Source organism: Stylophora pistillata, chromosome 3 (genome assembly GCF_964205215.1).
Source record: "Stylophora pistillata chromosome 3, jaStyPist1.2, whole genome shotgun sequence".
Lineage (NCBI taxonomy): Eukaryota > Metazoa > Cnidaria > Anthozoa > Scleractinia > Pocilloporidae > Stylophora > Stylophora pistillata.
This window is the reverse complement of record NC_142521.1, coordinates 31,991,211-32,132,040: the sequence shown is the minus strand read 5'-3', so window position 1 is coordinate 32,132,040 and position 140,830 is coordinate 31,991,211. Positions and strand designations below refer to the sequence as shown.

Here is a 140,830-nt window from a genome sequence, read left to right as displayed (position 1 = left end):
ATGATTGTAGAGCACTCTGCGATTCAAAGATAAGGTTTTTTACATTTTTACATTTATATATATATATATATATATATACATATATATATGCGTCGGTATATATACATATATATATACCGACGTAAAGTCATAATGGATGATTACATTTACTCCTTCCTCGTTACCAGGAACAATCATTCACTGAACAACTAACATACATATGTCAAGATGGAAGTAGTTCGCTCTCTCTTATTGATAACTCCTTTAAAACGACCAACTTTCTTTTTTTTTTTTCTTTCTTTCTTTTTCTCGCGTTGGAAGGCCGTTTCAATAGCTCTCTCGTAAAATCGCATGAGGACCGCGACCACCTTTGCGGCCAGAAACTTCACGATTTTTTTCGCTTAAATTCTCCGCTAACTGGCCAACCTGCAGTTCCGAAAAAATACTGATGTTCTAGTCGACTTTACCAATTCAAAATACATAATTGAGCGATCTTACATCTTGGATCAGAAGACTTTGAGGCTTTGTTTGAATGAACTGATTGCATGTGCATGTTTAGGAAAGGAAAACAACTTATTCATGGAGTAGTGCACCACGGTGCATCACTTGATTTGAAATGAGTGTTTTTTTCAATAGAGATTCAAACTTGCCTTATGCTAATCCATTATTATTAGTATCATATTTATTACTATTACCATCGTTATTATTATTAGTATTATCATTATTATTATTGTTATAATTCTTTTAAATTATCATTTCTTAGGGGCCGACCATTTAACTTTTGAGGGGGGGGGGGTGGGGTGGGTGATTTCTGGTTATCAAGAAATTTTTTTTCTAGTAATCTGCTGGGCAGGATATTTTTTTCCGTTCTAAATGCCCCTTTTTTTCTGTTACATTTGGGCCGCATGCAATTTTTTCTTCCAACAATTGCTTGCAGGAATTTTTTTTTTCAAAATCACCCACCCCCCTTCCCCTTAAGAGTTAAATGATCGGCCCCTTACTTTTTTCAGGCAATTAATAGACTCGTGGTTCCATACAGTTTTTGTCTTTCTGACAAATTATTAGACGGAAACACCTCTTTGAGCGACCACGTTTTCCTACACTCCATGTGATCCCACAAGAGAGTTGACTACAGAAAAACTTTTCGTGCAAGGAAGGTCACAGCAGCATGTTACACAAATCCGTTAAGAAATAGTAAAGCTACACAGCAACTATGCTCATACTCACTGGTGGCGTTTTAGAAAGAAGTTCTCGGTTCAGTCTATCAGTAAAACCTTGTAACAGGGTATTTCCGCCTGTGACGATGACAGATCCAAACAAACCCTGCGTTCAAACCAAAGGTTACATTACAGTCAAGTTCATGTTAAACAAAGGAGCATGATAAATTACTTATAACACACTCTCAAACGTGAGGTGTCCGGCCACATTGTAGGTGGATTTATCTGTAAACTAGTCGTTCGTCAATTTCCGCGAGAAAAAAAATCCAAATTGATATTAAGAATGTGCAGACGGAAACCAACACCCAGACGATTCAACTGCTACCCTGCGAGCTTTTTGACTTGGAGGACAGCTCGAGTGAAGTCGATTGATCACGAGTCGCTCGATTATATGTAATTTATCCATGACTAATCTACAAGAACAATTTGACATTAATTTCCATGTTTTTCAATTTTAGAATGAAGACTTATAAATCAATGAAACCCTTCTCAATAGCCAGAAGCACTCACCGCTCTTATATCTATGTCTGTCATTCCTACACTTGTGGTGACCACTTGAGTGACACCAATAGCTGTACTTCCCTCTATACCCTGAAGCAACGTCAAGATAATATTACAATGCCATCATTTGCACCTCTATATATTGCTGGCAGGTTTAAAGAAAGCCTTCCTCAAACTGCCTCTCACGTTTCTTAAATTCATAGAGCGATGCCAGCGGATCTAGCGATAGGAGCATGCTTCATCCTTTATTCAAACAATTATTGTCATAACTTTTACTATCTCATTTTCAGCTGAAAAAACTACAAAACATTAATAACATTTTCTAAAGCTCGCTATGTGACCGCCAAAAAGAGTCAGTTGGACAAATAGGAAAATTTTGCGACAGCTTTGGCGGCCATGGCGACGAAAACGCCCGCGACTCGCAGCGTTGACCTAAAGTGGGAACATGCACATAGTTTCTGCAGCGTAATGGTCGCTCACTCGTTTAAAACTTATCATCGGGTTGGTCATTAACTCTTTCATTCCCAAGATCTCATTCGTAATTCTCCTCACTTTCTGCCATACAATTCTTAAGATGTTAGTTTGGAGAATTTGGTATTGGATCAACTGATAATCCCCTGATTTTCCTCTTTCCTTATTCTCATTACTTATTTGCTTGAAATCGGGGTGTTACCAGAAGTATTTAATAACACGTCTCTACGAAGGAATCAGGTCCATGATTGTGATACTAAGAATGCCAGTTCCTTTTATGTTCCTAAGTGTAGAACTAATAGAAGACGTTTCTCGTTTTGAACAATACCAAGGCCCTTTGTTTTTTAATTCGCTTAGTCCAGACGTTGTAAGTTCAGTAAGTGTATCTACTTTTAGGAAAAATCTAAAGAAATTCCTTCTCTCTTAACTTGCTCCTTCCCCTCTACTCCCTTTCCCTTTCTCTTTTTTTTTTTTTTTTTTTTTTTTTTTTTTCCAATTCTTTTGTTTTATCTATACTCTCCCGCTACTGGTCAGTTAATCTAATAACTAGTTTACACATCGTTATTTATCATGGAAAGCCCACGTTGCATAAGCCCTATGGTTTCTTTGGGCTTTCCTGCCATATTGTAACAAATTTCTGTAAACTCGTTTTGTATCACAATAAGGCGGCGAATAAATAAATAAATAAAAAAAAAGTTTCGCTCCGACGAAGGGCTAACGCTCGAAACGTCAGCTTTTGTAATCATTACGGTGGCCAATTTACCATTTCAACTTTGTTGATATATCCAAATTATTTCGTTACTCCCACCGACGCAGCCCCAAACAGTTTCTTTCGAAACTATCAGCCTTTATTCAAATAAATAATTGCATTGATATTGTAAGGAGAGACTCTGTCTTGGTCACTCATGGGAGTTATAAGTTTAAAATTTTCCCTTTCTCTTTTTTTTTTTCTATTCTTTCGTTTTATCTATACTCTCCCGCTGCTGTTCAGTTAATCTAATATCTACCTTACACATCGTTATTTATCATGGAAAGCCCACGTTGCATAAGCCCTATGGTTTCTTTGGGCTTTCCTGCCATATTGTAACAAATTTCTGTAAACTCGTTTTGTATCACAATAAGGCGGCGAATAAATAAATAAATAAATATTTGCATTGATATTGTAAGGAGAGACTCTGTCTTGGTCACTCATGGGAGTTATAAGTTTAAGAGAGAGCAGGAGGACTGACCTTGACATTTGAAGGATCAAAGAGTCCTTCACAAATCTTAAACCTCTCCACACCAAATGTGTTGTTATAACCATTTGGAAATTCGTACACTACTCCAGGAATATTGCCAAGAATGCTGTTAAATGTACATAAACGAACAGAAATATTAATTAACAGAACAAAACAAAACAAAACAAAACAAAACAAAAAAAGAAAAAAAAAAGAGTAGAAAAGTAACAGATACAAATGTAAGAGACAAAGGAGACTTCATTTGTCCTTTTACAACACTGACACCAGGAAAAAAAATTACCAATAAACGGAAGAAAGCAGCAAAAGTTGAAACTAAGGGTTAAGAGGATGAAAAAGAGAAAAGCAAAAGAAACGATGGTCGTAAATGCTGGGGCAAATTTAAGGGACAAACTTGCGAAGGAACGAAAGGAGGGCAAACAAAGAAACGAAGAAAAGAAGGGACGAAGGGACGACGGAACGAAGAAATTCTTGATTGTTCAGGGGCAATTTGGTTCCCTGCAAGATTCACCTTTCATCATAAGGACCATCAGATACTTGGAGCACACTCGCTTGAAAATCTTGTATGGTTTCCTAGGAAAAAAGACGACATGAATTTAAACACATGAATTACAAGTAAACACTCGCTTCAACCTCTTACAAATGTAGAAAGCATTGCTAAATCTAAGACAAACTTCAACATTTTTTATCATAGGAATATTTTCATTTAAAATATTTGCGGACGATACTAACTTGTTTGCTTCTGCAAAAGATATACAATCATTAGAAATGCAAATGAATGTAGAACTAAAAATGGTCAAGGAATGGTATGACATAAACAAGCTATCGATAAATTTAAAGAAAACCAATTACATGATTGTAAACTCGCCAGGGAAAAAGAACATGAATGTTAATAAAAAGATAACTAACCGAGACGGATCATGCCACTCCTTAGAACGGAAGGACCACATTAAATATTTAGGAGTAATGATCGATAGTGTTTTAACTTAGAAATATCACATCTCATATGTGTGCGCTAAGCTTTCACGGAATGCAGGAGTAATCTCTAAGTTGAGGCATTGTCTACCTCTCAAACAACTTAAGCAGATCTATTATAATCTTATCTATCCTTACATTTCGTACGCTATCATTGCCTGGGGCAGCAACAGCAAGACAAATTTACATAAAATACAAACTAAGCAAAATCATGTTATTAAGTTAATGTTCTTTGCAACTCTATCTGGGAAAATTACCGAAAGTGCACTGCCTCTACTTAATATCTGGGAAATGTTAACGGTAGCTAACGTATATCGCTTGTATGCTCTTAAATTTATTCATGCATGGCACAAAGGTGCTCTCCCAGAACTCTTTAACCATTTTTTCCAGTATGCCAGCAACGTACAAAATTATAACACCAGGTATGCAGCCAAACATAATCTTCCCAAATTTTGAGTAAAAACAAATACTGGCAAACAAATGAATGGCCATTTATGGCCATTGATATTTGGCATAAACTGCAATACAAATTTTAAGACCTAAATCAATTTGCTTTCTCCAAAAGTGTTAAAAACTTTATTCTATATCAGCAATATCAAACCTAAGTTTCCACAAATCAAAAGTGCTAAAACTATCTATCAGTCAAGTTATCTCAAATGTAAGTCTTCCACAATTCTTGTAGCTTTTAATTCAGTGATCCTTCCCTCTACTCCCAGTTAATTCTATGTGAATCCAAAAGAGATGGAGGCTAACTCGATAACCTCGCGGTTTTCTTAGCCTCCATGCACGAACTATAGACCACTGTTACCTTTAATTTTTTTACATTATGTATCCTTTCCTGTCTTTTATGTTAATATTGTAACTAAAACTCGAGTGCTAAATAAAGTAAAGTTGTAAAGTTTTCATATGTCCTTATATTAACATTTACAATTTAAAATTACTATAATTTATAATATCTACCACTTACATTAACCATGTGTCTGTGAAATGATTTTGTAAGTGGTGGAATGTTGTTCTTCTTGGTGAAAACAGCTGGCCCGCCTTCTTTTGAGGTTTCCTAAAAGAACAGTACAAAGCAACTTAATATTCTTTGTTGCAAGAATAAATGGAATTGTTATGCAAATGCAATTATAACAGATAGATACAACACAACTCTATTTTACCCAAATTTACAGCCTTTCAAAAGCAGGTCTCATTTAAAAAATGTAAACAAAAATATTTCAACAACCCACAATTTTTTGCCCTGCAAGTAAAGAGCATTGTAGTGAAAACCTCTATTATTTTTTAACCCTTGATCTCTTAGAGCGACAAACATCTAATTATAATATCGTATCTACTAACATCCATCACCCATGAATCACACATTAGGCAGGGCTCTACACTAACTTTTTAAATTACGAGCCGAGTGGCTGGGGGATATCTTAGATGCTATGACAATTTCAGTTTGTTTACTAGCCAAACTGGCTAGGAGCAATTGAAAACCACAAGCCAAAACTGAATTTTATCCAGTCTGTGGCTAGTTGGCTACCCTAAGTGTCAAGCCCTGATTAAGGTCACAATAATAAAGGAAATGACTACCAAAGAAACTACTGATTGTTTAAAAAAAATTCTCCTTGTCAGCATCTTACCAAATACAGAGAGAACAGTTGGGAGAAGATACATAATGATGTTGGGGTATAAATGGTTACCCGTGTGTTACGCCTTACCTTACTAGCAATGAGGTAAGGTGGGACAATTTCAATAGTCTGTTCTTCAAACATCTGTCGGCACTGGGCGGTGATGAAGTCCCCAGCTAAAGGAGACTTCACAATTGCTTGCTGAAGAACATATCCATCATGAACGGGTACAGCACTGGTCTGTGTTGCTCCAGAATCTATGACAAGTCCAGTGGATCTACCATTTGCAAATGCTGTAAGCACTGCACTTTTGCACAGAAAGAATGCTGGGATATTGTACTTTTCAAACATCAGTTCTGTGAGTTTCTCTCTCTTTGCACGAACATTCCACTGGAAAAAAAAAAAATATAATGAAGCCAAGAAGAAACATGGTTGGTATTGGCGAGAGTAAGTTTTACACTCGAGCACACTTGAGTACACTTGAGTTTTACAACCAAAGCCATTTGGTACATAAACAGATCAACAGTTTCACAATAAATCTGACTTACTGAAGCTTCTGACATAACCACAGGGTGAAGGGCTGATTCAGACTTGATGTCCTTTGCATACATGTAATCCAACAGTTTCTCAAATGTATCCCAATCTTCAACTTCATTGAAAAACAACAAAAAACAATCAAACCAAAAACACTTGTAATGCAATAAATGAGTTGTATACCATAATGTAAGTATCGTAACACAATATATGTAGAGAATTCTGTGTAAGTATTGTCAATGTAGTTATTATGTAAGTAGTGTTGTTTGTGTGGTTATAATTTGAAAAAAAAAATAAAAAAAAATAATAACAACAACAACATAACAAAAAACACTCATGAGATGCATTCACCATACATGTACAGAAGCACTTGAGATCCCACCCACACTGCCCCCGCCCCCCCCCCCTTTTCTAGCTGTGGGTATTGACAACAATGCCAAAAAAATGCACAAAAATGAAACTCATCAGTCTGCATGTTACAAACTGAATCAACTATGTTTATAATATAAATTGGCCACCATAAATAGCTTTAGAAACTCTTTAAGGTTTAACTCTTTTTTCAAAACCCTACCCCCTTTTAACCTTGGACCCTTAAGAGTAACTTCCATCTAGTTTTTCCTTACAACATCACCCCTAAATCACACATTAAGATCAGGAGAATAGAAGAAATGATCAACAACTAAAGAAACTCTTGATTGTGAAACAAACTCTCCTCATCAGCAAAATAGGAAGTGTATAGAAAACAATAAGGAGAATATAAATTTATACTGATGTTAGGGTGTACAGCGTTAAAAGCTATGTATGGACTTTGTACTCACTCATCCCATCCTTAACTGGATTTATAATTTCCATGTTCTCTTTAGGAAGATGAATGTAATTTGTGTCAATATAAAACTTTTTCTCTGGAAGTTTTGGCTTCTCTGCAAGGATAATAACAGAAATATAACAAATTTGAGTGAAATTCAACAAGAGTTACAGCCACAGGTAAAGAGCAGAAAATTTCTGTAATGATATTGTCTGGGTGATTTATATTGGGAATAACTGAGTGAGACCCCACTTTATAGACTTTAAAGACTGAGTGAGGCCTCACTTTATAGACAGATCAGAGCCTACAAAAGCTTTCTAAAAATTTTCTTGTTGTAAATTGATTTGCAAATGAGTTTGTTTAATCAGCATTCACATTACTGCAAACAATGTTGAAATTCAACTTGCCCATTGGCAAAGAAAAGAAAGTTACTGTAAAAGCCTGTAGATAAGCTGCACTTTTTTTTTCCAAAAATCGTCCCTAGAAATTAGGGATGTGGCTAATCTGCGGAAACATTTGAAAAAGGTGCCATGAATGTCCATTTCTCATTCAATCAAATGCCTGGTTACTAAGCTTATAATGTTCTGCTCACATTCTTGCTGTAATACAAAAATCTATGGAAAAACTGCGTTGAATGAAGAAATTCCTGTCAACAAATACCAGAAAAAGACCAATCATATGTCAAAGTTGGTAGAAACGATGTTCATTACATTAAAGTGCTAAAATTGTGGGTAAGACTTTGAAGTACTTTCTGTTGCAATGTTAATGATGAGTTTACATTTGATAAACAATGGATGAAGGAGACTTCTTTGGATTTCTTTTGCAGCTTATCTGTGGGTACAGCTTATCTGCAGGCTTTTACGGTATATAAATGCTGGTTTGCAAAGTAGAAACTAAATCAACAAAAGTCACATTGGTGCATGGATTTTCAAGTAACGAGTCTATCATATTCATGAGTTTATCATATTCATGAGTTTATCATATTCATATATCAGCATGTTGAAGCTTAAGCCTTTTAACTGCCAAGATCTCATAAAAAATTCTTCCTACCATCTGTTGTATAATTCTCCTAAAGTGACTTTGGAGAATTTGGTATTGGATTGACTAATAATCCCTAAATCGATATTTTCTTCATTCTCATTTCTTGTTTTAGGAGTTTTAGGAATTTTAATTTGTTTGCCATGCGAATGGCAGGAGAAAGGAACAGAACTTTCGTCCCAATTGACACCTAACCCCTTCGTACTCACCATCCCACCCCAGGGAGGACATCCACCACACAGTAATCTCACGCGTGGGAAATTAACGTCTCCTACCCCTAACCCTGCAGGAGACGGGACGTACGGTTTTATTCATCATTATACGACAAGACTAGAATATCTATCCATTTCTTGATATCATAGAAAGGTAGCAAATTCACCTCAGTTATTTTAAGACCACAAGTATTGGTCCGGCCAGGGCTCAAACCCTTGACCTCCTGCACAACACAGTCCAGCCCTCTAACCAATTGAGCTAACCAGGTGCGGTTAACATCTGTCTATTTAATTTGGTCTTGATTTTGTTAGGGGAATATACAGTAATTCAGTGTCTTGATCACTCCTGGGAGTTAAAGTGTTTAATACCAGTTCCAAACAGCATGAGGTTTGTATGAAAGCAATCTTTGCAGTAATGAATAAAGGCTGATAGTTTCGAAAGAAACTGTTTGGGGCTGCGTCGGTGGGAGTAACGAAATAATTTGGATATATCAACAAAGTTGAAATGGTAAATTGGCTACTGTAACGATTACAAAAGCTGACGTTTCGAGCGTTAGCCCTTCGTCAGAGCGAATGAACCTTACTTATGTATTAGTAGAAATAAGGCATGAAAAAAATTCAGGCCTGTGTGGGATTTGAACCCATGACCTCTGTGATACCAATGCAGTGCTCTACCAACTGAGCTAACAAGCCAACTGGGAGCTAGTCATATATTCAAATTAAATTATTTAGCATGAAGTTTATTTACAGCACGATGCTGTTCTCAACTTTGTTTGTTAGCAAAAACCTTACCTTCGGGAGGACCCTCAGTTTCCATAATTTCATCCCTAACTTCCTCCTCTAAGGTTCCCACATGTGTTGGGATGTCATACTTAAGCAAAAGGAAAACAAATTATTGATGCACCAAAATAACAATTTTTCTTAGTGTGTTAAGAGATATAACTCATTGCAAAAACAGTACTGTAACATTAGGATTTAATCAGTGAATTGGTGTACACTGCACACAAATATGTTAACCTGCTATTTTTAATTTTAATGTGCGAAAAAAGAAAATTTTTTTGTTTTGTTTTGTTTTTTGTTGGAGATCCTTTTTGAAAACCATATTTTATGTGAAAAAGTCATCTCAATAAAGATTATTATTATAGACTATTGAAAGGAGGAGTATATTGGCCAGGGACAATAAACATGACATGCATAGGTCAGGTGGCTACGAATGATAGACATTCAAAATAAATAATAAAACTGAAGCAAAGAAAAAGAGTCCATGAGTCAAATACTTGATTGAAATGCAGCTACAACACAATCTCCCATTCAAATCCAAAAGTCTCATTACCAATTCTCCCTTCCATACGTCAAACATTTCCTTGTATTTTGGTTGAGAGAATTTGATGTTGCATCAAGATAACACTCTCTGGTTGGTAGACTTGTTTATTCTCATCACCCGTTCACTGTTTAATATATTAGATCATTGTAAAGAGAAGGAACATGTCGATCACATCTGGAATTGTAAGCTATAGCTAAGTAAAAGAACACTTCATCATGCACAAACTTGCGATCACAAATCGATCCACAAAGTTGAGTTATTCCACGGATCGCTTTTAATAAGAAGTGAATTGTTGCATATTTTCGGGAAACTTGGGAAAATAGTCGCTAGAATTCTGAATAGAACTGAAAAATTTGTTTACCTTGGGACAATCTTCACCAGCATAACCGGCTCGAACTGAATGGGCGCCAATGTCGAACACGATCGCTCCAACTTCGTCTGTAAACGAAAGAGCATTTCTCAGACCAGCAAAATTAAAACATGCAAGAAATATCCAAAATATTACGAACATTACCTCCTCCGTAAACTCCGCCGCTCATTTTAAAATGTTTCCAAAGTTTGAGAGAAAAGAAGTAGAGTTTTGTTATTAATTCAGTTTGAGAAAGGAACTGGTCAAAAACTGACAATCAAGCACATGTGCGACTATTCGTTCGTTACTGGTCAGCGTTAAAATCAAAGATGGCGGACGAAGGTAACAACAATCGTACATTCTTTTGCACTTAAGATATTTCACGATTTTAGAAACTTCCAGTCCGTAAAATGCCTCTAAAAGATCTTTTCTCCAAAGCTCCGTCTCCAATTCCTCCAAATGAAGAGCCATGGCCCCAACCAGACCATTCGAGTTCAAATTCTTCGAGTAGTGGTTACCGCATGTCACCGTTGTATTCGGCTACCGCTCGTCCAACAGTGGAGGAGTTTCTGCGAACAAATTATTTGATGATTCCTGAATTCGTGCTACAGGTAAATCGAGCAAAGGTAGCAGAGAACAAGGGACACGTTCATCAAAGTATGACATCGGAAGAAACTACCTCTATTCAAGGAACTGCTCATCGAGGACAAATCATTTCTTTTGACTCGGCAACACGAGATGTCAACAGCGACAAAATAGAGAGAAAAGATGATGGGAACAAAGAAGTTAAAGGAGACGATTCAACTGTACAACGGAGAGCCAGTGGCTCAAAAGGTATGGATATGCATAGAGATACTTTTGCGGCACAAAAGCAGACGAGTGGTCGGGACATTGTGGTCCCTCCTCCGCTAAAACCAAAACCTAGGGTGAAAAAAGTGATGAAGGGAGGATGTCTAGTTACAATACCAGCCCCTCAAATCATGATTAGAGCTCCTCATGGGTCCACTGCAAATGGTGGAAACAACGTTGAATCGGGAGCACTTTCAGAGCATAGCGAGGCTGGGAAAACTACCACTGATGTATGTCTACCTGAGAGGAGTAGCCAGGAGACCGTTGATCAATCCTTTAAAGATGATCCCAGGAGCAATCAGGTAGCCATAGGCAAACATGTCTTGGTGACGGCTACACCTGGATCGAAGTACCTACCTGGTGAAGTTTTCTCTCATGGCAAAGAAGTGTCAGGATCTGAAATTCTACCAAGAAAAGCTAAAGAAACACAGGTTCTTGTACCTGTTAATGACAATAATGCGCGGCGACACGATAAGAATAACGTGGATGAAAACTCTGATTTTGATGTAAATAGATCCTCTAACACTATAGCTCTACCAAAAAATGACAGCACAAATCGTAAGGGGATTATGGATAAGAGGCGTGAGGAAACACCCACTGGACCCATGCAAGAGTCGAAGAAAGCAGAGTCAAATGATGACTTTACGGGGAATGTTCCATCAGAGGATTCACTGGCACTCAGCACTGAAGACACCAGTTTGAGTGAAAATCATGGCGAGTATTTCTGTGACTATCAGAGATTGACTATAGACTCAGTTAAAGACCAGAAAGAGACGCAGATCAGTGAAAGCACTGATTACAAAACAATGAGAGTTCTTGATCCATTAAGGTCGGGTTCCATACTAACTCAGCTTAAAAGTCCTGAAAGCTCAAGCGCTAAAAAGCAAGAAAGCCTGTCAAGTGATTTACCAATAGTTACAGGAAGTTCCATTGTAAAGCAAAGCTCTGACAAGCTCAATGTGTTGGTCGAAGAGCACAGTACTAAGATTAAACAGAATGAAAATTTCCAGCAAAATCATGTGTCCAATGACGAGAAAAGCCAACTCACAGAAATCAGTCGTGAGGACCAGGTGGTTAAGGGAAGCGCCAGTAAGAACAGTGCTATGGGTACAGATAGTGATACTGATGGGCGTCATTTAGAGAATTTTGATGCAGGTAACTATAACACTTGTGTTTTCAACGAGAGTGATGATGTTAAGGAACACAGCGCTACCTCTATTAACAGTATCACTAGTGATCGTAATGCTTATGATGACGACGACGAAGAATACAGTGGTGACGACGACGATAGAGATGATATTGATGAAGACAGCAATGATAATGCTGAGTCTGTTGGTGAAGGAGACAATGTAGCAGATGATGGCAGTGACGAATACGCTGAGCTTGTGATGGTGGAGTCGACATCAGGTGAGGATGAAGAAGAATATGATATCTTTCCTGCTGATGAAAATTATTCCGATGGAGAAGAGAATGACGCGAAAAGTGTTGATGAAAATGATTCCGATGGAGGAGACGCGAAAAGTGATTATGAAGCCGAGGATATGGATCTTGACTCCGACACTGAAAGAGATACCGGCGGAATAACATTTCATCAAGACACTACAATTGGACAAAGAGTGAAATACTCAAGGAGCAGGCAAAAGGACGATAAACGAACAAGGAGAAATCGAAGAAAGAAATCTCGCAAAAGGAAGAGGGCTGAGGAACAAAATCAGGTCTGAATGAAAAAACATTTTTTTCTTTCTGAAAACGAAAACTATTAGAATTATTTCGTAGCGGTCAGAAAAAGCAACCATTCTGGAAGAAAAGATGACATGTCTATTATTACCTTTGTTCCCAGGATCCTCTCTCATTTTCCTTGGAGAAAGTATCCTGGTTCCGTAACGTGAAGTCTCTGTGAAAAAAATTAAATCCACAAAGAGGGTGGGTCCGCGATTGAACAGACATTTGTTTGGTTGAATATGTTCATTTGTTTTGTCGTTTACTTTTTTTCTCCAAACATTGAAAAGGCATCTAGAGTCAGGTACAAAACAGATGATCAGAAAACGAAACCTACCTCAAACAAGAAAGATGTTACAGTAGAGACAAAGAAGCTTGGCTCTGTGTCAGGACATACATTCATGGTAACTCCTTCCGAGAGAAATTCTGAGACTAAGTCATTAGCAGCAAACAGTCTACCCCAGGTAAAATTAGAGGAACCCGGATCGCTGTTATCGATGGTGTCGTCATATACTGTGGATCTTACGGTGGCAGCCAGTGAAAAGGTTTGTGTCCTAATTTCTTAGGCTGGTCAACACAACACGGCGGTCAAACGTCGAGCATGCGCAAGGAGATCAATACTGGCTGGCCGTGTGCAAATATTCCGCCCTCAATTCCCAAGGAAAACTAAAGAGGCAACCGCTGTCACGCAAAAAATGGGGGAAAAACGGAAACGTTCATAGAAATCTGTAAAATGAAACAAACTAAGGTTTAGGAAAACTTGAGACGTTTTGAACGCAAAGCTTATTTGATTACGGGTGTCCTGTTAATTTTCCATTGTTTTTTAGCTTGATCCAAAAATATACGCTTTTCAACAGCGTGACGTACTAATTTTCGTGGCTGCTTATAATTCCTGCTAGACGACTTTGTTCTGACAGCCTGAAACCACGCTACCCAGCCACTACAACGTTCGCACACGCACAGACGTTTGACGGCTGTGTCTTTCCAACAATGGTGAACGTTTATTCCAGTAATCCTAGGTCAGATTCTGATGGATCGAGGGGTTAGCTGACAAAGTCACTGTCTGACTGAATGTCTCTCTGGGTGACGACATTGACTACTAGTTACCTAGAGGTCAATTGATTGATTAACTCTCTTACTATACCATTTATTTCTTCACCCATACAGAGATTAAATTATTTATTGACTGAGCCGATTGTTAATCAATCTATTGATTCCACGATTTCACAGCTGTTGAAAAGTAAGACCCGAGGTGGACAACACGCAAAGAAGTTGAAGAAAGCAAAACGAACAGCCAAAGCTTTGGAGAGAAAAAGGAGAGGAGAACCACCACCTAGAACAAGACCAGTTTATAAGGAGCTACCTAGACCAATCTGCTCATTTTACATCGAAGGAAAGTGCCAAAAGGTACAGTGAGATGGGAATAATAAAAGCCAGTTTTCGCAAATATCTTATTTAGCTCTTTACGTTTCCAAAGGGGCTGCTAAGGTGAATTTATTTAACATGCAACAGCTTCTTTAGCTGACGTTCATTTCCTTTATTCTTTTAACCTTGATGTTTGATTCACGGATTAAATTGCGGCGCGTACTGTCATACAATGTGATACAAATATTGCATAGGTTTTGAATATTAACCAGTATCGTGGTAAATTTTAACTTATATATTTTTTTTTTGACCCTAAAGGGTAGTGAGTGCTGTTTCCGTCATGACAGATCAGCTCTAGCGAAGAAGAAGGTCATCTGCAAGTTCTACCAGCTTTCCGCTGACAACTGCCACTTGGGAGATGACTGCGTTTTTATGCACAATATCCTTTTCAAACGTTGCGACTTCATTTCTTTTAAAGTCAAGAGAACGCTAGAGTTAGAACTTATCTGTAATGCAAAACGGGTGCTAAAGTTAGGAGGAAGAAAGAGAGGAACGCCAATTAAAAAAAGTGAGCATGTTTCTTTAGAAACTATCAGCCTTTGTTCACTTGTATTTTGATTGCTGCGACCACTAACTTGTGTCTTAGCATTTTTCAATCCACAGCATTCAGAACAGCGGACCATGCCAAGCCTCAAGAAACTCACAAAGGAGCCACGCCAGGAAATCGTAAGCCATGTTCCCACCAATCACGTAGCTCCATTTTCTGCCTTTAAAAGTGCACACAACCCACAATTCCTCTATTCGCTCCGACGAAGGACTAACGCTTGAAACTTCAGCTTTTATAACCGTAACGGTGGCCAATTTACCATTTCAACTTTGTTGCGTGATATATTCAAATTATTTCGTTACCCCCACCGACGCAGCCCCAAACAGTTTCTTTAGAAACTATCAGCCTATGTTCAGTAGAGTATTGGAATTTTTTCAACTAATAGGTATTATCAGGCTAAAGCTGTACAAAGCAGTGCTTCATTTTGTATTCTTCAGACAGAGGAAAAGTGAGAAAATTAAAATTTAGGCGGAGGAGTTTGAAGCAGTTTCGTCGAACTTGTTAATGTTGTTTTATATCGTTTAAGCCGATTGTGTTGTTCTTTGTTATTTTTTCTTTCGTGTGGATTCCTTAACCTGCCTGACGCTCATTTCCATGCAAATTTTTTCACACATCAAAATCTTGCCGGGAAGGCGACCGGTGCAGATTTTCCCATGATGCTCTAACAGACGAAACAAGCCGAATACTTCAGGCGGTAAGCGTTCACTTGTCAACAATGTTCCTTCACTTCCATAATAGCTCTTTCGATCAGCTTCAGAAGTAAGCTTGCGGTACTTTGGATGTAGCGAATTTTCCAACAAACAAAACGGCGGAGAGGGTGTCTCGTTGACTTATGAAAGATGTGCAAATTTCTTACCCCACAATTTTTTCTGTAAGTAAATTAATGACGAGCTCTTTGAATCAGCGGACTGCCATCTTTCATCGTAGCAGTTCTATTTACCGCGTTAGGGGTTGATTAGTGTTACCGTAGTTGTGGTAGGGTTTTCATTTGTGAAACAAGAGACACCCGCGGTGAGCATGTCATCTCTCATGGGTGAACCAAAAGGTGCAACTTTAAGAAATTGTGGTTTGTTGTGTGGTGACATGCAATCGTGCCTTCAACGTGGGGAAAAACTACAAAACCTAAAAATATTAGTGTAGTAAGATGGCAAGAAACAAAAATGGTAAGACTTAACTATAAAGGAACGAGAATTGCTAGAGATGAGCGAGATGATAACTGATTACTGAAGTGGAGCATATTTAAAACTCGTTGGCTAATTTTTCAGATGCGCAAACTGCTTCAGAATTACGTAACTTAAAATTACATCAATATTTTCCTTATTTTGTAGTTTCTCAACCCACCCCCCGAACACAATGATCAATTGCCAGAAGGTACAGACGTTGAAGCGTTGAAACCGCGAAGTTCTGATTCAAATTTGCCCGTTGAAGACAGCATGCAATCTGGACATTCGTCTCCATACAATCTACGGCAAGTGCACGAAAGCGGGCACTTGGTTACGATGGAACGACACCAGGGGGCCAAGGAACACATGGTAAAATGGCCAGACTTGAAAGCCCTGCAAAGGCAGACAAAGACACCACACAGGTCGTAGAAGAGGAAATGGGCCCGTTCGTACCAGGATTATGCAGAGACTTGTCTATATAGAGGCCTGACCTAACGTCTCTCCTTCATTGGCTTCCTTAGTCAATGAATGAAAAAGAAATCAAACGAACATTCTAAGTGGACAGAAGGTTGTCAAAGATCTCAACTTGCTAAGGGCAGATCAGTCGGTTACGTGTTAAAGAGTTCAAGGAGTTCAGCTTGAGGAGTACAAGAAGTCAAAGATGGCCAACCGGGAACGAATCCTTTACGTTTAAAGAGAAATCGAAGACCGATTATAGTTCATATTAGTCCAAATGTGTTTCCAGGTTTTCGTTAACTGTTAAAATAATTTCCTTTTAGTTTTCCATTTTTCTAAAGGCGCGTGTGCCATGAATGGATGTTTAGGATTTGATGCTTCATTGTGCTTGAAAAATATCCAAAATTTCACGCTCAATAAAAAGAAAGGGAAACTGCGTATTCGTATGACATGGCATAAATTGATCTTACGCTACTAGAGTGACAAAATGATATTCGTGTCATTATGCCTCTCAGCCTAAACTGGCTCCTTAACATAGGAATGTGCTCCATGGTTAAGCATGAAGCTAGATGGCTTTGACTAGTTGTTGTGTGGGCCTTCGAACCCAGCGGTAAAATTAACTTAGAAGAACCTTCATGGAGAGAAAATTAGCGTCTTGGTCGATGCTTTAACTTATTCTTGTTTTGGATGTATCCTACTCAGTTTACATACATACATACATGCCTGTATAAAAGGATCGTCAACCCTATAAAAGGATCATTAGTCAACCAGTATTTTACACCTGACGAGAGAGGACTACCAGACCCTTTCGAAACAGTTATGTAGTGCGAAGTTTTAATTTTTATTTTCCTATACAATTGATTACATAAATGTATGTAGGTATGTAAACATACATGTATGTATGTATGTATGTAAACATACATGTATGTTTGTATGTAAACATACATGTATGTATGTATGTATGTAAACATACATGTATGTATGTATATACATACATGTATATACATACATGTATATACATACGTATGTATGTATATACATACATACATACATGTATGCTAACATGTATGTATGTATGTATGTATGTATGTAAACATACATGCATGCATGCATTCATTCATTCATTCGTTGATTCATTCATTCATTCCGGCATTCATTCGTTCATTCATTCATTCATGCATGTATGCATACATGCATATATGCATGTATGCATACATGCATACATGCATGCAGGCATACATGCATGCAGGCATACATACATGCATACATACATACATGCATACATACATACATGCATACATACATGCATACATACATACATACATGCATACATACATGCATACATACATACAAGGTTGCTTCCTGGAATGGGCCTATCGGTCGATTGCTGTAAAAAGATGGAAAACTCTATAGTAAGCATAGGAAACAGTATCTGTTGGCAAACAATCATTAAAACAGCAATTGTTACATAAAAACTGTTAAAACAATAGAACAAGGTACAAACAGCTGTCTTTGATGTCCAAGTGTCAATCTAATTCAGTCTGCGCCATAAAATTTTAATTTCATCTTTTAAAATTGATTTCGCAAATTGCTGCAGAGTTGCTGGAACTCACCTTTGTTTGACACCGGAGAGCTTTTTTATCAGCCAAAGAAGGGATTAATTGGCTTTTGGGAAGTACGAAAGTAGCCAAAAAATTGTAAAAATTATGTTAAGCGAAAGGAGATGGCGACTGTCTTTGGCATACGGTTAACCCTTCACTTCAAAGATCTGATCTACTTCAATGAGCTGTCGATAACGATTGCATTGTCGTTACGGTTTTCTATATTCTTATAACCTACGTACCTGACATTGAAAATTTTCTAAAAGATCACTCGTAGTAAGAGTGGAAGGTTTTAGAGAAACCCACGTACTAGAGGTTGCCCATTTCAGCGTGTTCGGGGTTCACTTGCTGCTTCACTCAATTCTCATTTCAATTTTGCAATAGCTATAACACCAAAATGGCTGAGATGAAGAAAAATGTCGGGACTATGCATGAGCAAAATACGATTCGCAACACAGCGCCGGGTCGAAGGTCTGCGCAGCTCATGATCAAAGCGTTGTGGAGGCTGTTGAAACCAAGATCAGTCTCTTATGAACAGTCATGCAAATGAACCATAGCCTTGTTCAGGCGGTGGAACGCAAGACTCAGCGCGGCAAATATTCGTTCGCCATACTGGACGGGTGGACTATTTTGGACGAGTGACAAGGCGAAGGGGAGGGGGAAGGGAAGGAAATCCTTCCCGTCCCCCTCCCATTGTCTCTTGTCTCAAATTTTCCACCCGTCCAATATGGCGAACGAATATTCGCCGCGCTGAATCACAAACTACCGCCTGCAAGCAGGCTATACAAACCAGTAAGTCACGTTAAAAACCGTCTTATATTATTATAAAGGTCAAAAAAGAAGGGTAAATCAACAGGATACCAGTAAAAGAATAAGCATTACTTTCGAGAAGTTTCGTGATTATATTTTCCCCGTACGCGTCTCAATTTCCTTTCAGTATCTGATTTCTATCAGCCTCTTTATTTTCTTGCGTTTTCTCTTAAGCCTTAAGAGAAAACGTGAGAAAATGAAGAGGCGGGAAATTGCCGTGCAGCCGGCCAAAACTGATCCCCTTGCGCACACCCGACATTTGACCGCTGGGCTTTTACTTGCAGGCAGTTTTATCCCTGTCATGTCGTGGGCTTGTGGCCAATGAAAATGGAGAAAAAATGCACACAACCATAACTACGATGAAAAGAGGTGAAAAGTCTGATAGACACGGCCATTCACGGAACGTCTGTAGATTGTCGTGTTCCATTTTACTTCAAAAGCCATCTTTATTCTGCTAATCCCTCAATTTCTCAATTCTTGACATTGCAGGTTTGGTTGAGATGTTTGTCAAATAAAGTGACAAAAGCCCTCTCAAATATAACCGTGAATTATAGCTCCACGTCAAATTTCCAAGGAATCCATCAGACTTCTGCCTGGAATAATCTTGGTTCGCAAGTGAAAATTGAACTCGTTATGGTGAAGTCAGATGTAACTAAGATATCGAATCACAGTTTGATTCAGCGCAATCCCGACTGATCCTATTTTAAAACTCGGCCCACAAAAATTACTTGCCTTATTCGAAAGACCCTTACGCAATTGGGGAATTTGCAGAACAAAATACATTTGAAAGACTAATCTGTATGACTTTATTAAATTTTAAAACACAGCGGGTAGCGAACAGTTTTGAGGTGAGACTAAACGGATTTTCATGGTCTTTTTTTTTTTTTTTTTTTTCTTTAACGTCAATGTCATCGATCCTCGTATAATTCCAAAAGAAGAAACTAATTTTAAGTTAGGTTCTTGCAAACAAAGGTGTTAACGAGGTGCTGTTGAATTGAAAACTTTAATTGCTGAATCGAAAAGGGACAAGATGTCGGTGATCAAATTTGTCAGAAAATCTCTTTGAAAGGCAGCTTTTTCTGAGTTTTTAAAGAAGTTCTGGCTTTGAATGGTCTCCTGCCAAGAAGGCATGTCCGACAATTGAGAAATTTAAAATATAATGAATTTTTAAAAGCAACCGGAAAAACTTGGCTTTATTGAAAATTGTATTCATTGGAGATCTTGAATTTTCATTACTTAAAGAACAGCGTTGAGAAGGATAATGTAGAATCAGGCGCTCGCAGTTCATGGAAATTTCATTTAATTGAAGATTACTAGGCGTGAGTGTATTTTTGTATCCCAGTCGTTAAAATTTGGAATTCGATTTTATTCCGCTTCAAACAGGTACAGCTGTTGCTCTTGCAATAATCCCGTGTATTATTGCTTTTCATATATATCAACCAATCAAAAGAGCACATTAATAAATTTTGCTGACTTTATGTCGCACTTAAGCGGAAATGACAATGATTTACTTATGCGATTTGATGTCATGAGCCAAAACTTTCCTGAAAGCTTGATTATCTGAAGTCCGCTGCGATTCTGCCTAACCAAGGCGTTCGCCTCTTAACATAGCGGTTAAGAAAAATAAAAATGAGGTGTTATAGCAATAACAGGTCCTCTGCTTCTTACGTAATTAAAACCTGTCATTTGACTTTTCAAATGTGTGTTTAGCAATGTAAAATAATGTGTGATATTATCCAATCACACGCCATCTTATTGCTGATGTTATTAGATACTGAAAAAGTTTCTTGAGATTTTTTGTTATGCTTCGCAGGCCGCGTGTAAGCTGCCGGATCTTGATAAACACTTGGGGTAAGAAGGCTCATGTGAAAATAAGGGATATAGCATATACACTAAGAGTTGGCATCATCCGCTGAAAAAAAAAAAAGTTTGCTTAAGCCATTGGCACAATATGGACTCGAATGTTTGTCGTGCATAGCCCTAAATTACACCGGTCTTCCTTTCAATCAGGAAAATGGCTCGGAGGATTTTTCTGTGGCAACTAATGTCATGTATAACCCTGGAGTTTCTCACTCGTTTTGGTACTGCGGTAGAAAAGCTCGATGTCAACATCGCTGTGTTTTTTGACAAGGATGACATCTTCCAGGAATACGTCTTCAAGTCGGCCGAACGAATGTTCCGATCAAGAAATGTTGTAGCTGGTAATGTGACTCCTAATGAGTTCTTGTTGGAGATGCATTTCTCGATGCCTAATCTGACCGACGTCTCTCCCTTTGATCATGGTTTGAGTGGTTTGTTTCCCAAGATTTCAAATATCACCTTTGACTCACAGGGCATAATCTTCGTCGATGTCACAGAAGATGGATTACTTTATTCCACGCTTCTTGAGAGTTCCGTGTTTCCATCAATTGGGCTACTGCAGAGCAGAAGGACGTTTCCCATCACACAGGTAGATTAAAAAATTTATCTGTCTAGCTTCTTTGTTTCAACTAAATTCATTTTTGACGCTCGTTAAGTAGTAATCTTGAGCGATTTTTTCAATATTTTTTCAATTTTGTTATTGCATAAAATATTAGAACTTTTATTGTTTGGGAAAAAATCTACACAGCAGTTTTTTTTTAAATTGAGCCACCTTTCAACGTTCTAATCAGGCAACTTAAATTCACATTTGGGTCAAAAGAAATTTGGAAATTCATCTCAGAATCTCGTCTCTCGCGGAAGTTCTTTTTTGCTCATCAGCAAAAGGGCGCGTTACGAACATAATCAATATTTGGATACTGCTGCTTTCACACTTTTGGATGATATTTACACAGTAAATGCCATCGTTTTATTTACATTTCATTATTCATAGAAAAATAAACATGCTAAAAATCATCACTCTAGTAGATGCGATTAAAGAGAATTCAAAAATATTGTGTTATCAGATTTCAACTTGGCTAAGCTTAATACATGAATTGACCCACTAGGATTACAGGCAAGAAATGAATATTTACTCAAATGTTTACGTCTGATGTGTTATCATTTACTGATGTTGGCGCCTGCCTATTTTAAAACCGACAAGATCTTAACACCCCCTGCAATCGCTTTGGTAAGCTATCTTTTGAAATCTCGAGAAATGGCCTAAAAATAAATTTCCTTTTTCTTTCCTTTTTCCCCATAATTTAGGGTTGTAACGCTGAGTTCATCTACCATTCAACTCATAAATCCGCGTAGGATAGTCGTTTCTGAATTATACAAAAAAAAAAAAAAAAAGAAAGAAAACAGAAAATTACCGACAGGAAACATCTGCGGATCAGAGTAATATTGCCATGTATCTCGGGTTAATTAGGCTAAAAATACATCGAATGCAATTTTCATATTCATTTTCAAAAAGCTAAAGAAAATAATCTTTCATATATTTAGACCTTTGAAATCAAACAATTTAGCGTGAAAGTGAAGTTAAAATTCAGACATAACACATTTCTCATTTTGAGAAATATTGCTTAGGGTTTCATGTTAACTAACTTAAAGGTTATAAATGTTGACAAAAATTCATCTATTCAAAATTCAGTTTTTCACCGTAAAGGTAACAGAGCCGGTCATTACTGTATCACGAATGAAAGCTTTCATTAAAAAATAGCAGGCGATAAAAGATAAGCGCAATTCAAACAGAGATCGGACAAATTAAGCAAGTAAACAAACAAATGGGTTAGCATGGGTTAAGGAAATCCTTTGTAAAAACAATAAAATATAAATCAACTGTTCAAAACTGTCTTCGTTATTCCTGGCCCGTTTAATGACAAGCAGCTTGGAATTTACAGTCATCTGTTGATGATTTGTTGGTTTTCATTCGGAAAGCTTATGGTTGACTTTCCTAATCGAGGCCTGTTCTAAAACGGTCATCTTCTGTATAACTAGCTCATTTGTAGTTGTGTAATAGACGGCCATAGACAAACGGTCTTAATGGATTTATATATAGGCTCTAGTGTGTTCCTGTGTGGCTCTCGAGAAAACATACCACTTCACTTTACTGATTCATATCGATAATCAAGACATTTTCATTAACAATTTTCAGAGCTTTTATCTATGGCACTAGAGAAATTCAACGGTAAATCACTCTTGCGTCGTTTTCGTTCTTCAAAATAGATCAACAACAGCTCTCGTGAACTAATATATGCTTATAGGTTTGTCTGCGGAAATAACATCCGATCTTTCCCTGGGAGCAAATAGTAATTCGAGCGAAGCTTGAAGATAATTTTAATGTTCGAAACGGTTTGTCACGACTTCACTTAAAAAAAGCAAATGCTTCCAGCCCCCTTTTACGTTAGAAATTTAAAGTCAAGACTTTCAACGCATCAGATGCAAAAGCGCTTACCATTCTCGAATGGAATCGATTCCTACTTTGCGAACAAGCAAGGACGAAGATAAGAGTATAGAGTTGAAAAAGGTTCAATACCATCACGGGCTCCTACATTATCCTATTCTGAAAGCAGAAAGAATGGTCATTTTGGAGAACTGCTGAAGAGCGACGGCTTTCGTGAAACTGTTTCGAACATAATTCTGAAATAAAACTGATTGATCCAAAAGACTACACAGTGTTTGTTAAACAGCTGGGCTATATGGGAATCCTTGTTTACAATATTTGCTTCATTACCATAAGCAATTCAGTTTCTGATGGAGCTAAAAATAAATCAGTTCTGAATATCGAAAGGTCAAAGTACGATTAACTCGGCCAATGAATACGAGCCTGATGCATTGAATACTTTTTGTGCAACACGGGTTTAAAAACTCAAAATTTTACATAGAATGTATGAGCTCATTAGCGCTTTTGCCACCCAGAAATTTTGCAGTTTTTGATGGACTATTTCTCCTTGAATATTACACTCAAAGAGCTACAAATTTCACCATGTACTAAGGTTTTCTAGCTCTTTAGCTGCCTGAAGTCAATATGTATCTACTATGCTTCCTTCTTTACGCAAAGCCGTATGCAAATGAGCAAAAATGTAAACAATGACGTCAGCATGAATCCGCCTATACTTACCAATACTTTGATTTCCACGGAGGAGGCTCATTTCTACGGAGGAGGCTCATTTCTACGGAGGAAGCGGATTTCTAGAGAGGAGGCTCATTTCTAAGCAACAGGCTTATATTTGAATGGAAAACAAGAACAATTGCAAAGAGAAAGCAAGGTTTTAATTAGAAACGTGTTCGTTTTACAGTGAGCAGCAGTGGCACCTGTGGACCACCGTAGATTTGCGCGTCGTTGACAGAGATGCAATAATTGACGAAGCCGCTATTTAACAAACACTGTATAGTCTTTTGGATCAATCAGTTTTATTTCAGAATTATGTTCGAAACAGTTTCACGAAAGCCGTCGCTCTTCAGCAGTTCTCCAAAATGACCATTCTTTCTGCTTTCAGAATAGGATAATGTAGGAGCCCGTGATGGTATTGAACCGTTTTTCAACTCTATACTCTTATCTTTGTCCTTTCTTGTTCGCAAAGTAGGAATCGATTCCATTCTTTTGTATCTGATGCGTTGAAAGTCTTGACTTTAAATTTCTAACGTAAAAGGGGGCTGGAAGCATTTGCTTTTTTAAGTGAAGTCGTGACAAACCGTTTCGAACATCAAAATTATCTTCAAGCTTCGCTCGAATTACTATTTGCTCCCAGGGAAAGATCAGATCTTATTTCCGCAGACAAAAAAAAATACATAAAGAAACGATCATATGATGCACGATCCTCGCAGTAGATAGCGCTATTTAAGCAATAGCGAAAATCAGACCTGAAAAAATTCAGGCCTGTACGGGATTCGAACCACTGACCTCTGCGATACTAGTGCAGCGCTCTACCAATTGAGCTAACAAGCCAACTGGGAGCAGGCCGTTAAGTTGATTCGTAATAAACCCGTGAAAGTGATAAATGAGATACAATGAAATATATGAAGTTCATATATTTTGTACTGCGGTATTAGATACATATGATGCACGATCCTCGCAGTAGATAGCACTATTTAAGCAATAGCGCTATCTACTGCTAGTATTATCTACTACTACTATCTCTGATTTTCGCTATTGCTTAAATAGCGCTATCTACTGCGAGGATCGTGCATTATATGTATCTAATACCGCAGTACAAAATATATGAACTTCATATATTTCATTGTATCTAAAGAAACGATCATTAACATGCGTGCACCTTCGTGCCACATTTGGGGCAAATATTGGCCATGGCATACTGAATGAATGAATGAATGAATGAATGAATGAATGAATGAATGAATGAAAAACTTAATTTAAGCGTCTATGTTTTTAGCTATAAGCTAATGGGGGACACTAAAAAACTTTAAAAGTCAAATACATTTACATATGTAGATGATAGTTATTTACAGTAGATAATTAAAAAGATTATAAATTTACTTAGTTAAGTTTTAAATTTCAACGAGAGTTGAAAGGTCGACTTTTCTTATGTTCTTCTTGAATGAATTTAGAGTTTCTATCGTTCTTAGGTGTCTTGGTAACTTCGACCAGATGAGAGGTCGCATATATTTAATAGAATCATTCCTACCAAATCTTACAGTTTCGAATCTTGGCAGTTCGAAGTCACTGTTACGTAAATTATATTGAGTATTCTTTATATTAAATAAGTCAGAAATATTCTCCGGTACGAGACTGTGCTTAACTTTAAACATCAAAGTGGCAATGTCTTGTAGGCGCCGATTGTTCAACGTCGGTAGTTTGGCGCGACTTAGCAGTTCTTGATAGGACGCTGATCTAGTTTTGTACTCCGCCCTAAGTGCTCGCTCCTGAATCCGCTCAAGCTTTCTCCGATCCGATGCATTACAAAAGTGCCATACTAGATGACAGTAGGTTAGATGGGGAAGAACTGAAGACCTGTAAAGTGATAGTTTAGCATTACAGGGTATCAAATTGCGTAGCCGCACTAGGACCCCTACTTTTTGACTGGCCTTAGAGCATAGATCACTGATATGACTAGCAAAACTCAATTTTTCATCGATTTGAACTCCTAAAAGCCGTATTTCCCCCATTCTCTTAATAGTATGACCGTCAACAGAAAAATTTTGATTATCGTTGTCTTCGTCAACGTTTCTCGGGTTGATCGTTAATAGCTGGAACTTTCTGGCCCAGACTTTCGCCACATGAGCTGCAAAAATTCGCCATTATCAAAAATGGCGGACTGCTACTAGAGAGAAGCCTGGGCTATAGGTACCAGTACTTTGATTTCCACGGAGGAGGCTCATTTTTTCGGAGGAGGCTCATTTATACGGAGGAGGCTCATTTATACGGAGGAGGCTCATTTCTAAGCAACAGGCTTATATTTGCATGGAAAACAAGAACAATTTCAAAGAGAAATCAAGGTTTTAATTAGAAACGTGTTCGTTTTACAGTGAGCAGCAGTGGCACCTGTGGGCCACCGTACAAATCTCCCCAAACGAGAACAGAACAGAAAAATATTAATATTGTAAAATGTTGGGGGAAAAAATCAAAAGGGAATTAGATTGGCAGAGGATTTAAAAGATATACGCGTATTGAGCCTTGAAAAAAACTAGGCTAGATTTGTCACTTCACGCTTACAAATCATAGACATCACGGACATCGTTTTTCATTTGTTTGTTGGTCTGCTTCTTAGCTCTGACGGTTGGTCTGTTTTTTTTTTTTTTTGTTTGTTTTTGTTTTTTTTGTTTTTGTTTTTTTTTTCAAAAGGAAAGTTCTGGTGGATTCACTAGAGTTGCTGCGCCATCTATCATAGAATATGCACAAGTAATGGTGAAAATTACGGAGAAAATGGGCTGGCAAACTCTGAGTCTAGTGATATCAGCAACCCATGAGGGGCTTGTGTTTGCTGACGCACTGAAGCACTTAGCTCAGGAAAAGAAATGGCGCGTATTAACATCATTATGGATTCAAGGCGTCGAAAGCCTCCAAGAATTAAAGATGGGACTTTTGAACGTTATGTCGACGAAATCAGATGTAATCATCGGGCACGTTCGTGAAAAGAGCAACGACGATATATTTTGGACCATTCAAAAGTTGCAAGCCATTGAGAATAGTAGTGCATGGCTCGTTACTAAGCCTACCACGTACGGAGTCTTGAACTTAAGTTCGATTCCCTCTGGACTAACTCAGGTCAGTTGCAAATTACCCGAGATGGGGCATGACTATGAGTTGTACCTAAAGGCATTGTATGATTCTTTTGTCATGTTCGAAAGTGCTTTTAAAAGTTCAGTAAGGGCAATAAACAGTGTGCAAAAACAGGTTCTTAACACTTCAGAAAAATACAAGTTGCTGCGGAGAACGGCCATGATGTAAGTCAATGATCCATCCTAGAACTTACATAGTTAAATGTTTGTTTTCCTTGCTCTTTTTTTGGTTGTTTCAAGAATGTTGTGGATAAGAATTAGCGAAAGAAAGATTGGGCAGGGTCGCTTATCAGGAAGATGACACTTAACAAATGGAAGGAGGTGAATGGGATCAGGGACAGATGACTCCACTAGATATGATGCGAGAGAATGTTGCATCCACAATGCATCAGAATAGGACTTCCGTCATTGAGGGGTTCTTGCATTTTTTTTTAATTTAGTGTACATTACATGTCTTCTGAAATTACCAGAAGTAAAGCCAAGGTCCTTTTTGTTAGATGTGCTGTACACAAAAAGCTAGATGAGTCACTTGCCAGGCAGTTTAATTTCTTTCCATCTTAAACTGCCCGTTTAAGATGGTTGAACACTTTACTGCGACAACAGAAAACAAATAACCCAAACAGTTGATCAGAATATCAAGTAACCGATCGATGATTTGATTTTTGTTCAAAGGTTTATTTAGTCATCTTTCCTCGTTGATCATTCTTCAGGGGTGTAGGTCGTTCTTCTCTTGAATTAGCCCTCTTTCATCCTCTTTTTCTTCCATCTCTAGCCGTTTGAAGGATACTTTCCTCAAAGGTAGCAGCGAGCTCTTTAGAACTCACGACTTGTCAGAGGAACACCATTCGGCGTTCGACATCTTGAATTTAAGGGAGGATCTCGATAGCAGAAAACACTGGCAAGATGTTGGACTTAGTACACCAACTGGACTCGCATTAGAGCCCATTGTAAACAACAATGGTAACACCCTCCTTCCACTACATCATCCCAAGCACCCCGTCCTGAGAGTGCCTGTTGTCGAATGGCCCCCTCTCGTGGTCTCAAAAGATCCAGCGCTGACAGCGAGCCAAAAATCATGCGTTGGAAGAACGTTACCTTGCTATAAGTACGTAAACATAGGAAATTCTACGCAGAAGACTAAACAGCTTCTCTGCTGCTATGGAGCGTCTATAGACTTCTTGAAGTTTCTAAGAAGAGACCTCGGGTTTGATACGGAAATTTATTTCAATGCGGATAGGCAATACGGAAAGTTCGACCCCGTTAACGGCACCTGGAATGGAATTATAAATGAAATTATCTCTGGCAAAGCGGATCTAGCACTCGATGTGTCTGGAAACTTTGAGAGAGCAAGGGTAGTTGAATTTGCGTACCCCAGCACTGCCTCAGCAATGAACATTCTGGTCAGGAAAGAGCGCTCGTACCAAGAACAAGGTATGAGATTATAGCGAGTAAACAATATAAGTCGGGACTCGCTTGGTCCTAATGTGATAAAAAATGTCCAAAATATCATTGTGAGGAGTAAGTGGGAATACCTTCTGGTAGTGTAGCATTTTATTTTTAATGTATTGACATATCTTTCCTTTTCCAAAGAAACTCAATCATATAATTCTTTTTTGTCTCTATCAGTAAGCGTGTGGTACTCGTGGCTGGAGCCGTTCGAATATGGCCTTTGGATAGCCATCCTGGTGACGTGTAACCTGGTCCTGTTTGTAGTTTGGTGGCTTGACAGGAAGAGTCCCAAAGGATATTACGCGCTCCTCAAGGATAGTGATGAGGATGCTTTTACATTGTTAGGTAAATAGCAAGGAAATCCATATGGTGTTGGTGAGGGAAGGGGAGGAAATGAGAAGAAAAGATGATGGAAGGCATTGTATGGTTACCTTAAAAGAGTGTTATGGACACCGTTAGTAAATCGCACGCTCCATAACGAACGATCTTTACACTTACAGCTAAGTTCTAATTACTCGGACCCTTCAGCTTTCCACGCATCATAGTTAATTTTATTTCCTGAAAAGAAAGAGTGTTATCGTAAATGGCGACTGACTCTTCGACATCTTAACCAGAAGTCATCTTAAAACTGATGATGACTTCCAATAAGTTTGTCGAAACATCAGGCACCATCACTGAAAGCAATTTGATTTGAATTGTGTCCTCACCTGGATGATCTCACTAACTCTATCAGTTTCAAATTGTGTTGTGCGGGAGGTCGAGGGTTCGAGCCCCGGCCGGACCAATAGTCATGGTCTTAAAATAACTGAGAAGAATTTGCTACCTTCAGTATAATATCAAGAAATGGATAGATATTCTAGTCTTCTCGGATAAGGACGAATAAACCATAGGTCCCGTCTCCTGCAGGGTTAGGGGCAGGAGACGTTAATTTCCCACGCACGAGATTGCTGTGTGGTGGATGTCCTCCCCTTGGGTGGGATGGGTGGGTGTTATACAGGGCCCCATTTAAACCATCTGTTCGCTGAACTGGGCTATCCTGTCTAAATATTCATTACTTACTTACTTACTTACTTATTCCTTTCTAGACTCCATGAGTTATGTATGGGGCGTAGCATTTAGTAAGGACATTGGCGCGGAAAAGACTCCCCGCAGCAACAGCGCTCGTACCGTGTCAGCGGTTTATGCGTTACTGGCCTTGATCATGGTAAACACCTACTGTGCAAATCTTATGGCCTTCTTACTTGAGGATTCATACAAACTGCCCATCAGTGGTATACGAGATGCCAAGGTAAGTATCTTTTATCGAGCATTTTTCAATTGAGTGTAAAAATTCACATTTGTTCGAATACGATCTCTAATTGGTTCAGGAAACTCGCCCTATTGACCCTCACCTTTCTCGACGTTAGACACCAAACATCACGATTGCCATATTTAGGCGGTTTACAAGGGATCCATCTGTGTGGTTTTTGGCTCATGAACTGCTTTGAATACATTGGCTTTGTTTACCTGCACTCAATCGAAGAGCATTCCACTAAGTTTAGTGGAATAGTAGTAATTTTAGTTTTATCGCATCCATGCGACTCATACAGGTTGGAAAAAGCAGTTGCTCTGACACTCCTAGGGCTGAGATTACTTTTTACGCAAGAATAATTATGTATATTCTCAAAGCTTGTGACAGAATAAACTAGTGTAACTCTTACCTCTTAAAACGTGTGAGTTTACGCCTCGATGTCGCTGTAAGAACGCCCGAGTGCTTGAAAGCTGCACGCTGACGTTAGAACTGTAAATATCACTAAGAATTAGCACTCGTTTCACTGAGAAACTATCACAACAATCGATTTGCCTTAAGGAAGACGTGACGCATTTGTGACACACAAAAAAGAACCAAAAGAGAAAAAATCTGAGCCATAACTACCATTCGAGTTATAATCTGTACAGAGGCTCTAATAAAATGAGCTACGCATGCAAAGTTCTGTTAAAGAACAACCAACACTATTGAAAGAAGGAGTTCAAACGAACGCGCTAAGGCCAGGAATATCTATCTTGAACTTTTCTTTCAACTTTTTTAAAATATCTCGTGTTTCATTCCAATAGCTCACCGAGAAGTCTCTTTATCCACCTGACGGTTTTAAACTTGGAGTAACACGGGGAAGCAACGCGGAATCTTACTTCAAATATCACGTAGAAGACTTTTTCAGGAAGATTTACCATGCTAACTTGAAAATACATTTAGTGGATGGTTTTCAGGCTGGGATACAGCAGCTAAAGGACAAGTACGTTTATAATAAAATATAAAAACATCATTTTCAACCAAACTCTTCCTTTTTGAACTTTTAGACTCAAGGCCTTTTTTTCAGCCAGACAAGTTTGAATCCAGGGTTAACTACAGAAATATACCAAGCCCTTGCCATGGCAGCCGATTCAGTCAGTATGCATTACGACAGTCAAAAAGTTAGTAAGTCAGTCAATTGGTAGTAAAATAATTTGGATATATCAACAAAGTTGAAATGTAATCGTTACGGTGGCCAATTTATCATTTCAACTTTGTTGATATATCCAAATTATTTCGTTACCCCCACCGACGCAGCCCTAAACAGTTTCTTTAGAAACTATCAGCCTTTATTCAATTGGTAGTAAGTCGATTAATTTGTCAGGCGTCAGTTAGGCAAGTAGTCATTCAGTCAATCAGTCATTTTGCAAGCAGGTCAACTATTGGTTATTTACAAGGTAAATTTGGTTTTATCAACTGAGTTGATAATGTAAATTGGCAACGGAAAGAGTTTCAAAGCTGACGTTTCAAGCGTTAGCCCTCCCTCAGAGCAAATGGAGGAATTGTGGGTTTGTGTCTGCGTTTATATACAGAAAATGGAGCTACGCTATTGGTGGGAAAAAAGTAACGAGAAAAACAAGAATCAATTAGTTAAATGAAAAGCGTTCGTTGATACCGTGGAGATAAAAAGTGCCGATTTGAAAGATAAACTTTTGTTCTAGAGGGTGGTCAGTCTTTCAATCAGTTCGTATGTAAATAACACATCCTGTCATTCATTGTTTCATCCATGAAGCACGTAAGTCAACAGTCAGCGAGTCGGTTTGATGGTCGGTCACTCGATAAGGCAGTGAGAGAAGCAGTCAGTCAAGCGAGGCAGGTGATCTGTCACTAAATAAAATACGTTTGAGATCAAAATTTAATAAGTTCTACTAATGGCTATGTGATTCTTACATTTCTCGTCTTAGCAAGCTGGATGGACTTGTAGGTGACTACTTATCTTTGCAGCAAGCTGGTAACACTGATCCGAAATGCAGTTACAGCCTCGCCGGAGGAAACTTCTACCACTTTGGCTATGGTTTTGTGTTCCCCAAAGGTTCACCATGGATAGAGGAGGCAACTTTGTCAGTGCTGAAAAACCAAGAGAATGGCAGCATTCAGGCTATTTTAGATTACTGGTTCAACAAAAAAGAATGCACGACAAGACCAGTAAAAGAACTCGGTCCAGAGAAATTTATAGGGTTATTTCTGCTTCTTCTTGGTGTAATTGGGTTCAGTATCATGGCTTTGATATCCGAGATGCTCATCATATTTGTGCTGGTTAAATTCGGACGTCACCTGGGTCCCTTGGGAAAGTCTTTGACGCGCATGATCTTTAGTGTGCGCAAAGGAGAAGAAAACGATATTAACATAAAGTGGTTACAGCTGTACAAGAGACATAAGAGTATGCGACCAAACGAAGTGCAATTTACTGAACCTCATCACGATGTTTCTATTCGAAGAGCGAGTTTTTGTAACCTGAGCTTTGAGTATGGGAATGAGGTGTTACCTTATGATGAACAGTCGATATATCTTCGTAGAAGTCAGCTACTGACTGTGGAAGATCTATCCCGTGCGACTGGAGGGAATTCCGAGTCACAAAACGATACCACAGAAAGAACAGAGAGCTCGACACTTTGAGCACCAATTAGTGGTGTTGGTTGTCATCGTGTAACAACACCACTAGCAAAATTATGTGGGGATTAGGAACGATTTTTGTCATCGTCTTTCGAACCTGTTCAAGCTTCCCGGATGGCCGAGTAGGCTAGTAGGATAACAGGAATTCCTCTCGAGTTACTCTTTCTATTTTCTTTTGGGTACTTCTGCCTCTCATGTCAGGTACCGGTATCTTTTTATTTGACCCCTCGTTAAAGCATGGTTTGAACCAATCAAAAGCAGTCAATTGGTACCGAGTTTTGTAGCAAAAAAACGAAGGCGACAAGAATCACACCTTTTTGAATATATGCTATGGCAGTGTTACTATAGATTTCACCAACATAACAAGTTGATTGAAGTCCTATAGAAATCAAACTATTATATGGCCTACAAAATTTCCAACCACAGCCGGTGTGCAGCGAGAGTAATAAGGCTTTTCCTACCCTGCTAACTTATAGACCACGCCTAACCCAAGTTAATTTGAGAATTCAAACCGGAAGGTGAATGAGATATTTTCCGAATTCACCACATTCGTTTCACTGGAACATTTCGTCTCTATTGGGTGTAGTATTTGTACCTCATCTAATGCTGTGCGGGTCTCAGAGCACATGCATGCAAAGGGAAAAAAAGAGATAAAAGAATCGAACTTTCTGCCTCACAGTTGTGAAGCAAAAACATAAGGAATTGTCGCGAATAGGCTATCTTTATGTATCTTACGCCGGAGAACTCTGTCGCCGGTTCCATTTGGAGTAAAGTTTATTCTACATTTGTACATAAATCCTTCATAGAACTCGCAAAACGCTCAATGAGAACGTCTCTTCACGATGCAGGGCATTCTTTTAACTGACATTTTTGCCTTAGTTTACAAATGTTTCAAGGCGATACGCCTATCACAACTTTAAATAAAATAGTTCCAATTAAAAATAACTACAATAACACCTCCGTTTGAAACAAGTGTAGAAAACCATAAATAAAGATAAAAAGTAGACTTCCACCTTAATTACAATCTTTGATTTTGTACAGCTTTATAAACTTTGTTTTCTAAAGAACTGCCGTACCGTTCAAAGAAATAAAAGAGAAGAAGAACACTTTCACTGTAACGTATGGATAACATGTTTACCAGGCTGTCGTGATGTTTCAGACCCTTCTCATGAAATTTCCCAAAGCACAGATGTATTGAGGGCGGATAACTCTATGCAACGGATAAATCGCTATCCACAAGAAAAGTGAGAGCAAAACGTGCTGCGCCATCCACTGGATAGAGATTTATCCACAGGATAGAGTTATCCAACCTTCGAACAACAGTGGCCTGGGGCCCGTTTCTCGAAAGTCCCGGTAAATTAACGGGCCCGTAAAGCTGTTCTGTTTTCATTTAAAATGGGGATTTCAAAAGTTTTGAAAATGATACAGTAAAGCTATCAGTTAAAGAAACAAAAGGACTGGTTTGGGTACCAGAAATTGCTTTCCTATTCTTTAAATGTTGATTTTAAAACATGGCTTCGGACCCGTTAAGTTACCGGGACTTTCGAGAAACGGACCCCTGGGGCCCGTTTCTCGAAAGTCTCGGTAATTTAACGGACCCGTAAAGCGGTTCTGTTTTCATTCAGGATGAGAATTTCAAAAGTTTTGAAAATAGAAAAATGAAACCATCAACTAAAGAAACAAAATGGATTGGTTTGGGGGCCAGAACCTGCTTTTCTATCCCTTTGAATTTTTATTTTAAAACATGACCTCGGGCCCGCTAAGTTACCGGGACTTTCAAGAAACGGGCCCCTAGTTGATCGCCTGAAGCTTGGAACTTATGCAGGTCTTGATTTTTGAGGACTTTTCGGATTGTCCTCAATCGTCAAAAATGAATTCCCACGGAGAAATTCGCATGTTAGAAGAGGCCAAACAAATTTACTTCCTCCAGTCCTCCGGCAAAAAAAAAAAAAAATCGGAGACTGACGATGAGTAGGGGGAGGTGTGTTCAACATGTATAAGTTCGTAATGGCCGTTAGGCTCTATTACCTAACTAGATTCAGTGGCATGCTTCTAAAGGGAAGACGGCGATATAAATGAAAACAAAGCACATCAGCTGATAGAACGAACGTTATCAAAACTTCTGACCCGCGTGCACGCAAAGGTGAAAAACGTTGACCCAATTCAAGCCCCTGAATGACTTCTTTTTTTTTTCTTTCTTTTTTTTTTTTTTTTTTAACTTGATCTGTTTTCATGACGAATGTAGATGGTAAAAAAATTGCTATTGAGCTCCGCATCACGTTCTTTACAGGGTCGACCAACTGATAAATACATTAAAACAGAAGGGCAGTAGTTTGCTGAAACAAATGTTGTCGCATAGACCATGGAAAACTAATTTATGTTTATACATCGAAATCATCCATGTTGTCAATTCCTCACAACGTCCTTTCACGCTTTGCTAAGATAACATGTAGTGTTTAAGCCCAAGGATTCTTGTTTTGTTCAATTGAATCTGAGGGAAAAGATGATATATTAGTAAAGTCGGTCTTGATAAATCGGTCAGATTTAGATGATGTTAGTTTACACTATCTACTGATATCCTTCAAAAATATGACAAATAACGAGCCATGAAACACACCTTGCACTAAATCGTCAGCGGATTCTTCCACAAGACTTTGCTTGTCAAAGAGACCTGGCAATTCGGGGACCGTACTGGCCACAGAAGACTGGGATCTACGCATTGACACTTCCTGTGCACTGAGGTAAAAATAAAAACAGAAAAAAAAAAAACTGAAAATGCCTAAGATGTAGAAGCCAAAAATCATAAGGGAAATGACGGTGTGACATAGTAAAAATGTCCTGCACTTCTCTCACTGTTAGCATACCATCCACTTCTAGCCAGCCATAAAAATCTATCAGGGCTCGACACTAACGGTAGCCAACTACCCAAAGACTAGTTTTGGTAATTAGTTTAATTAGTAATAAGTAATTAGTTTTGGCGAGTGATTTTCGATTTCCACCCGTCAGTTTGGCTAGTAAACACAATGAAATTGTCGTAATATCTAAGTTGTCACTGGCCACTTGGCTAGTATGTTGAAAAGTTAGTGTCGAGCCCTGATCTATTCCATGTATTCACTACCTGATTGTGTCAGTTGAAATCTTTGGCCGCCATTTTAAACAAGAGTCTACTACAAAAATTGGACATATTTCAAAATAGCGGTTTAGGAATTTTGTCATCATTATTCTTTGGCGTTGTGTCACAACCAAAGTACCAACCAAAGACACCAGCCATCAAACTTGGCTCGTTACTTAGTTTTTAAAGTACCTTAGCTGTCGAAGCTCTTTACGAGAGACCCTTACAGGCGTGGAAGCTTGAGAAGGAACTCCCAGTCCCTTCTCGGCGAGAGAATGCTTTAAAGGTGATAGATAACAAAATAGCAAAAATCAATTAATCAATCAGTTATAAATTCACTTAGTCCATCCGTTGATCCGTGAGTTAGTCAGTCATTTAGTCAGTCAATCATTCAACAAGTCAGTCACTGATTCATTCATTCAAACAGTCAATCAGTTATCTATTGAGAAAAGATAGTGTGGTTTATCAAATGAGTTGATAATGCGAACTGGCCACCGTATAGAGAAACTAGAACTGACGGTTCCAGTGTTAGTTCTTCTTTAGAGTGTGGATTTGCTTTGACGAAAGGCTAAGCTCGAAAACACATCTTTAGAAACTCTTTACAGTGGCCCATTTACATAAACAGCTCAGTTGATAAAGCAAAATTTTCTTGTAATACTCCCCACTGACGCAGCAGCACTTCACAGTTTCCCTAGAGACTTACCCGTATTATTCAGTCATTGAGACAGTCATTGAGACAGTCATTGAGACAGTCAGTCAGCTAGTCAATCAGTCCATAATCCAGTCTGTCAGTCAATAAGTCAGTCATTTACTCTCAGCTAGTCAAACAGTCAATTGTATGACCAAAGAATAAAACAAGACACCGCATGCAACATACCCAAAGTGCAGAAAGCAAGCCAACAGTGAATCTTATAAATCCCTCAGGTAATCTTTACCTTCATACGGGTAAATTCTGACGCTAATTGCTTGGTGTAGACATCTGTACTTTTGTGCTGAGCTTCCAGTTCACTACTGGCCATTATAACATCTGATTCAACACTAGTACCCAGTCCAGACACCATCTTCTCTCGTAGTTTCTTTTTCAGATCACGACTTGTCTTCTTGTAGTAGTACAGATCTTTCTCTAACTGTTGGGCTCTATTTTCGACTTCACTACAATAAAGAAGGATTATTTGGCTTAACTTACATAATGTTACAATTTTAATGCTTTCCTTGCTTCCGAAAGGCTGCTGAAAGTCATTTGTCTCTTTTGATAAGACATAACTTTTATCTACCTACAGTATTTTACTTCTTGAGTTAGAGTAGATATCAGTTCTAGTTTAATTAGATTTCAACGTTTGCATCAATTCTTGAAAAAGATAGAAAAAAAAGCAATAAACAAGCAAAGGAAAATTGACTAAAGGACTGCACTAAAAACTAAATCAACTATGATCCTCTTTGTTGTTAAGTATTTTAAAAATGAACCTATGTATGTACGGTTTGTTGTTACGTATTTCAAAAATATACCTTATTCTTTCATCTGGAGTCTCATTCAGCTCAGCATCACGAAGTTTATTCATTAAGAACTGAATCCTCTGTTCGTATTTCTTTTGATGTTCCACCAGCCTTCGATCTCCTTTAATTTCAGCTTGCTGCAATCCTCGACCCAGTTCACCGATGATCCGTTCTTGCTCGGTTATACGAACCTGACGAAATTCAAAGTAAAAGATGGTAAGTAACAGACCCATGTTGCGGAGAAATCCACAAAATGTAATTTCGAGTAAAAGAAAACCAAACTAAAAAAAATTATAAATTTTCAGTTGAGTAAAGAAAATATCCTGAACTTCTCACCGAGGGAGAGCCATTTTTCGCTGTTTTAACCTATAATTAAATATTTTTCATTTTTTTTTCCAAGAGGAAGTCGAATTATCATTAGACCGCCTTGAGTAATATACCCAATCGCTGATTCATTCACGCTTACCTCCAAATCGCTACAATGCAGCTCCAGTTTCTTCTCACTCCCCCGTAACTCGACAACTCTCTCAAAGTATTTTGACAACAGGGCGGTGGCTTCCCTTTGTGAGAGACTACTTAGCTTGTTCACCAGTCCTTCTCGGTCTTTGTCTATCAGAAGTTGACCGCTGTCCAATTCTTCTTGTTGGGTAGCAATTCCATCGTTTTTAAACTCGATAGCAGCTTCCAGCGCGTCGATACCCTCGTCCAGTTCAATAAGCCTAAACAGAACAGAAGCATATCGATGTCTGATTATCACAAAGGTTATCTTTATTTTGTGCTCGCATTTTAACGCCTTTCCAGGTACAATACATTCCATAAGTTGATGGTATTCAGTTCTGTTTCAACCTAAAAGCCTTAGTATGATGGAAAATGGCACCGGTTCCAGTTAAAACGATCGATAAATCTTCATTTCATAAACCTCTTGTCAGTCAGAGAGTATATCACGATCACTACCTAGAGCTTATAGATTTATCAGTTCTCGTCACCAGTCCACTTCACAGTGTACTGATGAAGCGAGCAAATTGTACAGGTTCATCACCACTGAGAAATAAGGAGAGAAGAACACGTCCATTTTACCTCCTTTCCTCCTTTGGATCTAACAAAGAGCCTTCCTGCAGTTTTTGTTCCAGAAGCTCTCGTTGTTTTAGAAGTTCATCTTTCGTTCTTTCTAAAGTTTTAGCACTTTCATTGTTCCTACTTTGACTCGAAGCGTCCGTATCTAGAAAAAGTGTGGTAGAAATAATTGTCGGCATCTTGTGATAATTCAACGGTTATTAAAAAAATTGCCACATACTTTATGAATTACAGTGTCTAAGTCCAGTCCGCATAGCTGTTAATATTCTAAAATTTGTAGATGTTGAACGAGTGAAATTCGGGCTTCATTCTCGCAATCAGGGTAATAGTCAGCAAATCGATCGATACGAATTACAATATTGCACACCAGAACAGAGCCGAGAATACACGTGAAAAACTTAAAGAATCCATGTAGATATTCTGTGTTACGAAACTGATTATTCAAGTTCAATAAAACCTCTCTTGACCTTGTCAACTTTTGTATCTTTTTTACACCACACAAATGTCAATCGATTTGTAAAGATAAAAGCAGTTCAATGACTCTCTTCGAAAGTGTCTCTTAGTGATATCTCGTACAAACCAGTGACTCAGGATTTACAAAAAAAAAAAATCGTACCGTCCACATTTTTCCCCTTTTGCTGGATCTGTTTATCAACTTCTCCAAGTTGGGTAGACAGTCGAAGAATATCCTATAGGAATCAAATGGAAGTGGGTTTCAGCACTGAGAAGGGACTCATTGGTGTTCACAGGTTGTATGACGTGGTTTGACGCATTTAACTGTTTCTCTAAGCTGTGGCTTTAAAGTCACTATTAAAATAGTGCTAACACAGAAATGACTCCTTCAAGAAAACATCGAAGGAAAAAGTGCTCTTTTGTTACCTTGGTAAGTATCTGGCTGGAACGCAATTTCTTTATTTCCAATTCACTTTTCTCGGCCAGCATGGCTTCTTTGTTTAATAAGATGGCTTCTCTTTTCTTCAGCTCCTCTGTCAAAGCTTCCATGGCCTCCTTTCTCCTCAACACTTTTTCCACTTCATTATCAAGCCATTGACGGCGTTGCTCTAATTTTGCTTGTTCATCGCTGAAAACAGAACAGTAGAAGTCCTAGTGGTATTATTTTTTCGACTTTGGGTACAATTCAAAACTAAGGACCGCGACGGTCAGGAAACTCTGAGATCCCACTCGTCCTTTAAAAGCAGATTGAAATGTGACCTCCCTAAGGTTTTCCCTGATAGAAATTAGTGAGAGAAAAGCTGTTCCTTTTCCAGCAGACAAATCTTTGACACATAATCCCCTCTCTGTGATATCGTACCTCTCCTTTTCTTCCGATCCTTGTTTCCCAACACTTCTCAGTCGCCGCTTGGCGGCTGCGACCTCCTCAGTTTTCCTTTTAAGTATCTTCTGCTGCTGGTTCATATTATCTTCCAGTTCCTTGATTTTGTGCTGCTGTTTTTGCATGTCTTTCTCCATTTTTATTTTCCTGTCAGCCTCTTCTTTCAGCTTTTTCTGGAGCTGATCCTGTTGGTTTCTCATCCTGTCAATGTGCACTTCAAGTTCCTGAACTTTCTTTTCCCTTTCTTCGTGCAGGGCACTTATTTTTTCATTGTCCTGTGGGATATTAAAAGAAAATTTAAGAGACGTAAGCTATCGTTTTTCGAAATCCAAACTCATGTATGATACAACTGACGAAGTTGCGAGACGAACCACTCAAAAAGGCATTCCAGCACAATGTACAATGAAGAACCAAAAGCTAACGAATCATAACATCGAAGTGCCGATGATAAGCTAAAAAAAGGTTGGTCTGAGACAAAACGTGATGGACGCAGCGGCCCAATGCACAGCCTCGGGCTTCACAGTGGCCCAGGTTCCAGCGCTGTTATCTCAACTGTTCCAGCTGTTCACCGACGAAGGATATGAGAGCCCTTTGTATAAACTTCATCTTACGTGTAGGTAATACAAAATAAGCTCTGTTCAGCGTCCTACGGCTTTTAATCAGAAAGGAGTGCCAAGTATAACCAAGAATACTTGAATAAACGTCCAAAACAGAAATTCTTACCTTTTGTTTTCGTTTCAAAGCCTGGAACTTGGCCTCGACCGCCTGTAACTTTCTCTTGTACTCAGTTTCGACCTTTTGTTTCTCTGCGACTTCGTGATTGGTTTTAGACTCGTATTCTTCAAGCGTTTTCTTACTTTCTTCCAACTCTTTCTTAGCTTTTTCTAACTCTTGCTTCATGGACTTTATTTTCTCGGAGTATTGGTTTTTGGTTTCCTTGGCTTCCCTATCACTCTTAGCTAGTTCCTTAATCAACTCTTCTTTTTGCCTAAAAATTCATAATTTAAATATAACATTGTATGTAAGAGAATAGAAAGAGAGGTGTAACAAAGAAAAACGAGGAGGAAGGGAAGGAAAAGGAAGGGAGAAGGTTGAGAAGGAAAAGGGGAATAAGAACGATGAAGTAGAGGAAGAGGATGATAAGGAGAAGATGGAGAACATGAAGGAGGAGCAGCAGCAGCAGCAACAAGAAAGGAGCGATAAAAGAAGCAGAAATATACGAAGAGGGAGGAAGAAGAGGGAAGGAGGACAGGAAGGAGGAACATGAGTGATAAGGGACAGAGAACAAGTAAGACGAAGAGAAGCAGAAGGAGGAAGAGGAAAAAGAAGATGGGTGAAGGGAGGGTTATGGTAAAGTAGGAGCGAGGAAGGAGGGACAAAACGAGGACGTGAAGATGAGGAATGGGGCAGATCAAAGTTAAGCAACGTTACCTTATATTAATAGTCAAATCCCTCAGTTTTTGCTGGGCGGAGTGGAGTCTTAACTCTGACTGTTTTACCTCCTTTCCAATAACTTGAGTACTCGACCGCAATGCTTCAACTTCATTACGTTCCGCTGAGTCAGGTCTTGATCCTCTGTCCTTCGATTCTGCCAAATCTTGTGCAGAGACCTAATGCAAACAATTTCGCGAACAAGTTTATCTTGGTAAACGCATGTACCATCTAAAGTAAGGGTGTGTAGAGAGAGTGGTGTAAATTTATGGCAAAGTCACAAAAAACCTTAAGGAATTTTTCGGTTTCATTTCAAACAAAAAGCGGTTTTTGTTTTTTGTTTTTAGCCATTCACCTTGCCGTTACCCAAGATCTTTGAAGTCTTTGACTGCTTAGGAACAGACTCTGGTAACCGAGGTATTTTCGAACCTTCTCTTTTTATATTCCAAGTCCTGCCCAATTCCCTGAGAACAAACAAATATTACTGTTAGAATTAACAACAACAAATAAACGGATTATGAAAGAAAAAACAAGCAAATAAAGTCAGAACTGACTCTCTTGTGTAACTTCTGAGATGAGCATGACTCAATTTTGATGTAAACAGGAGGGTTTAGTTAGCACAGAAAGATCCTGGTCGATTGGCACATCATTGAAAAGAAATCACACACTTTTCCACTTAGCCTCTACTCCCCTCATAATTCTGTTGAGTGTACCTTGCAGGTTCGTCTTCCGCCTCGTCTGCACTTTCACTGCTGTCTGACAAGGTACATACAACCTCGTCCTCTTCCTCGTGTTGGCTAACAAGCAACTGACTGCGTGCTCGGAAATCTTGTATAATTCTGTCAACTATGAACTACAGGCGACACAGAAGTAATTAAAATTGTTTTTTTTTTACAGCTGAAAGTAAGAAGAATTAGAAATGAAAATGCCTTTAGCTTTCACAAGAAAAGAAAGATGTATGGCTGTCTTTGTTCAGTAATATGACACGCAGAGTTTAAATATGGCGGGTAAGGGGTAAGGGTGATACTAGGAGGCCTCTTAACGGGAAAATAAGAACTGGATGGGCAATAACCTCACTGTCTCACCACCGCAGGTCTCGGTTTTGGCCGATGACAAGGGCATTTCCCTTGACATTTTCTTTCTCGATGAACAGTTTATATATCTTATTAACCAAGCGCGAAGGCCGCACTGGGAGAATATTGGCCCGAGGTCTTGACAATACGGACCGAGCGCAGTTTGGTCCGTACAAAAAAGACCGAGGGCCGATATTCTTCCAGTACGGTCCCGAGCAAGCATGGTTAATAAGAGATTTATTATACGACTCAAGTTCAAAGGGACACAAGTGCGGTATCATTCGGGACCATTCGGGACAGTGCCCGGTCCAATACTGAGAGAATATTGACTGGAAATAGAGCATTTTGATTGGTTGATTTTAGTTATTGGCCCTCTGACTGCCCAAGTCGTGTAATAAAGCTTGTTATTGCTTACCACTGGCGGGCTGCTGTGAACTTCTCGATCATTCGTTGACGCATTCTCATCTTGAACTAACGGTGCGGTATGCAGACGTGTTCCTCGAGGACTAGAGAAGACCACTTTGTCTTCTAAAAGGAAACCCAGTAAACAAAAATTGCATAACTATACAGAAGGGTTTTACAAATCTGGTCGTACTTTTGTTTAGAAAGCAAGGCAAATTTTTTCGTTAGAAACTTCATTCGTACCTTGATGACCTCTTTGGTTAAGGAGGAGTTGATTAAGCTGGAGTTGTTGTTGGAATAATTGATCTTCGTGTTTTTTCAAGCGACTCTGCGCGTCTTGCAGTTGATTGTTAAGTGTAAGATTCTCTTCCTCGAGTTTATGCGTATGCTCCCTCAGAGAGTCGATCTCCTTTGATTTCTCCGCGAATATTTCTTCGTCGCTTGACAAATCTTCCTTGTACTAAGAAGGAAAGGGCTTCGTGGTTTACACAAGGAAATGGTAAGGGCGATTGGAAGCCGATCTATTTAAATTTACTCTTTAATTTGCATAACTCTGCCCATCCTGCTACCTTCAAAATCATCACCATTACCTTGTTAAGTTCCTTCTTAAGCTGCTCAATCAGGTCGGCTTGTTGTTGACGACTGGTGTTTGGTGTCCAGATTGGTCTCGACCTGATCTGGTCTACAGCTTTAAGTAACCGGTCAAACTGGCCACTTTGATTATTTGACAGCACGCCGGCCTTGTGCAGAGCTTTTAGTTGATTTAAAGCATCAGAAAGAAACTGCTTATATGTGTCACACGCTCCACGCGATCTGGGGACAAAAAAAAGTAGACATGTCAGCTTATGTCAGCAAACACACCCCAATTTTCACGGTGCGTGAATCGAACGTTGCCATTTAATTGGTGATGCCCCCCAAAAAACACACTGCAAGAGTAGCCTATGAGCACATATTCCACGGTACTGTTTGGAAAATTTGATCATGATATAAAATACGAAATCCCAATTCAATTATTTGTCATCGATTCCGTATCTATATCAAAATAGATTACATCATGCTGGGAGTGGAAGTGTTGTCAGATCAAATTTGTTGATCAATTAGAATTTTGAAAAATGAATATGCTAGGATGTATTGCAACTTATTCCTTGCGGTTCCTTACCTCTCTAATTCATCCTCTAGCGACTTGATTCGCTCAGCATCTTCTACTGTACCTGCAGACCCAAGAGATGAACCACGGCGCCGCTGAAGTTCTTCACGGAGCGCCTACGTTAACAGATAAAAGGAATGAAGTGCCACGACAAACGCTGGAGAAACATACAGGTGTAATTTTTAGGTTAAAAATTAGGAAAGAGGGACGAACAGAGGGTAGGAGGCAAAGTAATACTCAACCGACGACGAGCGAAAACTGACTTTTGGTGAAGGTTGTAGCTAGCACTATCTGGCTAGGGAAGGTTTTTTCCCCTCAATGCAACGCAGGCGTTTCTAGCATCTTCACTGGTGGAAGATCAAGTTAAATAAGCCAACAGTATCTTCGAGTTTTCAACCGGATGTTTTGCGGTATCCTTTGGAAGTTCAAATACACCAAAATGTGCCAGCAGAGAGAGACTACAATCGAATCCCGTTATATGTACCTGTATCTCGCTTTGCATCTCGGCAAGTCTTGTATTCTGTGGGTCACGATTAACCACTGGCTTGTTGCGTATGTTTCTAGCCTATAAGAAGGGAAACGTATGAATATTCTTAGAGCTTGTCCTTCGCTTTACCTAAAGTACTTGTCACTTAATATTACTTTTCTCATTTCTCGCATTAAATTAAGGTCCGATGTACTCACCCTTGTAGCATACTTTAAGGAATTCAGATTTTCTGCAAAGTCTGATGCACAAGGACTGAGACACGTTATCATCAATGTTCTGGAATTGCCTCCCAAGGAATCTTTTAGCAGTCTTGTTACTTTACTGTCCCTGTATGGAACATGGAGGACCTACAATGGCAATCAGAAGATGCAGCAAGGTAAAGTAGAAGGATCACGTGCGGCCATGTAATTAATTCAAAGCAAAGCTTGAAATTTTCAGAGCTACTGTCTGCCAAAAATTACAAGAACATGTGATATCAGATGGACTCTTGAGGATAAAAGGAAAACAGGCCGCGGAAAATCCGTCATGAAGAGGACTACGGAGCCAGAAGTCAAGGCATCGCAACTGAGAGAAAGCATCGCAGCTAGCAAAGGAGCAACTTGAATGGAGGAAACTCACTTGATGTTGCATTGGCCATTTGACGTTCAAATGCTAAATGATGATGATTAATTACTTTAACACCTGCAGTTAGTCTTTGAATTTGTCATATCGTCTCATCCGCAAGGTCAAAACATTTGTTATCACAATGGGCAGTAGTGTCGCAATCTGATTGGCCAATCTGCCGTTGTCAATAAGAAAGCAGACAACGCTGCTCGCGTCAATGTGTCACGCAAAGTGTCACGCACTGAAAGAATCGTTTTATTTGACGTCGACATTGTGATAAAACACAAATCGACAATGGTTTAGCGTAGTCTGTACTCTTATCGACGATGTTCGTTATCAAGCTAAACCACTGTCGATTTGTTAAACGTATTGCCTGTATACTACATATGATATAGGCTTAACGATAAAATACAGAAACTGAAAGCAATGAGAAAGCCATGCGTACTTGAACTGGTACCAAGTCAAGGCGTTCATGAATTGCATGAATACTCCTTACTCGTATCATATTAAGTTCCTTTTCTGCATACCTTCTTTTTGGAGTCCGCCAGAGCACTGATCACATTTCCCAGGGCTAGCAAGCCACTGTTAATATACACAGATTCCTTGAATCTTTCGCCGACGTTTCCTGTTCGATGAGCTCTCTCTGAGCCAGCAAGATCAACGAAGTGGAATTTTGCATACTTGTAATCTGTGAAGTCTGACAAATAATTAAAGGACTCCAAATGGTAAGTTTTCATTGATCAGCTTGCTATAAAACAAAAGAGTGAAAGAAGGCTACAAATAGCACAGTTTTATAGATTGACCAAGATGGTAAAGACTGCTTAAAACAGAAACAAAACCAGATAAAAGAAAGAGAAATAGAGAATATTATATGGCCGCTTGGGGATACGAATTTTATCTCGTGCTGAAAGTATCTCTCACGAGTGAGCGCAGCTCATGTCCGTCAAGACGAGAGATACTTTCAGCACGAGAAGATAAAATTCGTATCCCCAAGTGGCCATGTAATGTTCTGTTTATTATATAGATACTTTTTTCATTCATATTCGAAACAGCAATTGGGTAATTATGTTGGTAACCATGGCCACACCAATATCCTCACACGTGAAAAATAAAAATAGTATCTTCCCTGCGCGCTGTGAAGATATGATTTTTTAGTAAAAGGAGAAATCCTGGTATTTCATCGGTATCTATATAATAAAAACAAATAACAACAAGACAAGGGTTTTTATAGCTTTTTCCATAAGTGGCTGCCGATACTGTATTACAAGTAGGCAACTGGGTCTGAAAAGAGGTCATAAGGCGGAATCCCAACACGAGAACCTGCCCGCAAGCGGAACAGCAGTGGTGAGAGGGCTAATAAAGACAGTGGTAGACCGCCGGTAACCGGCTTTTATTGAAATGTCCGTCAAGACGTAAACAGCGACGGATCTAGGGGAGAGACACACCCCTCTACCCCCCCCCCCTTTTTCCCCTAGCTTTGGTTAAAAAATAAACGCAGAGAAAAGAAACACCGGCAGGTGAACACATACAAACAAAAACGTCCCCCCCTCCCCCCCATTAGCTCAAAGTCTTCATCCGTCACTCGTAAATATACTCAAAATATACTCAATGTCTTACCCGTGTCGCTTTTTTTCTCACTGTCGACGTGTTCATCTTCAGCAAGAGGTTTTTGCTCTTTTTTTTTTAAGAAATCAAACGACACAAGAATGAACAAACGAATAACAGGCAATTTGTTAAAACATTCATCTCATAATTTCATTAATATAACTCGTCATCCCAATAATTATTAATCTTCTACTTTTCGCTGCTCGTTTTTGCAGCTGCAACCCTTGTCAACGCAAGACTTCTATAAAACGACCAGCTAGCCCACCCAGGCTAAGAAGGAGATTTATGTGTCGCTGTCTATGCATCTTCCCGTTGAAAAAAGGGAATTTTCAATAAATTTGGGCTTTCCTCCTTTTATCAAACTCCATCGCTCAAGCAAACTTGTTCCGAACGAATAAGATCACTTTGAAATTGATTGAAAATGCCCAACTTTCCAACTTGCCAGTTCGCCCTCTAATGCTTCTTAATACTCTTAATTGAACATCTACGTAAAAGACAATGTCGTTTTACACTCTTCTTTTACCAACATATAGAGTGAAAATCGTATGTGATCGGCTGGAGCGTTCATTCATATTTGTGCTGCCCACTTGCCGCCCAGCTGATCCTGAGTCCAGGCAGCTCATTACTTCATCGGCTGTGTTCACGGGCTGTTCGGTGGCTCCCACAATTACTATAAAAAGGAGGAAGATTGGATTGAAAATCTGTACCTGATAACTCATTTGAGAGTTGAGAGTACTCCGGTATTACCTTGCTCTGTGATTGGTCAAGAAAACTCGCACCACACTGTCAACCAATCAGATGCAAAACCAATCACGACTTGAACACTCACGTTTTTCCCGCGCTTTATGCAGTTTTGCCGGTTTTACATTAAAGTTATCAGCGGCTCTTAAAGGTACATGTATAACCTTTCTTCTGATTGCCTGTCAACTTTTGACAATCTCATTTTTCTCTCTTCGTCGTTTTAGCAAATGAGTAAGCTTGAGAATAAGGGCCAACTCCTTTACCTTGTGTACGAAATTTGTTTCAACAAAATCAACTATTCCACTGCAGTGTTTTACAAACTACTAGCCTTAAGCCATCCACCGAATGCTACGTAAATGATTGTATCATAACAGTAACCTGTATTTCCTTTCTCATCCTCTCTGACATGAATATCTTTACTGGACGTGTCCATATCAAGTAAATCTCTCAACTCCTCCATGTAAATCTCAACATAGGATACAGTCACTACAAACTCTGCTTTCTGCTTGTTTTCCTGAGGAACAAGACCGTAGATCTGGATATGAGTTGTCTTTGGGATTAAAGTGTTGTAAACAGTTTGGTGTGAATTAATAACAATGGCAATGACAATGAAAATTAATAATAACAATAATAATTAATAATAATTAATAATAATTAATTAACAATAATAATGATCATTCTTATAATTATGATTACAGCCGTGGGTATTAGTGTGGGCAAAGTAGTTTTGCTTGACATCTCCAGAGATCCGACACTTGCCTAAAGATGGTAACTGTTGGGGTAATGAACTTTAATAATCATATTAACAATAACAGTTATCATCACCATCATCATCATCATGGTCATCATCATTATAATCATAATATCCTACACTTAAAAATCCCCCAAAAGATGTTTAATTCCCTCATCTTTTCTTTACCCATCACTCATCCATTTTACATATGTCCAGTCAATGTATGCAGTAATGAAAATGGCAGCTTTGACAAAATTTGGTAATACTCAGTGAATGTTCATGGATTGGACAATTTTGCCAAATTTTAGTCAATTCATCAAAGTGAAATCAGCTTGGCAGAATTGATGACTAACAAACTTTAGCCAAATATGTCAAAGGAAAATCAGCTCAGCAGATTTGACAAATTTTTTAACCATTTTCATAACTGTATGCATTTCTGTATCCATCTCCCACTCATGACAACTCTAGCATGGCTGTAGAATTCATATTATAAAACCAGGACCTCTAATATTCCTTCACTTAAAGAATAAATTGAAGGTAAATGGAGCATGAAACTGGTTCATAATTGAAAAATCAGTTAAAATATGTGATGATCTCTATATGCAGTGGAATGGAATGTAAACCTTATGAGCAAATAGGTGGTCCGTGGTGCTTGCTCTTCATTAACAATCCTTTTAAAATTGTCTTTCTTTCCCTGGGCTAACATTTACCTCCATAATCTGAAACAGTTGTTTAACAGCCCTAAGAATGATCCCATACTCTTCTTCCAAAAGGCCAGCACTGTCAGTTCCACCAATTGTATATGTCTTCCCAGAGCTCTGTCATACAAATAAACATTCAAATGATTGAGAAAGTGTTGGGAAACTTCTTCATCAGATGACATCATATCTCTTGGTATTTTGGGGTTTACCTTGTAAGAAACTGTGTAGTTTTACTAAGTTCATTGACAAACTGTCACCAAAATACTCTAACAGTACACTGTTTTGACTTCAGTCTACACATAGACATAAAGGGTTCCTCTAGCAGAAATTGGCTGTGTTTTGAACAGATCTACCAATTAATTCAAATCACATTTACACATCTGGCTTTGATTGTTCAAAGAGCAGATAACACTATCCAATGGATAAATCGCTATCCAGTGGATAAGTGTTACCAAAATGTACTGCGCTATCCACCACATAGAGATTTATCCAGTGTATAGCATTATCCATCCTTCAAACAACCGGGGCCTGGACAATAATCCATTTTACAATTGTGTGCCTGGTTGCTAAGCCTCTGAACAGGAATGAGGCTAAGTGCAAACTTGTTCTGATACAGATGTCGCTGCTTTTCAAATGTAAATTACTTTGTTATCTGTTCTCTAACACAAGGTCACCTTCAGCCTCACTCCAAATCGCTTTGGTAAACAAGTACAGAACTGTAAAATGGCCTATTTTAAGCTTATAGCCATATGACTTGAGAGGATCTAGAGTAAACTTGAGAGTCAGTAGTTACTTATAATATCATAAATTTACTACTATCATAATATCAGTTGTGGCATGGAAGCAACAAGAATGACCATAACATCACACCAGCACTCACTGTTTGCCCATAAGCAAAAACAGTGGCATTATATCCTTCCATACAGCTCTTTACCAATGGCTCCACACACTTTTCATAAACCTCTGTCTGAAAAGAAAGATTAAAGACAACTCTTAAAAATCTTTAACTTTTGATCTTCTATCATACATTAAGTTTATCAATAAATGACAAAAGAAATGATAAGACATTAATTAATTTTTTCCTAACTCACTGGTCACATGTTCTTTTCTATTCCCTTAAACATCAGCATTTATTATAAAGTTTATTTGAAAGGAATTCCCATTCAAACAAATAACTCTTATAATAAACCTTCATCCAAAACCTGCCCCTTTCTCTTCTTCGTTTTTCATTAACTCAAAAATGGAAAGAAGACTGTACAATTCTAACTTTTACAACATATTCTGATGAATAAATTTATAAAAACATGATGCATGTAATTGACTAGCAAATTGCACAAAACTGAATAGCTATAATGCATGGCACAATTTTTTTGTGGTCTTTTATCTGGACATATCCAATTACAAAAAAAAAAAACAGGTATTAATACTTTTGTAATCACCATTTGTGATCATGTCCTGTCTCCTGACTAATTAATTACCTAACATTTACATCACCACCCAATTTTGCAAGTCAATTGTGTACACACTGTGCAACATGCATATTGTACAATAAATTCCTTCATCACCTGACTCGCTATTGGAGGGAACACATAATCAAATGTGAATCCCCTGTCCTTTCCAAGGATCAGTTGGGGCTTCTCTGGAATAAAGCGTACACACTGTGGGACATTGTGGACTTTCTCCTTGCCAACCAAAGGGCGTACCTGATGGTATACCACAATCACACATTTCTTAGATATTAACCAAATGGCCCTGAACCACTCTCTTATAACTGCCCCAATCTGATAATGCCATGCAAAGGACTTCTAAGTTTGACTCTCTTCAGTAACAGCAGCATAATACTCTTTGAACTTGACAAAATCTTTAAAGGAAATTCTCATTAAAGTGCACTCAAGACATTAATATTTAAGGATATCACTTAATAGGAAATAATATCTGGATATTCCCTAGGCTTTAGATGGCATGTTGGTCACATGATCTGTTCAAACCAATTGTTTATAAGTAAAAATTTCTCCTGATTGTCTACTAGTTAAACTATAATTTAAGTTAATTTAAATCTTCACCAAGGCAGTACATTTATGGGAGCAGTATTGATGACTATAAATACACTGAATAGTTCTACCTCAGCCACATGGCCCACCTGCCATATGTGTCCTATGTCTCAGTGGTAAAATATTTCAAGAAGTATTAGGGAGGTTATAAACTCTCTTTGACTTTTTCAGTCCTCAGTTCTGACTACAAAGTGACCCCCTCCCCCCACGTCTTCCCAACTGCTTCCATTGTCACTCAAGTTCACTACTCTCCAAGTCTTCTTTGAGATATCATGGAAAGCTTTCCTAGGTGAACTGCTACTTGTAATAGAATAAGCCTTGTGTGACATCCAAAATAACTGCGAAGAATTTTACTCTCAAATATCGTTCAATAAAATTAGGCGCCAACGATCTCAAAAAATGAAAAAAGCGTTCTTTAGCAAACAAAGGAATAAAATCAAATAGTGGGATAAAATAGAAGAAGTCCTACAATAACCTCACTAACTTGTAAAAGCCAGTTTAAAAGTTCTTGGTTATATTACTGCCTAGATATATGTCAGATTAGTGCGCCGATTTTCAGAGCAACGTACCCGAACAGCAACTTTTACTGGAACCTCTACCATTTCATCAAGTTAGTTGCGATTCAACACTTTTAGAGTCCATGCACAAGATGCAATCAGCCAAATCTTTTCTCAAAGATTCCCTGTAATTTGGCGGTCAAACTATCTGACATCCAAGTTTGTTTATACCACAGACTCAGCTGATCAGCGGTATAAACCAAAAAAGCGCTGTTAATAATGGGTAATGAGAAACATGGCGGCTAACCTAAACTGAAAGTATCAGAGCTGCGTTGAAATTTTCGGCTTACTAAATAATGAAGCGCCTCGTGAAACATCATTTCCATGAGTGCTGCCGCAGTTGAGTTAGTTCATCCGGAAACCATCGTATAGGCATGCGATACCTCCAATGTGGGATCCCCGACAAAGTACAGATGGCAGCACATCGATAACCACAGACACGTTGCCGTCGAACGCAAATGCCAGTGAGTGCAACACATAACACCTAATTTTGCCGCATGTAATACTATTAGGCTAGAAGCAGTATGATTCCTTACATTGTCACATTTGTTGGTTTACTTTCTGCGTTCTTTCTATTTATGATATTTTATTTCATTGATTTCTTTATTAATTATTTCGAAACTGAAAGAAACTATTGCGGGGATTTTTTTAAAATTCCCCCACTGAATCCTATTTTCGTATTAAAGTTCTTTCGCTTTTGAACTTGACGTCTTAAAAGATCCAAGACGAGTTTTCATTTGCGAATCGGCGGGGAAAATTGAAGGAGGAAAGCAGTTCATAGCCCTTAAAAGCCCCGTAGGAAAATTTCCAGCCAGCATGTTTTGCTCCTTTTCTCAGCTGTCATTGAAGAAAGCGAACAACTGTGAGTAAGATTTTCGTAACATTATTTTTACTTCCGTTTCTAAGCTCGTTAAGAGATCTCGTGGTAAGAGCGATGGATTTAAGCATTCGGCATGGTAAAGTTTGTTCTGCTCGGGCTTTACGCCCAAAATGCAAATTAAGGTATTCCATATCCCATCTTTCGAAGTACCGAGTCTGTATTTAGCGTCAAAGCCATCAGTGGATCCAATTCAATGTTTCTTTCAAGCTACAACATTCTACATATATGTTTTTGTCTCGTGTAAAGACAAAGCAAATTGAACCAATTTGAAACTGAAATATTGCATGAAAGTTGAATGGCATTGAATCATGAGAAATAGATTTATTTACATAGAAATTATTTAAGATAGATGATAATTCCTTCCCATAACGTCTTCTGTTATTTTCTATTTTTGTTGTTGATGTTCCATTCTTGATGCTTCTGGCTTTTTGCAATTTCTTGCATGACAAATGTGTAATTTCAGACAATGATGGTAATCTATTAATTTACACATTTTAGTTGGGAACCACTTTGTAGAAGCTCCTTGATCTTCCCTCAGCTATTACCACTTTTATAGGTTCAGCCCCACATACTTGTCTTTTAAATTTTTCCTTGAAAAGGAATTATGTTTGCAAAGGCTCTACACATTCTCTACGGAATAGTGACTTTGTATTACAGCATTTTGAAACTATTTGCTATGGCAAGCACTCTGTCAGATGTCTCAAACAGTTTTTGTGGTCAAAACTCACTAAAAATCAAAGGGATTCGCCAAGTTTATTATGTGTTTTCATAAACAAAATAAGAAAACTGAACCTAGGGGAGATTGTATTATTGCTGTAATCTTTGAAGTCAATAGGAATATTTTAGCTTTCTAAACTTTAAATTTTAATCATTTTTGTCTAAATGTATAATTTTATAAGTGTATTTTAATTATAGTGTCCCCAATTAGTCTTCTTAGGCTAAACACATTGACACTTAAATAAAGGTCTTACTTACTTACACAGCAAATTCTGAATGCACCTTGGTAGAGAAGAAATGATGTGAAGGAAAGGTTGGCCCTTAACCCAGTTATTCTCATTACTTTCTGCCATAAACTTCCTAGGATGAAAATTCCAAGTGTATTTTACACATTGACACTTAAATAAAGGTCTTACTTACACAGCAAATTCTGAATGCACCTTGGTAGAGAAGAAATGATGTGAAGGAAAGGTTGGCCCTTAACCCAGTTATTCTCATTACTTTCTGCCATAAACTTCCTAGGATGAAAATTCCAAGAATTTGGTATTGGATCAACTCATAATCCCCTAATTTATCATTTTTCTTTATTCTCATCACTTTTCTGCCTGATATTGTATTGATATTGTAAAGAGAAATTATGTCATGGTAACTCATGAGAGTTAGAGAGTTAATGTTTGAATTATTACAACAACAACAATCTTTATTTGTGCTCAGTCTTGCTCAGAAAAAGTTACAACAAAGAGAATATTAAAAAGTATAAGTTAGAGTACTGGCTGCCTGGAATAACCGTAGGGGCTAGCGGAGCCAGGCAGCCAGTTGACATCAGTATTAAATAAAAATAAATTATAAATTATAGGTCAGCAAGAAAACTGAAGTACAAATGCACACGTAAAAAGAAAAAAATATAAAAAAGAAGGGAGAGAAGAGGAAAAATGCTATCTAAGTTAGGATGGAAGTCTGAAATAATAAAATTTGCATATAAATAGAAAACATGAAGACATGGAAAGGTGACAGAATTTAACAAAAGACTAATTTACAGGTAATTTTGAAAACAATTACCCCTGTGCACCTGAAGTGCACCTGGATTACCCCTGAATTACCCTTGAATCACCCCTGAATTACTCCTGAATCACCCCTGAATTACCCCTGTGCACTACAGAAGAAATGGTATACCTGCCATCTGAATCCCTAGGGTGGGCTAGAAAAAAACATCTGAGTCCCTTATGCAGAATTAAAACCCGGATTTTAGGTTCCACACATAACAGAACCCTATGGTTAGCTAACGCATTACGGGGGGTGATTTAAATGAGACAAGTATCTTGCTTAATGCTATGATCAGGAATGTGACAAGTGTCTTGTTAGGTTCTAATATGGCAACTGCCCCTACTCCTTCTTTGTTGATGCATGTAGACTGTTGCATAAAGGAAGATCTGTGTTTAGTTTTTGTGCTGAAAATGATTGCCAAAATAGATTGTGAGACTTTTTTCCAAAAGTGGAGTGATCAAAATGGTGACAACATCACATGTTTTTTCTTTTCATTTTCATTAGGTGCCTCAAAAGAGGGAAAAAGTGGCAAAGAGTCTCTCAACACTGGGGTAATAGATAAGAAGACGCCAGGAGAGAAAATTGGTCCTAGAGAAATTCCATCTACTGGTAATCAACAAAAAGCACAGACTCCACTACAGTCAGGAGATAGAGAAATCAGTACTCTTCAAAAGCAGATTTTAAAGGTAATTCAGAGCAAACCACATCCGTGTACTCTTAGTGATATTTTGCACAGTATTTCCATCTCTGCCACTGAAAAAAGAACAATCAAGTGTATCAATCTATTGGAACAAGAGGAAAGGATCATACGAATCCTGCAAATGCCCCCTATGTGGAGAATTGCAGAAACAACTGAGGAAGGCAAGGATGGTGATGAAGCAGCTGAAGATATACCACCATTAGGGACACTGGTGCCAGACTATGAATCAGATGAATTTGAAAAGGGAGTGGAAGCAAATCAGGAACAGTCCACCACCAGTCCTGCAACCAGTCAGAGTGAGCCTCTTCCTTCTATCACAAACCAAAGTGAATCTCTCCAACCCAGGCAGTCTAAATCTGATCCTCTATCAAGCCAAAAAGGAAGCACATCGTTGGCAGGAGGTCCCCCTCCACCTCCCTCGGCTCATTTCTACAACGCATTGATGTCACAGTGCTCTAGGAAACCAGCTCCAGTCGTCATGGCAGTCAGGCCAACCGTCTCCCCTACGTCACACCCAAATCTGCACTCCACAAGGTCTCGACCACCTCTTCCACTGATGCCGTCTTTATTCCCACGACCAAGTCGACCTCCAGTAGCAGCATCACGATTTTCCCCACCATCGTTCTTGGATGTTCAAACACCCTTGAACTCCAATGTTGCTGTAAAGATGTCATCAAATTCTGTTCTTGTCAACCCAGCTGATACTAAACTAAACCAAGGGAATCTTGAAGAGACCAACGCTTCGCAGGAAGATGGAACCACAAGTTCTCAAAACGAGTCATTCAATGTCAGATCAGTTCCCTGCACACAGCCTCAAGCGGCCCATCCTTTGAGTGTTTCGTTTGCGTCTGGATCAACTCCACAGAAAAAGCCACCATCTACACAACGTGCTATTGCTAAGTCTCTACAAGACTCTTCGAATATTTCACTAACTGAAGGAGTGGGTAGAATTCCTCTACCCCCTTCCGCGGAACGCTTTCATGAGCTGGTCAGCCGTGGACCTCAGGCAGTTCCAACGTCGACCAAGAGCCCAGTAGCTTGTACATCTAATCAAGCTTCAATGTTAAGTGATCTCGAAGCGGGGATACTGGAATTTATGCAACGTGAAAGAAAGTCTTTTGAAACTCTCCAGTTGGCCAAGAAATTTGGTCTGCACAGAAAGAAGGAGATCAACCCAACTCTTTACAAACTGCAGTCGTTGGGCTTGATTTACAAGATGCACGAACACCCGCCAACGTGGAAGGTTCGTCAAGAAGTAAGTTCTTTGACATTCGAAGGTTCTAAGCCAGTTGAACTCAGCTCCACTGCGCCTGCCCAGAAAAGAGCATTTCCCACTGCCGATGAGCAAGAACAAGTGCAATTGGGAATTAAGAAACACTTTCAGCAGGCGGAAACTTCTCCGACTCATGCAGGGAGTGGGTTGAGTTTTTTTGGGCCCTCTCTTCTAGGAAAGTTCGCGCACAGCTCTAGGAGTAACCCAATGGCACAACCTGCATCATCCCATGGATCGGAAAAAAATCCTCCAGAAGTGCTCTCTAGTGTCGCTTATTCCGCCATCAACAAAAATCCTGTTAGTGCTCTGAACGAGTACGTGCAAAAAAACAAAATGGAGCTGACTTTCGAATCACTCAGCCAAGGTCGCGCATTTGTGGTTGCTGCCAAGATAAACGGAAAGCTGTTCCCTTCTGCAGAAGCACGAAACATAAAAGATGCAAGACGCGAAGCCTCCGACGTTGCTTTGAGAACATTATTGGGCCGCAATATGAACACAGGTATCGAGGAGGGATCTTTGACTATCACTGACCCTTCTGCAAGCGTTTTGAGCAAAGTTCGCACGCACTTTGATCTGATAGCCGCACTTTCACTTCATACATTCCTGCAAATTGCAGCCTCCATATCCGTTAATTTTGCTGGCAGAAAGGTTGTGGCATGCATCGTTATGAAAAATAGCCCAGAAGACTCTGGCCGAGTTGTTGCCGTGGGAACTGGTAACCGTTGCGTCACTGGAGAAAGGCTGAGTATGGAAGGAAAAGTGGTGAACGATTCCCATGCTGAAATTGTTGCTCGTAGGTCTCTGATGCGATTCTTTTACAGACAATTAAACAGCTACTGCGATGGAAATGAGTCGATTTTTGTCCCGAAAGAAGGGCCAGCCAAGCTTCAAGTTCGTGAAGGTATATCATTTCACCTTTACATCAGCACAGCTCCGTGTGGTGATGGTGCCTTGTTTACTCCCCGAGAAGAACCCAACACTGACCTCTCTGAGCACTCCAAAGAGCATAATCCTACATTTACAACCAAGCAACAGGGCATTTTGCGCACAAAGATCGAAGATGGCGAGGGTACCATTCCAATTGATCCATCAGATGGTATTCAAACATGGGACGGGCTTTTACGCGGTAAACGGTTACGCACCATGTCGTGTAGTGACAAGATTTGTCGCTGGAACGTTCTTGGACTTCAAGGTGGACTACTTAGTCACTTCATCGAGCCAGTTTACCTTACGTCCCTAACACTTGGATACTTGTACGACCATGGTCATTTATCGCGCGCAGTTTGCTGCCGCCTTCAACACAACAGTGACCTCAACACGCAGCTGCCGGCTCCATATTACGTGAATCACCCGTGGCTCGGTCGTGTTACAGCATACGACCCGCCACGCGAAACTGAAAAGACTAATAATCTTAGTATTAATTGGTCAATTGGAGACACGACGACTGAGATCACTGATGGTAGAACGGGAGCATGCATGTCGCGCACAAATAACAGCCCCACTCCTTCGCGTATATGTAAGGCCGCACTTTATGCATCTTTCAAGGAGATCGGTACTAAGATCGGTCGTGAAGACCTAGTGAACGTTGAAACTTACAGTGAAGCAAAAAAGATGGCGATCGAATTCCAAAAAGCGAAGCAGATGATGTACGCGTATTTCAGATCATCGAAGTATGGGTCATGGGTTGGCAAACCCATGGAGCAAGAGCTATTTTAGTTTTTCTCCTATCGTTTGCTCTGCTGCTAAAATAAATGAGCAACAGTGATTTGGGTTCTACTTTACACAAGCGTTCCAATTGACGTCAGGAGCAGGTATAAGTGGGCGGCCCGTGATATTAAAGCATTGAAAACGCTCCTCTTTATAGAGACCTTCCTTGCCAAGATTAACAAAATTGAGTGGCTTCATGTTGAACTAGACTTTCTAAAACTCAAGCGTTGTTTGATACAGGTTAATAAATATGATAGCTTTGCAAAATGTACAGTTTAGAAGAAACAATCATTAAAGCTCATGTTATAGAGTTGTCATCATTTCAGTTTCTTTCAATTTTCTTGTTCTATTACGGCTAATGTGCCCGTTGGTGTGTGCATAGCTGTTCATTTGGTAAACTCCATTCGTCGTGATATTCCCATTGCCATTCATGTCAGAAATCGCGTGACCCAGTGATGTCAGTGACTGTTCTCGAGAGGAGCAGTGTTCGTTGTTATGAAAACCAAGCTCCACTCCTGTGATTCTCGCAACTCTCGCATTAGCAGCCGCAATATCCCAGCTTGCCTTTCGCTGGCGTCTGAATATAAACGAATATTGCATGTGAAGATGTGCTTCTTCTCCTTCCTTCACGTTCAAAACGAAGCTCTTCATGAACTTTCCTATTGCCCCGAGACGGTCGCCGAGCTTAATCATGGCAATGACGATGCCAAACTCCACGAAAATGGCCAGTATACAGAAGGCGATAATAATGACCACTGTCATGAACAAACCACTCAGATTTATTATCTCAAGCTGTTTGAATGGATTTAAATCGCAGGTCTTTTTATTGAACCATCGCCGTTCTATAGTTTCTATTGTACCATTTTCGTGGTGTTTTAGAACCGCTTGATTGACATCGTGTAGCCATGGTGAAGCCTTTGGCAGCGCTAGTCCCAGTCCAAAGTTGAAAAAGTTCGGTCCAGCCAAACTGTAGGAACAGTTAACGTCGTTATTAGCAACCTGGCTCAGGGAAAGATAGTCTCCGACCAATCCATGAATTTCCCTTTGAATTAAACAGAATAAGAGACATTCTAAATTTCTTTAAACTGCATATCTTTTTCGGAATTGTTTGGTCAATAGTTTCCTTTAATTTTCCTTGCGCCTATGTTTGTATTTTTGTCCTGATTTCACTAGTGTGTCTCACTTATCTGCCGTCTTCCTCATGGCACGAGCGGCAAACTTCACGCGGGATTGGGGTTTGACGAATGCTCTTTACCCTTTCACTTCAGTGCCATGTTTTGGGCGTTTTTAAGGAAAACTATACTGAGACCATGTCGGGGACAAGTCAGGATTTGCGCCCCAGCTCCTGCACCCCCAACCCCATCCCCAACCCCATCCCCTCCACCTTTTGTTTATTTTCCTTCCATTTTGTGATCTTAATACTAGACAGTTTTATCCAGGGAAACCTTTTTACGTATAATTTGGATATATCAACAAAGTTGAAATGGTAAATTGGCCACCGTAATGATTACAAAAGCTGACGTTTCGAGCGTTAGCCCTTCGTCGGAGCGAATAGAGGAATTGTGGGTTGTGTGTGCTTTTAAAGGCAGAAAATGGAGCTACGTTATTGGTGGGTGCATGGCAACGAGAAAAACATGAATAAATTAGTGGAATGAAAAGCGTTCATTGATCCCTGTGGGATTTAGACTGCCGGTTTGAAAAATGAGCTTTTGTTCAAGATTTTTACGGCTTTCCGTGCCACCTAAGTGCAAGGAAAGACCGCAGATTGCCATATGTTGCTTAGAATGATTAGGTAAATTAAAATGTCTAGCGACTGGTTTCGATGTGTCCTTGTCATTCCTTTCCACGTCTCGAAGGTGTTCTCGGAATCGGTCACCTAGTCTTCTGCCTGTTTCGCCGATGTATATCTTTTTGCAATAAGTGCAAGTTATGCAATAGATTACATTAGCGGAGGTGCACGTGAAGTGATCGGTGATCTTAATGGATCGTTTAGGTCCCGATATTTTATCAGTGTTGTGAATGAGAGGACACGTTTTGCATCGTGTACGAGCGCATTTAAAAGTGCCTGGTTGCTCATTAGTCTGAAAAGAAATTATTTCGTTACTCCCACCGACGCAGCCCCAAACAGTTTCTTTCGAAACTATCAGCCTTTAAACCTTTTTACAGCCTTCACTAGGGACTGCCATCTTTGAAAACTAATGAAATCATGACAAATAGTTAAATATTTAAAAAAAAAGTGAAGACCATTTGCAATCTTTATGCTCAATGGCCTTTTAAGATATCATAACCAACTGGCCCAAACGTTATACCAAAGCTGCAGAATTTCGACCAACAAGCCTAAGAAGGTGTCTTGGGAAAATTACTGCTGAAATATGTCCAGATTCGTGGCTTTGTAGAAGGTTCTCCATTGTGTACCAACGTCAATTCTTATCTCCCTTATATTTGCCTTACCTGTTTTTTAATTTTTCAAGGCCATCTGCGAAATTTTTTACAAAATTGACTTGTAAGTTGACGCGATAAATTTCACGGAACATGTCCTCGCTGTGAAATTTAAAGTAGCTCTCTTCTTGGGAATTTTCCTGGACTCCAAGCTTGAACCCATTGGGCGGCATGAGAGACGGATGTCGTATCTGTTACAAGTGACAAATAAAGAAAAGGCTAGGAGATACACTTTAGCGGTAACCCTCTTCACAGGCCTGATAGCAGGTGACTAACAAACTGTCAAGGCAACCCGAGGAACTATCTGGTCGCCACCTACAATGGGCTGGTATCGCAGCCACGGTAAGGTTAAGCAAGGCTGTGTTCTAAGAAAAAGTTAAATGAAGTGAGCCCAGTGCTCTGAAACTGTTAAATCCAGAGTGCCCAGCATATGCTTTTCATGAAAAAACTAAGATTCCTGAGGCGCCAAGAACAAAAGTCAGGGGCCACTGGACACTGCTAAACTTAAGTCTGGCCAAGTGATCCATACAGATGGAGCGTATCCCGGTTTACATAGCATGAAGCGACCAGGAGTACTACTACTTCCCCCTGGATGAGATGCCTCTCTACCCAAGGTTACCTCCTATCATGCTCCTCAAGAATACGACACTTTGAATTGACGAGGTCTTAAACCCGGACTTCTGGAACCGGGGTACAATGCACAAACAATAAGGCTACCCAACTCAGGGAAAACAAATACGAACATAGTGAAAAGATGTGGGGAGAGTTGAACTCGGGTAACTGAATTTTAAGTGCTGAGCACTCGTTCAATCAAATCTTTTTTGAAATTAGTATGTTTTGAGATTTTTTCATTGATTCATAATTTGACACCTTAATGTTCATTGTCCATCTTTGTTAGAACTGGATATTGATCAGAGAATTCACAGGGAATTTACCTTTTCGTCCCTTATTCCGTTGATAGGAAGCACAAACTGTTCTTGAACTAAAAAAGCCATTAGATTTGCGCAGTAAGTGTTGACGACAATCAAGGCAAAGAATGCGTAGAATGTAGAGACACATCGTGCACTACTGCTATGAGGTGTCTTTTCAGCACCAATGTCTTTACCGAACGCAACTCCCCATACGTATGTCATAGAATCTGTTGATTAAAGGTACGTGGTGTAAATTCAATGTCTAAGATTTTATATGATACTAAAATAGCGTCAAGATGAAAACATTGTATGCCTGCTGTTAAGGCATTGTAGGAAATTGTACTTCCACATTTGTGTTATGTGGTCCTTCCATTTGAAACAATTTGAATAAAGGGTGTTAAAGTCTTTCTATACGGCCATTTAAAGGCGTTTCGTTGCAATATCAACGTAGTCTTTTGCTGTAAAATACTAAAAACCTCAAAAATGGATGAGATCACAAAATACCGTTTGATGAGATAGACAATCTCCAAAATGAATAGAGTCAAGAAAAAAGACGAAAAAACGGGTAAAACAATAAATAAAAGAAAAGAGTGATTACTATTGGGTAAATGTCACTTGAAAAATTGTTGGCCACGGGCAATTTTATCATGATTCATGTACATGGGAAACCCCACGTAGCAAATAACAAAGAATTTCAACGTTGAGAAGTCCTCAGCTGATGTAAGTGGAGCGAAAATACTGAGGGAGGCTCAGGAACAAGAATAAGTTTAAAGTTGGTTTGGAAACACAGGGTAAAAAAAACAACAACAACAAATTATGAATATAATACCTAACAGTGTGAAACCATCATCGCCGCTATCTACTCGTCGATAATGTCCATACGGACTCTTTCTGTCAATCCACCAGGTCACAAGTAAAATGACATTAATAAATCCAAGTATGAAGAACCATAGTTCATACTGAAAGGGCTCCAGCCAAGAGCTCCACTGGATTTCTATGTAACAAAACAGGTTAGACAGTAAGCTAAATGGTAAACGCATTTTGATTGGTTCTCACCTATAATGTAGGGGCTGCCATATAATAAGCTGAAAGATACACACATTCTGATTGGTTTAATAATTAAACGTAAGGTCTCGGTTTCGATCTCATGTTTCTAAATCTAAGTGCCATGCAAGAGCAAAGTACCGGAATTCTTTGATTATAATTTTTTAAAACTGTTGTACTGTCTCTTTTTGTTCATTTATCCGATGCTGAAGTGGAGATGTTTTAAAGGTCCAGTCCGTGGAAAAATTAAGTGTTTCCAAACTTGATCTTGACAAAAATGATACGCAGAGGCAGATATTGATTGTAACGAGTCCCCTTGGCAGAAGGTTTCCCCCTAACTGGACCTATCAACTCAACTTTAACGACGTGCTGTGCAGAGTCTCAATTTCCTGAGGTATTCCGGCTAAGGTCAATTCAAGATCAGGTAAAAGGATTAGTTTAATGTAAAGTAATTTGATGAAAATGAAGCTTGTAGTGAAAATTAAACCGGTATGTAGACTTACAAACTGTTCCAATGAGGTCTTAAACTGCTGTCTAAAAAGTAAAATTTAGAATCCAAGCTTTCGCCGACTGTTTCTACCATCACTACGATGATGAGATTTTATCGTTATTATCACTAATATGTTTAACTACCCTTGACTTCCCTTGATTGTTTTCCTGAACATCATGAGAAAAAGAAACCTTATTAGCCTCGCTCACCTTCATTAACTCGCAAATCCTTCAAAACTAAAATGTTCAAGGCGACGTGGATAAAGGGTGGAGCGAAGTCAAGGTACTTTGCTCTTATGGAATTTATTGATATGTCAATGGCGAAATCTGCCTGTCCTGATAACACCTCTTGAACGATTCCATTCCACGTATTCGTGTTCTCGTCAAAGTCACCGTAATTACCATCTGGCGTGAAGTAAATCTCGCTCTGGAACCCCAGTTCGTTCTGCATCATGACAAGCAGATCGATGGAGATACCTGAGCAACAAAGTATACTCTTTTCGCCTCGGCTTCTGTTATTATATTTGTAGCAAAGTTGCCCTCTTCCAATGCAGTAGTAACTCCCTCTTCCATCTATGCGAAAATCCTCAATTTGGACCCAAGGGGAGTACTCAATCACAGGAACTCGCACCACATTTGTCACTGGTGTAGCAGGAGGTGTGATAGTGTTCCCATTTGGGGCCTTAATGGTGTCAAGCGCAAAACCAGTTGGGGTACTCAGCCCGACAAAGGTCCAATGCTTTGCACCATTTACATCACTTCGAAGGTTCCATATTTCAAATGACGTCGTTGATTTCTTGTGGAGTGAAGGTTCCACGAACAGAGAGCTTAAACCTTCAAGGAATGTTTCTTTTACGTTCCTTGCATATCAAAAGGTAACAAAATAACGTATAAGATAAAATTAATTTGCTCGAGGGATGTTCTAGCGTAAAATAGTTGCTAGCTACTGAGACTAGGTTTACACTAGAGGAGATTTTCCCGGATCCATAAGTGTTTCCAGCTTCATGAAATTAAGGGTTATCGGATTTATGGGCGTTCACACTTAAGCGGATTCCCAACCATTTACACACATTTAATAAATCCGCAAACATTCTTGATATTGAGTGGTTTCAGGGCTGTTTCTTGCCACGACCGATGACAACAAAAAGAGCGCTAGAGTCGATTAGTAAGATCCAAATTTAAGTTGGACAGATAACGACATTGAACTTCGTCCTTTGCGAACTAAAACTACACTCGACATTTGCTTCTTATGTAATTAACCTACATTTTTTACATAATTCATTGCTGATTATTCATAGTTTGCCAAATGGAGTAACAAGTGAATAGCAATAAATGCAAAGATAGGCAACAAAACCATGCAAAAGGAAAAAAACTGATCGTAACAATAGCTATTGACCAAATAATTTCAGGCACATGAGGGCCGCAAACAGCGTCAGCGACAAGAAGTTGGAGAAAAAAAACCTCACAGCAGTCGTGACATTTGAAATTAAGCTTAAATTTTGCCGTTCTCTATTTGGAATCAGTCCATAAATATCCTCTAGGCTATTCTAATTCCCTCTTAGCTTACTATGACTTCTTTTCCGTTTTGCTATCTCATGCAGCCTATATCTCTTTAATCTCCTCCAGTTGAAGGTAAATATGTTCGTCTCGGAAACAACTCAACCTCTTTGACACATAATTCCTCAATCATATTAAATTCAGCAGCATTCAAAGATCATTTGGTTTTATTGACTGAGTCAATAACGTAAATTGGTTCCCGCAAATAGTTTCGAAAGCTAATAGGGACTTTAAGCAGTCAGGACAGCAACGCCACGGAAGACGTCGATTAAAAAATGAGTTTCTACTTTTAGTTAGAATTTCGAAAATGGTTGCATGTGTTTACCGTCTCATAGGGCGCCAGACCTCAAACTCAACATAACGCATAAAAGTAGCGTTGAGTTCCAAATGTAAATTAAAATAATTTGCCGCCGCGGTTTCGCTTGGCAGACGACGCAAATTTTGGTGAATTCACGTTGTTGTTTTGCAAAGGACGGCTAAGAAATGTACAAAGTTTTAAAACGCACGTACTGGGCTATTGTTCTGCCAATTAGATCTATTGTTTTTCCACGTTCTCTTTGCCGTGGCCGTCGTTGTTTGCTTAAAGTCCCTAAATGTTTCGAGGGTTAGCCCTTCGTCAAAGCGAGTCGAGCAACTGAGTGTTGTAGAAAACTGGACTTACGCTATTGGTGGGAACATGGTAACGTGTAAACAACAATTAATTAATTGAATGAAAAGGGTTCGTTGATACGGTAGTGTAGATAGCTTTTATCCCTGAGTTTTACGGCTTTCCCAAATGACCAGATGTAGGGAAAGGCTGCAGACTGCCATATGATATCAATAGTTTTCTGGTCCGTGCCTGGCGAGAAGTATACGACTATCCTAAATTTCAAGTAAAGGAGTTTTCCTCTTTTTTTGAGCAGCACAACCTACCTATGAAAAATACTCCCAATATCTCCTCTTTCATCGTAACAAACATCCTCAGTGGTCTGATGTGAGTCTATTCCAAGGGCCTTTTCCAATGCAGTTTGACAGAGGAGAAGGCCATCGTAAATGGCATCTGAGTAAAAGGTAGAATCAATATTCTCGCTCCTGGCGCTGATTTTTATCAACCCATCTGGAAGTATGTAATCATTTGATAACCCATACATTGTAACATCAGTAACAACCCATAGAGAGTGCGAAGTGTTGTGTTTTGTCAGCAGTCCTAGCAAAGCTTCGTTGCCTTCATTTCTACTGTGCACCACTACAATGTCGCTTTCAAGAGATATTACAGAATCTGATATATTTATCATTGACGGCCTATTATTCTCGGAGAGCCAAAATATATGTTTAATAAACCATTTCTCCTCTTCTGCCACTTGGGTCATTGAGTCCGCAAGTTCTTGTCCATCGGAATCGGCAGACAACACCAAGCAAAGGCTGCGTCGTTCCGTCTTTTTCATGAGTTTCCAAACAATCTGAGCATAATACTTGACTGACGGCAACGTAACTCTTGTAAAGTCGGCAGAACTCTCCTTATAAAAAAAATGGAAATGAAAATTTAGCAAATGTTACAAATTTTTACAGTCATTCAACTGGTCACACTTGGTATCAACGTTTATTTCTTTCTCAGCTCGTGAGCAGGCAGTGTTCTATAAATCCTGAGATCTGATTGGTTCCGAGAGAGGGCAGTATTCTCCCATCCGGCCCACTCACAGCAGGCGGTATCCGTTGCGCGTTGAGTCTCGTAGCAGAACATCTCAAGATTCGTTTCAATTTTTCACAAATATTTCTCGTTTTGCCAGCTGGGTAGAATTTTTAAGCAAATACTTCGGTCACGACCTTTTGGCGACAAATAACATTAATTCTCTCTTCTCTCTCGCTCTTAAATCACTTTAGTTTTTCCGCAAAATTTGATTTCGAGTTAATTTTTGTGGTACTAAATTTGTTCTTAGAAAGATTGAAACGCAGCCTTAAAACAAGTTGTTATTTAATAATCCTTCGCAAAAAGTAACTCAGAAAGTTGAAACGAGAGGTAGTTGCAGTTAGCAATTAATATACGTTAAACAATGTGACTCTCATTCATGAATATCTGAATTCTCCATAACAATTTTTTCGTTTGTGAAACGTTGAGCGAAGTTAGAGTTCTTTTGGCCTATAAATACACTTTCGCCCATTCTTTGTAAGACCCTTGAATTTGGATATTTCTACAGTAAATTTCACAACAGGACTGAAGGAATTCGATAAATAAAAGTCGCATTTACTCTCCTTGTTTCTAGCTGGAAAGAGTCTCACTGAATTCAGCTTTTCGGTGGAATAAAGACGTTGCAGAAAACAAACAACTCTAAAACACTTATTTGCATTGCATTAATTTACTTTCCGTGACGTTTTAAAACAGAACAGAGGTAAATCTTCGAAGATTAACCGTCGTTGGAAATAAACAACACTTTCCGTAAGATCTTTGAGTGTTTTTTTTTTTTTTTTTTTTTTTACGAGAAGATCGTCTTATGGTCATTTTTAAACTCATGTGTGTTTGTCATACCAGTACTGTTCTTTATTCAAACGCGTACGTGCGCTTTTCTCCTCTTCAATTGACAGGTGTCACATCGTAACAGTTACTTATCAAAACATGTTTCCAAGTTTTCTCGGAAGCCTTTTAAGTCACCTTTATAAATAAAAATGTTTCAGTGAAAGCTTTCTCTTTAATTTGAATAATGTCTGTTTTCTTTATCATCCACTCGCTAAAAAATTTTCAAGTTTGTGGAGGACCGCAATGAAACCTTAGTTATAGCCCTAAATCATTCGGGTTCTTTAGGCAATCATCTCGTTAAGTGTTAGAAATAAATAAAAATGTTATTCACCAGCAGTGGTCGGTGCGTATTGGGAAAAAGTGTGACTGAGGTCTTGAGTACCGCCTGAGGCCTCGGGCGGTATCCAAGACCTCGGGCACAGTTTTTCCCAATACGGACCTCCCGTCTGGTGAATAACATATATCTTTTTTAGCGACACAGTACTAATTATGATAATTAGCAACAACGGATAGATTCATATCTATGAAAAGAGCATTGAAACTCAAGATTAAAGAAAAAATACCGAATAATCGTTAAAAAAAAACATGTAGATGCAAAACGAAAACTAGGCAGGGCAAAAAATTACTGTTTTTGAACTTCTTTAATGAAAATTTACATGTGTTGATTGAATAACAAGACTGCTCCAAACCATGTGATATTTTTTATACCGCTATTCCTTCATGACGACTGATCCGAAGAAAACGCCAATAAGTACGTAATGGAATATTTCTTCTTAATTTTGCAGAGACTCATTCGAGAATCTGAGCGGTGAAGCAAGTCACCTGATAGGGACTGAAAAAGTCAACCAGATTTAAATGCAGTGGATTTGCATATCTTTGATTCGTTACAATTAACACGAAAGTTTTCAGGGAAAAAATACGTCCAAAACCAGACAAAATGAAATGGAAACAGAAAGAAAGGATGCCAGCCTTTCCTTGGAAAATTCTCTAGGGAAAACTTGTTTTAATTGAGGGGAAAAGGATTGCAAGAGAAAGGACTCATCGAGTGACACAATTCTTCGCCAATTTGCATTGCAGTTACCTTCATCCATCAATAATATCAGGTCAAGGGAAAGCTTTCGTAACAGTTTCTAGCTTAACAAAAAAAAAAAAAAAAAGACAAATTGAACATAAAGATAAAGTGATTTGTTGCTTTACTTGAGTATGTTAATCCGGTTGCATAATCACAGGAACCAAAAAAAATAAAAAAGTAAATAAAACTAAATGCGATGCTTGGTCAACATGTCAGTTCTTTTGAAATGAAGCCTTTGACTTTAATTTTACTTAGGTTGGATCCTTCAAAATAAACAAAAAGATGTCAAAAAAAAAATCGGTCATTTGAAATGTTCGTCGAGAAAACATGAATTTTTCACTGTTAGGAAGAAAGTTTTAATCAGGACTGATTTACGTTTTATCTCACGTTCTCTAAGGTGTCGTAATGAATGAGATCCTTGATTTGTTGATAAATTTAAGATTATCCACAAATGTTAAGGAAATCGTCTAACTGCTAGCTATCACGGTATACCTGTGATCTTGGTTGTCCCTCGCTTTGAAAGATTCCAATGGTCGGGATAGCCAATTCCTCCAAAAGTGACGAAGCATAAAGGGCATCACTATTGATGTCCACAAAAATGGCACCCAGAATCTGCAATGAGATATTCCTGATCTGAGAAAGAGATCCTCCACTGGCACCAACTTGACTGAGCTCTATCTTGCGGCTGTCAAAGGGCAATGGATTTACATAAACCTTTGAAGCTTCCTGCTGAAGAATAATTTTGCTCCTCGGTCTGTTGGCAAGGAACAAGGATTCTGCTCTTTGTACAATGTTACGAATGTGCCTATTCGAAGCATTGTGAAATATAACGACTTCAGTTACAGTTTTCCAATTACTAGACAGTGCTGTAATAGTTTCTCCTTGGGTTCCAAGCAGAATGAGTAACAAAAAAATGCCGCGAAAATTCATCACTAAACCTATTTAATACTCTCCAATCTCACATTTCACTATTTCAAAATTTCCATCGATTAGCTGTGAACAAAAACGCTACCCTACGGGTAAAAATTCTAAGTTCACCTAATTTCCGATGTCACATGAATAATTACTTGCAAACGAGACTTTATGCCACGAAATTTAATGTGTGTGAAAACATAACCTTGAGTCTTCAGGGCCGAAACGTAAATAATATTTTAGTATCGAGACAAACAACGACAAGATTCTCCAATGACTGGCTGGAAAAGGCTTTAAATGTTTCAAGAATTTTCTGTGTTATAACAAAAACCACGGGATCCCCTTCTGTGTTGCTTCTGTTTGATAAAAAATATGCGAACCATAAGTGCGATTAAATTTGGCGAGCAAATGAAAAAGTTGATTTGAATAATACTCGACAGGGAACGAAAACAATTTTTTGATATCAGGGGATCACATTCCCGGACTTTCTCGGTACCATAATATTAAACTGAGACCGCCAGTTATTATGCTTTGCCTCATATCAAATTTCACTTGGTTTTCATGTCCGGCTTTATTTGCGTTCCTGGTGATAGTCCTGTTACCATAGCTAGACGCGGTTAAACTGCTGATTTGATCTGTGTCGGGAAAAGCTGCTATTTAACGGTGTAAATTCAACAGCCGTTAAAGGAACTTCCTTCGTATTCAAACTAACGTCTCCAATTCGCATCAATAGCCCATTTATTCAATTCCCTTCATTCAAATTCAAATAAGACTTGCTTGAATAAGTCTTGCTTTAAATCAACAATCATAAATCAGTCTAATATCCAAATCATCAATCGCGTGACTGCAATAAACATATACTTCTAAGAATCGCTTCAGTTGATAATCGCAACCTCGTAGTCTAGAAACTTTGATTTTTGTTTTGTCATATCAGGTGGTACAGAAATTGCCTTTACTTGTGCTAATTGAACTAATGCAGGTTTATTTTACTTCCTGTACACAGGTGGAAAATATAGCAAATAGTTCATTGTAATTTTACAACCTTCTTGAAAACACATCATTTAAAGATACTATTTCTTTCCTCTTGGATTCTTTACCGAGCATTCGATATTAATCATATAATTTCGCTATGTACAATTTTCTTTTGAGCACAATCGTTTAAAGACAGCTGGTGCTTTCACTGCGAATATCTAAAATCCTACAGAATTGATTTCTTAATCTTATGAATTGAAGAAAAGACTTACATTTAATAAATTATGAGTTAGGATCAAATATCAGATACCTTTTTTTTTTTTTTTACCAAATATGAGCTTGTAAGAAAAAAACTAGATCAATAATTTGGAGTATCAATATACAAAATTCTTTTTAGCTGAGAACTAGTTCTATTCTATGCAAATCAACGTAATTTTTACCATTGAAAATGGTTTCTTAGATTGCAAAGTATAAATAACTTCTTGCACGTCGCTTTGTTTCTTAATCAAAGGAGAATCATATTCCGGAGTTTCCACGTTGCGTTGTCATTCTCAATTTCCTATAGATACTCAAGATGGCAAAATTTACCTAATTTACTTTGCATTAGAGGCCATTTTATTTTATTGACATAAATCGAGGCCGGCGACATCCAAAGTGATTTTTTTGTTGCTTTTTTTCCTGTAGTTTTGTTGTGATTTTGGTACTTTTGTTTATTTTTGAGGGCCCTCTAACCTTTTTTAATCTTTTGAAGTTTATCTTATTTTCGTTTGAATGTAATCTTTAATTTCGTCGGAGATAATTCTCTGCTCCTCAACACAACGAATACAAGTGGCATGTTTCTAAGCAGGCAGTCCTTTTTTTTTTTTTTTGCTAAAAACCAAGCCATCCTTTATTGCGTGTGTACGAGTCTGTGCGTATGGAAGATAAAGATTGTCTGAAAGGGCAGCTAAAGATTAAAGACACATTATTATAAAAGTTTGTTTTCAATAAGCTTCTGCGCGTCGAGGGACAAACCCCGCCAACCTCCTTCCTCTCCCAACGCCTTAGGAAAACTATTATTTAGAAATAAATGAAGGATAGGAAAAGTACTCCGGAGGTAAAACGAACCATGTCCAAGTCATCATTCTGGCCTATTACGACTTGGTTTGTTTAGAAACATATCTATGAAAACTTTCTGTCAAGGCAAATCTGATCTGTAATTCTATCACAGCTAGTAGCCAGAGTGGTTTTGGAAGCCGGCAAAAAATCAAAGGTGAAAACCGCGGAGTAGCAGTTTAAGTTGGAAGCTTCCGACCCCGCACATCTTTTGTTTTCAGCGACCACACATGGTTACGAAATGATTGGGAACTTTTGATCGCTAGGATAGCTCTAAATGAATATGTAAAGATTATAAGTGCATGGTCAGGTCACAAACACATAACAAAAAGTTACATCAATCTTGTTAAACTTTAAAAATTTTTTTAACTGCTGCATTCTATTAACTACGTTGATACTCTGGTAAATGCGATTGGAAGGGCAGCAAGACATAAGCATAAAGATAATTTTACAATGAAATTCTTTGGTTGGAGATCATACAATTAATTTTGATATGTTTATCTGTGAATTCCCCTAAATGGTTTTAATTTATTTATGACAAAAAAATGGAAAACTGCAGATCGACGCGGACTAAAAAGGCCACCGACTTGAATAAACACACAAGTTACTAATGCACTGTGTAAGTAAGATCCAAAGTAAAAATTTAATGGCACTCTAACTTCCTAGGAAGTATCAGTACTGCTTTGAGATGACAAAACCGCACAGTGCATCAGATGAAACCGTAAATACCCGGACAAAGACCCAAAAATATAAAAGAATTCTACAAAAAAAGTAATAAATAGATAAAAATACAATCGCCCATGCGCATTTTAAATTCACCTAGCTGATTTTAATTCATTTATGACAAAGAAATGAAAGACTGCAGATCGACGTAGACCTTAAAGGCTATGGCGCGCCGAAACGGACAAAAATACTTCATGGATATATGACTTGTTTTGCAAAATATACGACTTGTTGCGAAAATATAAAACTTGTTTTGTAAAATATACGACTTCTTGCGGAAATATAAACTTGTTTTGTAAAATATACGATTTGTCGCGAAAACATAAAATTTGTTTTGTAAAATGTATGACTTGTTGCGAAAGTATGACTTATGTAAAATATACTTGTTGCGAAAATATGACTTGATTTGTAAAATATGCGACTTCTTGCGAAAATATAAAACTTAGTTTGTAAAATATACGACTTTGTATAAATATAATACTTTAACAGCGCCAGCGATTTGAGTGTTCAGCGGTAAGTGGAACACAGGCCACCGCTCCTCAAGGTTAAAAAAATATGGCGGATGAGTTAGGAGCTTTTCTCCGAGTGTTAGAACTTGGATAACAAATTTGCGAGGACGTTAGACGAAACTTGTTTGTGGCAGATAAAGAAGCAGCCGAACAACTGAGGAATAACTCTGTTCAACTTATCATCGCACTCGTCATTGCAAGCAGACAACTACCGATAGAAATCAGCATACGTCCTGCTGCAAAGCAGCTGACCACAGACAATGGGCGCCCTTAAAGTATTATTTTTCACCGCGAACAAGTTTTATCTGCAACAAGTCTTATATTTTAGCAACGACTGGTATATTTTACAAAACAGTCTTATATTTCCGCAACAAGTCTTGTATTTTACAAAACAAGTTATATTTCCGCAACAAGTCGTATATTTTACATAACAAGTTTTATATTTTCGCAACAAGTCGTGTATTTTACAAAGCAAGTCTTATATATCCATACACAAGTATTTTTGTCCGCTTCGGCGCGCCATAAAAGGCCACCGACTTAAATAAACACACAAGTTACTAATTCTACTGTGTCAGTAGGAGGTATCGGTAATGCTTGTGGAATGACAAAACCGCACAATTTTTGCATCAAATGAAACCGGAGTAGACCGAACAAATCAACGAAAAGATAATACTAATAAAACTATAATCCGAAAAAAAGTGAAGAAAAAGATTCCCCCGGATGCAATTTTTTAAAAGTTAAAAAATTTTGAGTTTCAGCCGTTTTCATAAATTCCTACTTCTACCGCCCACTAAAAAGCTTTGCGAGTACCTTAAAAGCTTAGCGTCTTTACAGAGCTCACGGACTCTGCTATCACGTTCACATCACCTGTCAAAGAAGCTAAGATCTTGTTTTCTACTCGACATTTGATTGGCTGGAATACTGTCTTATTATTTCTTCCCTACGAGGTTTTTGTATCGCACGAGTAACCCCCAGTAAGTAGATCATCCACAACTCTATAAAATTTTCTGCACATCTGCACGTTCAACCTCCTAGCCTACAGGAAGTCTGACATAGCTCAGCAGTAGATCATCCAAATAAATACACTCATATCTACATGACAAAATTACACGAAATATAGAACACACTGAGTCCAGTTATTCTACATCCATTTCGCCATCCTCTGCTTTGAAAGATGAAAAAAAACTAGAAGAAAACCAGAAGACTAAGTTGAACATTTTATATCACTAATTCATAGGATGTACATATTTACAAAATCTCCATCTCACCTAGGTTCTATAATAATTGCTCGCCACTTAATCGGTTTAGAGCGTCGAATGGAAAATTATGACAGGTCAGAATAATATGCATCCCTTTCATTCAGTATTCTTATATTGGAGTGGTCTGTGGCCCGAGTACCTGTCGACATCTGTTTTAAAAGGAGATGGACCGCGCTATTCATAAAGAGGCCCTTTAACAAATTAATCGTTCCTCCTCCACAAACTTACTGTTCAAAGAACAAAATTGCGATCTTTTTTAACTGCTCACTCTGTCACTTTGTGGAGACAAATTCAGTTAACAAATTTCAACGATTAATTCATCTCCCCTGTTAATCAGAGATTCAGAATTCTTGGAAACCTATATTCGTGGGTATTGCTGAAGAATTTATGGTACATCAGCTGAATTCTGAATTAATTCCAAACGTGCATAAATAAAGATAATTAAAAATAAAAAAGGCGTTCAAAAACCTTCGTGTTCTCTTCTTTCATTTTCATTTTTTTAGCGCTTAAAGTGGACTGGTTGTTGTTTCTGGCTTTCTCTTTCGATTTCTCTTTTTGCCATCTGTCTTTCATTTCTTCTTTTTCACCTTTTCATCCCATGCTTCAGATATTCCACTAATTTCTATCATATATAACTTTTGTTATCATCTGCTAAATATTCAAAACCCAGGGAAACAAAATAATACATCACTTAAAATTATCAAACATGCTTGATAATTAGCAAGACCTTTTATGAACTGCAGTTCCAAGCGATGAGGAAATTCTTTAGTTTTTTACCAAAATCATAATTTGAATAATGTCTGGGTGTGGTGGCGGTGAATAGGCTTTTGTACATTATGCTTTTGTTTCCCCACTAAAATACTCCACCTTAATGCTTCATTTTTCCCAATAAAATGCTCGGTCTCCCCCAAAAAAGTAACTAAACTGCTCGGATAATTAACAATTATTCCACGAGCGCGCGTTGGATATGAGATGATAGATAGCCAACTCGGCGTTACGCGCTTCGTTGGCTATAATCATCTCGTATCCAACAAGCGCGAGTGGAATAATTGTTTTATTAAAAAAAAAAAAAAAAACGCCCCCAAGATATTAGACAAATCTCGACTTTATTTTGTAAGAGGAAACTGGATGTTACAATGTACAGATGTTAGATTATGGTATATTGACTCATATACCATAATGGCTAAGCCAATAAAAAGTCTTGAATTGCATTATCCAATGATCCAGTTTTTAATGATGCTCATTAGTAAAAACTAGATCATTGGATAATGCAATTCAAGACTTTTTATTGACTTAGCCATTATGGTATATGAGCCAATATACCATAATCTAATATCTGTACATTGTAACATCCGGTTTCTTCTTACAAAATAAAGTCGACAAGATTTGTCTGGTATCTTGGGGGCGATTTTTAATAAAACAATTATTCCACTCGCGCTTGTTGGATATGAGATGATTATAGCCAACGAGGCGCATAGCGCCGAGTTGGCTATCTATCATCTCATATCCAACAAGGGCGAGTGGAATAATTGTTAATTATACAAACGTCTTTTTAAATTAATTTGAAAGTTTACACTTACGTACAACTGTTGCAAGTAACGACAACGTATACAGGTTTATGTTTTCTTCGTGACCCGTGTAACTTACACGGGTCATGAAGAAAACAAACATGGCCGCGTTTTGAGTCTCGAAAGGTAAAACCGCTGACTTGTCCTCAGTCTCCAGCTCCACTCTGCTGTATTAGGTTTTTTCGTGAATTAAAAGCGGGCCTGAAAAAAGTTAATTTCTATTTTATTTTGTCGCAAAAAATTAATTTTCCGGGAAAATGCCACTAAAATGCTCGAACAATCCTCAATGCTTTTGCCTCACTAAAATGCTCGAAAAATGCTAGCATAATGTGCAAAAGCCTCGCGGTGAATTATGTCTGATGGCGGTGAATGATGTATGGCGACGGTAAATGTTGTCTGAAAAAACAATCAAGGAACCTTCGAGTAATCTTCAAAATCAATTCCATTCACACTGTGAGTGAAATTATTTACAGTGATGCCCTCCACCCCTCCCCCCCACGTGTTTGGTACGTAGAAAAGAACCCGATTCCACATGATTCTTCGCACCTCCCACCAGTTGCGAACCTTTAATCAATGGAAGGCTGTAAAATTAAACTAACCGAAGCTCCGCATTTATTCTTGGCTAAATCTATATTATTTACAGACAAAGAATGTTCCCTTAGAAGTGCACGTCTTCTCTCTTGTTTCCAGAAATAATTAATGCCACAGTTTCGCTCTAGCATCATTTCCTTTCTGTACAGTCACGAACAATCTCCAGCCAGTTTTTGCAGAACTATGGCGCATGGAAGAGACAGTTCAGTAACTCAGACACCACGAGAACATTAAGGCTGTTTCCTAGCAAGCGATATTGTTGTTTGACTGACAAGGACGAAGGTAGACCTAATAAAAGTAAAAAAAAAAAAAAAAAGTAACTGACAGTAAGTAAAGTCCCAAGTAATAGTATGACGACTTCAGTCCACCAAAGATCGCTTTCTCTAAAAGGGAAGGTAGTTGGTATTTGAGAGTGTATCATTAAAGTTAACCGATCACGAAAAAACAAGAAAGAGAGAAATAGCGTTTTGCTTTGTTTAGTGTTTTGTTGTTGTCGTTGTTGTTCTCTTTTTTTGGATGGGAAATCAAGACCCAAGATTCGAGCGCCATCGTGATTGAAAGTAGAAAACAAATGATTAAAAATAATAATACTCACAAAAGTCGTTCGGGAAGCCATGCAGATTTGCCACCTCGCGTGGAGTAAAATACCTCAGCTTCAATATCGACAGTAGATCTGCTTTTTGTTTATCATCTGAAAGATCTTGGTATCTCCTGAAAATATCCGAGACCTGTGTAGGATAACAAATGTCTATTACACTGATACAGTGTACTGTGATGAGAAGAAGGATACTTGGTCTGAAGGCGCAATAAACACCGTAAATAGAGGTGACTTTGCTCTGAGTAGGAATCTACCGATTTTGAAAGCGGGCAAATTACGAAAGATACGCCAGTTCTGTGTGTAATGTGGTGATTGAAACGTCCAGCAACCCCTTGCACTAAAAACAAGCATCATGTAAAAGAAAAGAAAAAACTCTTTGGATACCATAGTCGTGATAGATTAGCATTAATCAAAACAATTTAGTGCCTTGAGTTTTCCTTTGCCTTGGTCCTACATAAGGAAAAGTCATTTCTCCAAAATCTTAATCAAACATTTCCATTACGAGTTATTTCATTAAATGTTGCTTTTCGTGTGGATGTGGTGCATGAGCATGAGCATTACTCTGGGGGGAGGGGAGGGAAGGGACTACATAGGAGAGGGAACATCATATTGAATCTCTTCATTTGAACAAATTTTTTGATTTAGTTCAACGCTTTAAGAAAAGTCTCAAAAGATCATTTTCGAACTTGCGAACAAGTATTGATTCATGTGGAGTGATCAAAATCACTGTTGGGTGGATATAGAATAAATGTTTCGCTCTTTTCTTATTCCTCTTTCTTTTAAGCTAAAATAGGGGGATAAAGGGGTATTAGATAACAAACATTTAAAAACAGAAAACTTACGTCGATAGTTGCCATTTTGAGCACTGAGCCAGTTCCCTCTGCATAATGTCCATAACTACACACAGGAAAAAAAGGAGAGAGTAAAACTGAGATAAGTTGCAGTTGAAGCGAAAAGACATGATGCATGGGGCGTGAAACACGACAATTTGATTGAACAAAATACTATGCCTAATCCAAGTACACTTGGTATTCAAGCCAGTTTTGCCGCACTTCTTCAGCTAGTAGCATGTTCTGAATGGCAGAGTGTATTCTGAAAGTGTGTCGTAAAACCAGAACCAAAGTTATCACGACGCCTACTCACAACAAAGGTAAATATCACAAGGAGCCAATGAGAGCTCAAAGTAAAGACAGGCAAACTTCCTGAAGTGCGGGAAAATGCAAGTTACCAAGCCGCCATTGGTTTTAGTGCGGTACTGAGCTGATTGGTTGAAAAAAAGGGGATAAGTTTTCTGGACCAATCCACGAGCCAAGTAAGGCAAAACGAATGAATTCCCGGATTGCTAAAGAACAATTTAGAACTGCTGCCGTTCATGGTTACGCGCAAGCTTTGTTTATCTATTTGTTCTTGATTTGTTTGTTTGTTCTTTCTAAATATCTAACAGTCAAAGGAAAACATTTTAGCATCATGATATGATATGTTTAAAAATACTGACGCCTTTGTGAAGCAACAGGAACGCTCAGACTGAGGATTGACGATGTCTGTTAAGCGAAAGCAGAGAATGAACAGTTTACGGTAGTATGAACAATGCAGTATTAATTAGACATCTATAAGACTGACAGATCAAGTTCATAAAAAAATTCAAGCAAATAAGGTATTCATGAGAAAGAGAAGGATGGAAAAAGATGATGGATGTATTGAGCGGCTGTATATATTTAGAAGCTGATGAGCAGCATACCTTGCAGTGAACATTAACATCTGTTGACAGTATCAACAGCATAGAATGATATAAGGTATTGTTACTGGTGTGACGTAAAATCGATGCTATTTTTTTGCTTCCTTAAATTCTCTTGTTGAATTTCATATTTGCTTGACCATGGGAATTTATCAATATCGACCGTACACGTGCTTGCGGTAAGTCCACAGCAGATGGGCATACTAATTTTTAAGACTTAATCCATGTTAAAACATGACTTGCGTCATGATTTGTTTTGTCCTGTTCAGTAGAGAGCAGTGACAGGGGATTAAGTTTAGCTGTAACATTAAGGACATCTAATTCTACAAATGACTTCAGTTCTCGTTGTCTTGTGCCCAGGTAAAAGGCTAGATTAAGGTTACTAGTCAAGTTGCTCTTTGTAATAACTGTGCTGTTGTTCCTCATTGAATACTCTGCCAGGATGAGATGCTGGTCAATAACAAGTAAGCCCGAGTAAATCTTTGCACGTCTCGCAGATAGTTTTCTGGTAACTACTGATTTATACTCCAAGAGAGCCTCTGGGAGAAAAATCTGTAGCTTTCCCAAGAGTGAAGCCCAAACTTCCCCGGTCAAGGCTTACTCCCAGACCTCTAGATTTGGACTCCAGCGCTTAGCAACAGGGTCTCCCACTGAACTTTAGAAACCACGCTAACTGATCATAAGTCTTACAGGACAACGTTTTACTAAAGAATAAGCATTGCTTTAGTGTGTCATGCTCTTACCTAAAAGGAGGGCAAATTTACATAGAACCTTCCCCGGTAGAAGGAACTCTTTGAAGTAATGATCATCCTTATCAGTCTCTAAGTAATCACCGATTCGCCGAAAATGTTTGAGTTCGTAAACTTGACTACTTGAGTTCATTGTCGTTACTTCTGAACATCCTTCATTTCTTCTCCTTAAGCATTTCGAGCAGGCGGGGTTGTGACGTGCGCTTTGATTCATTTCAACAGAGCGCTCTGTCGCAGTTGACTGCTCGTGGTTATTCGTACGCTCTTTTAATTCAGGTGTTATCTTGTTGTTTCCATGTGAACCACTGCAATGACAGTGACATCGATCGGCGTGGAGGTACATGTCAGGAAAGCTATCCATAATCTGTCAAAGATAATGGAGCAAAACTAGCCTTATTTGTCAACTGTCGACCAAAAATAAGTTATCGGCTGTTCTGTTGATTCTCTATTAAACATATTAGCTATATAAAAGCGTGGTGAAGGAGTTGAAATAGAGGCTACCGAGAAACATATCCAACAGCTAACAAGGGCCGAATCGTAACTTGAAACCTTTCAGCTTGAGTTCCACAACCTAACCACAAGTTGGCTTGTTTCAAGTTTGGGGTGAATTCTTACTGTGAATGTACCGTATGTTGCGTTAATGTAAAAAAACTAATGTGCTAATGTTAATTTTAGTATTTCAGAAAGTTTCGCGATCATAATGGTGGTTAAAGCCCACATAAGCAGTTTTCAATCTGTTTACCTCAACACTTGTTGGGAAGCAAAATTGAAGCGGTTTCTTCTTTGCCAAAAGATAGTATCTTAGACGAGAGTTTGGGATTCCGAACTGGAAATGTAACGGTGCAAGCATGTTATTACAAGCAAACAAAAAGTACTTTACAGTACTTTAACGCATAGCATTCACAAGACACACAAATACATTGGGATTCCGAACTCCAATTGTAACGGTGAAAGCATGTTATAACAGGTACACAAAAAGTACTTTACAGTTCTTTACCGCATAACATTCACACGACATACAAGTACATGTACAGGTTCGTTTCATCTATTACCCACTGTGGTTTAAACTAAAATAGGCTTGCACTTATTTGTTGAACCTGCTCTTGTTTAATATCTCACTGATGCGGAATAAAAAAAAAGGTTACACGTAGATGGTTCAGGCCGAGTCAGGGACCGGGGACTGAGGAGAAAGACAGGGGGATAGTGGAATACTGAAACATCTTGAAATAACTAATTGTGTTAAGAATGCATTTAGACAAATTTACAAAATTGTCAGCTCTTCTCTACATACTTAACACCGAACATTCATGACGAATGTGATAGTTTCATACCCTAACCAGGTTACAAAAATATCGTAAACATGATTAGAAAAGACAGTCCATAGCTGAATACACAAAAACTCTGGCCGGGCCTAACACAGAGTGCAAAAGTAATTCGAACGATTATTCATGCGGCTGGTATGTCGGCTGATAATGTTTGCGGCTAAGATGTTGTCCGGAAAATGAATATGTCGCCTTAAAGCGAAACTCCGAGGTAAAATGCGAAAGTCTGAGGACAATCTTCAAGCCAAGGACATCATCAGCCGAAATGCCAGCAAGCCAGAAGGAAGTTTATGTATTCTATAACTCTCCTATTACTTTTCGTATCGCGCATTAACAGCAAAATTTATTGAATTGTTTTGTTCTTTCCCGAGCAGCATTTGAGATGAGCTTTTTTGTGTCACTACCAGTAGACTCTACAAAAAGAGTTCGTTTTTCTATAATGTAAAGTAACAAAGATAAAAGAAGTGAAAATATTGAGTTTGCTATCCTTCTTTTCAACGGAAATAATCGAAGGACAAATATCGACGTAAATGGGGGTTATTGCGTGATAACTGTCCAGTATTTTTTTACAAAGTAGTAAATAGAGTCACGCAAACATTTCTGAGTGGGTTATAACGTCGAACAGCGCGCTTCACTCTTCTTACATATTACTGATGTAGCGAAATATCACTACAACGGAATATCGTAGAACCCGCGGCACATCATGAAGATATGTCGCTCCAGTGAAATATCGCTCTAATGATGTTTGTTACTCAAGTGAACGGTGGACGCTCTTCAGCACACATTTTTAAGAACTGACCGTATATCAACATCATTATTATTATCATTTTATCACTGCCATCAACGATCAGGGAAAGGAGTGACATATTTCTCGAGTTTGTCTTGTTCGTCTCCAGACCTGACACACTCAGCAAGCTCGACCCTCCTCCTTCCAGTATTTGAATTTTAATTGTGCCTTCGTATTTTCTAGTGCTTAACAGAGCACATTTTTAAGAACTGACCGTATATCCCACCATCGTAACTGTTACAATTGCCGCTATATTCAACATCACTACTATTATCATTGTATCGTTGGTATACCTCAATACTGTTAAAATGCTATCACATATAATAAATTACCCCACACACTGTACACGGCTGGTATACATTCATTTTCCCAGTTAGAATTTTCTGAAGACATTATTCATTTCTTTTGGTATAAAAACAATGTTCAGTGTATACATTACCTGAACTGGAGACAGTAAGAACTCCTGTACGAAAAAAAACGGATGATAATGTTGGCTGATATGATATATATTTGCTGTGTGCGCACAAAGTATAGAACTGTTCATAAATTATTCAGCCTCAGACAAATAATTTACAAAGGTCATGGACTTGACTTTAGGTAATCCTTTATCACTCGTGAGTGACCAAGACAGAATTTCTCCTTACAATGGTCTATTCATAAAGTATAAAGCAGACGAGAAATGGGAATACAAGAGGGAAAAAAAAAGACGTTCCGTAACTTATATAGCGGACCAAGACAACAAGGTTAGTACGATATTTATCAAACCTCTGGGTTTAGATAGAGGGTGAATATTTCACCTTAAACAAACTTTTAAATTAAGCGTGCTGTACAGTGACATGACACCGGCATAACTGACCAATTATATGGCATGTACTAACTGTGAGATTAAAGAAAAGACCCTAGTGAGTTAATCAGGCCTCCATTAACCCCACTAGCTATTTTGATTTTCCATTGTTTTCTTAAATACTTTACAGATTTTTTTTTCAGTTTAGTTGAGACCAAGCAGGACAAGGAAATTGTTGTTGTTTCAAAATAGATTTGCCAAACATCTGTGATTGTGGATGTACATACTCTTGACAGAGCTGAATAATGAAATGCTACGTCAGCGTGTTGCCGTCAACAACGCGGGCTCAAGTGTCCTAGGTCTAAAATTTAGCGAAATTAGCGGAAAATAGTAAGGGCTGACTTTTCAAACCGATGAACTCTGTTTTCATCGAAGGCATTTTCCTATTTCCAGAGGTTTTAAGGAGAAAAATAATTTTTAAAAACTTTTCAGGGGATGTACCAAGTTTTTAGAGGTTGTTCTGTAAAAAAAAAAGCGGCAGGGAAAACGACATCTCGAAGCAACAGAATAGGAAATCATTCATGCGAACGACTCAAGATCCGTGTTTCCGCCGAAAAATTAGCTTGCGAACAGGCTCCCCGTTCAATCAGACGTGCTCCTCCAACCCGGGAACCTGTTCGCAGGCTACGGAAAAATCTAGCGCATGCGTGCACGTTATTCAGCTCTATCCATACTCTTGTCAATTTATGATACAAACAAGAATGTCTGAACGTACCTGATAATTGTAACCACAGGCGTTAAGGGTTTCAAGAAAATGTTCTCTGAAGAAAAAAAAGATTTATATACAACAATAAACAACCATGTCAAACAAAATAAACCATGATGCTGCCACAGTCAACGAACACTCACCTGCACAAATTTTTATTACATGCAGGTTCAAGTAGTGACATGCAGTGCTTTGGGATTTTCATGAGTGTTTAACACATGTAATGTTGCTGTTCAAGTGAGGGGTACTGTAAGTAAATATTAAGTAATTCAACCTGCTTTAGTATAAGAAAGCTGGGGTCACTAATTGTTATGATTTGTTTTGTTTTGTTTAATTTATTCACCACGGTTCAACAAATACAAACAACTCATCTACATTACACGGTTACAAGAAAAGAAAAAGTAAAGTGGAGTGGCAAGAGGGAGGAACAGAACTTTTGTCCCAATTGAGACCTAACCCCAAACTTATGACATGGTATCTTGTACTTCTATTAACAAGGATATCAATTGCACAAAATGGTAGAGTTCTATTGCAATTACTTGGTATTCTTTTCCCTCATGTACCTATCTACACTAATAATAATAATAATACTAATAATAATAATAATAATAATAACACCTTTATTTAGACACTATAATGTTTAAAGCTAAACAGCTTGTGGGGTTGTGTGTAAGTGCAAATAAACTCTAAATTAAATAAATTCAAATGATGATGGTTTTTGAGGAGAGGGGAAAACCGGAGTACCCGGAGAAAAACCTCTCGGAGCAGAGTAGAGAACCAACAAACTCAATCCACTTATGATGCCGGGTCCGGGAATAGAACCCAGGATACATTAGTGGAAGGCAAGCGCTCTCACCACTACGCCAACCCTGGACATAACAGTTTATCACTTCATTTTTCCCCTATTACTTTGATAAAATTCATGTAGCCTAAATGGAAAAGAGCATTCAACATAAATCATTTACCTTGTATCTGAAGTTTCAAATCCTTTTACATTTTCCATTAGAATGTAGTCTGGTGCCTTTGATAATCTAGCATTTAGAAAATAAATTTTTGGTTACCCTGCAACCAGGCTACACTGGATGAGAATTTTGCCTAAAGAACTGTATTATGCAAATAAATGTAACAACAAAATGGACCTACTGAGGTAGGAGCTCAAGAATATGGAGAAAACTTCTTGATCTTGGATCACTGGATGCACCCTGAAGACCAACCCTGTAAGTTAAGAATTCAAAGTAACTGTTAAATTTTTTACACACAAAAAAGAAATTTATAGGGAAGTGTAAATTATAAGAGCCTTCATCATTCCTTGCTATCAGATCCTACTAGGTATCCCTAATCTGCAAAAGAAGATCAATTTGGGTTTTTTGAAAGGAAACCACAAACTTATAATAAAAAGAACCACATTTATGTTAATGAAACATTAAATCCTTGCTGCTGGTCAATATTGAGAATAGACAACAGTTATGTCCAAGAAATTCTGCATTTTGAGTGCCAAGGTTTAAGATTGACTGGTTGAAACTCCAGATTATCTTGAACATAGTGTAACTGTGTGCATTTACAGCACACATACCTAGTAAATGGCTGACAAGGTGGTGACATCAGGAAAACATCAGCAGATAAACAATCCAGCTCCTTGACTGTAATCCCCTGAAAATAAATTGATGGTACATGGAATCTACTCTACTTGTACAAGGTGCAAAACATAGTTAGCTGTGGAGAGTAAATTTCTGAACTTAGTTTCCAAAGTAAATTTTCAACTGCAGATATGATATAGGGAACTTCATTACTCTAATCACCTCAGCAATTAAAAAAAAAACTTCAATATTGCAAACTAAGGCAAGCTGTTCCTTTTGTAGACATTGCAGGCCTATTAAATTGAGTTGAGCAGACAGAACACAAACACCACCATTCTGCTCACCTGTACTGCAGCATTATACATGCACTTGGTGAGCATGAAGATGCTGCTGAGTACATGTAAGGGGTATTGTGCAAGCTTGGCATTTCAATTATCCTAAACTTGAATACACTTGGATAAAAGATGTCTGAAAATTGATTTTTTTCCTTGGGAACATAGCCTAACCATAAGAAGCTAAGCACCTGGAGTTTCAGGTGCCTGAAATGAGCACAAGTTTAACTTTTTTATTCAACTGGTTTGATTTATCAAAGCTTATCAAAGTACCAATCCTACAATACTGGAAATGCAGTATATCTACAGGTTAGTCATCCTGTGAATTATTGTGGAAAAGCATCTAAAATGTAGATTGGCGAATATTTCTGTTCATTTCCTCTAGCTTATTAACAGTTGAAGCCAAATTTCAAACCTCGCACTGCAGATTGCACAAGATCTGCTAATATAGTGTGAGTACCCACATGTATACCTTAGTTCCCAGGCCTACAGTACATTTACTACTCGTTACTAAATCATATGCACAAACCTCTATATTCTTTTGCAGCAGTTTTGTGTCAGTAAAGTTTAATTGATACACGAGGTTTGCTGTGGTGTTGATCTCCAAGGCTGCAATTACTTCACCAGAAAACTCACATCCTGCAGGAATGAAAAACAGGAACATTAAAGTTAGAGTATGAAGACAAAATAACACATATAGCATGTGTAGGAGTCACTTTGTGTATTTTAGCTCACCTGTAGAAAACACCTTTCCTGACTAATAAAATATAACAGCCAGAAGACCCCTGTCTGCAAGTCACATCTCAAAGAGAAAACAGGCCAAGGAAATACTCAAGCTCTTTAGATCAGGGCTTGAATTTTTTATTTTTTGATCGCTAACACTTCAGGTTTTTCCCCCTTTTTTTTTTTCACTAACCAAATTATAAAGTTTGGTATCCAAGCTAACAAGTTACGATATCTCAAATATTGAACATTTTGATAATAACGACTACGACAAGCTAAAGAGACTGGCTCAAATTGCATGATGACCTTAAAAACGTTGACAATTATGCACCTATTTTATTTCCCTCTCGTTTACCATGATTAGTCAAGAACAGTACATCTCCAGCAAATCTCTAAAAAGAGTTTAAGTAGATTTAACAACTTGAGTATACTAACTATTCCTCTGAGAGTAGGGTCTACATGCTCTTTGTCCCAAAGTCCACCTGAATGTTTAAATATGTTTGAAAATTTTACTAACCATGTCGGGTTAGTTGGACACATTTTTAGTAACCAAATGTTGAAAATTACTAACCATTGGTTAATGGGATACTGTTAATTTCGAGCTCTGTAGATATTCCAAATGGTTTGTGAGAAAATTCTTTATGCAGTTTACTAATAAAAGCAAAAAATTTCCTAGTGTACTTCCTGTGCCTGAACATCACCAAATTTACACTCACATGTGAATTTTGTCATTTACCTTAATTTTGTAATTTAAGCATTATACAATTTGGTGAATTGTAATTACTGATTATGATTACAGTCAGGCAGTTCAAACATAAATTGTCAACATCTGAGACTTTTACTTGAGATTCACTCATTTGAATACACACAAGGCAGTGTAGATCGTGAGTTTCCGTTTTTAGTCTCTTAACACTGAACAATGGAATAAGAAAGAAGATGAAAATTTTTGAGAAAGCAACTTGGTTTCCTCTGATAGTCCCTGCTGGGCAAACAGATCAAACTTTGAATTTATAACAAACTTTGAATTTATAACAAACTTTGAATTTATAACGAACTTTGAATTTGTAACAAACTTTGAATTTATAACAAACTTTGAATTTATAACAAACTTTGAATTTATAACAAACTTTGAATTTATAACAAACTTTGAATTTATAACAATCTCAGTGTTTGGAACTTGCAATGAAGTACTCAATCTCGTTTTTGATATAATTATTACTTCTTGAGTTCTGGGCTCTGCAGGACACAGTTTTTATGCCTAAAGAAAGTATTTTGAAGCCAATACTAAACATATTTCACAACTTTGGAATTGTTAATGGAATGCCACCATTGGAAGGAACATCACTGACATACTACTTATTGTTCTAATAAATTCAATGCTTCATTCATCTGCCCTTCTTGGACTCCCCAGAGGATGCCAAGTTGCTTTCTGCAAAATTTTGCTATATTTGCCTGCACTCTAAATTTGTGCATTAAAACCAAAAACACACAAACTGATCATAGTCTTCAGGATATCAACAAGTTTTACATCATAATTGAGATACTACACATAACCTCTGAGTCCCTTTCCCTTCTTGAAATATACTACTACATCTTAGCTTTCATTTGATGTAAGTTTCACAAGACAGGCTACACATAACGTCTGAGTCAAATCGCCACTGGTGACGAGTTAGGTGGTGGCGAATTGACCGGATGCCATGCTGTCATATCGACAGCCAATGGAACTGATGACAAGTAAGGAACAGACTTAAGACGATAATAGTGACGAGCACAAAACTCATTTGTGGTAAAGTTCATCTCTACAAAGCGTGAGGCATTTCCTTTGTCAAGAGACTTAAAGTAAGATATAGACTACCTAAACAGCACATTTTAATTTTATTAGTCATAGCCATATAATTATGTAGTTTAGGTTAGTGATATTTTTCCTTAAAAGGAGAACTGTGACTTGCAAGACTTTCTTATTTTTTATACACTTTCATGTTAGATTCAATAAAGGTTATTTCTCAAGATGATGAGCTATTGTGTCAGCAAAGGAAGGAAAACTTTTGCCGCAGCATGTTCATCTGAGTCAGCAACAATGGGAGGCGAAAATTCTGTTTTGATCGATTTTCTGAGAAGACGACATGAATGATAAGAGTTTTGAAATCGTCTCAATTGATGATTTGAACAGATTCAGTAGTCATTTTAACATTATCACGTTCTCTGTACTTTATTACCTTTAGAAGCATAGTGCATTCCTCCGATTCCACTGTAAAACTCGACAACTCGAAGAGGTTCGTCCACCATTTTGATTTGGTGTAACCAGGCCTTCCATGCAGAAATATTTACTTCAAGTAAGCAAAGCAAGGTGTCTAAAGATTTTACGAATAATCAAAATAAATTGATCTCACAGTTCGGCTAATGATATGACAAGGGTGAACGTGTAGTCTGATCGTCCGGGTGAGTGTATTCCTGAGAGGGACTGTTGTCGGTGGTAGTGACTGACGTTTCGACAACCTGTGCGGAAGTTATCATCAGATTCAAGTGAATGATTGTTGTCAGTAGAATGTTCTTATTCCAAACAGGTAATGAGAGTACTCAAACTTATCAAGTAGAAGTTGTTATATCCTTATCTAACACAAATAATTGTCTTGACTAATTTAAAAGAACCTGACAATTTACCGAGTCAGCCTTTGCTTTCCTTATGTCTTCTTCTCTGAAAATCATTACTAGGTCGCCTTGTTCGATGGTTTCAAAAAATTTTTTCTCAATGGAATGTTACTTTTCAATGCAAGGTGATTCTAGAACTCGAAGAGGTTCGTCCGCTATCTTGATCCTGTGTAACCAGGCCTTAAGTGAAAGAGCTCTTACAACAAGCACAAGGTTTCTCTAAAAAAAGTTAGTCTTAAAAGTGCCGGAATGCCACCATGTTCTTTGATAGTGTTTCATCTGTTTCGTTTTTGTTTTTGTTTTAGCTTCTTTTCTGTCTGTTTTAGCTCTGTCCTTGTAAAATCAACTTTGTAACTAAAGTTAATTTTCTGAAACCCAAAATAGAAAATGCCACTTTACCTTTAGCAGAAAATATTTCCGAAAACAAGTTTGGGATTTTCTCCCAAACCCGTTTTTCACCGGGGATTGTGACGATCTCTCCGGAAAAATGTTGAAGATTGAAACGAAAAACACAAAATCACATCGCCATCAGGCAAAATGTACGAAATTTAAGAGTATCAGAATTCTCTTTCGTTGTTTAAAATGGGTAGCGAGAGCCGAAACAAAACTGAGAAAAACGGACATGAGTATCCTGGTGCAGTACAGAGACAGTACTGTTTGACACAAAATATATATATGAGGCCTTCCCCTGGTTATTTTCACACGTACGCCGTCTTAAAGGTTCTACAAACTTTTTATTTTGTCCGCCATACCTACTCCCAGAGGTGGGAGAATGTTCCTATCCTAATACTCAATGGCACTGCGGTTTTTCTTGTTATCGATTGAACTTAGAATACCTGAAAAAATTTACAGGAGTCACGGTCCTTCTGGTACCCTTAATCTCCCTGAATCCGTTGGTCCTCATTGTCAGAGTCCACTAGTTTACAGAATCCGTTCAAGCCTTTTTGATCAACTTAATTGCGCTACTCGATACTTTAAAAGGTACCCAGAAACAAACTCGGTCTCTCTAAAATCGGTTTATGATTTACAAGATCGTTCATTTTTTACAAGAGTCCTACGACAGTTCCTTGATCGGTTTTGTTTACGAGAAGGTTAATGGAAGGTATATCGGTAATCCCTCTGGTAATATTAATGCTTAAACCTAATTGCCAAACGTCTGCTTTAACCAAATTATATACCTTTATGCTGACACTGGACCAAAAAAAAATTGTTCATCATAATATTTTTGCAAGTTGAATGAAGTATGGTTTGTTAGTACTACTTCCATACATTCCTCATCATGGATGAAAGATTCTTAGTGATATCACAGGATTCGCAGGTCGAGCATCACTACTTGCAGATTGCAAATGAATTAAAGTACTTCAGTTTTGCAACCAACCTTCAATTTCTGCACGACTTTTGCATTAATTTACAGTTGCACATTTAATCGACAAGGTCTTACATATTATCCATATGTTAACTAATCTTTGAACGAAGACCCGTGGTATAAACCACAGTTGAAGACTTTCAGGAAAAATGGTAATTACTGTACTCTTCTTTCGTTTTGTCGTTGGTTCATTATGTATCAAAAAAGAAACACACGAACACACACCATAATTCAAATGTTGGTTGCATGGTTCTGATGGGGTCTACCCCAGTCTTATTGATTCATTTTTATGATTAGTCATGAGATGTAATTTTAGATTGCAATTTCGGTTTTGAGTATCAAGGTGAAGATTGTTTCGGGTTTGGTTATGCTGCTCCATCCTATTTCCTGGTCCAGTTTCGAAATCCATGACTTCTTCACTCTATGGAAAGGCAAAAGATGATATTTAAAAAGGTGATAAATAAACACGAAATCTTAAGTTTCGCCTTTAGTCCACAGGCCTAGACTCCAAAAAATGACCTTCGGTACCAACCAGGGGAGTAATACTTCCATGCATATATGAAAATTACTATTACTCTAGTTTGATATTATGTGTGATAGCGATAACTGCCCGAAATTATTTTTTTTAAGCGCGTTAACCTTATGTATGAGGTAATAATAGAGGTAATAATAGAGGTTTCTTCGAGATGAGTTTCTAAACCTCTGAGTTCAAATTTACTTGAGTTTCGACTTTTTCCATGGCAATGCTGAATTATACTTAGATATACAAATAAACTGGCATAACAATTACCTTCCGTTCCATTCCTCAAATACCAAATGATGTTTTTGAAAAACATGACCATCTTGAACAGAAAAAACTCTAGTAAAGATTCAGGTGAGACTAAAAAAGGGAAAAAATTAAAAAAATAATCAGCACTGTATAATGTTAATATTATAGTGGGTTCTCTGAAAGTCACAAGGGTTTAAAGGCTGATAGTTTCTAAAGAAACTGTTTGGGGCTGCGTCGGTGGGGGTAACGAAATAATTTGAATATATCAACAAAGTTGAAATGGTAAATTGGCCACCGTTACGATTATAAAAGCTGACGTTTCGAGCGTTAGCCCTTCTTCGTCGCTCCGACGAAGGGCTAACGCTCGAAACGTCAGCTTTTATAATCGTAACGGTGGCCAGTTTACCATTTCAACTTTGTTGATATATTCAAATTATTTCACAAGGGTTTAGTCGCGTTAAGTTGGACTATTCAGACCCCCCCAGAGATAGGACATTGGCCATGGGTGGAGAAGCAACGGACGGATGTGTGGTGGGGGGAGGGGAAGTTTGGGATGGGGGATTTTGGTTGTGCCATTACAAAATTTACCTGATGCCCCATATGCTCTGTTATATTCTAATGATCCCCCCATGGTTTCGTTCTCAGTTAATTGGCAGTCAGTTTTCTAAAGTCCCCCTATATACACTCTTTCGGCGAGTTCCCTCGCCGTGTGATTCCCCCCCCCCCCCCCACTGTTTCACTGTTTCATTTATATTGGGTGCTACTGTTGTACCTTTTACCATTAGTGGAGATCGATTGTGCAATCTATTGTTATTTCAGGCGACTAGAACTTACCACAAGCAATTTGGACTAAGTAGGGGCGTTCCTCTGCCCTTGAACTGTCACCGCATTGGTTTGTGGCAGTTACTTGGAATTCGTACATTTTCCCGCTTTTTAAACCATCGACTTCAAGTTGAAGAACTTCTGGAACAGTAGGCTTTCCCTCCCAAGAAGAACCTGCGCCATCTTCATTCACTTCTCTTTGATAAACTGTATACTTTGTTATCGCTGATCCATTGTCTTCAGGTGCTCTCCACTTCAATATCACTTTGCCTTCAGTTATTTCACTTGGAACTTCTTCAATTTCCACTTGATTTGGAACACCTGCAGAAAGGGTGGAATCAACATCAATATTTTATGATGTATGTATCATCATAAATTGTCATAATCCTTGTTTGATAGTTTGCACAATAATATAATTCCCTATTTAATATGCTAAACCGGCTCCATCTTCATTTATTCAGATATCTAAAATTGTGCCCAACTCATTTCTTAAATACTTCTTGACTGTAAATGCAACCATAACGGGAATGCTTTTTTCGAAAGAGCTTTAAAACTATTATGTCCACTTTAGGCCTCCATCACCATAAAAGTATACGTCGTCCTAGGTCGGGTGAGTGGCCAAACACGAAAACAAGGCGTTACGGGAAAAATATTTAGCTGCTGTCAGGAAATTCATAGTTGGAATGATTTGATAGCTTTTGGCGATTCTCTTTTTTTTCTTAATTGTGTGCAGTAAATTACTTGGGATGTCAAATTCAAACGTTAATTTCTGTGTCCCTCGTTAATCGTTGTGACCCTCTTTGGAAACAAAAGGGAAACTTCGGTCTTGAGGCAAACAGAGTGGGTTTTTTTAGTTTTATCGAGGGATCAAAGCATTTGCAGGCAATGGCTACAGAAAATCCGTAGAGATGTGGGCCGTAACCTTTATTGGCGAAGAATGCAAGAGTTTACTCGCTTCATTTTTGTAAAGAAGAAATAAGAACGGGACGCAATTTCTTCAAAGTTTGCGTGACGAACTTCTCCTCGCGAACGACCTCCGCCATCGAACCGGTCAAGTCAAATACCTGAAGAAGAGAGTCGACTGGAAGATCTGTTCACGAACGGGGATGAAGAAGATGAAGATGTGATTTAATACCTCATTTTACCGAAGGCTTCTCATACTAACAATTTAGGCAGTAGTTTTGCTTCTGTAGTGGACGATGTACCTACGATTTCAAACGAGCTCGATGCTGATGAATTATAAGAATCACGAGAATCCTGAAAGCTCCAGGCTCAGAAGAGGATCGCTCTTTTAAATGATGAGCTCAAAATTTTGAAAACACCCCTAGCTAAAGTTGAAACTGACTTCGTGATTTCAAACGAAGGAATTAAGCGTCATTTGGAAGAAGACAGTGAGATGCGATCGCGTAGATTTTGTGTAGACAATCTATCAGAAAACGATTTAGTTTCATTTTACACTGGTTTCACGAACTCACAGATATTCCGAACGACGCCTTTGAATTTAAGCCAAGGGAAAAGCAGTGAAAGCATCTGAAACGAATTAAAATTAACAAGCGACCTGGCGTACACATTCAAGCGTCCGTTCGATCGCTGGAATAATAGTCACTAAAGTGCTTACTGCCTAACAGGTGGAGCTTTTGCACGCAGTGAACGCTTTCGCTGGATCGTTTCTGCATTTGAGCCAAAAACGTAACTCTTCATTTTTAGCTCTGCTGGGTTTCTGCCTGTTTGACATAAGTCAGGAGTATCACCCTCACCAAGTAATACAGACACGTTAACCCAGTCACTTCTCTGATGATCTTGTACTTTTTTATCTTACAACACCCGTTTTGGCGTTTGACTGCTCGCTAATCCCAGGAGGGCCGCTATTTGTGAATACGGTGTGTAATATAATTTAAGTTCTTTCGGGCGTATGTTAAGAGTTCTATACTAGAGCTGATTTACGATCCACGTCTGTTTGTGAGCTACTTTTTAAATTATCACGAAGATTATTTTTGTTTATGATGAGCCTTAATCATTAGTAGACTATGGTGGAAACATTTTGGGAACCAGAATTTAGAAGTAGTTTATTTTTAAAAACAAGTTTTGTAAGCAACCATGTGCATGTTAGGAAAGTTCAACTGTGTTTTAGTGCCCCGCCACTATCTGCTTTTTATCTTTATTTAAAGATCCACCCGTCAGGCATTGAAAAGAGCGAAGGAGAAAGAGAAAGAAAAGACGTTTAAAAGCATTTTGTTAATATTTCATTTGCCTTTTCGATTGTAAGAAAAAAAGACGGCGTGCGCTGTTATGGGTGACTTTTATGAAGCGTTCTATTGTTTTCAATTTTTCAAATAACTCGAGGTCCTCATTTTATCGGTAGCCGAGTTATAGCCGAACAAAGCATTTTGCTGCCGTGCAGATTCATGCTCCTAGTTTCTTTAAGTTTTGTAGTTTTCATTTAGTTGTAGTTTAAAGCTACGTTTGAGAACCTTACCCAATACTTTTACTCTGATTAACGCGTTCATCCCTTTCGCGCTCTCACCGCACCAGTTTGTGGCAGTTACTTGGAATTCGTACATTTTTCCCTTTTCTAAATCAATGGCTTCATGTCGCAGATCGTGTGGACCAGTTGACGTTCTTTCCCAGGTAGAATCTGAGCAATCATCATTTACTTCTCTTTGATAAACTGTATACTTTGTTATCTCTGCTCCATTGTCTTTAGGAGCTCTCCACTTCAAGATCACCCTGTCTTCAGTTATTTCACGTGGGACATCTTCAAGTTCCACTTGATCGGGAACACCTATAGAAACATTGGAATCATCATGAACCTTTTCCAGTGAATGATTTGTATCGTCATTATGGAAATTTTGAATACTAAATTTGCCCCAGAAGCATCACTGGAATCTTCTAAATTCTGTGCCCTACTGATTCCTTAAAATACTCCTTGACTGCAAATCTAATCGCATCTGGAATACTTTCCAGAAAACTTGAAAGAACATTTTTTAAAGAGTTTAAAAACTGATATGTTTATTTTTAAAAGAGTCACTCTGTCCTAAGTTATTTCAAATGGACCTACAAAATTCACTTGGTTGGGAACACCCGCAAGTAGGATGCAAGCAATTTCAATTAAATTTGAATTTAGAATTTAACCTTTTTTGATGCAAGTGCTGTCTTTGATCTAATGATTATAACTGTAATTCGTATCAAGAATTTTTTGTTGCCAAATTTCAATTTTAACCCGAACTTTTTTTTTAAGTAGAAAGCTATATAAAGCTTACTGCAATGACACCTTGCTAATTTCATTTAGCTTGTAGTTTTTCATTTAGTTGTGGTTTAAAGCCATGTTTGAGAACCTTACCTAACACTTTTACTTTGACTTTCGCGTCCTCCCCTCTTTCGCTCTCACCGTACCGATTTGTGGCGGTTACTTGGAATTCGTACACTTTTCCACTTTCTAAACCAATGACTTCATGGTGAAGAACGCCTGGACCAATAGACTTTCCCTCCCAGGAGGAACCTGAGCCATTTTCATTCACTTCTCTTTGATAAACTGTATACCCTGTTATCTCTGCTCCATTTTCTTTAGGTGCTCTCCACGTCAAGGTCACTCTGCCTTCGGTGATTTCACTTGGATATTCTACAATTTTCACTTTGTTCGGAACAACTGCAATAAGGATGTAAGCAATTAAATTCAACCTTTTTCGATGCATGTGGTTTCATTGATATAATGAACATGAGTGTGATTCATATTATGATTTTTTAGTGTCAAAATTTCAATTTTAATCCGAGGAATAATTTGAACGAAAATTTTAAAGAACTTATAGTTTATAAAAGCTTTTATAGGCTTTAAAAAAGCTTATTGTAATAACGCCATGCTAGTATGAAATCTTTAATAGTTTTGGGACTACAACTTAAGTTCTTTTAAGGAAGTATACCTAGTAAGGATTTCACTACAGGTGACACCGAATGGGGTTTCCTTGTATACAGTATAATCTATACATAATAATCGTTGTTTTGACAACAAGGATCACAGCACTATGCCCTGAAATTGTGGCAAATTGTCCTCCATGCGAAGAGAATGGTAAAGGCCATTTGATACGGTGGCCTACAACTGTCACATCAAATTAAAATCACTCACATCAAATTAAGATCACTCACATCAAAATAAAGTTAATTACTCACATTAAATTGAAATCACTCACATCAAATACAAATCGGTGACATCAAATTGAAATCGCTCACATCAAATACAAATCGCTGACATCAAATACAAATCGCTCACATCAAATTCAAATCGCTCACATCAAATACAAATCGTTACATCAATTGGTCAGCGGCTAAGTCAACGAATGCTATCCTCAATGTTTACTCGGTCTTCCACTTTACCGCCACTTTGTACGATCTTTCTTTTCCCAAAATCCCACTTTCACAGGTGCAAGTCGATGTTGAGCCGAAATGAGCAACACTGGATCTCACCGATCGTCCATAATATACATGTAGAACATAAAATATATATGTGCAACATTTCTCTTACCTTTGCCACAGGTTCTGCAGAATTTGCATTTTTCAACATCGATCGCTCCCACAATTAGTGCAATACATATTTGCTAGAATTCTGATCAATGAACTAGTGTCGAGTCAAAGAACGATCGTACAAAACGGATCGTACAAAGTGGCGGTAAAGTGGAAGACCGAGTACACATTGCGGAAAGCATTCATTGACCAATTGATGCAACGATTTGTATTTGATGCGAGCGATTTGAATTTGATGTGAGCGATTTGAATTTGATGTGAGTGATTTGAATTTGATTTGAGCGATTTGAATTTGATGTGAGCGATTTGTATTTGATGTGAGCGATTTTTATTTGATGTGAGTGATTTCAATATAATGTGAGTAACTTTATTTTGATGTGAGTGATCTTAATTTGATGTGAGTGATTTTAATTTGATGCGAGTGATTTTAATTTGATGTGAGTGACTTTAATTTGATGTGACAGTTGTAGGCCACCGTAATTTGAGGCTCTCCCTAAGTCATTATTTTGGGAGGAAAAAAAAGAGGGAGACGATTGTTTCTAAAGCTTCAGCTTCTTACCAGGAATAATAAGTGAGGCACTTTCGAGGAACATTGGGTAATAAGTGTTGTCTTTCTTACCAACCACTCCAACTACGAAGGTTTTATCTTTCTTATCAAAATACAGCACTGGCGAACCAAGAAAGCTTTTCCTATCGAGGTCATCACGACTAATGGTGTACTTCTTGCTTACATTATTGTACAACCAATCAACAGGTTCCGCTCCTTTTCCATCATCACAGAGATAGTATGAGTATACTTTGTGGAGGTTCCTTTCATCTTCTGCACTTAAAGGGAAATGTGAACTTAAACCTTTGCTGTCTGGAAGAGGGAGAAAACTAAACTTGTCATTGTACCGAATATCTTGGATTTCCTGACGATGTCCGTCTTTATGCTTTGGAAAACGCGAACAAAAGCGATCCAAGATGAAGTTCTGCTCGTGGTCTTCAGGGCTGGCTACATCTCTGCACGTGAGCACATAATAATTTCCATCATGTTTTACTGCGCATCCAATCCCCTTTCTTTCTGTGCTTTCTCTAGTACTTACCATAAACAACGCCTTCTTCGGTAAGGGCTGCAAAAGGCCTTCCAAAATTCCCATGGTAAAGATCCCGATGATTTTTCAAGGCTGAAAGAGGGTGTTTCAATCCATTGGTAAAATTAAACAACACTCTTTCTCGTGATGGTTCTAACCCTAATCCTTACCCTAACCCCGAAACTGGTAGCGAGTGCACCGCGTTGCCTTATATACCCAGGAAAATCTGGTAACACATTAAGCCGTCACCATACGTTCGTCGACTGTCAGTCTACGAAATGATATGATATATATGATAAATATGATGTAGGAATCTACATTTTAGTATGTGGGATAAGCTGCAATGCAGTATCACGGTTACAAATAATATTTCAGCATTTTCCTTGCATATATGGATTGTAATTTGGGTGATAAAGTTCGGTCGCATATAGGCTGTCTTCTCTTTGATTGTCATACCGCTTATCGCCATATAAAATCGTCTATAGTCTTCTGGCTTAGGATAATTTGTCAAGCGACATATGTCATGGTAGGATTCCGACTGAGAGCGATTAACAAATCATTTCCTCCCGTGCTCTATTACTGGTTTTCATCAATTCTGTCGTGAAACATTTTTGATGTTCTATTTTCTACACTAAGGGAAGCTAGGTTTTAAGGATAATTTTTATCATGTTTCCTTTTCAAAGTAATGTGAATGACAGTCAAAAAGAAACATGGTCTATTTATCTTAGATGCCAAACCGTGACTCACCTTAAACGGAGAAACTTAAACTTGAGGATTATAGGGCCATTGTTCAATACCTAATTTCCTAGAAATTAATTCTGGCCAAGGAAATGCAACACGATAAAAGCTAAATTTAAGGTTTTACTACTAACTACTGTTGGAAAGGAGCAAACTAAGAATGCTTTTGTTCCTTTCCCCAGAAATTAAACTGATTTTTACTCACTGGCATCCAGTTCCTGATGTGAACTTTGAAAATGTATTCAATAGCCCTGAATTCATTATAATTCACCATTATTTTACCTTCCTTAAAACTGATCTCCAACTTACGAGAGATAGATAAAATAGCATACAAAAAATTATCCTTTTCTTTCGCTAGAATATTCAAATGGTTGGGCCAATGTTTCACTCTCGAGGAAACTTTTTTTGGAACAGGTCCATGCCTCCGTTTGTTGACTTCAAAGTTAGACTCGTGCGGATTTTTCCAACGGCAGAGACGGTTCTGCCGTCAAATCTGATAAAACTTTCCTTGTTTTCGAACAGCCCTTCAACTTAGCCGAATGGCCGGTAATAAAGTACTGAGGATAGAAGGAGATCCAAAATCAAATCAGAGTGCCTTCAATAACGAAATTGCTTGTGAGTTTAGTATGAAGACGAACCAGAAACTGTTAGAGCACAGCAAACTGGGTAGCCAAAGATATTACTAGGCAGATGTCAGTTGTGAAAATAAACTTCATCAGAAGTAATTTTGCACTTAGATTTTGATCATCCTCCATCGAACTTGAGAGAAACTGAGAGATGAACCTTATAAGCCACTCAGAGACTGAGCCACACATTTCCATGCCATGCAGTAATCAGCCTGGAACATATTGTTACATCTACCCGGTCAGAACGAGTACTGAACTAGACCACAAAACAATTCTATTCACACTGCGGCAGACGTTTTTGCAAAGAAACGTTGCTCGATGAATCCTAATCATTAATTCAGTAATTGTTTATTTGGCTTTGTCAAGTTTCAGTTTTAACCTTGTTCAGCTTCACTTGTCCATGAAATACTCGTAGGGTTGGATGTGATCTTATTCTAAGACCTAACGCATGTTTAAACCTTATAGTGAAGAAGAGGAAAAAACTTGATTCACTCGGATTTTTCAACGTATCTTGGTCGCTTCAATCCTAAAGTCGAGAGTTTCTTCATATTCCTCCCGTATAACTATGGTCCAAAGGTTTGGAATTCCTTACCTCATGATCTTATCTTATCCTGTACACAGATTCTCCATCTTTAAGACTTCGCTTTAGAAAATTCCTCATGTACAGACAACTAGATTAAACTCGCCCTTCCGTAGTTAGCAAATCTAACCTCTACATCATGTGTGGAACCCAGGTTTGACAAGCTTCGAGCTTGTGTTGGGCTTCCTCGCCACACTACTAATAAACGACCCTAAATTGCAATTTTATCTCGTTTAAGCATAGATTGTTATTAAACAATATTATTGCAGTTCTTACTTTTGATTTTTGTAAACAAATGTAATCTATTTTTACATGTATGTGTGTAAGTGGCAAATAAATCAATCAATCAATAACGACCGAACGTAAACACCAGAACACAGTGTACAAGTGTACTTAATTATGCACGGCATTCTCTACTGAAATTTGCATAAATGTGCAAGCCACAGCTGAATAATTGTTGCAACACTTTAGAGTGCTGACTTACGCCTGCTCGTTTGTCAGTTGTAGTAACCATTTCTAAACTTGAAAGGAAAACCGGTAAGGCCGCTTACAGCGCACTTATTTCTGCTCAGCTCGCTCACAAAACATTTCTGGATGCTGCTTGATTTATGGCGACCGCGGCCATTTGATAGCAGCAGGAGATACGAAGTATTCCTTTTACTTTCTAAATGGAATTCGAACCATTTCTCGCAATTCAATTTACCTAGAATAAGCTGAGTATCAATGACAAACGTAAGGATATTTTCACTCAAATACCATGCCTGATCAGTGTTACATCGGCAGATAAGCTACTTTATATCCTGATGGCAATTATAAACGAGACTGGATACAATCGACGTTCATTCATTCATCCGCTGTCAGTCAGCAGTGTTGATACTGCGCTTAAGATCAAAAGATTGATCATTCAAAGACTTACCAAACAGCTACGGAGACCCACTTAACAAAGAGTGGTATTTCCAAACAAGTTGATGGGAATGAGCGCAAAACTTTACAAAGTCAATGCATTAATGAATCGATGTCAATCACACCATACAGGATGTTTAATTCACTCATTAATTCAACTGTTCCGCAACTTAAACATTTCCTAAGGCGCGATAAATCATTCATGAGCTCCGCTCTCACACACTTAATCACATATGGCCACTCATGCCGATCATGCAGTATAAATCGTAATGAATGTGTGGCAGAATAGCAATGTTGCGATTCACATCAGCTCCGGCCACTTGCTCGAGTGAATTATCGTTTATGCCAAATAGGTTATTATATATATGCCAGAGATAGGCCTAGAACAGAGTCATAGCTTCGAACTCTAAAATTGCCAAGGAGAGAGGAGATCACAGGAGAAAAATACCACCACACTTGTTTAGCACAGGAACAATTAAGAAAACAGTGATCAATTGTTTCTTTTCGAGGGCAGTAAGCATATTCATCAGAATCAATATAGCCCCAATGTTTTAGGGAATCGCGGACTTTAATGGCCCGAAGGACAATTAACCACAACACATCATTTGTGTAGTTTTCAGAAAAGTCATCTCGAACGAATTTCCAGAGATTGTCAAGTTTGAAATCGATAGGAAGAAAGGGGAATCAATAACGGTGAAGAATCGGGGTAGCAGAATTCTCTCTTAACAGGGCCTGATAGCATTTCTTAGAGGTAAAATCAAAGTCTTGCCACTCTTTGCGGGACAGAATCCCGCGAAGAGTGGTAAGCGCCGAAAAATATTTCTCCTAATATGGTGTGGAGTCATATGAACTCGGAGTGGAATTGTCGCGAAGAGAATGCCACTCCGGCCGAAAAGAAGCAAGCCTAAATCCTAGTAAGTATTTGGTTAGGTAAAAGAACTTTGATTCGGGGTTGAGAGATTAGACACGAGAGAGGCAAGCTTTAAGGAGTCACCTTTGATTTGGAAATTGAAAATTCCGGGGTCACCTTTGTTCAAAGGCTGGTGGCAGGTCATTCAATTTACCGTCTCAATACGAGAGCCCCAAACAAAAGGCCAAATTAGCGAATTTACTTTACAAATAACCCATCGAGGAACGCCGCACAGAACCGAATACAGATAGAGTAGTTTACTGATTCCTAAGACGTTGATCAAAAGAGATTTGCCAACGAGCGAGAGAGAACGAGATTTGCAGAGATTGAGATGTTTTTCCAACTTCTCAAGTTTTAGTTGCCAATTATCCACTTCAGTATCATTGCCGAAAAAAACTCCTAAGATTTTCATTTTGGTCAACCACCTGAGGCCATATGGTTGATCGCTTCGTGTACGCCACGCGCCCAACCACATGGCCTCCGTTTTGGCGACATTTAGGCGCGCTCCAGAGCCGCGTTCATAAATATTAATGGTATCAAAGAGAGATGCCAACGAACGAGTAGATTTAACAATATAGGTCGTATCATCAGCATAAACCCCAACTTTATATCTTATTCCGCGTGCGCCGGGTAAGAGAAAGCCTTCTATGGCGGGATTGTTTCGGATTTTACAGGCGAGAGTTTCAACACATAAAATAACAAAAAAAGGGACAGGGAATCCTCCTGTCTCACTCCGCGAGACAAAGGTATCGCTTCAGTTAACCATTCATTAACGATGACTTGCATGTTAGCATCATCATATAGTTTGCTAACCCAGTGGCAGAATGATGTACCAAAACCAAAACGGTTTAAGTGATTTAATAAAAGGGTGCGAATAACTCGATCGAAGGCTTTCTCTTGATCGAGACTGAGTAGAATGCCGGTTTCGTTAGTGCGCTCAATATAGTCTAAAATATCCCGCAATAGGCGTAAGTTTGAAGTAATTTTCCGACCGGGCACAGAACAGGTTTAATCAGGATCAACGATAAACTGTAAAACTTTAGAGTGGCGGAGAGAAAGGGACTTGGAACTTATCTTATAATCGACATTTAGTAAGGAAATTGGTCTCCAATTTTTAAGATCTTTGCGATCCTCTTTCTTGAAAATGACTCGAGTATTACTAATTTTCATAGACTCGCACATCTCTCCAGCTTGGGAGCATGCATTGAATACCTGGCACAGATATGGACCCAAACGGTCCCAGAACTTTGTGTAAAACGGCGACCAGGCCAATCAGGGCCGGGAGCTTTGTTTGTGCTCATTTTATTCAGAGCGATAGTAATTTCCTCGAGCGTCACCTTCGCAAGAGGATGCCTGATTGGGAGGGAAGTTGACGAGACAAGCAAGATAAAAGATCGGTTTGCATCGCGACATCTACCGGCTCTTCGGAAAAGAGTCGATAGTAAAAATATACGTGCGCTTTCGCAATTTCCTCTTGAGAGAAGACCTCATTGCCGTCTGAATCGTACACTGAAGAGATGTGCGATGTAGACCTTTGCGCTTTACTTCGCTGTAAATTAAAGAAATATCGGCTGGGGCGTTCGCCCTCTTCTAACCATTTGGCACGACCACAAATCATAATTCCTTCTGCTTTTTTGGTACGGAGAGCTTTCAGGCGACTTTCCGTATTGGATATAGAATCGGAGACGGTTGTGTCACCATTAACTAGAAGTTGCCGAAGTCGAATTAATTTATTGGTTAAGGAAACTTCATCTCTATCTAACCGTTTCCGTTTCTTACGTGAAAAGGAGATCGCTTCTTCCTTAACGGATCGTTTTAGAAACTCCCACCAATCCTGGATGCAAACGAAAGCATGTAAGAAACGTATGTCATGATCGATTAAATTACCTATATCAATGCAGAAATCTTCATCTTTCAAAAGGGAGTTGTTAAAATTCCATACACCAGTGACGCGTTTTATTCTACTGGGAAAGTCAAAAACAAGGGAGACAAAGTCATGATCAGAAAATGAACAAGGAAAGATATCACACTTCGTCTCAGGGGAGAGCAAATCCTTAGAGATGAGAAATTTATCGAGTCTGCTCGCAGTTGTTGAGGTGGAATTGAACCACGTAAATTGCCTTTGTTTAGGGTGCAATTTACGCCAGACATCGATAAGAGTGAAAACACTTTTCAATGACTCGTAATCCTCATGAATAGAGATGTTTCCCCCAAATTTGTCCAGAGCGTTATCATAACAGTTAAAATCCCCGCCAATAATAGTCGCCGAGGATGGAATAAAAAAGTCATGTAGAGAGTCGAAAAAATTTTTTCGTTCTGATGGATTGGTGGGAGCGTAAATATTTACTAAGTTCAGATCAACATCGTTGATCCTGATCAGGATACTGACGATACGACCGTGCGAGTCTTTCCTCCAAGATATGACTTCATCTGAAATTCTAGGAGAAATAAAAGTAAGCCACTCCGCCTTGTCGGCCGATGGCAGGGGACCAGAAACTACGTCCCGGCCATGGATGAGACACGGTTTTGATCAGAGACTCAGAACTAATAAACGTCTCTTGTACAAAGCAAAAATCACAAGACATCTTTTCAACTGAATCAAATAAATAGTTGTGGGTGAGGGGATTCCCCATTCCCCTCTTACTGATAGTTACTAATTTGAAAGAGGTTTATGGAGAAAGACTCACATAAGAAAAAACATTAAACAGCAACAACAACAGCATTTATTTAAACACGATAAAAAATTCAGCAAAAGCTGATGTGGTCGTGTACAAACAATAAAACTAAATTCCTAACTAAATACAATAAAACTAAATTCCTAACTAATTACAAGAAGACTAATGTAAGATTTCTACATATTTACAACAATAAAAATTCTACATAGTAAATCATTATAATATACGTGGCTTAAAATTACACTTGAGTGACTTTTTAAAAGCGTCAACGTCTTGACTTGATCTCATTTGATTTTCCAGAGCGTTCCACCGAGTAATTGACTTGCATGATTTCTTGATCATATCGGTCTTAGGTCTAGGTAACTTAAATGTCATTTTCCTCCTGAGGTCGTAACTACTTACACACTTTTCAAAGCGACGGTTCATAGGACATGGTAAAAGATGATAATAAGCCTGATGCGCTAAGATTAGTAATCGTTTCTTATACACATTCTCTAAGGTATTCCATTTTACTGTGGCAAGAACCTCCTTGCTTGGAGTACACCAATCCAAGTTAAATATTATTTTCGCCGCTCTAACATGTATAGATTCTAAGGTTGAGAAAAACACTCGACCACAAGAGCCCCAAACTAACATACCATATGTCACATACGGCAGAACAACCAAATTATTTCGTTACCCCCACCGACGCAGCCCCAAACAGTTTCTTTTGAAACTATCAGCCTTTACTTATCTGTAAGAGCCAACTTGAAGGCAGATCTAGAGAAGGGGAGGAGTCCCGGGAACCTGCACACTTGATTATATTTCCAAAACATGATACTATCAGGGTGGCGGCATCGAGAGGCCAATGCTCCTTTTCTCCCTCCTCCATCCCCTTCCTTTCCTATGCAAAGTCCACCTCTGCAGCTGTAGGAAATATAATAGTGTGACTAGCATCGTCTAATTAACAATTATTCCACTCACGCTTGTTGGATATGAGATGATAGATAGCCAACGAGGCACGTAGCGCCGAGTTGGCTATAATAATCTCATATCCAACAAGCGTGAGTGGAATAATTGTTTTATTTAAAAAAAACTCCCCCAAGATATTAGACAAATCTTCTCGACTTTATTTTGTAAGAAGAAACCAGATGTTACAATGTACAGATATTAGATTATGGTATATTGGCTCATATACCATAATGGCTAAACCAATAAAAAGTCTTGAATTGCATTATCCAATGATCCAGTTTTTAATAATGACAATTATCGTATTGCAAAGTTGTGCGCAACGTTAACATTCCTGGACATTTTGTATAGTGACTGGGCTCTTTGCGTAAATGTATCACATTCAATAATGCACCTGGATGATGCAAACGTTATGTCAGGTTGTGCACTAGTCCTATGTATTTTCTTTACCGAAAAGGGAAACGTTAAGACCAGCAATAGTCGAGTGGAAGGGTGGAAGGAAGGAAAACTGCTTCTTTTCTCTGAGCTTATGCTTCATCCGTTTGATTATTAATTTAAACAGAATGGGATTTTGTTAAGGATTTGTCTCCGCAGGCAAGAGAAACTCTCAGAAAACAAATCAATTTCCCTTTTTTTGGCGTTTGCTGCATGTGTTTGCTGCATGTGTGTCTTAAATAAGTAATCAGATCATTTCTGGCGTAAAATAGAATAAGTCAGCAGACTTGCGGCAACGGCCAAATAAGAAAAGTGTTAGAAAGAAAAGTGTTTTGAAGGAAAAATGTTGCATACTTATAGTACTCAATCTTTGGCAATAATAGCCATGATACCTTGATACTTTTAACTAAAGGTGTGAGCCATCTACCCGTTGTAAAACGTGCGTAATACCGCATGGCATGAACATTTTGAAGGGGATCTTCATTACTGGAATGGCAAGGGATGACCTAAATTTCTCCTAAAAACTTTTTTTTTTTGTAGTTTTTTTCAAGGAATTACCTATCAGCAGGAACAGAAAAAAAAAATACTCTAAAATGTCGATAGACAGCCCACTCCAGGTATTTGATTCATGTGACTGAATTCGAGTAAATCGTAGAGCTTTCTGCCTTAAAAAGGACCGATTGAGCAACGAAATTAAAAAAAAAAATCGTACCCTAACCCACTTGCGTATCTCCAAAAGTTTTTCATTTGTTGATTTGACCTGAGAAGGTTAATTGTTGCGTTGTTGTGTCCTTTTTTCTCTTAAGGAAATATTTTTTGAAGATTCAGGCCAATCTGCGAAGTCTCTAAAATTAATAGCCGAAAAATTTTCATGCCACAAGGAATAGAGTGATTTGTTACGTGCAAATTATTTTTAACCATCTATTTGCTTTCCAAGACACATTTACTATTGAAAAGTTTGCTTTATAGCAACCTAATGACTATAAAGTATAAGCATTATATCAAGCAGTCTCTTTTCTAAAGCGGGAACTAACGAAGCCGATGGATATCCACGTAAACAAATCAAGGGGTTAATCTAAGGTGTGTTACCGAGGGTGATATATATTATAATAAAGTGTGTTAAATACATTTGTTCTTGTAAACCTTTAACTTTGCCAGGACTCGTTGGGACGAACAAGACACAACACATCTCTTATGCGCCGGTCAGTACAAAGCTTCCCCTCCTCCCCCCGGCCAACCCAATGCATTTGAGTTTCGTCATTCCAGCGGAATACAAATGTTTTATTTTAAACATGAAAGTGTTTTAAGGTAAAGAGTTCACTTTCCCGAGTGTATGGCCCAGAATAAAGGTCTACAAGGTCACTTCTTGCCTCTAACAGAAAAACAGACCATCAAATCGAGAACTTGGGTAGGGCATTTGAACACAATTTGGGCCCAAGGTGCTGGAACACAATCTTCAAACCTTCAAACCACATATTTCGCTGCGCTCTGTCCGTACTCCATGACCTCGAGCCAAATGCTTTCGCGTCCAGCCGTTCCACTCAGTGCATAATATCAAGCATTGAAAAGGCGAGAGAAAATTTTGTGGTTTCGTTCAGACTTCAGACTTTAGAGCACTCTGGCACGACTTAGACGATACCACAAAGGTTGGATCGTTTGGGGTGACCATATTGGTTCTCCTCCATCCTAGCATTAGCACTGCACTGATGAGGCCCAGAAGGCCGAAACAGTACTGTCTGCAGTTAGTTATATATATATATATATATATATAAAGTGTGACTTGATTTTCGTAGAACAGTGCTCAATACATAGACGTAGAGCGAAGTATATATTGTGGGAGGAAAAAGACAAGTAAACTACAAGTTCATCCATACAAGCCTGTTTCGTGGTCGCCCACTCATCAGGGGATTTAATGCGAAGAAACTTTACCATTGCTTATATACAATATAATTTGCATGATCTAACTAGTCTAATTTATGCAGCACGAAATTGACAGTTTAGTTGTTGCGTAGAAGGGCTTTGCTTCTGTGACGGCAAGAAGACACGAGTTCATTACGTTTGTTTAGTGTTGATAGTTCGGGCCGGCAGATGATTAGGAATTTTTCTTTGAGGCAGAGGTTACATCTTTTACTTGAGTTGTTGTACGGTGAGTGCGATGAGAGAATGCGCCAGGAAATAAAGTGATCGATGTTGTTGTATATATATATATATATGTGTGTGTGTGTGTGTTATTCACCAGCCGGGAGGTCCGAATTGGAAAAAACTCTGCTCTAGGTCTTGAGTACCGCCCGAGGCCTACAGAGGGCACAGTTTTTCCCAATTCTGAACGACCTTGGCTGGTGAATAACATTTTTACTTTTTTCTAAAACCTGACGAAATCTTTGCTAAAAGAACCCGATGGATTTAGGACTCTAAATACGGCAAGATCCTCCGTAAGCTGAGGAATTTTTGCGCAAGTAGATAGTTATGTAGAAAAAACAGCGTTGCTGCAAATTGAGAGCGAGGCTTCACTAAAACAATTTCATTTGCGTAATGAAAATGGTGATTTGAAACACTTTTTTACAGGCATCTCTCACGATCTGACACTTTTTCATTAGAGAGCGCGTAAGAAAAAAAGCGCTCAGCGTACACTTTTGAAATAAAAAAAAAAAAAGTGGTACTGGTTTGGAAAAAAAAATCAAGTTCAATGGCTGTCAGGACAGTTTTTCTTTAAAAACAGTCAAAGATCTTATGGAAACCATTGTTCACTTCCATCGACGATTGACATACAAAGACATACCTCTTATCAGTCCATAAAGGGCAAGGAAAGTAATTGTAAGTAAATTCAAATGTATGTTTTGAAGTTGTAAAAGTTTGCTCGTTTATATGCGGCAGAGACGTGTGTAGGATCTGCAAGTCTTTCTTCCGCCAAAAAGATTCAGTTAATGAGACAATTTAGTTAGACACAAGGGGATTTAATACAGCATTTTCTTACTGAATTCCTTCGGCTTCTGTTGTGAAATTTATGGTACTAATGTCAAAATTGAACAGACTTAACGAAAGTGTATTTATAGTTGAATTAAAAACTTAGCCTGCCGTTTTACAACGAACAAATTGTTAGAGAGAATTAATATTTTAAATATACGAAAGTTCCTTCGATTGATTCGACAGTAAACAATATCTTTCTAAGTTACTTTACGGTCATCATACCAAAAAAGGGTCGGAAATCAAAGTCCTGAAACGTGATTTAATTTCATCACTTCGACTGCTCCGAGGCGAATACTTGTTTTGATATATACCAAAGCACACAAAGATTATTTCAACTCATTCATTTCTGCACCGATGACCAAAGTCATTTTCAGTTTCAAATTCCGCACGAGTTCCTAAAAGGTGAGTAGCAAAGGACATTCGGAGTTTGAGCAGCCTATCAGAGTGCGCATTTAGCGCTATCCACTTTTTTGGTATAAGCTAATCAACATAAACTAAATCTGATGTAAGTCAGTCTAAATTCCGTGGCTAATATTATTTTATATTACATTAAATTACTCCAACCAACTGTCTGGTTCAGTTTCGATGTCCAGGGCCTCTTCAACCTATGGAAAGGCACAAGATGATAAAAAAGATAAATACTCAAAGATTTGTAAGTGTCCTGTGTTTATCATATATCGGTACCAAGGAAATGGTGATTTTTTTCAAGTCATCTTTCCATAGTCTATGGACCATAGAGTTTCATGTTGGTTCTTTGACACACGACAACATCAAAAAAATTCTAAACCAAAGTACAGATAGATTTATAAAAACTATTCAACGAAGTGGAGGTGGCTGGGGGCGGATATTCACCGAGCCTTAGAGTGGCAAGGTAGATAATCAAATATCCACCGCTAGACATCCACTTTATGGTAAATAGCCATTTAAGTATTTACTTAAATAGTGAGGCACTATAGCAATAAAGGATAATTTAACTCATTTCTTCCCTGAATAACTTCAAAATTTTCCGGTGCAAATCCAGCGCGAGTTTCTCTGAAGTAAATAGTTAGTAAATATACCTATTCAGGCTGGTATGTCGGCTGATAATGTCCGCGCCTGAGATATTGTCCGAAAAATGAATATTTGGCCGAGAAGCGAAGCTTCGAGGGCAAGGGTGAAATTTTTAGGACAATTTCTTAGCCAAGGACGTGACCAGCCGACACTAGCAAACCAGAATGGGGTTTAAAAATAACATCATGAACCCCATTAATTTTCGTATCGCGCGTTAAAAGCAAAATTTATTTGATTTTTTGTATTTTCAGGTCTTTCCAAATCAGCTATATGATGTCACTACCACTGACTGGATTTTGCAAGTCGGATTCGGTTTTTCCTATGTAAAATAATAATGGCAAAAGTTAGTTGGCTTTTTTTCCGCTGGCTTTGTTTCTTTCCGACGGAAATGATAGGAGGACAGAGATCGACGTCAACGGGGATTATTGCATGACTGACTGTCCTGCAATTTTGTACCACCTGACATAAAGTAGCCCACATAACGGGGGAAAAAAGTAATGGGTGGTTTATTAGTAGCAATTAATCGTCAAAGTGGAGGTGAATAGCGGAGAATATTTACCGACTCTAAGGTGACTTATTGTTTAAGTATATACCACACAGATACCAAAAATTAAAACTTAGTTTATTTCTTTCAATACACTGAAAAATGGTAAGAAGTTTAACTTTCGAACCAGCCAATTAGCGCGCGCGAAAAGCACCATTTACCTGTGTGGTATATACTAAAAAAGGATGTTGGGAGTTTGTGCAGCCAATCAGAGCGTGCCTTTGAAAAGAACCACTGTTTTGGTATATACTAAATAAAATTTTTCCGTAAAAAGGTAGCCATGACAGTCTGGCACTCTAACAGTTGCGCTGACCCCGTTCCCAACTTTTTTGCATCCAACTCTTCTGCTACTCAACATCCCTGTGTAATTTACTGCATACTGTAACAAATACCGTTCGTTCCATTCCACCAATACTCCAAAATCCACGAAATATCCAATAAAGAAGGAGCTGAAACTAAAAAAATGAGGAAATATAAAAATAACTACATTATTTCAGTTTTACTTAAATCAACATTAAAAGTACCAACATTTTGGACCGCTGAAAGTCATGAGTGCTTAGTCGTTTTAACGACCCCAGAGAGAGAACATTGGCCGTGTGTGGAGGGGTAACAGACAGATCGCTATTTATCGCCTGGGAAGGGAGGGGGGGGGGGTTGGAGTTAAAATTTGCCTGATTCTCCCATAAGGCTCTGAAAAATTCTTTCGATCCCCCTTCCACTCCCCCATTGGCAGTTATTTGGCCGTCAGTTTTTTATAGTCCCCCCCTTTACACTCTTTTGGCGACGACTGATACCCATTCCATTCACCCGGAAAACCATGTGATCCTCCCAAATTCCTTTCCCTCGTCCCCCTCCCAGGCTAAATAGAGACTGGTACCTAATTTCTCAGTATTTCACTCAGGATTGCCTCGAAATGCCAACTACATCTTTGTTTGTGTCCCATGAACACAAAGGCTTATGATCAGAAACCCTAATTAAAAGGTGGAATGATCGATCCTCGCGGCTATATATTCGGCGCAGCTCATGCAAACTCAAGCTTTAAAGATGAAATGATAAATGTCGGAAGCCCATTCTGCTAATATGACCTGCGAAATTGAAAAAAATCAATCCGTCATTTCCAAAACTGGGAATCATGGGTAGGTAACATAGGACTACCGGATCATATTATCATTTTGCTAGTTTTTACATGTTCAACTTATTGTTCACCGTGTGCAGTTTAAAAAAGGATTTTAAAGGCTCTGTATTTTTCATGTCGGTTCTGATTACCGCACTCTTTATTACAGATTCGAATTAACAATGCATTTAAATGTCACTTAAGATGGCAAGAACGTACCACAAGCAATTTGGACTATGTAGGGACCGTCCTCAACCCTTAACCTCTCACCATACTGGTTTGTGGCAGTCACTTGGAATTGGTACGTTTTCTCGCTTTCTAACCCAGACACTTCCTGATGAAGTTGATGTCCTGGACCAGTTGACTTTCTTTCCCAGTCAGAAACTGAGCCGTCTTCCGTCAATTCTCTTTGGTAGACCGTATACGCTGTTATCACTGTTCCATTGTCTTCGGGTGCTCTCCACCTCAAGGTCACTCTGTCTTCAGTTATTTCACTTGGATATTCTACAATTTTTACTTGATTGGGAACACCTGCAGAAAGAACGGAATCATCATTAACCTTTCCTGGTGTAGGTATCATCATTTTGGTAATTTTGGGTATTGAAATGGTCCAAGGACCATCGCTAAAATCTTCTGTGCTCTACTGATTCCTTAAAGTACCCCTGAGATCAAAATTTTCGTACATCATTTTTTCCATTTTCGTGTTCAGTGTCTCTCCTTCACCTACTCTACGAAATTTCAGTTTAGACCGAGCACCAGATATATTTTTTTTCGGGTCGTTAAATTCACGATTTCGCGTCCGCCATTATTTGATCATGTTCCGGAAGTTGATCGCAGGACTCAGAGGAAGTGACGTCAAAGGCTCAACACGAAAATCTCACATGGCAAAATGTCAAGCAAACGTACATAACAGAGTGCTTTACTCTATTCTTACAAAAACTAAACAAAAATGACTGGGTATCGATGCGTAATTCAAAGCTTAAGTAATCGTGCAGACCATGCTGCAGGTATTTCTCTGCATCGGAACCTTGCAAATAGATCAGAGCGGGAAAAACGGATGCGATTTGTGCGATCTCGCCGAGTAAACTTGAATCCTACAGAAATATTTGTGATCTACTCTGAACACTTCTCGGAGGACTGTTTCGAGAGATCTGTGTACTTTGAAGGATCTAGGCGAAGAATTCTGTCGGGTTCAGTGCCTACCGTTCAAGAAGAAAAGGGACAAGAAAAACTGTCCTCAGTGCGATCTCGATGCCGGAAAGCGAAGTCTACGAACCTCAACGGATTTTTTCACCTTTACATATGAGCTGATCAATATCCACCTTTAACAACTCTCTGGCAGAATACCTTACACAGAGGAAAGTACTCGGTGAACATTGTAAATAAGAATGATAAAATAGCCGAATTGAGATTTCTGACCTCAAAGAGCTCACTTTTATACAAAAGAGATGAAAAATATAATTGTGTGCTCTGATTCTAAAAAAAGCTGGCTTTAATATCAGCGAAAGCAGAACAAACAGCTTAAGACACTGAGCGTAAAAACACTTTAGAATGTAGGCTTGTAGCCGAAAAACCGAGAAAATGAAAAGTTCTTTAAAAACCTGTCAAACTATCAACCATCTGACAGCCAAGTCAGCGTGCTATCAAAGGGTCTCAAATTCATCCCAACGCCCGTGACAAACAAATTTAAAATCAGGCCAACGTTTGCGAGACTTATTCGCGAGACGAATGCGCCTCTGTTACACCTTTCACAGACAAAACAAAGAACCACTTCTGTTTCATATCAAACTGAATGCCACCGGTTCAGTCTTCTATCGCCCTTCAGAGCTACTTGGAAAATTGTCATAACGCTACTTGTAGACTGTATCTAAGCCAAAAAATACTTTGTAACGCAATGAGGTCACGGCTCTAAAAGGGTTGAAACAAACTCTGCTTTAAACCTCACCGAAGCATAGTCATCATGCATAAGACAGAAAAAAACAAAAGAGGCCAAAGTGCAACTCAACAACAGAGTTCACTTCAAACCTCTTAAAGCACCGATAGTAAAAAACACGTAGGAAAGGGTTAATGAGATCATTGACCAATTGCATCGGGGAAAACACATTGATGGCTTAGAAATGGCTTTCACAAACTCCCAATATCCGCCTTTGGATACACAATTAGCCATTGCCGAAAATTATTTTTACTAATCACCCGATCATTTCTTACAAAAAAGGAAAATCCCTTACGACAAGCAAAAATACAGTTCGAAGGCGATAAAGCGATGCGACCACAAAAGCCACATGGGGAGTCCGTGCCGTTCTGTGTTTATCCTTACTCGCATGGCAAAAATTCATCGTTTGTCGGCGCAAAGCTATCCACAGAAGCTTCAGATGATTTCTGGGACAATTCATCGTCTGAAAAAGTCGACATTTCCCGACCAACAACGAAACAGTTCTCAAAAAAGTAATATGCGTGATTCTCTATGCAGCGAACAAAGAGAGTTGTGACAAAGCAAAGCATAAGTTTGTTGAGCCTTTGACGTCATGACGTTTTTGCGGCTCGGCTGGAACATGTTTTCAGCAATGGCGGACGATTTTTGGACGACTTTGAAGCGGTAAAAATTGGTCATCGAAGGTTTGTTTTGAGTTTTTAATGGCAAAAAGGGTCTTAACTTGACCCAATTCAACATTGTGTAAACAATTTAGGCCAAAATAAAATGGTCAATGTTCGTCTGAGGGGCACTTTAAAATACTCCTCGACTGCAAGTCTAACCATACCTTGAATACTTTCCAGAAGCTTGAAAGTACATTTTTTTTGAAGGGGTTTAACATTATTATGTCTCAGCTACGATGAAAGTATCATTTATTTTCTTTCAGGCGTATGTTGAGATTTTTTGTCTAGAGTTGCTTTGCGCCACATCGTACAGTATCACGGTGATATTTTTTGTCCATGAGGAGCTTTGATCATTATAAGACGATGGTGGAAATACCTTGGGAACAGCCAAATTTTATGAATAGGTTTTTAAAAGAAGTGCATGTTATGAAAGTTCAACTATGCTTCCGTCCCCTGATGCTTCCTGCTTTTCCCATTACCTTTACAAACCACCCGTCAGGTGTTCGAAAGAACGGAAGGCAAAGGGCAATATAATTCTATCATTTACCTTTTGATCATGAGCAAGAAAGACAACGTGCGTTGTTTGGGGGACTTTTATGAAGCGTTAGAATGTTTTAATGTTTCAAATATCTAGAGGTCCTTATATCAGCGGTGATAACCGACGAATACGGCCTTTTGCTACAATCCTTATTCTTCCCTTCAGTGCAAATTTATGTACGTAAAATTTTCCCGTTCTAATTTTATTTACTTTAGTAATTTTCATTTAGTTGTAATTTAAAGCCACGTTTGAGAAACTTACCAAACACTTTTACTCTGATTGTCTTGTCCTCCTCTCTCGCGCTCTCACCACACCAGTTTTTGGCAGTTACTTGGAATTCGTACATTTTTCTACTTTTTAAACCGATGACTTCATGTTGAAGAACGACTTGACCAGTTGGCTTTCTTTCCCAGTCAGAATCTGAGCCATTTTCATTCACTTCTCTTTGATAGACTATGTACTCAGTTATCACTGCTCCATTTTCTTTAGGTGCTATCCACGTCAAGATCATGCTGCCTTCAAGTATTTCACTTGGACATTCCCCAATCTCCACTTGATTGGGAACACCTGCAGAAAGAACGGAATCATCATTAACCTTTCCTGGTGTAGGTATCAATATTATGGAAATCTTGAGTACTAAAATTGCAAAAAACCATCACTGAAATCTTCTGTGCTCTTTTGATTCCTTAAAATACTCCTTGACGGCAAGCCTAAGCATAACTAAAATACCTTCCAGAAAGCTTGAAAGTAGATTTTTTTGAAGGAGTTTAAGAACTATTCTGTTTATTTTTGAAAGAGTCACTCTTTCCTCGGTTATCTCATCTGGAACTACAATGTTAACCTGAGTATGAGAGCTATCTTCGCAGTAACAAACATTACTTAAAATGAAGCCTGAAAAAAGTTCAGGCTTGTACGAGATTCAAACCCATGACCTCTGCAATAACGGTGCAGTGCTCTACCAGCTGAGCCAACAAGCCAATTGGGAGCTAGTAATTTTCGCTACTGCAGAAGTAGTTTCATATATTCACAAACGTTGACTCATCACTTCAGAGATTTATTACGAACCATTTGGCTTGTTAGCTCAGTTAGTAGAGCACTGCACCGATATCGCAGAGGTCGTGGGTCCGAATCCCGGTATCCTGAATTTTTTCAGGCCTCATTTTCACTACTGCTTAAGTAGTGTTCGTTACTGCGAAGATCGCTCTCAAACTCGTTCTTTAACTGCAGCTCAATGTATGACTTTTGTATATTCACAAAATATTAACTTGGTCGAGAACGTCTGCAGGAAGGAAGCAATTAAATTCAAGCAATTAAATTAAACCTTTTCGATGCAAGTTAATGTAAGAAGTATGACTCATTCGTACCAGGATCTTTTCGCGGCCATATTTCAATTTTAACACGGCCAGAGATGATCTAAGCGAAAATTTTGAAGAACCTTTTTTTAAATATAAAAAAGGCCTTAAAAACTTATTGCAATGACGCCATGCTAACATGAATCCTAAATAACTGGGAAACTACAATTTAAGTTCTTTTAACTTGAAGCATACCTGGAAAGGATTTTACTTCAGGTGATATTGGAAAGAGGAGAGGGTAGGAGTTCCGTGCATTCAGTATAATCTGTACATAATGATAATTGTTTTGATAACAGATAACTTTATTGTCGCAGCATTATGTCTGGCAATAATGGCGAATTGTCCTCCATGCGCAGGCGGAGGGAATGGCAAAGGTCACTGGTAGCTATCCTTAAGTCATTAATTTTTGGAGGAAAAAAAAGGGAGACAGCTGGGTCTAAAGCTTCAACTTCTTACCGGGATTGAAAGGTGAGGCTCTTTCGAGGAACATCGGGTAAAATCCGTTGCCTTCCTTATTACCGACCACCCCGACCACGAAGGTTTTACCCCGCCTCCCATCAGAATATAGCACCGGTGAACCAAGAAAGTCTTTGCTGTCGAGGTCATCGCGGCCAATGGAGTACTTCCCGCTTACACTATCGTGCGACCAATCAATAGGTTCCACTCCTTTTCCATCATTGCAGAGATAGTATGAGTATACTTTCTCGTTCCCTTCATCTTCTACATCCAAAGGGAAATACGAACTCAAAACTTTCCTGTTTGGCAGACGGAGAACACTAAACTTGTTATCGTACCGAACATCCTGGATTTTCTGGCGATGTCTGTCTGTATGCTTTGGAAAACGCGAACAAAAGCGATCTAAGATGAATTTGTGCTCGTGGTCTGCTCCCGCGTCTTCAGGGCTGGCAACATCTCTACACGTGAGCACATAGTAATTTTTTTTAAATTTTACTGCACATCCAATCCCCCTTCTTTCTGTACTTTCTCCAGTGCTCACCATATACAACGCCTTCTTTGGTGAGGGCTGCAAAAGTCCTTGCAATATTTTCATGGTAAAGATCACGGTGATTTTTCCTGTCTAAAAGAGAGTGTTTAGTCTATAAGTAAAAATGAACAAAACCCTCTCGAGATGTTTTTAACCTTAACCCCTGACCCTAATCCCGAAGGTTACAGCGAGTGCAACGCGTTGCCCCATATAGCAGAAAACATTTGGTAACACATCAAGTCGTCACCATACATCCGTCCGTCCGTCGATGATACAGAAATCTGTATTTTAGTATGTGCGACAAGCTGCAGTGCAGCATCAAATTCAGAAACTACATTTCGGCATTTTTCTTGCGTATATTCATTGTAATTTGGGTTATAAAGTTGAGTCGCATGTAGGCTGCCATCTCTTTTATTGCCAGACCGCCTATCGCCATATAAAATCGTCCATAGTCTTCTGGCTTAGGAAAATTGGCCAAGCGACATTGTGATGGTAGGATTCCGACTGAGAGCGATTAACAAATCATTTCCTCCCGTGCTCTATTACTGGTTTTCATCAATTCTGTCGTGAAACATTTTTGATGTTCTATTTTCTACACTAAGGAAAAGTAGGTTTTAAGGATAATTCTTAGCATATTTCCTTTCCAAGGTAATGTGAATGACAGTCAAATAGAGCCATGGTCTATTTATTTTAGATGTCAAACTCACCCTAAACGAAGAGACTTAAACTGCAGGATTATAGGGCCATTGTTCAATACCTAATTTCCTAGAATTAATTCTGGCCAAGGAAATGCAACATGACAAAAGATAAATTTAAGGTTTTACTAGTAATTACTGTTGGAAAGAAGCAAACTAAGAATGATTTTGAAAGAAGCAAACTACGATGATTTCGAAGAGACTTAAACTTCAGGATTATGGGGCCATTGTTCAATACCTAATTTCCTAGAATTAATTCTGGCCAAGGAAATGCAACATGTCAAAAGATAACTTTGATGTGTTACTACTAATTACTACTGGAAAGAAACAAACTACGAATGATTTTGTTTCTCGCCCCAGAAATTAAACTGATTTTTACTCAGTGACATCCCGTTTCTGTTGTGAACTTTGAAAATGTATTCGAAAGCCCTGAATTCATTTTAATTCACCATTATTTTACCTTCCTTAAAACTGTTCTCCAACTTACGAGGGATAGATAAAATAGCGTACAAAAAAATGATCTTTTCTTTCGCTAGAATATTCAATGGATTGGGGCAATATTTCACTCTGGGGAAACTTTTTTGCAACAGATCCACGCCTCCGTTTGGTGACTTCAAAGTTAGACGTTAACTTCGAACTCGTGCGGCTTTTTCCAACGGTAGAGACAGTTCTTCCGTCAAATCTGATAAACCTTTCCTTGTTTTCGAACAGCCCTTCAACTTAGTCGAATGGCCGGTAATAAAGTGCTGAGGATAGAAGGAGATCCAAAATCAAATCAGAGCCCCATCAATAACGAAATTGCTTGTGGGTTTAGTATGAAGGCGAATCAGAAACTGTCAAAGCACAGCAAACTAGGCAGCCAAAGATTTTACTAGGCAGACGTCAATTGTGAAAAAAAATTCATCGGAAATAATTTTGCAATTAGATTTTGATCATCCTCCATCGAACGAGAGAGAAACTCCCCCGCCGCCTAGATAGCCCAATGGATAGTGCGCTGGATTGTTGTGCGGGAGGTCGAGGGTTCGAGCCCGGCCGGACCAACACTCAAGGTCTTAAAATAATGGAGAAGAATTTGCTACTTTTCTATAACATCAGAAATGGTTAGATATTCTAGTCTTCTCGGATAGGGACGAATAAATGGAGATCCCGTCTCCTGCAGGGTTTGGGGTAGGAGACGTTAATTTCCCACACACGAGATTACTGTGTGATGTATGTCCTCCCCTGAAGCGGCTACCAGAGGCACCTGAGATGCTGACGTCTATTCTCAACCTTACTTTACCCGTAATTCAGCCTCATGGCTGCAAGTGGTCAGAAATAAACTATATTATATTATTGGCGCAGAGAAATCAACTGAATGCTACATTCTGATCACGCAGCACAGGGCGAAAACCGTAACCTGTGAGCCATGGAGTAAAAGATAAATGTACACTAACTAATCCTAAAAATGTTTTCCGTTGTGTCTACGATCCTCCTTCTAAAAGGAACTCAAACTGCCACCTTGAAAGTCCGGGCAATATTCAGCGTGCCCGAGAGCACTGCCCTCTGCATCTTTCGCAGTACATCTGTCCTTCTGCCTCCCACGAGCTCGCGCATCATGACATCCAGCTCCCGTGACCACCCCCCGAGGGCATCCATAATGATGTTCTATTGCTTCACCTCGTGGCCTGGGAACTGCTGCCTTAGTTCCCAGCGAAGGGGTCCGTACTTCAGTGTCTTCTCTTCATCCTTTCTTGTCCGATTGTTAACCCACGGTCAGCTCATTTCCAGCGTCACAACTCTCTTGCACATATGATTTACAATGCGTGCATCCACCCTATTGCATCTGACATCTTGTTGATCAGCATATATAGGGAAATCTCAATAAGCTTTAACATTCTCTGACTCATACACGGGCTTCGTCTTGTCGGGTGAGTACCAGGGGGGTATCTCGTCTATAACTCCCTCATCATACAACAGTTCGTAAAACAGTACCTTTAGTGCCGCGTCGTGTCTAGAGAGATACTTGCTCTGGGCCAGCGCACTGCATCCTGACAAGAGCCACGCTCTCTGGAGCCTTGCCGCATAATCTGCACCTCACCTGGCCTTCCCCGCTTGTGTGGGTCTTCTGACTCGTGTATACTCGCGTTGGCAATAGCTGCTCGTATAGCTCGATGAGTCCAGCAATTGTGTGTGATGGGTAGTTCTTCCACTCTGTGAGCCACCAGAAACACCCATCAGCACTCAAATTCTCATCCTCGAGCTCCAGCCTGGTAGTCACTAGACGCCCTTGCCATCGTTTGTTTCTGATCTCATCCTCTAACTTCTCAATTTGGCACCTCTGCACCTCTGCACCTCTATCTTGATCCCTTGCACGTGTTCCAAATCCAACTCCAGCCCCAACTCCTCCGCACACTTAGCCGCTTCTTTAAAAATGGACCTACGCCCCATCCTTGCCGCTTGCTCTTCAAACTCCCGTACCATTCCCAGTGCACGATCTTCATTATCATGAAGCCTGACTGCACCCTTGATTTTTGTGGCTTTGTACTCCATTTCAACAGAGCGCAATCCCCGCCCTCCTTTACTTCTTGGCATATACAACGATGCATTCGAACTACATGGGTGTCTACCCCCACTCTCGACAACAATCTTGCGCGCTTCCCTATCGATCTGCTTAAGTTCCATCACCGGCCACTGTTGTGTCCACATAATATATCCAAGAACAGGCAATGCAAACTGATTTGACGCTACCACCCGATTATAATTTGACAAGGGACTTGTCCAAATAACTGAAAATCGTCTGAGATACTCTCTTGCTGCACACTCCAGGACCAACTTATCCTCCTGCCTAACACTCTCAAGTACTCCAAGGAACTTGTACCGCTCACCTTCATCAAGACATGGTATTCTAGTCGACTCCACAACTCTCCCCCCTGAGACAGCAGTCACTTGTACCCCCCTTTTCACATGGGCCACCGCACACCTCTTTAGGTTCCACTGAAGCCCCACATCCTCCATAGATGACTTAACCATCTTCATAACCCGTTCAAGCTTACTCTCCGATGCAGCGAAGATCTTGATATCATCAATATGCAAGAGTCCCGTAACCTTGCTGTTAATAGGTTTGGACATCCGGTATCCTTCAGCGGCTCTGATCTTCCATGCAACTGGGTTCAAGCATACGGTGAACAGCCTCGGGCACAATGCATCCCCCTGTGGTAACCCTCTGTTGAACTTAATCCTTTGGAAGGTCTGTCTCCGGCCCTTCTCTTGTGATCGCCACTACCTTTGTGTTCCAACTCTTACACAGTTTAGCAATGACTTTACACAACCATGTGGGAAACCTGTGTAACGTCATCACCCCATTCAACCAACTATGATCTACAGAATCGTACGCCTTTTTAACATCAATCCAGGCCACGCTCAAATTCCGCCTCCTCCTATGACAATCCAACGCAACTGTTCGGTCGATCGATAAGTTGTCTGTTGTTCCACTGCACCCTGCACGTGCCCCCCTCTGCGCACCCCTTATTAGATCGTTCTCCTCAAGATTCTGGTTTGTTGTGACAAGCAGACAGGAAGTGAACCACTTATAAAGCATGTTTAGAGAAGTGATGGGTCGTTGGTTGTCGCTGGTAAACTCTCCGGGTTTTGGGATTAACGTTGTTTTCTCTTCACAAAACCATGCTGGATACTCTTCCTCATACTCGGAGATCACACGGAATGACGAAATGACACCCTCATTCAGCCCTTGGGCACGTTTCCACCAAAAGTTGGCGATACGATCCGGTCCAGGTGCGCTCCAATTCTTCTTCCGCGCTAAAACGTTTACAGCCTTACTTGTAACTATGTCCCAGGCCTCCTCCACTGAAGGAGGGACGCGATCGTGAATAATAGCTCTCAAATCATGCAGCCATTCCGCGCTTCCGTTTCCCGTTCCGTTCCCTTCCCATAATTCCTTCCAAAAGCTACTTGCTTCTTTGATATTAACAAACACCTTCTCCTCTATTTGCTCATCCCGTTTCCCAGGGTCTACATATTTTGGACGCTCACTCTCTTGGTCGTTAGCCAACACTCTTCTCATGTCCGCATATACCCGGCTAGTATCATCTTTAAATTGTTGATTAATCAACCTTGATTAATCAGCCCTAATTATTATTATTATTATTATTATTACTATTATCATTATTATCATTATTATTATTATTATTATTATTATTATAAACTGCGTGATGAACCTTACAAGCCACCCAAAGACTGAGCCACACATTTCCATGCCATGCAGTGATCAGCCTCAGAAACATACTGTTGCATCTACCCGGTCGGAACGAGTACTGAACTAGACCTCAAAAAAATTCTATTCATACTGCGGCAGACGCAATTGCAAAGAAACGTCTTCTGTAGGTGTTTTGCGATTAGTTCATAACAATCGAAGTTGTTAAGTTCGAAACGCAGGCCTCCCACTGTTTGAATTCCATAACTAAACTACCTTTTATAAAACACTCGTTTGTTGTTTATTCTTATTTTCTGGCTATTCCAAATTCGGTAAAGCCAATTAGTTTCAACCGCATTATCTTTCCGAAATTCAGACCACCATTTCAATAACTCCATGTAGAATTGAGAACTGATAGTTAAGTCTTTGACGTTGTCAGTTGCAATTAAAAAGAAACAGACCACTTGTTTCTTTTAGAAGATATTCTAAATAATTTTCCATGCGCCAGAATTATCGCCAAAGATTCTTTGAAACCAGGCGAGACGGAAAGATTTAATCATAGTTTCAGTATCAACCATTTTTATTCCTCCTCCTTCATAATCATTTATCGCAGATTTTCTATTTACTATGTCTTATCCTTACCATAAAAAGATGTAACTCAAATGGTTTAATTCTTCAATTATATTTTCAAGGGTAGGTAAAAAAGATGCCACGTACAGCTTCACTTGTTGATGAAAGACTCATAGGGCCGGATGGGATCTTATTCTAAGATCTAACGCAATCCTTAAGTCGAGAGTTTCTTCTTATTTCTCCCGTACAACTATGGTCCAAAGATTTGGAATTCCCTACCTCGTGGTCTTATCCTATCCCATGCACAGATTCTCCATCTTTAGACCTCGCTTTAAAAAATTTCCCATGTACAGAAAACTAAATTAAACTCGCCCCTCTTCGTAGTTAGCAAATCTACCCTCTACATCGTGTGAGGAACCCAGGTTTGACAAGCTTCGACCCTCTGTTGGGCTTCCTCGCCACATTACTAATAAACGACCCTAAATTGTAATTTTATCTCGTTTAAGTAGAGATTGTTATAAAACAGTATTATTATAGTTAATGTTTTTGATTTCTGTATACAAATGTACTCTATTTTTAGATGTATGTGTGTGAGTGGCAAATAAATAAATCAATAAATAACGACCGAACGTAAACGCCAGAACACAATGCACAAGTGTGCTTAATTATGTACGGCATTCTCTGCTGAAATTTGCATAAATGTGTAGGCCACTGCTGAATAATTGATGCAACACTTCAGAGTGCTGACCTACGCCTGTTCGTTTGCCAGTTGTAGTGACCATTTCTAAACTTGAAAGGACAACCGGTAAGGCCGCTTACAGCGCACTTATTTCTACTCAGCTTGCGCATGAAACATTTCTGGATGCTGCTTGATTTATGGCCACCGCGGCCATTTAACAGCAGTAGGAAATACGAAGTATTCCTGTTCCTTTCTAAATCGAATTAGAACCATTTCTCGCAATTCAATTTACATGGAATATGCTGAGTATCAACGACAAAACGTAACGATATTTTTACCCAAATACCATGCCTGATCAGTGTTACATCGACAGAGCTGCTTTATATTATTGTAGCAATTATAGACGATACTGGATACAATCGACGTTCTTTCATTCATCCGCTTTCAGTCAGCAGTGTTGATACTGCGCTTAAGATGAAAAGATTGATGTTTCAAAGACTTACCAAACAACTACGGAGACCCACTTAACAAAGTGCGGTATTTCCAAACAAGTTGATGGGAATGAGAGCACAACTTTACAAAGTCAATGCATCAATGCATCGATGTCAATCACACTATACAGGATGTTTAATTCACTCATTAATTCAACTGTTCCACAACTTAAATATCTCCTAAGGCGCGATGGGCTCAGCTCTCACACACTGAATCACATATGGCCACTCATGCAGTGTAAATCGTAATGAATGTGTGGCAGAATATCAATGTTGCGATCCACATCAGTTCACTTACTGGAGTGAATTATTGTTTATAGTACCAAATGGGTTAATAGATAGGCCAGAGATAGGCCTAGAACAGAGTCAGCTTCGAATTCTAAAATGGAGTGAGTAGTAATCATGAAACCTTCACAAGGCTAACTAGTGACATTGGTATCTTAGCGCCACGAGATTTAATGGCAAATGACTGAGCCATCAGCGATCAGGGAAAGGAGTGGCATATTTGTCGAGTTCGTCTTGCTCGTCTCCAGACCTGACACACTCAGCAAGCTCGACCCTCTTCCGACCCTCTTCCTTCCAGCATTTGAATTTTTATTGTGCCTTTATATTTTCTAGTGCTTAAGAGGTGGAAATTTGTAAATAACAAATTATAACAAATTTTGATGTAAGTTTTAGGCAATAAATCGGCCATCTCCCTTGGTCACTATTTATCTCAAGACAGCCTGGACTGACTTCTATTTGTCGCAGTGCTCTGCAAAAGGAAGATTGGCCATTGATCTTACTAATCGGCGTAACTATCGACAAGTGAACAAAGGAAGACGTAAAAAGCTTTTTTTTCTGGTTTCTGACACAACATGACGTTCATATCACGTTTTATGATAGGTAAAAAGTATAACAAAGTATGCTATTAATTTTCTTAACGATTAAACAGTGGTAGACTTTTATCGTCTACTCAAGTTCAATTTTTTCAGACTTGCTATTACCTGCATAATCTGCTTCGTCATAGCCTTTTTCGTCTTTGATAGAGCGGAACCAAATGCTTATCATAACGACCAAAGCGCTCTGAATAGCACTGGAAAGTAGACTTTCGTCAAAGAACTGATTTCCGATTAAGAGAAACGATAGCTGAATCATCACGACCGATATGCCTGCAGCAACCATGAATCCAAAGTTAATTTTCGCCGAAGTATTCCAATCTTCGGTTGAGAAATAAAGCGCAGACAATACATAGAATAAAAATGCAAACATGATGAAAGATGTTGCCACTGGTAGGGCCCAGTAAGGCTCAGTAATAATACCTATCATAACCCATAGTGCGTGATGAATGGCTACGAAAATTCCGGGATATGCCGTCCAAAGCAATACACTTCCCGATTGCGGCTCTCCGTAATTTCTAAATTCTAAACACACAATATTAATGGTGCTTTTACGCGCTTGATTAATGGTGCTTTTACGCGCTTGAAACAAGTAGTAAACAGAGGAAAATAAACAACTGAACAGAATGATTAAAAGGTACGTCAAAGGGTAAATTATTTGGGCCTGGCTACTATAGATTACAGTGACGATCGCAAGAATTGTCCCACATAAGAAAGCAACAAACACCAATGACAAAATCGATTTTGCCCCACGACGTTGCCCACAATATTTCAAAACTAACATGCGTATCAAGTTGCTTCCTATTAGAGAAGAAAACAGGATGAGCCAGCATATTTGAGGGAATGCTTTGTTGACGTTCTGGAGAGAATGCTCGAAGCCTCCGTCGGCTGCAACACATTCCACACTGTTCAGTGATGGGTTGAGCGAAGATGGACTTATTGCGATGTCCTCCAGCTGTTAAGAAGGGAAAAACCAAATAAGAACGGGCCAAATTAAAAGATATTCCAAGGTTGATTTGTGCCGCTTTGTTGCATGGAGCACGTCGACGACCAGTTGTTCTTTTGTGTTTGTTTTTTTTTTTTCTAATTATAATTCGATACCAAAACACTTCGGAGGACTTTAAGAGATGTTTGGAAAAGTGCTAGGCGACTGCGTTCCACAGGAGCGTTTTCATTCAAGTGCAATGGTATATTGTTGTACTTTGAAAGTGACCCTGTAAGTTTTGGTTTGCTTCTTTTGTCGCAACACTCTCACAAACCAAACATTAAAGTTATTTCCTCACAAAGCTTTCTATAACTTTCTGAACAATACTTGTAAACAAAGCTTTTGAGCTTACTCAGATATTACTTATGCGAACGTGAGATACAAATCTCTGCTCTAGTTTGCTGAGGTTTGTGTTGCAAAATCGTCACCCAATTGCAACGTAGCTAACGGATACAAAATTTAAAGCACAGACGTCGAAAACACTTCCGTTGGAAATAAAAAATACTAAAACTTGTCTTACCGTTGACAAAAAGTTAATAAGCTTTCTCGTTGTTTGCCATGGATCACAAAACTGATGGAGTGTTATATGAAGGTCTTCTTGCCCCCTGTCCGGCCAAATGGTAAACAAGGAGTAGAGGCCCATTGCCATAAGACTGAGGTATCGATCACTGACGTACAAACAAGACCGACTCCAAACGAACTTCAATTGATTGACCTCAGTCAGATTAAAAGAGGAGTTGGTAAAATGCACCCAGATATTGACAAGTTTAGAGGATATATCTTCGGATGGAAAGATAGCACGAGAGATGTTGAAGTAGTTGTCGAAGGGTGGCTTCGTAGAGGCTAGGGCTTCATGAATCTGGTAGTCATACTTGAGACAGGTGTAAGTCTCTGTCGGGTCGTCCATCATAGTGTTTACTTTTTCAGACGACGGCGTGGACGAGATCTGATGAAAGTTGATCAACAAAAGCAAAGGAATGTAGAGCTTCATGAATTGCTTGCACTTCATATTACTTTTCGTCAGTATAGAAACTTGTAGTAAATGTGGGAAACGGATGCACGAGACTCGTTCGTGCCTAGTGGAGCTAATGATGGCAAATGGAATCGCTAATGCAAAATACGATGTCAACACTCGTCGACAAAGGGGCTAACCACGCGTAACTGAGTAGAATATTCTCATTCAATACAAACTACCATAGAGCAGGAGGGGGTGGGGGGGGGGAAGAAAACGCCAGTTGTCTTAACAGGAACCTTCGTGATCCTGCGAATGCGGCATTTCCGGTTTTTCTTAGAAAAGAGAACGCCAGTTATTCCAACAGGAAGTCTTCTGTTGCAATTAATGAAAATATTTTTCGATTTCCTAAAAACAACTTTGTCAAAATGTTATTTCCGGCCATTAAGAACGTCTTCCATACAAGGATGATAAGTTGAATCCTGAAATAGAACTTTAAGAAATCAATGGACCCATAAATGTATACAGAACCATGAAACCTCAGATGCTTTAAAGAGCTGAGATACTACAATCATAAAGTTCGCAAGCAACTGCTTTGTTCTGGCTGGCTGCATTCCTCCGATATTAAGCTTAAAAAGACGGCAATGATGCGCACATCATCAACATGCCAGGGGCCATTTGTACAAAATAAACTATGTATTCTCTGCTGAGACACTAAGTCACCAAAAAGTTGAAAAATGTGATAAAGGACGAGCTCTACAACAGGCATTCGTAAATAAAGGTACTTCCTTTGTCAAGTAAAGTTCGAGCATGAGAGACCAAAAAAAAGGATGTGTCCATCCCGGATCAGTATCAATAATGGCCTCTCTCGTTGAAGAATTCAACATATTCGGACAATCTGCGCTGAACTAAAGGTAAAACTTTTAATAACTCCTAGTTTAATCTAGGAGGTATCATTTGCTGCACGTGGATAGCCAGGTTGGTCAAAAGACACTCGTGAGCGGAATGTACTGCATGCTCATTAATTACTTCCTGAATAATTTCCAAAAGAAAGTAGGCTGAATCAAAATTGAGACCAAAAGGCTTTTTCAAACTTCCAAGTTTAGTCGCGTTTCGGTTTCTCTTACCCGTGTACCGATACAAGTAAATGTATTGTAGTGTCTCATTGGATCAGAATTCCAAAGACTTCACATCCATGTGATCATTTGAATTAATGACTCGGAACGAAAATAGTTCCTTTGGTAAAGCGTGATAACAGCCTGGCGTCTGTAAAACCAGTGCAATTTAGCCAACGTAGTCCATGTTTTGTGTCTGGTCTGAGTAAGACGAAGCGATAAATTTCATGGGGAAACACTATGCGCCTTTCTCTCAAATTCATTTCTCCTGTTCTCATCTGATTCGATCAGAGTAGCTTTCAGTCACTCGTCTTATGAAAAGGGAGCTTTAAACCCTACAACCACTAATTGGAAAGAAGCGTTCTCCACACTTGCTTTAATTCGGTAGTCTGTTGTCAAGTTACAGTATTGATTGCAAGGGGCTTGCTTGGAGTGCTTAGCAATCGACATACGCGCGCCATCAGCAGACGTCTGTCAGCGGCTTTTCTTCGTACATGCGAAGCATGTAGCCCCATGCCACTTTATCCAGGTCATTTCCATTTATACCTTTATTAAGTTTGAAGTTTTCCTAAGTAACATTACGATTCCTTTTGCATTACTTGATCCCAAAGCTGTCACACTTTTCTGATTGACTCTTTTACACCGCGTTTTCATGTAAATAAATAAATAATAAATAATAATTTAGCAATGGACATTCCACTGGGTGGCTCTTCTTGTCCACTATTTCCAGATCGAATTGGAATTTGGAATGTTGGTTTGTTACTATTTGAACGTAAAATGGGCCAATATTTCAGAAGTCAGGTCCTTTAGGTATCTTTTCATATTCTACTAAATCCATTGTACGAACGTCGTCTGAGCTTACTTGTGCTGTTGTCTAGTTCTGGAAGTCCCAAAAGTCCCGTCCATATTTTAACGATGTAGCCTCGTTCCCAAGTAAATCGGTGTATTCTGCGATGATACGAGATGTATGGCGGTTTGACCATTAGCAATTTGGGATTGGAGGTTTGTTATTGCAATGTTGACTTGTTGTTTTATTTTCTCTATAATCGTCCCAGCAATCGATGAGATTATTTAAGTTAAACATCATTGTCAAAGTTTTGCGCTAACCTTTAATTGACTTACATATATACATATGAATGTTGACAGTGGGCAAATTCGATCATCATAAGTTTTGTAATTTAGATTAAGCACGATTTGTAATACTTCCATGCCCTTTAGTGTTTTCAACTTATTCTAACTAATAACACAGGATTTTCTTGTTGTATCACCACTTCATTCTTCGCGTTCAAATTGCAAATGAGGATAATCATTCGTCTCAATGCGATCAACTTCTACTTCCGGTTTATAAAATAAATGGCAACATTCAGGTTTTTGAAGGGTTGCAGTGATCATACATTTTCACACGAAGTGGGTTTTTGAAGTTGCTTCTTGCAAAATTAATGTCACATTTATGAAAGGGACTGTTCTGCTGCTCAGAAGTTAACAAACTTAACAGTTCTGGGATTCGATTTTTAAAGCAGGCCTTGACGACCGTTGTTTTATCCTACGCTCGTGACAAAACTGTAACATTTTCTTTACTTTAACGTTGTTCACTCGAAAATGTGTTATATTTCTTACACAAAATGCTGTTCTAACCTGGTAGTAAATACTTAACCTTTTAACTCCCAAGATCGGATTGTTAATTTTCCCCTTTAGCAACTGCACATTTTCTTGTAAACTAGTTACGATGATTCGGTTTTAGATCAAGATTACATCTTGTACCTGATAAGTTTGAGTATTTTCAATTCCTTTTTGTGTTAGATAATGTATAGATATTATAAGGAGGGATTAATCCTTTCCATGAGTGACCAAACAGGGCTCTACACTAATGGTAGCCTACTAGCCACAGACAAGTTGAAATTCAGTTTTGGCTAGTGGTTTTTCTGTAATTTCCACTAACCGGTTTGGTTAGTCAAACTGAAATTGTCGTAATATATTCTAAGATGTCACTAGCCACATGGCTAGTAAAGTTAAAAAGTTAGTGTCAACCCCTGCCAATTAAACAGAATCTCTCCTTTCATTGTCAAATACAATAGTCAAGCAGACAATTGATGAGAATAAAGAACAATATCAATTTGGGTATGAATAGTTGATCCAATGCCAACTCATGTCACAAAATTGTACAGAAGGCAAAAAGGAGAGTTACAAATGAGATCTTGTGCATGAACAGGTTAATTTGCTCTGAAGTTTGTTATGGGATAATATTGATGCACGATACATTTTGACCAACTTATTTCTAAACAACAAAAAATCTGCTTTTATATTACAAAAGGCAGACAGTGCTGGACTAGTTTATTGGTTTCATGAAAGATTATTGATTTAATCTTGAGACAGTTTTTTTTTTCACAGATTTAGGGTGCACACATACTATGGGGTGCAGTATGTTTATTTTATGAAACAATAGATAAAGAAGATATCAAGTTTCTGAAGAAACTGTGGCATTGCATTGGTGGAGGATATTAGAAGATTATGAAATTTGCTATTATCAACTGAGTTGATAAATGTAAAGGGACACTCTAAAGAGGTTTGCCCTGACGAAGGGCTCATGCTTTAAACTTCAGCCAAAGAAATTATTTACAGTGGTCAATTTACATTTAAAAGTGAGTTGATATTGGACTAGATACAGTATGGCCACCTGACCCTATAAACATTGGAGGTCTAGTAAAATATAATATAAACAATCTTGGAATCTCATCAGCTCTGATCAGCCTCTGATTTGTTTAAGCACATTTACTCTGGTCTCCCGGCAAAAAACAGTGATGATAAATCAATTGCAAGCATGATTGTTCATGCATTTTCTTTGGCAAAAAATTAGATGGTTAAAAATAAGATGAGTTGTGATCTCACTGACATGTATTTTGGAAGAAAAAAATTGTGAAATAATCTCTCTCCTAAGGACTGACTGAATACTTATGTTATAATAGCCATTGCCTGATGAGTATTAAAAATGATTAAAAAAACTTCCACATTATATTTAATACACAATTGGTTCATTCATGGGGGTGGATGTGTTCATTGACATATTCATGAATCACACAAAAAGTTGGAGAATCCCAACGGTGCACAGGGGCTGTTTGAGATGCAGTCAAGATCATCTCTAACTTCTTGAGTGATCTCCAGACATTTTGATGAATGCACAGCTGAAGCATGAGCCACTTTCACGATATTAAAACCAATTGTTTCATAAATTTCAAAAAAGTATATAAAATGTTTTGAATATTGAAATCTCTATCACAATTCAGTGCATTTAATACATGCCTCTCTAATTGTTACCAAGTTTGAGGTCTGCACTGTAAGTTATGGACCAAAGTCTTATTGCATTCTGATTTATGGCACAAGCATGAAGCATGCAGGCCATAAATCCAAGTGGATAAATACTAGATTCTGTCATATGATTCTGTGTAACTTTAACACCGCATAGACTAAGCAATGCAGTGAGTAACTAAAGATACTTATGACATCTCTCAGGCCACCTATAAACAGAAGCGGAAGATGACCGTTCAAACAGACTTTTGGCTTAAGTGGCGGCCATACGTTGAAATACAGTTAGCCTGCTAAATGTACCAATAATGGTTCGCATACTTATTGAAAGTTCAAATAAACAGGTTACCATGGTGCAAAACTAAGTAATAAAAAGCAAGCTTGTCTTAATGAATTTGAATCACACAAATTTACCCAGTTATGAACATAATTTAAACATGATAACTCAGATCTCCTTTGTTCAATAAATACTTGCTTGAGAGGTAATTTTGTCAGTGCTGAAAATCTGAAAACCACAGCTTGTTTATTTATTTGTTTATTTCTTTTTTTTAAGCGTTCATTCAGATGCCTTTTACAATCCTATTTTAGACTTTATAACTGACTTCAAATTAGGGAAGTGTACTTTTGATTGATACAGGTAAATCTATTGGCTGATTGATTGGTTAGTTGATTGAGGTATTTATGGTATAGTTACTGGTAGCTCAGCGTTTAAGAATAATTTTATAATTTAAGTAAACTTTATGAAATTTTGTAGCCAATTTTAGTCACCCTGGATGGTAAAATTTTGAACTTTTGATTCAGCTGCTTTTATTTATCATTGATTAATAATCTGATTGATTGAATGAATGAATGATTGATTGCATTTAGATAGAGTGTCAGTCATGGACTGATTATATATCCAATGTGCAATATGGGAAAAGATAGTGTTGCGCTTGGAACTCTGGGTTAATGTACTAAACTGTGTAAGGGTCTTGTGGACCCAACTTTTGCTAGGACAAGTCCACCTACAACACATTGAAAAAGTATTTTTGACATGATTTACATAACACTTTACCGCTTAGGTCCAAAAATAGTCAGGAGGCCCAGCTTGAAAACGTGGTTATTTTTCATTTTCGCTAAACATTTTGAGTAGATGCAGGAAACATAGCTTCAAATATTCATCTTGTCACTCTGATTAAGAATATTGCTGTTTCTAGCTTGAAATTTTTAGTATTTTGGCATTTAAGGGGGTGTTTCTTTCAGGGTCCTACTCCTACAACATGGAAACGAGGCTGCACTGGTTAACTGATAAAAGCATGACAAATAGTACCACATTGATGGAAATTAGTCATACGATTTAATAAAAGGCTTAACACGTAGTTGACATCTAAAGCACGGCATTAGAATGGTCACGTGACCAGATTCGCCCTCTAAGCATGAAAGCGAGGCTAATAACAAGACATGATCAAATGTACAATGAAGTCTAGCAAACTGATGGAAATATCAGTTATATGATTGTAGAAACTTTTTGCCCTTGGTTGGAATTGATCAAAATTTTGCTTGCTTATAGAATGGTCACTTGAGTACTGCACTACTTGTGCAGTCAGACTCTTTTTTAATAAAATGCATTAAAAAGCACAGTTTCTATTTATCGATATCTCTATTTCTTCTAGCTAATCTTGTGTGACAACAAAGCCTATTTCCTGGGCACAACGCCAAAACAAGGCTAAATGCGTATGAATATAATCATTCACTGCTTGGAAGAGTCACTGTTTATGCACTTTTATTCCTTAGCTTTCCTTGTATGCAAAGGATATTTTCGTGTGGGATAGTCACTGCAGGTTTTTAACTTGTGCACACAGTTTGATCAGAAAAAAGAAAAGATAACAAAAACCTGCTGCTGCTGCAAAGTAGGCTGTCTGAACTAAATCTATAATAGTCACACTTCTTCTTCGTCAAGTGAATTGTTTCTAGTGTTTCTACACGTGTCTCCACACTTGCAACCTTTGGGACATCCAAGAGACAACCGAACACAAGTACATCGGCAGTTGACACAACTATCATTGTCGAATCATTGCACGAACATCCGCAGAACGCTAATTGTAAACACGATGCTGATAGTTCCTCTTGATTTGTCAACTTCGGCTTAAGAACTCCTTCCTTGTAGAACCACCCATTTTCTTCTGGACTAGCCAGGGATAGATGAGGCTCTTTTGCTTTGTTCCAAATCATGCATTGGTAGTTCGCCCTCCTTATATGAAGGTGCAGTGCATCCTTTGTCGGAGGAAAGGAATCAAGGTTCTTTTTCACCTTGCGAAATGCTGATGCTCGCTCCTTATTTATATCTTTGCCATTCGTTCCATGGTTATAGAGTTGACGTACGAATGCTTCGGAATCGGCCAAGACGCTTTCGAGTGGAGGGCAATGTTCGCCTAGATGCTCGATAAGCTCTGGTGTACCTTCAAGGATTTTCCAAGCTGATTGTTTACCGATGCTGGCAAACTGGCTGCTGTTATCGCAGCCTTTGATTGCATGAAATGCAAGGAGCGACTTTCTCTTCTCTTCTGGCAATAAGATGTTATGAACTGGAATGTATTTCTTTCTTCGGGATGTACCGGAGAACATCAAAATTTCTTTACAGAGATCTTTTCTGTATGCCAATAGGAGGACAAGAACATCTGTGTCACGACACAAGATGTTCACCTGCTGGTAACCTCTATCGGTTGCGTCTCTAGCATAAAGTACAATTCGAGTGTCTGCCTCCTCGTGGTCGGAAGACAGCTCCTGCAAACTTTCTCTAGATGCATCGGATGACTATACCTTCAGTATGTCTTTAAACCCTCCGCTAACCACCAGCTCGCGTCTAGGATGCGTCTCATAATGTTGTGAAATTTCAGTGGACAGAAAATGGACAAGGCTAGCCTTGTTTTCTTCAACGACAATAAACCTGTCCCAGTTACCAATTCGTTGCTCCCTGCTCTCCGCATTTCTTGTAATACCTTTGTTCTTCCCCTTCTTCCGTTTTGCTCTAGTAACTTCCTTGATAGAATTTGGATTATACCGGTCGAATACCACATCTACTCTTGTGCATTTGCCTGAAAAGTGGGAGACGACGAACGCCGTGAAATTGGTACTCCACTCTCCAAACGTTTTTGCACCTGTAGTATATCCAAGGGATTGGACGGTTGCCATTCCATCGATAATAGTACATGTCTGGCACTGGCTGGTAGGGGGCTGACTTTGATCCACATTCTTGTGTAAGATACTAGCAAGATCCGACGGACTTGCTCGAAGCTAGTCACAGGCATCCGTCGAGAGTAGCTATCGATAGGGGAACTGGTGAAAGTTTTCTTTGTAAGAGAGTGTCAACGTCAACTTCGCGGCCAGATTCTAGTGCATTTTTTTTTTCTTTTTTTGGCCTTTTTGACCCCCCTGGTCCATAACATCAGCAGACAAAGGAAAATATTCATTTTAACGATTTCAAGCACTTCAATTTATAGCAGTCACTTATTACAAAAATATATTGTTGAGATCCCCAAAGAAAAAGGTACTACATTTATCATAGGTGTGAACTAAATCTTTGAAGCGATGAATGTTGCAAAGTTTTAAGCATATTCCACTCTTTGATATAAACTTTTTCTCTAGCCTCCCTTTCATGCTCCAAGAGAAAAAGTGGTCACGTGACCATTCTAGTGCCGTCGTTTTGATGTCAACAAATTGTTACCCTTTTATTGAATCATATGACTAATTTTCATCAATGTGGTATTGTTTGCCTTGCTTTTATTACCATAACCAGTTCAGCCTCGTTTCCATGTTGTAGGCGCGAGAGCCTGAAAGAAACACCCCTGTGCCAAGCCAAAACACAAAAATTTCAAGCTGAAAACAGCAATATTCTTAATCAGAGTGACAGGAAGAAGATTTTGAGCTATGTTTCCTGCTTCTACTCAAAATGTTTAGCGAAAATCACTTTTTTGCTGTCTGCCACCTGACCAAAATGCACACAGGAACAAAAATGGCCGATTTGATGAAATTTTGTCAAGCTGAGTGAATTTTCATGGATCTGAAGATTTTGGCAAATTTTAGTCCAATTTGTCTAGGTGAAATCAGCTCAGCAGATTTGTTGATGTTAAAGTTCTTTTGTCAAATGTTAATTCCATTTTCATTTATGCACCTACAGCTGGTATTTCAAAACTATGTGTTTACATCAAAATGGTTGATTTACCCATAATTTCGAGCAGTTCACTATATTTTTCTGTATTGTGGATTGGTCAACCTATTGCTTGTGTGATGCACCGGCCATTTTGGTAGTGTTATCCAGATTAAGCCACTGTCCCAAGCATGTAACTAACTATAATTATAAAAAAAAGTTTACTCTTTTATTCATCTATTTCATTAATCTTTGGTGGCCAACTGAAATATCTTTCTACACTAGATGGGTTGCATTTGTTCAATCTTAGGTGGGGGAAAATCTATACTGGAGTAGGAGGGTGTGTGCAAGGGCAATTCAGAGAACTGATAAGCTCCATTTTATAATTTTCTCAATGCCATGGTTACTCCTCTGAGAATCTGTCTTTGCATAAACCTTCCAGAAAAGATTAATTTAAATTATATAGGAGCTGAGGGGAGGAGAATGGGAGGGGGGGGGGTGCATTTAAGGTGCCTGCAAACTACCAAGAATTGAAATCCCCTGAAAAGGATTTATTTGGCTAGACTTAGCTACCGGTATCTTAGTTTGCATTAGTTTGCAAGGGTTTTTGTCTTTGTAAATTTTAGACTGCTATCCACCTTCTATCTACATTTTTCTTTTACATTTTGATTTTACTTCAGTTGCTGTCAATTGCTGGAACCTTCAAGCCCGTGACACAAAATAATATATAGAGCTACAAAATCAAGATGACCACTACGAAAAACATTTCCGACAAACCACCACCTCTTGCTGGGGACTTCACTCTTCCCAAAACTAGAGACCTGCCAAGAAATCAGAAACCTTGGAAAGATGTCAACCTACCTATAGACATTATGCTGCTCACCGTTAAGGAATGCGAGTTTCTAAGTTGCCATAAGTTGTTAAAAAACTCCTTCAAAAGCTACATCCAAGTACTTGGTTATATTTATTTTGGGGGAATAGGTATAGATGAACCGTTGAAAGTAGCGCTGATTAAATGCCAGGAAGGTGCTAACACACCTAGTGGGTCAACAATTACCGTGAAAAATGCCGTGACCATACTCCAGCCTAAGGCAGTTTTCGCTGTGGGGTACTGCAGTGGGTTGCAGCGTTGTACTACGCGACTGGGAGACGTAGTCGTGTGTTCTAAGTTAACTCAGTATGCTTCTCAAAACGTCCAGAATAGTGAGTCAACAGGTCCTGCTCGTGTACCTGTAAGTCGAGACATGTTACAACTTATTAAGGATGCAGCCGCTGGTTGGAATCCACCTTTGCTCGACCCTACTTCACGAGAAATTGAAGTTCATTGCGATGCAGAGTATTTGAGTGGCCCAGAGCATGTCTGTAGCAAGCAGCGATGTGACGAACTGACTCGTCTTTATCCCAATGCCAAAGCAATTGAAATGGAGGCTGAAGGTCAGATTTGTATCCTTTGAATTTTCTCATAGCTTCTTTATTCAACTCTAAGGATAGAGATATATCGGTATTGATTAAAACAGGCCTAAAGTTTTTCGAAAAGTATATTGAAACGTCACTCAAAGCAATTGTCTTGCCGGTATCACTGCATTTTAGGACCCCCCCCCTTCGGCCTATGTCCGTTAGTGGATATGAAAAAGATCGAAAAGATTACTTGGAAAAAATTCCTTTGTCACTCAAGTAATCATTTGGGAATTCCGGCTATGTCCAAAATCGAAGGAGCGTAGACTCAAAGGTTGAGTGACTAAACATGGTAATTTCACGATGGAGAGAAAACTAAAAGATGTAAGTTTTGAAGATGGGTTCAAATTAGCGAGAGCTGGTTCATAGCCCCTAGCAGATATGTTCCAAACCTAGGGGGTTCCGTTTGGATAACAGCGGTTGCAGACCAAGGGAAACAGAGAAAGAAACCAGTCTCGGAATTGATGGAAGATATTTAAGAAACACTTATCTTTTGGGAAACCGTTAAAAGTGTCTGGGAATAAACTGCTCTCACTGATAGTTCTTAATTCTCTCAATAATGCATGTGTATTACAAATACGAAATCCTCTTTAAGGCACCCACACAGAAAGCGTTTAGGTTAACCTGGTTAAATGGAGTAATATTTTTCTCTCCTAAGGGGTTTATGTTGCAGCGTATGACTTGAAAATGGAGTGGGTGGTCGTTAAGGGAATATCAGGATATGCAAATGGTACTGAAGGCAATAGAGAAGAATGGAGGACCTTTGCAAGTGTGATGGCAGCTTCAGTCGTGGAAAATATGTTAAGTGACTCCGTTGTTTTCCAAAGCTGGCCTCATTATAAAGGTGATGCTACTTTCCTTTTAGTTAAACCAAATAGTTGGTTCTCATACATGTATCCCAATCGATTTATCAATTGCATGACCATAATGATTACGACTTTCTTACCAGATAATTCGGCTTTATTAATGAGTTGATACTAAAAATTAGAGAGTTTCTAAGCTGACGAGCGTTAGCTCTTCATCAGAGTGAATAGAAAAATTGTTGGTTGTGTGTGGTCTATATACAGAAAAATGGAGCTACACAATTGGTGGGAACATAATGACGTCAAAACAAAAGGAAATATCAGTTGTCTAGAGTTCAAGAGTTCCACAGTTTTCTAGCAAAAATTTCATTTTACGATCATTTTAGTTTGTCATATTTCAGAGCATCCACATTAAAACTTAACAGCTAGAATCAAAGTGGGATACAAAATATCTTATACAGGCTTAGCAACCAAAACGATCAGCCAAGCTCAGGATGAAAAAGCTTCCTTAAATTTCTTCTCTTCTATATATATAAAGACTTATTTAATATAAAGAACACTCAATATAATTTACGGAATAGTGACTTCGAACTGCCAAGATTCGAAACTGTAAGATTTGGTAGGAATCCTATTAAATATATGGGACCTCTCATCTGGTCGAAGTTACCAAGACACCTAAGAACGATAGAAACTCTAAATTCGTTCAAGAAGAACATAAGAAAAGTCGACCTTTCAACTTTCGTTGAAATTTAAAAAACTTAACTAAATAACTTTATGATCTTTTTAATTATCTACTGTAAATAACTATCATCTACATATGTAAATGTATTTGACTTTTAAATTTTTTAGTGTCCCCCATTAGCTTATAGTTAAAAACATAGACACTTAAATAAAGTTTTTCATTCATTCTCTTTCTTAGAATTCCTCTTCGCATTCCCTTTAAAAAATTCTGACAAGAGTCAACTTTGCTAGGTAGATGTGCAATTGTTAAAGTTGTCGTGAACCACTGAGCATCGAATTGTTTATGAGCAGAGAAACTGAGGTTGCTGGATTATTAAGAGAACATTAATTGTCGTCTTAATTCAATCTCAGTGCTGTTATAAAAAGTTAGTAATCTGAGGCATTAAATTAATTTTCATGTTAACACTTTCGGCGAAGAGAGCGTTAGTTTTCTTTCTTAAGGCCCTCCACGGACTAGGGATTTAGTTGTCGACAACTATTTGTGATCGACCACTAAAAGTTATCGACAACTAAATAAGTCCGATAAAGGATTCCACACACTGGCGCTCAAATACTGATTTAGCAACCGATACGCGGGGAAGTTGGGCACCAAGAGCTTACTGCGCATGCTCCTTATCGCCATAACACCACAGCAACTCTTTCATCGACATCAATGGACTACCTCATTCTTGTCGTTTCTCGGTGAACATAAGGGGTAAGTCTTTCAACAATAAGAAGAAACGTACCCCTGTCTACTCGCAAATTGGTGATAAAATCGCCGTCATTCCAGTTTCTACGGTACGTTGGCCAAAAGTCCCTCGAACGAACTTTGCGCCAAATATGCTGTTCAATCGTTTTGGATAAAATATCCTGCATCAGAACTTTTTGGTGGGCACAGGCCGCCGCAATAATGACATCGTTAGTGTCGTTTCCACCTCCAAGAACGGGATATGGAGAAGGAAGATCAAACAGAATGTTTTCTTTACCAATTATTTTACTTCTGCAATCCTCCATGTTTTAAGCCGGCGGGGAAAGCCGCTGACACAATAACGCGGAGATCTAAAAGTAGTCGACAACTAAAACAAAAGTTTTTACACACTAGAAAAACGCTAAAAAATGAGGCCGTCGACAACTATTAGATGTCGACAACTAATAATTTGCGGTTTAGCTGTCGACAACTTGCGCCACTGACTACGTTTTTTAGTTGTCGATCACAAAATTAATAGTTGTCGACAACTAAATCCATAGTCTGTGGAGGGCCTAAGTGTTTATCTTTTGTTTAGGACCAAGTTACCTCGGTGCACCTGGACCTGCAGTTGTTTGGCAGGCATCAGCAGGGAGCCCTGGAATGGAGCGTTCAGAATCTAACAATACCATGGACACAGGAGGTAAACTTTTACCGATCTGGACTATTCGTTGCTTGTATTTTGTTTGTCTTCCTATACGACTGTCTGTGTGTCTGCCTATGTTTGTCTGATTTCCTGCTTTCATGTCTTCCTCTTCACTTCCATTCGTGCATTCTCTTTCTCTAGATATCTGCGTGCATGCTTGCTAGCCTTTTCTCTTGATTTGCGTGATATTTTCGGTCTACAGTGGTTGTGGTTACACTAGAGATGGCAATCGTTATTGAGTCTAATTAATCATGATTTAAAATAGGCCTATTGTAAATCGCAATTTACCGGTCATATCAGAGCTGTCGTCACAATACACATGATCGCTTTCCTTTTGCAAAGTACATTATTCTTGACTCTACTGTTCCATAAATTTGGATATCGTCATGGCTGGTCAAATTCAAATCGTTCTCGTCCTCGTTGCCTTTTAACTTTTCGGAGGTCCATTGCAAAAGCACGTTCGTGTCGTCTCAAAAGGCTTCGTATGTATTATTTGGGCCGAAAACGTAGACTTGGTTCTCTGTTAGCTTTGTTTATTGTAACACCAGCGGAACGAGTGCTGTCGAGACTTTGCGCAACGATCAATCAGGGGACTGCGATGTCTATGATATCGCACAATTTATTAAGGAGTTTATACTAAATATTGGAGAGTTTCTAAGCTGACGAGCGTTAGCTCTTCGTCAGAGTGAATAGAAGAATTGTTAGTTGTGTGTGGTCTGTATACAGAAAAATGGAGCTACACAATTGGTGGGAACATAATGACGTCAAAACACAAGGAAATATCAGTTGTCTAGAGTTCAAGAGTTCCACAGTTTTCTAGCAAAAATTTTGTCATTTTACGATCATTTTAGTTTGCCATATTTCAGAGCATCCACATTAAAACTTAACAGCTAGAATCAAAGTAATATACAAAATAGCTTATACAGACTTAGCAACCAAAACGATCAGCCAAGCTCAGGATGAAAAAGCTTTTTTAAATTTCTTCTCTTTCTTAGAATTCCTCTTCGCATTCCCTTTAAAAATTCTGACAAGAGTCAACTTTGCTAGGTAGATGTACAAATGTTAAAGTTGTCGTGAACCACTAAGCATCGAATTGTTTATGAGCAGAGAAACTGAGGTTGCTGGATTAGTAAGAGAACATTAATTGTCTTCTTAATTCAGTCTCAGTGCTGTTATAAAAAGTTAGTAATCTGAGGCATTAAATTAATTTTCATGTTAACACTTTCGGCTTTTTGGAATACAGTATTCAAAGCCACTAGCTACTTCCTTTTCCTGTCGAAAAGAAGAGAGCATTAGTTTTCTTTCTTAAGTGTTTATTTTTTTGTTTAGAACCAAGTGACCTCGGTGCACCTAGACCTGCAGTTGTTTTGCAGGCATCAGCAGGGAGCCCTGGAATGGAGCGTTCAGAATCTAACAATACCATGGACACAGGAGGTAAACTTTTACCGATCTGGACTATTCGTTGCTTGTATTTTGTTTGTCTTCCTATACGACTGTCTGTGTGTCTGCCTATGTTTGTCTGATTTCCTGCTTTCATGTCTTCCTCTTCACTTCCATTCGTGCATTCTCTTTCTCTAGATATCTGCGTGCATGCTTGCTAGCCTTTTCTCTTGATTTGTGTGATATTTTCGGTCTATAATGGTTGTGGTTACACTAGAGATGGCAATCGTTATTGAGTCTAATTAATCATGATTTAAAATAGGCCTATTGTAAATCGCAATTTACCGGTCATACCAGAGCTGTCGTCGCAATACACATGATCGCTTTCCTTTTGCAAAGTACATTATTCTTGACTCTACTGTTCCATAAATTTGGATATCGCCATGGCTGGTCAAATTCAAATCGTTCTCGTCCTCGTTGCCTTTTAACTTTTCGGAGGTCCATTGCAAAAGCACGTTCGTGTCGTCTCAAAAGGCTTCGTATGTATTATTTGGGCCGAAAATGTAGACTTGGTTCTCTGTTAGCTTTGTTTATTGTAACACCAGCGGAACGAGTGCGATCGAGACTTTGAGCAACGATCGATCAGGGGAATGTGATGTCTATGACATCGCACAATAAATTTCAGACTTGGTTCCTGCTCGACAGGATAAATGAATACATCACAGAAGCAAAACTTTTGCACGTGCATTAAGATATCTGAGTAACAATATTTGTGCAAGCACATGATTGGCTCAACTGACAAGCTTTAAAGAAACCTCGAGGTAAATCATACTTTTTTGACGCTTTGAAATGCGCTTTGGGTGTCTGAAGTCTACCGCTTCGTGGTGTCATTTACGTCCTTGTCGGCCTTATCTCCGAAAAGATATTTTCGAGGCCGCACTTGAAAATTAGCTAAAGCGTGATCAGTGATACCTTAATCGTGATTCAACTCTGCAGTGCGACCACAGCGATAGTATGCGATCGTCCGTACAATCGTACGCCCGTCTCTCAGTTTTTTGTTTTAAAACCTAGAGGAAAACTAGTACAAAACGTCGCAGCTGTCATGTTTCTTTTTACACGTTTAAGTTTTGTTTTTCTCGAGCAAAACATACACAGATCGGTAAAAAAGAACAGTTCTTATATGCTTGATGATATTTGTTCGGATCAAACAACTGATATGTCCAGCTGAAGATGGTCAACCGAAAAGAATCATAACAGCTTTGAGACAATTATGTAGGAAGTAATACATTCCTCTAAACAGATCTAAGAATACTTCTCTGAGAGGAGGATTGACGCTAGTAGATCTACCTCTTACGTATTACAAGAATTACTTTATCAAAACCATCTTCTAAACATCACCTACAATTTTTTCCGTATTCAGTCAAGGATGGAATGCCCAAGAAAGAAGAATTACTCTTCATTTCTAAAAATATCGGTGTGGACTGGAAGCTACTTGGACGATGTTTAAATATTGAGGAACCAGAGCTGGTTGTGTTTGACAAAGAAAATGAAGAATACATCGAAAAGGCATATCAAATGTTGCTTCACTGGAAACAGAAAGAGGGCTCGGATGCAACCTACCAAGTATTACATAACGCCTTGCGACATCACTTCATAAACCGTAAGGATCTTGCCGACAAAATTTGCTGTTGAAGAAGGATTTAAACGACGTTTTGATACTGCTCCGAATAAGTTTGTGAAATAAGGACAAAGGATCAACAGTCGTCCAAAAATGATCCATTAGCTTTGATTACGAGGTTCTCTTTTACAGTAAAGCCACTTAATCAGTTTTGATTTGGTTTTTCCCATTTATTTTTAAACTGCTGAGCTTTATGCCAAATGGATAATGAGCTGGAATCTCTTAATTAGTTTTAACTTCCTCAAACGTTGCATTTGTTTTTGTTGCATTTTAAATCGTTTTTATTGTATTTATTATTCCTATTTTTACACTTGTACCTAGTAAATGATCGACATTGTCCAAAAACATATTTGCCTCATACGGACACCTCAAAACTCCGATAAGGTCATCAACTCGTTTACAGTTTAGACAACTTCTTTCTGTATAGTGCATACCTCTTTAACTCATAACCTTCTTGTAATGATATAGTAGAGGCAATGATAGTCCTCTGATATACAACTGCAAAAATATATGCTGAATGAAAGAGGCTTAAACTGAGTTTACATTATAGAATTCTTAGCCTTGTCAGGACTTCCTCATCGTAAATAATTTGACCTGACAATTATAAAGGGCTAGTTTTTTTCAGTCCATGGTTATCTCTTTAAAGTGGACTCATCTCATCTGCTACAGAGCGAATTTAAAAAACAGGGAGCCGAAGGAATTGTGGCGAAAGCGTACCTCTCCCACACACGCGCACACTCACTGGGTATGCAGCAAGCCGCAACCCACAGGAAAGATCTGCGCAATTTAAAAAAAAATGAAGGGCGCATTACATTTGGTGTTGAGAAAGGGCTTTTGGATGACCAATCCTTGAATAACAAAGGTTTTTTTTTTATCAAAAACACATTACTTGATCAAAAGATGATTGAGAGAAGAAAAAAGGTTGACTGGAATACCAAAAGCTCTGAAAATAGAATAAAACTCTGATTGATAATAAAATTTTGTTGGCAGAGTGCTACACGAAATAAAATTGGTCACGAAAACAAAAAAAACAAAAAAGACA

General features: G+C 38.7%; 12 protein-coding genes and 3 non-coding genes across 27 annotated transcripts in view; 4 read left to right on the top strand and 11 right to left on the bottom strand.

Annotated features, from left to right (window-relative positions):
- Positions 1–10,578, bottom strand: part of LOC111329638 (actin-like protein 6B) — an 11,920-nt gene extending 1,342 nt beyond the window's left edge. The window contains exons 1-11 of the mRNA XM_022934386.2: positions 10,422–10,578; positions 10,269–10,345; positions 9,376–9,454; positions 7,347–7,448; positions 6,543–6,643; positions 6,085–6,384; positions 5,346–5,435; positions 3,915–3,976; positions 3,398–3,512; positions 1,707–1,787; positions 1,207–1,302 (exon numbers count right to left, since the gene is read on the bottom strand). Of these exons, the coding sequence (XP_022790121.1) occupies positions 1,207–1,302; positions 1,707–1,787; positions 3,398–3,512; positions 3,915–3,976; positions 5,346–5,435; positions 6,085–6,384; positions 6,543–6,643; positions 7,347–7,448; positions 9,376–9,454; positions 10,269–10,345; positions 10,422–10,446 (1,128 nt within the window). The 5' untranslated portion in view covers positions 10,447–10,578. The remainder of the gene's footprint in view (positions 1–1,206; positions 1,303–1,706; positions 1,788–3,397; positions 3,513–3,914; positions 3,977–5,345; positions 5,436–6,084; positions 6,385–6,542; positions 6,644–7,346; positions 7,449–9,375; positions 9,455–10,268; positions 10,346–10,421) is intronic.
- Trnat-ggu (transfer RNA threonine (anticodon GGU)) lies at positions 9,204–9,276 on the bottom strand. Its single transcript has one exon. It is a non-coding gene; the product is annotated as a tRNA-Thr (tRNA).
- Positions 10,579–16,853, top strand: LOC111329639 (uncharacterized). Its single transcript, XM_022934387.2, is given in 7 exon segments — positions 10,579–12,820; positions 13,115–13,369; positions 14,055–14,231; positions 14,508–14,628; positions 15,381–15,490; positions 16,125–16,263; positions 16,266–16,853. Coding segments are annotated over 7 exon segments (3,132 nt in total). The 5' UTR covers positions 10,579–10,666; the 3' UTR covers positions 16,442–16,853.
- A 3,795-nt stretch (positions 16,854–20,648) lies between these two features.
- LOC111329597 (glutamate receptor ionotropic, NMDA 1-like) lies at positions 20,649–33,475 on the top strand. Its single transcript, XM_022934327.2, has 7 exons — positions 20,649–21,275; positions 26,529–27,130; positions 27,738–28,396; positions 28,592–28,759; positions 29,500–29,702; positions 30,509–30,687; positions 31,649–33,475. The coding sequence occupies exons 1-7, from the start codon at positions 20,841–20,843 to the stop codon at positions 32,358–32,360; spliced, it is 2,958 nt and encodes a 985-aa protein (XP_022790062.2). The 5' UTR covers positions 20,649–20,840; the 3' UTR covers positions 32,361–33,475.
- Positions 33,114–51,280, bottom strand: LOC111329630 (kinesin-like protein KIF27). Of its 3 annotated transcripts, none has more exons than XM_088752630.1 (28): positions 51,149–51,280; positions 49,859–49,996; positions 49,174–49,260; positions 48,303–48,410; positions 47,238–47,373; positions 46,642–46,788; positions 46,131–46,187; positions 45,041–45,210; positions 44,108–44,257; positions 43,908–43,988; positions 43,436–43,539; positions 42,867–43,089; positions 42,520–42,736; positions 42,290–42,402; positions 41,515–41,654; positions 41,157–41,265; positions 40,802–40,980; positions 40,094–40,358; positions 39,350–39,645; positions 38,917–39,118; positions 38,654–38,726; positions 38,041–38,182; positions 37,430–37,682; positions 36,976–37,154; positions 36,405–36,621; positions 35,662–35,747; positions 34,975–35,093; positions 33,114–34,848 (listed from the first exon to the last, which is right to left on the bottom strand). In XM_088752630.1, the coding sequence occupies exons 3-28, from the start codon at positions 49,213–49,215 to the stop codon at positions 34,814–34,816; spliced, it is 3,843 nt and encodes a 1,280-aa protein (XP_088608756.1). In that variant the 5' UTR covers positions 49,216–49,260; positions 49,859–49,996; positions 51,149–51,280; the 3' UTR covers positions 33,114–34,813. The 3 variants fall into 3 exon arrangements, with proteins under 3 accessions (XP_088608756.1, XP_088608755.1, XP_088608757.1); XM_088752629.1 differs by lacking the exon at positions 51,149–51,280 and adding an exon at positions 50,914–51,074; XM_088752631.1 differs by lacking the exons at positions 46,642–46,788; positions 47,238–47,373; positions 48,303–48,410; ... (1 more) ...; positions 49,859–49,996; positions 51,149–51,280 and having other exon boundaries at positions 45,041–45,261; positions 46,131–46,628.
- LOC111329600 (double-stranded RNA-specific editase Adar) lies at positions 51,225–57,542 on the top strand. Of its 2 annotated transcripts, XM_088752632.1 has the most exons (3): positions 51,225–51,365; positions 51,620–51,763; positions 54,047–57,542. In XM_088752632.1, the coding sequence occupies exons 1-3, from the start codon at positions 51,290–51,292 to the stop codon at positions 57,229–57,231; spliced, it is 3,405 nt and encodes a 1,134-aa protein (XP_088608758.1). In that variant the 5' UTR covers positions 51,225–51,289; the 3' UTR covers positions 57,232–57,542. The 2 variants fall into 2 exon arrangements, with proteins under 2 accessions (XP_088608758.1, XP_022790065.2); XM_022934330.2 differs by lacking the exon at positions 51,620–51,763 and having other exon boundaries at positions 51,228–51,365.
- Positions 57,027–68,763, bottom strand: LOC111329631 (glutamate receptor ionotropic, NMDA 1-like). The gene is made up of 7 exons (XM_022934375.2): positions 67,718–68,763; positions 64,575–65,158; positions 62,316–62,965; positions 61,402–61,566; positions 60,597–60,799; positions 59,674–59,852; positions 57,027–58,264 (listed from the first exon to the last, which is right to left on the bottom strand). Exons 1-7 carry the CDS (start codon positions 68,153–68,155, stop codon positions 57,526–57,528), a joined length of 2,958 nt encoding a protein of 985 aa, XP_022790110.2. The 5' UTR covers positions 68,156–68,763; the 3' UTR covers positions 57,027–57,525.
- Positions 68,764–74,852: 6,089 nt separating this feature from the next.
- LOC111329616 (tRNA (cytosine(38)-C(5))-methyltransferase) lies at positions 74,853–86,693 on the bottom strand. Of its 3 annotated transcripts, none has more exons than XM_022934359.2 (13): positions 86,444–86,693; positions 84,034–84,143; positions 83,169–83,245; positions 82,739–82,810; positions 82,561–82,626; positions 81,605–81,650; positions 80,485–80,508; positions 78,679–78,762; positions 77,931–78,300; positions 76,948–76,993; positions 76,295–76,349; positions 75,450–75,582; positions 74,853–75,142 (listed from the first exon to the last, which is right to left on the bottom strand). In XM_022934359.2, the coding sequence occupies exons 1-13, from the start codon at positions 86,511–86,513 to the stop codon at positions 75,036–75,038; spliced, it is 1,260 nt and encodes a 419-aa protein (XP_022790094.2). In that variant the 5' UTR covers positions 86,514–86,693; the 3' UTR covers positions 74,853–75,035. The 3 variants fall into 3 exon arrangements, with proteins under 3 accessions (XP_022790094.2, XP_088608861.1, XP_088608862.1); XM_088752735.1 differs by having other exon boundaries at positions 83,169–83,308; positions 86,444–86,459; XM_088752736.1 differs by lacking the exon at positions 86,444–86,693 and adding an exon at positions 84,663–84,680 and having other exon boundaries at positions 83,169–83,308.
- Positions 86,694–87,590: 897 nt separating this feature from the next.
- On the bottom strand, positions 87,591–98,404 carry LOC111329633 (myomesin-3). Of its 2 annotated transcripts, none has more exons than XM_088752730.1 (7): positions 98,282–98,404; positions 94,908–95,514; positions 93,174–93,479; positions 92,310–92,615; positions 89,846–90,154; positions 89,033–89,122; positions 87,591–88,663 (listed from the first exon to the last, which is right to left on the bottom strand). In XM_088752730.1, the coding sequence occupies exons 2-7, from the start codon at positions 95,485–95,487 to the stop codon at positions 88,659–88,661; spliced, it is 1,596 nt and encodes a 531-aa protein (XP_088608856.1). In that variant the 5' UTR covers positions 95,488–95,514; positions 98,282–98,404; the 3' UTR covers positions 87,591–88,658. The 2 variants fall into 2 exon arrangements, with proteins under 2 accessions (XP_088608856.1, XP_088608857.1); XM_088752731.1 differs by having other exon boundaries at positions 94,968–95,514.
- Positions 98,405–105,899: 7,495 nt separating this feature from the next.
- Positions 105,900–121,144, bottom strand: LOC111329615 (cell adhesion molecule-related/down-regulated by oncogenes). 4 transcript variants are annotated; one of them, XR_002694732.2, is made up of 6 exons: positions 121,018–121,144; positions 113,853–114,474; positions 112,306–112,611; positions 109,131–109,442; positions 108,111–108,252; positions 105,900–106,808 (listed from the first exon to the last, which is right to left on the bottom strand). XR_002694732.2 is itself a non-coding variant. In XM_022934357.2 (6 exons), the coding sequence occupies exons 2-6, from the start codon at positions 114,445–114,447 to the stop codon at positions 106,804–106,806; spliced, it is 1,281 nt and encodes a 426-aa protein (XP_022790092.2). In that variant the 5' UTR covers positions 114,448–114,474; positions 121,018–121,144; the 3' UTR covers positions 105,900–106,803. The 4 variants fall into 4 exon arrangements, 3 of the variants coding, with proteins under 3 accessions (XP_022790092.2, XP_088608859.1, XP_022790093.2); XM_022934357.2 differs by having other exon boundaries at positions 108,190–108,252; XM_088752733.1 differs by having other exon boundaries at positions 105,900–108,252.
- Trnan-guu (transfer RNA asparagine (anticodon GUU)) lies at positions 112,949–113,021 on the bottom strand. Its single transcript has one exon. It is a non-coding gene; the product is annotated as a tRNA-Asn (tRNA).
- LOC148735658 (uncharacterized) lies at positions 117,372–118,184 on the bottom strand. Its single transcript, XM_088752978.1, has one exon. It carries the CDS (start codon positions 118,182–118,184, stop codon positions 117,372–117,374), a length of 813 nt encoding a protein of 270 aa, XP_088609104.1.
- Positions 121,145–121,825: 681 nt separating the features above from the next.
- LOC148735657 (uncharacterized) lies at positions 121,826–124,035 on the bottom strand. Its single transcript, XM_088752732.1, has 2 exons — positions 123,389–124,035; positions 121,826–122,838 (listed from the first exon to the last, which is right to left on the bottom strand). Exons 1-2 carry the CDS (start codon positions 123,875–123,877, stop codon positions 121,957–121,959), a joined length of 1,371 nt encoding a protein of 456 aa, XP_088608858.1. The 5' UTR covers positions 123,878–124,035; the 3' UTR covers positions 121,826–121,956.
- Positions 124,036–125,800: 1,765 nt separating this feature from the next.
- On the top strand, positions 125,801–140,412 carry LOC111329622 (death domain-containing ATP nucleosidase). Of its 4 annotated transcripts, none has more exons than XM_088754293.1 (7): positions 125,862–125,937; positions 128,789–128,872; positions 133,042–133,795; positions 134,475–134,660; positions 136,623–136,727; positions 138,060–138,164; positions 139,531–140,412. In XM_088754293.1, the coding sequence occupies exons 3-7, from the start codon at positions 133,108–133,110 to the stop codon at positions 139,800–139,802; spliced, it is 1,356 nt and encodes a 451-aa protein (XP_088610419.1). In that variant the 5' UTR covers positions 125,862–125,937; positions 128,789–128,872; positions 133,042–133,107; the 3' UTR covers positions 139,803–140,412. The 4 variants fall into 4 exon arrangements, with proteins under 4 accessions (XP_088610418.1, XP_088610421.1, XP_088610419.1 ...); XM_088754294.1 differs by having other exon boundaries at positions 125,921–125,937; positions 128,824–128,872; XM_088754292.1 differs by lacking the exon at positions 128,789–128,872 and having other exon boundaries at positions 125,801–125,937; positions 139,531–140,321.
- Positions 130,154–131,406, bottom strand: LOC111329635 (uncharacterized). Its single transcript, XR_015998623.1, has one exon. It is a non-coding gene; the product is annotated as an uncharacterized LOC111329635 (transcript).
- Positions 140,413–140,830: the final 418 nt, after the last annotated feature.

Excerpts from the sequence above, each read along its gene's own strand:
- LOC148735658 (XM_088752978.1), bottom strand. The coding sequence starts at position 118,184 with ATGTCCAAACCTATTAACAGCAAGGTTACGGGACTCTTGCATATTGAT.
- LOC111329615 (XM_088752733.1), bottom strand. The coding sequence starts at position 114,447 with ATGAAAATATTGCAAGGACTTTTGCAGCCCTCACCAAAGAAGGCGTTG. Across the intron at positions 109,443-112,305 it reads AATCAGAGTAAAAGTGTTTG|GTGTTCCCAATCAAGTAAAA; the intron begins GTAAGTTTCTCA and ends TTCTTTCTGCAG. Across the intron at positions 108,253-109,130 it reads CATAGTCCAAATTGCTTGTG|TTTCAGCTCCTTCTTTATTG; the intron begins GTACGTTCTTGC and ends TCATTTTTTTAG.
- LOC111329633 (XM_088752730.1), bottom strand. The coding sequence starts at position 95,487 with ATGGGAATTTTGGAAGGCCTTTTGCAGCCCTTACCGAAGAAGGCGTTG. Across the intron at positions 92,616-93,173 it reads AGTCAAAGTAAAAGTGTTAG|GTGTTCCCGATCAAGTGGAA; the intron begins GTAAGGTTCTCA and ends ATGTTTCTATAG. Across the intron at positions 90,155-92,309 it reads AATCAGAGTAAAAGTATTGG|GTGTTCCAAATCAAGTGGAA; the intron begins GTAAGGTTCTCA and ends CCCTTTCTGCAG.
- LOC111329600 (XM_088752632.1), top strand. The coding sequence starts at position 51,290 with ATGTGGGATCCCCGACAAAGTACAGATGGCAGCACATCGATAACCACA. Across the intron at positions 51,366-51,619 it reads GCCGTCGAACGCAAATGCCA|ATCCAAGACGAGTTTTCATT; the intron begins GTGAGTGCAACA and ends ACGTCTTAAAAG. Across the intron at positions 51,764-54,046 it reads ATTGAAGAAAGCGAACAACT|GTGCCTCAAAAGAGGGAAAA; the intron begins GTGAGTAAGATT and ends CATTTTCATTAG.
- LOC111329616 (XM_022934359.2), bottom strand. The coding sequence starts at position 86,513 with ATGGTGGACGAACCTCTTCGAGTTGTCGAGTTTTACAGTGGAATCGGA. Across the intron at positions 83,246-84,033 it reads TGCTGCAAAAGAATATAGAG|GGGATTACAGTCAAGGAGCT; the intron begins GTTTGTGCATAT and ends ATTTATTTTCAG. Across the intron at positions 76,350-76,947 it reads TCCTGTTGCTTCACAAAGGC|TTATGGACATTATGCAGAGG; the intron begins GTCAGTATTTTT and ends TCCTGTGTGTAG.
- LOC111329597 (XM_022934327.2), top strand. The coding sequence starts at position 20,841 with ATGGCTCGGAGGATTTTTCTGTGGCAACTAATGTCATGTATAACCCTG. Across the intron at positions 28,397-28,591 it reads GCGCTCGTACCAAGAACAAG|TAAGCGTGTGGTACTCGTGG; the intron begins GTATGAGATTAT and ends TGTCTCTATCAG. Across the intron at positions 28,760-29,499 it reads GGATGCTTTTACATTGTTAG|ACTCCATGAGTTATGTATGG; the intron begins GTAAATAGCAAG and ends ATTCCTTTCTAG.
- LOC111329622 (XM_088754293.1), top strand. The coding sequence starts at position 133,108 with ATGACCACTACGAAAAACATTTCCGACAAACCACCACCTCTTGCTGGG. Across the intron at positions 134,661-136,622 it reads AAGCTGGCCTCATTATAAAG|GACCAAGTTACCTCGGTGCA; the intron begins GTGATGCTACTT and ends TCTTTTGTTTAG. Across the intron at positions 136,728-138,059 it reads CAATACCATGGACACAGGAG|AACCAAGTGACCTCGGTGCA; the intron begins GTAAACTTTTAC and ends TTTTTTGTTTAG.
- LOC111329630 (XM_088752629.1), bottom strand. The coding sequence starts at position 50,946 with ATGGTAGAGGTTCCAGTAAAAGTTGCTGTTCGG. Across the intron at positions 46,789-47,237 it reads GGATGAGAAAGGAAATACAG|TAATTGTGGGAGCCACCGAA; the intron begins GTTACTGTTATG and ends TCCTTTTTATAG. Across the intron at positions 43,989-44,107 it reads CCTTAAAGTATGCTACAAGG|GCTAGAAACATACGCAACAA; the intron begins GTGAGTACATCG and ends CCCTTCTTATAG.
- LOC111329631 (XM_022934375.2), bottom strand. The coding sequence starts at position 68,155 with ATGAATTTTCGCGGCATTTTTTTGTTACTCATTCTGCTTGGAACCCAA. Across the intron at positions 61,567-62,315 it reads GGATTTGCGAGTTAATGAAG|AAATCCAGTGGAGCTCTTGG; the intron begins GTGAGCGAGGCT and ends TTTGTTACATAG. Across the intron at positions 60,800-61,401 it reads TGATGGTTTCACACTGTTAG|ATTCTATGACATACGTATGG; the intron begins GTATTATATTCA and ends TTTAATCAACAG.
- LOC148735657 (XM_088752732.1), bottom strand. The coding sequence starts at position 123,877 with ATGAAGTGCAAGCAATTCATGAAGCTCTACATTCCTTTGCTTTTGTTG. Across the intron at positions 122,839-123,388 it reads TTATTAACTTTTTGTCAACG|CTGGAGGACATCGCAATAAG; the intron begins GTAAGACAAGTT and ends CCTTCTTAACAG.